Here is a 117,483-nt window from a genome sequence, read left to right on the forward strand (position 1 = left end):
AGCTGTCATTCCAATTGATCGACCAAAATAAAGATAAATATCTTTTCATTCAATTTTAGGCTATGCACCTCTAAAGGTGCAGCATGGTTACTGTTTTTTCACACATCTTCGGTAGTATAACATATATATAAAAATATTGCCAGCATTTGGAATGAAAAATGTACTTACATATGTATGTATGTGTGCCTAAGAAGTAATTTCTTATAAAGTCGAAACACTGTAAACCATTGTCGTAGTTGCTGCGATAGCTGGCCGTATCTGTGTCGCTGTTGAATGCTTTCGTCAGTCACAGTCTTCGACGTAAGGCATTCGGAGCGAATGAGTGAGCGAGTGACGAGTGTGAAAAAGTACGCGGCGGCGGCCTTATTGTAGCTACACACAAGTATATAGTGTGGGCCAGCCTCTTAGAACGTGAAACGTGGAGGACGGGCCATTCCGAAAGCTACAGTATCGGTGACGGTGACAGTGGCGAAGACGACAATCCAAACGAAATCATATTTCGTGTGAGTGAGTTGTGGTGCAAAAACAAAATCAAAAAAAAAAAAATTAAAATAAAGCCAAGATACAAATGTATTTAGATACATATGTATGTATGTACATGCATATGTATTATATACATACAAATTACCATTCGAAAGATTAAAAATTCCCAAAATAACTTTTGAAAATTAGACAAAATGAAAAACTAAAATGCGAGCATTAAGCAGTAAGACTGAAGTCATAAAGAATTGGCAAAAATATACATACATATGTACATACATATATGTATGTATGTATGTATGTATGTATGAATATATGTACAGGGATTCCAGCTGATCGTAAAAAAATTTCTTCAAAATAGGAAAATTTTGTGTAAATAAACAGGAAAAGTTAGTATAATGCTATAAAAACTGAAATATTGTATGAGATGTATGTTTACGTCTAAGAAATGTAGCTATGTACATATATCTGAACATATGGATGTTTGGCCATATTAAAAGTTGGAGTGTCATAGACCCTCATACATATCTTCATACTTATGCACATATATATGTATGTATTTATGAATGTATGCAAAAATTATGCGAATATTAGTGCGGCCACAGATACGCGGCACTGATAGTACTGGCCCAGCACAGCCGCCACACCAGTCCCAGTCAATTCAGCAGCCAGTTAGATCTGATAAAAACAATTCGAACAAATGCAATCATACATACATATGTATGTAAATATTTAAATAGCAATAGCAATATAAGTATGTATGTTTGTAAATATGTACAATAATACATCATGTGTTAAAAAAAACGCGCTCACACAACAACTGCAAAATTAAATGTGTTTATGTGTGGGTGCTTATTTCAAAGCGGACGTCGTAACGAAGGTAGCGGAGCTAACTCATAATCAGCCACTTTTTCTAAACCAACAACACTAGTAGCAGAAGAAATTTTGACGTAATCACAGTAAAGGTTTTAGAATATTCATTTTATTTTCATAATAAACGCGAAGCTTTTCAATGAATTGTTTAATCATCACAATTAATTTGTTTTCGTCAGTTGTCAGTGTGATCTTCTGAGCTACACCAGTGTTTTGTAGTTTGAGTAGCTTTGGCCTAGTGTTCTAATGTGTTAGTTGTTTGGCCGGTGGTATGTTTTTGTTATTGTGTCTATTAGTACCTTATTCAACTAATTTATTCCTGAACATTAATACATGCATAAAAACAAATGATATGCATACGTACTTATGGTAAGAAAAAAAGTATGGATTTTGTTGTAGGACAAATTGTTGCTTTTACCGACTCTGTGTTATTGACTATTTGTTTTTGTTTGCGTTTCAAGTGCAAATTGCGTGAAAGAGGCAAACACCATTACCTCGTTTCATTGAATATTTCTTCATTTCTTCGTGGATGGCTATGCAAGTGCTTAGCATTATGTTCGTATGGGTATTTAGACATATTACATATAGCATACATAAGTATGTATGATTTCTTATGTGATTGATTAACCGCATTTCTTTTAATTTTTCTCTTACATTTATCACATGTAGAATAGACTTTTATATACATATGTACGTAACTGTTGAAATACACATAGTTGTTGGTACTCTTTCTCTATGATGTTACAAATGTCACTGCTGTTACTAGCATTGCTGCTGTCTTCGTTGACGCAGTCGTTGCTTTCGTAATCACATGCAGTTGCAGTATATGCAATTATACATATGTATGTACATGTATATATGCAATTACATATGTGTATTCCAATGTATAGGCGAAGGTTCATATTACGAGTGCAAATAGATTGTTTAGTCGGCGGTTTATTGTATTTCCCCTATGAAAATGCTAACCGTTAAAATCTATATATTTATGTACATATGTATGTACATACCTATAATATATCTAGAGCGTGCTCATCAACAATGTAACTGAGTTTTATTTATAGTCAAACACGTGTGAACAAATTAATTTTCAATTAAGTATGAATTAGTCATTGCATTTAAGAAGTTTATGGTACTAAGCTTAAGAAGTAGCAATTATCGGCCCGAATGAGATAATTAAGCTTTTTGCTTAAATTACATCTTACTATACATAGTATATATAGGGAGGATAGAGTCATGTGTAGATGATATTAATATCATCGGCCTCAAGACCTGCGCCGTTAGTTCTGCTTTCTCCAGACTGGACAAGGAAGCAAAGCAAATGGGTCTGGCAGTGAACGAGGACAAGACGAAATATCTCTTGTCATCAAACAAACAGTCGTCGCACTCCCGACGTGGCTCTCACGACACTGTTGACAGTCATAACTTTGAAGTCGTAGATAATTTCGTTTATTTTGGAACCAGTGTAAACACCACCAACAATGTCAGTCTGGAAATCCAGCAGAATAACTCTTGCCAACAGGTGCTACTTCGGACTGACTAGGCAATTGAGAAGTAAAGTCCTCTCTCGACGAAAAAAAAACCAAACTCTATAAATGACTCATTATTCCCGTCCTGTTATATGGTACAGAGGCATGGACGATGACAGCATCTGATGAGTTGACGTTTCGAGAGAAAGGTTCTGCGAAAGATGTATGGTCTTTTGCGAGCTGGCCACGGCGAATATCGCATTCGATGGAACGATGAGCTGTATGAGATATACGACGACATTGACATAGTTCAGCGAATTAAAAGATAGCGGCTACGCTGGCTAGATCATGTTGTCCGAATGGACGAAAACACTCCACTCTCGTTGTTTTCATTTTTGTACTCTGAATAGAGTATATACAGTTTGCCAAAACGAAAAGGTGGAGACCTCATAAATGTTTATACCATACATATAAATATGTACATATTATAATGTATAAATGATCAACGTGACGATTTAAGTCACTTAGTTTTTGAGGTATCGATCTGAAATTTGGCACACATCCCTTTATTCCTAATATGTTGTTTATTTATCGGGCCACTACGCATATACATACATATGTAGCTGCCATACAAACTGAACGATTAAAATCAAGGTCTTATTCTGATCAGACCACTGATATCTTCAAAATCAAGATAAAGATTATTATCCTTATTATAACATATAATACGACTTGAAGGTTGTTTACGTATGTACATACATATGTACATACATATATCAAACAACGTGGCTCGTAAGAGATAACAAAATGTTTTCCGTTGGAGCAAACCGTTAGCCAGTTTCGTTTTCAGTTTAGTTATATGTACATATGTATGTACGTACATCTGAAGTGTATTAAAGCTGCGGTGCAGCCGAAGTTAAAGTTCTTTGTATTTATATTTATTTTCAAGAGCAAATACGGTATTATTCAAATTGGCTGATATTGAGTTTGGACTTCAGTCAATGGGGTATGTTTCCCAATCCGACATTGACAACAAATACAGGTAAAAAGATATGATGTCAAAGTGACATTTTTATAGAATGAATTTTTGTACTTAAATACATTGTATGTATACAAGCAGATCTATTTACATATGCTGTTTATGCCTATTTGAATCATTCTCTCCTCCACTTAATTCATTTTAATAGTTTGTCCTTTGCTTAACTTCTACTTTTAATCATAAGTAATACCCAATTTATCTGCGAAAAAATACATACATACATACATACATACATAAATGAAAGGAAAAATGCGCGCGAAGTGTACAGAAGGCAACCAAACAATATGAGGCAAATACAGAGCACCTGCAACAGTTGGCTTAATGTAGATTGGAAAGACGCAAGAGCAGAATAAGAACAAGAGCTAACATCATAAGTTTCGATAAAAGAGTATGTTAACATTAATTTTGATAAGCAATGATATTTTCGGTTGCAAGCCGTATACATTTACCTCTAGGTAATCAGATAAATGCTTTAATAACTTTGGGTGTATTAGTGATAATATACTCGTAGTTAGTTTAGCATAGTTTAATATTAAAATAGATTTATATATGTACATACATATGTATGTATGTTTGGTACTGTCAGTTTTTTCACTTATGACGTCACATGTGCAAAAAAAAAATCACTCCATAATATAGTGATGCATGATGCATACAATACCAAAAAATATTTGTATGAAATATCAAAAACAAAATTGATTACATTTTATCAAATTTTCTCTTTTTCCAAGTATTAATTATAGTGGTTTTAATTACGTACAATATAAAAAAACAGCATTGTAATGAAATCGGCGTCTATCAATAACGCAGTGTGAAACAAAACAACTCTTTTCTAAATGAAAATTAATAATACCTTATAAAAGTTTAGGTTTTGAACCACATTTTACTCTTATGTCCATATGCAGCAGCATAAGAACGTTGTTCCAAAAACATTAGGGTTACGTTTTCTAAAATTATTTCAATTACAAAATGCAACACTAAGTTGGTATTTCTAACTCACCACGTGGTAATTAACTATTGAACTAACTTTATACGTTCACATATCACCATTTCTTTCATTTGCGACTATTATATGAGCGCGAGCGAAACAAACACGTATACAAATCAAATAAGAATATCATAAAAAGTGTACAATATGGAAAATAGTGTAGTACTCTCGGGCTTTTGAATTGACGTTGTGAATTTTCCAATTCGATTGCCGAAGTAAAAATCATTTATTGGGAAAAAGTCGTTTTTAACTTTTCGAAACCGGAATGCCTCTGGTGCAGTTGAAATGCAACAGCACCACAAGTTATTATCGAGTAAATTTAAAGCAAAATTTTAGGTAATCACTCGTATGCAAAATCAACGAAACAAAAACAAAAAGCAAAAATATACTATCCTATGTCATTTTTCGCCGAACAACATCGACCTAATAGAGCGAATGTGTCAACGCGAATGTGCAAACCCGATAAATATGGTTTATTCGTTCTTGCCTGTGGTAGATGAAGGCAGATTTTAGAGTTTGTTTACAATTTCGTGGGCACAGTGTAATTTGTACAACAACGATAACAAAAGCAAGAAAAAGCAGGCACATCACAAGCACCAATAACAATAAAGTAATTTTTTAGTGATGTCATCAGAAGTTTCGTTTCGTGGTTGCTGTCGTAGTTGTCGACGTAGTTTCAAAGTTTCTGTTGCTATTGGATTGTTGCCGATTTTTTTCTTCAGCTGAAATTTATTTGCTCTATCAAGTGCTGTTAGTGTTTTTCCTTTATCAAATATCCAAATTTTGATGTTTTAGTCTGAATGCTTAACTAGCTTAAGTTATATGTGTAGATAATGAAGTTTTAGTGGTTGTGCAGTTTACTACGATTTGTGATTTGTTAATCAAATTTTGATTATAGTTTTTGCAAAAATGCAGAAGTTGATGACGAAGTCAAAATATTTTGTAAAGTGTTTAACTCTCAAAATATTGTAAAAAAAAAATAGAATATAATCCATCTGCCAACATGTGCTTTTTAAATGGTATAATGTAATAAATTGTGGTGCTGATGTAGTGTGTTATTGTGCTTTATATTAGAGGGTATTTTCAATTAATTGAGATTACGTTATTATGCTATATTAAAGGTTTGTTTGGATTATGCAGAGGTTTTAAAATTACTAAAACTAGAAATTGTTAGCCACAACTGCGAATAGTAAAAATTATTATTAATTCTTGCAGAGTAAGTGAATACTTAGGGTGTACAAAAAAACCATTTGAGATCCTAAACATTTGTTTGCCCTTGACTTTTCCTCCCCTTCTAAGGGGATGAACAGTAGACAATTTCGAAGAATATCTCCGTCAAAACTATAACAAGAATATTAATAATAAAAAAATTGAAGTATATTAATTCATGATAAAATTTAGGCATTGATATTTCATATTTTTAATCCTATTTTTTTAGAAATAATCATTTAACATTGATGAATACTTATCGGGTACTAATAGCTAATTAAAAATGAAGGAATGTGAAACAACTCTACGCAAAGAAATACCACAAGTCAATTTATGTTTTGTGGTCTTTAATCTCACATACTCAAGATATGTACATATGTATATTAAAAAGCATTGTAAAAAAAAAACTGATTTAACATCTGGGTCACAAAGGTCCTACCCCATCGAAACAAATCGTTTCCTGGACCTGTTCGACGACCTTGACAACTAATTTACCTTTCGCTCCAAATAGGGCAGGGTAACCAGTACAAAAACAACAGCAACACATGCTAATAAAATAATACAAAATATAGGAAGGAGACCGATATGTACATAAGCCACAATTTTACAGAACTTTTTTTTTAATATCATCAACGGTGCGCCATGGATAGTTACTACATTATATTTAATTATAAGTCATCATAGAAATCGTGACAGATCTTAAATTAGTGGTATAATATATTTTATATTTACAGTCTGTATTCTATTGAGAATGTATGAATTCTGATGTTTAAAATATTAATATTCAATGTTTGTTATATGCTGTGTAGTGTGCCAATTACAAAGCATTCAATACAAAACATAAAATTACGTCACTCCTTCAACGTTTGGCATACATATTTACAAAGTTTTGCCAATTCGCGACAAACATACAAATTATTTCAAAATAGCGCCAAATATTGTATCGAAAATTTTGGAGTTAAAATACGATAATAGGGCAAATAGCACATCTTTTCAAACATATAACGCAACTTTATATTCGTTGTCGCGTAAGGAGTGACTAGCAATTACGATATGTAGTAAAATATATCAATACTTATGTACATACATATGTATGTATGTACATAGAGTTTGCATATTGTTAGAAAGAACACAGTATAAACAAGAGTAGATTTACTTCAGAACATAAGAAGTAGAAAAAGCCACCGCCGGCAACGTGAATTAATCACTTTTTGGTTGATTTACTTGTAGTATGACCATAATAATCCATATGCTTTGTCTGACGATTTCTCCTAACTATTTGCTGACATTAATGACGTCACCTCATAAAAATACATCATAGATTAAGGCACGTATAGCGAAAATACCAGATGAAGGCGCGTTCAACGACTGTCAATCTTTAGTAGTAATGCGGTTTTAGCTATATTTACATATTTTGTTTTACAAATTAGTAATATACAAAATATGAACATCTATGAAACATAAGGTACAACAATAAATAAATTCAAATACATATATGCACGTGGAATCACAATATATAGTGGTGTTTTTACGTACTATTTTTACAAGGAATAGTTAAACAAGAAAAAAACGTTAACTTCGGCTGCACCGAAGCTAATATCCCCTTCACAGCATTTTTTTAGTAACTATGTGTTCAGTTTGTCTGGAAACTATAGTAATCCGATCAGAACAATTTTTTTCGGAGATTATATTATTACCTTAAGCAGTAATCAGTTTTACCTTGATTCCGATAGTTCGGTTTTATGGCAGCTATATGCTATAGTGAGCCGATCTGAACAATTTTTTCCGATATTACATTATTATCTTAGATAATAACCTGTGCCAACTTTTGTGAAGATACATTGTCAAATGGGAAAATTTTCCATACAAGAACTTGATTCCGATCGTTCAGTTTATATGGCAGCTATATGTTATAGTGGTCCGATATGGGCAGTTCCGACAAATGAGCAGCTTCTTGAAAAGAAAATGACGTTTCCAAAATTTCAAAACGATACCTTAAAAACTGAGGGACTAGGTCATATACATGCATACATATGTACAGACAGACAGACGGACATGGCTAAATGGACTCAGCTCAACATACTGATCATTTATATGTATATACTTTATAGGGCCTCCGAAGTTTCCTTCTGGGTGCTACAAACTTCGTGGCAAACTTAATACACCCTATTCAGGGCATAAAAATACTTTAATTAAATATGTAAGTGGTTTGGAAGTATGTATATGGAAAAAATCCTTTTCCGCCCAGGACGTTTGCAAATATTTTGATATAATAAACTTGCTCATTTTCCAAGGCTTCCAGCGTCCGATATCGGGTCACCAATATACATACATATGTATGTACTACCTAAAACTAACCACTTCCTAAAATGATGCATTTGTGGTCAAAATTATATAGTGCTATGAACTGCGAAAAGCAGAAAAAATCCTTTTCATTTTAATCTTGACAAGGGAAAGCGTGATAAGTAACTGCGATTTCGGTTGGTGACGACATCTCTCAACAATTAGGTTTCAGACTTCGCAGCCTTTTTTTTATCAAGAATAAACATTCTTAACAATAAAATATACATTCTACATGTTTACACACCTTAAATGGCTACGCGACGTTTCATATTTCATTTTGCATTTGTGAGTTGTTCAAAATGTACATAGCATGTATGTATGTATAAACTTATGTATGTACATATGTGCAAGTTATAAACGAAATGTTGATGACGTGTCCGTGGTGATATAGTATAATGATATCAACAAAACGGGCAAATATGCATTACATACACATGTACTCGTAATATGCCTATATACATAAGTATATGTACATCGATTTAAGTATGTTAACGTTGGTGCGTGATCATGGTAGGCAATATACAACTTCCAGTTGGGTTCGTTGCATTTAGTTATTTTTTATTTTTTTAATACTTTGTGTGATGAAGTTTGGCGCTCTTTTTATACGTACGCATATCATTTGTACATATGTATATACATTGCGAATATTCATTCATACAAATACACTTTCAATAGTAGTATTCATCATCGCTGGTGCAATATGTTTTCATTCGATGATTAAAATCCGTTGAATTGCCTGTTCGTTGCTTCTCTGTTGTGATTACTGTCGGCGTTGATAGCCAACGACCAATTGGCAACACGATCAATTCTACGCATATGAATATTTGTTATATATGTATTCGAAGTCGTTCGGTCGCTTTTGCTGCTGACGCTTTGTCTCGCACCCAAAGCGTCTGCCGTTTATGACGCTGACTTAGACGTTTTGGTGAATGTGACGATGTGACTTGCTTGCTAGCTTCTGATCGGAGATATGGCGTGCTGCTGCTGCTAGTGACTCATATGATACAGTGGTATGTGAACATAATTGTACCACTGTAGTATCAATTTCGCATATAAAGGCAGCAGACGACAAAGCGGTTTTGTTTTCGTTTTTGTTTTGTTCATCTGTGGTCATTCTATTATCGTCAGTTTTACTCCCTTTAAATATTTTTTTATATTGATGATGTTGCCATTATTGCTAATGAAATTATCTTTATCAGGTGAAACACTTTGTTACTGCTTTTCATAGTTCAAATGGTGTAAGGTTTTGGTGAACACTTGCCTACATAGGCATTGCAATTCATTTAGTTGATTGAGTTTCGGAGGTTGACGGATTTCTAGGTAAATAGGAACAGTGCTTAAAAATCGGGGTATCAGAAATATCCCAGAGGATCTCAACTTCTGTTATGAATCGACTCAACATATTTTGGTTAATGTTTTTGGTATATAACGTATCAGTGCTTGGCCCGTACCAAAAGATCTGAATCTTATGCAAAAACGATGTCGAGAGGGGATTGCAAAAGAAATGCTTGACAAGTTGGCTAAGGACTCTATACTCATCAAATACACATTATTTGGTGATCAGACGTGAGTTTATGAATATGATACGCTCGAAAAATGGGCCGAAACCGAAAGAACCAAAATTCGCTGAAGACACTAAATGCCATCCCTGTCAAAGCTTTTAGGAAGTGCAAGGAAAATTAGGAGCTTTTTTGAAGACGATAATAAAAATATGTATTCAAATAAGTCAAAGTGTTGTTTTTTTTGTCAGTCCAGGTCAAATTTGATCAGATGGGTATACAGTTCTCCAAGATATACTTAAAAATCTTCGACATATTCAAATTTCGATTTAATTAATATTTTAAGAAAATAGAATTGAGTTAGAAAATACATTGATATACATATGTCAAATAAAAAATCCTTCGTGTGCTTTATAAATCTAACTAATAATTATTTTTTTGTTATGTTTTCAGCTCAAATCTTATTTTGAATGGAATAACAAAATATCATACATATTTCGATCGGCTTGCCGCTTGTGAAACCATAAAACTCTTACTAAGCTTTGAATATTAACAACAAACCAAAACAAAGAAACTTTAATTAGCACCAAAGGTCGATATTAGTCAGTAGCAACCAAAAATTATTTTGCTTTTCGTAGTAGCATATTGACTACGATTTTGCATCTTTCTGGGTTGCTCTTATAAAGAAAAAAATTGTCAAACTGAAGCAGTTGTCGCAAGACGTGACGGTGCTGTTAAAAATTAAAAAAATGGACAGCATCGGTGAGGAGAACGGCAACTCGAACAATATTGAGGAAGGTCACAATTTGACGACTACCTCAACGCACCAAAGTAATAACTCAACGGCCGGCAATAGTGTAGCAACATCAGCCGCCGGTAGTGGAGCTACTGTATTGACCACAACAGCGAGTGTACAATACCCCTTAGCAGCACCGGTGCACAGTTTACAGGTAATATATAATACCATATATTTTGCCATGCAAATAACTGTTATGTTTCTTTTGTATAATACTAATCCTTGTATTGCCTATTAATATAGCAAATGCAGTCTGTCATTCAGGCAGCCAATCAGTCGTCAGTCATTCAAACAGCCGCCACAAATGCTGTGACCGCGGCGACGGCAGGAACGATAGGTGTACCCAAGGGTGGGGTATTATATGTGAATAAGCCACCTAGTACAACGGTAATACACACAACATCAGGCAGTGGTGTACAGGTGAATTGATATTATATATTACACATTTTTCTTCAACATAAAAAATCGGCTAATAATAATGTTTCTGTTATCATTTTTACCTCAGCTCCCTCCACATTTTCAATGTAAAATCAAACCCGAACCAAATACACAACACCTCGACACTAATAGTGAAGATAGTCTCACTGACGAGGACTCACCGCAGCGACGAATAGAGCTCACAAGAAGGCCATCGTACAATAAAATTTTCACCGAAATTAGTGGACCTGATATAACAGGTAATTATAAAATATTGTTTTGAAAACACGTGCATTTTTGTAAATACGTGTATTTTTACACTAAATTTTTTATCTAATACAAATAATTTTAACCGGAAGCATTAGTTAGTGTTTTTATTTGTTACCATTTTATACATTGATATCTTAAGTTGCGTCTTCATAAAATTTTATTGTGTTCTGCACAATTGGCAAAAATACATTAAGACATTAAATAAAAATATCAAAAGCATATATACATACATTTGTATTTGTCATACATACATCCAAATAGTAAGAATAAGAAAAGGAAATTGTAATCATTAAAGATTACACGAATTCAGTATAAGTAAGAAAAAACGTTAACTTCGTTTGCACCTAATACCCTTCACAGCTGTATTAATTATAGCATAAAGGGGTATAAAAAGATATACATATATTTTGATTTTGATAGATTAGTTTTTATGGGATCCTGTATGAATATACAATTTGTTTCGGGTTTGTAGTGTTGCCTTAGACAATAATCTATGTCAAATTTCAAGAGGATACATTTGAGGATACAAAGGCTTGAGTTTGATGGGTCAGTTTCTATGGTATATAAGCTATAGGAATATTGAAACAACTGTTTAAAGATTGTTCGGCTGTCTGGGGTCTGAGGTTGGATCTGTGTCAAATTTCGTGAAGGCACTTTGTCAAATAAATAAGTTTTCCATACGCTGACTTAAGTTCCGACAAATGGACTTTGTCTTGGGAACAATAGAACGTTTGCCAAATTTGAGACCAATATTTTAAAAATGGACCGACTAGTTCGCGTACACACACAGACAAGGCTAAAGCGACTCAGCTCGTAACGAAGATCATTTATATTATATTGTATAAAAAAGCAATAAAACTGATAATATATTTTAAAAGTTGACGAATCTAAAAAACTGCTCTGAAATAGGTAAAACGTTCTGAATAATAATAATATACAGGATGCTTTATAGGGATATACGCCTTTTGAGAGATATAGCTGTCAAAGTAATCACACCGTTGTAACTTTTGAAAATTGTGGAAATTTATTCCAAAAACGCAAATTTCAGCGATGTGGTGCAATTCTGAGTTAACGGGTTTTTGGTAACTCTAATTAATTAATATTATATATAAATGAAAACAAAGCATTGTTTTTGAAAGACTTTTGTATGTATGTATGTATATCAACGAAATGTTTGTCTAATTTTTAGTCTACAACGTGCCTTGTATCATCGCTAAATTTTGACACTATTTTATCAACATAATCACCATCGCCAGAATCACTGCATGAATTTCGCGAAAAACACTTTCATGATCATATGCATTATCATGTAAGGAATGTAATGTAAATGTACTACATGCTCATCCCATCGTTATCGTAAAATCTTTTTCATAATATACATCTGTATGTAGGTATTGCTCAACACATTACTCTATTTGTCATTTCCATTATTATGACTTAGAATATGTTTTCTTTAAATATTTGTCTCCTCTGTTTATCTTGTAAAAAATTATTTTTGTTAATTACACATTGAAGTAAATAATGCATCCGTATCATAACTAGGTTGTCATCAAAGCTTTGCCGTTGTCTCACTCTGAGTGGTGGGTCACTCATATTTTTTTAAATTCTTTTAACGTTTGTTTTGTTTGTTCCTGTTTTAATTTTATGAACGTATCGAAGAGAGCTTATAGTAGTTAAAAACAAATACATGTTATACGACTATTGTCATTTTAATCCTGCTGCTACTACTGCTGACATTGCAAGGTCGTTCGTCTCTTTACAAGTAAACGAAGTTTTTAACAGACGCTGAAACTTTACGAAACTCACACACAACACAGACAAAGCATGTGGAAACGTCAATATATTTAACGAAATGCACTGTTTTATATCTCAATGGAACGTAGTGCAGTTATTAGCTATTGCATAAGGTCTAGTTGGCAGTAACTCCTTACTTAGCTTCTTTCGCATCTTCTTTTGAACTTTCCCCCAATAAGATTACCCGTTTTTTTTATAAATATCCAATTTAGAATATATACATAGATGCTTAAGTTGAGAAAAATACAGTTATTAACTTGAACTTTAACGTGGTTCTTCCACAGGTTAAAGAATAATGCTAGCGAAATATTATAGTTGAGAAATAACTTTTCAGGTTCGTTAACAATTTTTTCGATTTTTGTTAGGTAGTTATGTTACCTTACTATTAACAACAAATCAATTATTTTCTAAAACTTAGAACGTTAGGCATTGTCATTTTCCATTAATTTTGTGCTAATTTGATTAAAAAAAAAATTAGAGATTTTTTAAACTAACTATTTGTTCTAACAATGATAATTAAAAAAAGTTAATTATGAATAAATAATTAATAAAAAGAGTTTGAAAATCTTGTCACGTTGTTATCATTGTATGTATTATTGCATCTCTGTTTCGCCCATGCGCTCTCATTCGTTCTCTTTCTCTCTTTTTTTGATAAACACAGTTAATAACTGTTATATACTCACAGTCTGCTAATGTTGATCCATTTATCTTCCAATATTATTGAAGGAAGGAACACAGGACAATGTAAAACATTAACCCATGCGTGTTCTTTTTAAATTTATTCTGCGTATACTATATGTTCTATGTACATCTTACACCACTACGTCTTCACTCTTGTCTCCAGTCTCACTATTCTCTCTCTGTGACTTTTGCTTATCTACCACTCTCTTTATGTATCTATCTCTCTCTCTCTCTCTCTATCCGTCTCTGTCTCTGTCTGTCATGTTGTGTGTGTTTTTGCGGCGCTCTGTAAATTCTTTGTGATCTCAAATTTATCGCTTTTTGCTGAGCACACATAGATAAAATTACTGTCATCATCGCATCGAATGTTGCTATTCACTAAATATCGAAAAGCTCAACTCAACTTAGCTCAACAAGCCTATAATATCTGTAAACTTATAGGAAAGCACTAACATTAAATTTAAGGCTTCTTGATACATACTGCAGAATCCATAACTCATCATAAACGTACCTAAATCAAATGAATCAAATAAAAATCGTCATATGTAATGTGCAATAAATACATAATATTCATAAATGTGTGTATGTATATAGAGGTTTGCACTAAAAGTGTTTGAATCCATTTCTAATTGTCAATGAGTAAGCTAATGAATTGTTATTGATCTTATTTTCGACTTTTTCCAAAACAAAAACAAATCCTACTCCAATACTTCAACTTCGCCTCTTCTCAACTCTCGATGCAATCCAACCCTGTCACAATCAAATTCTGCAATCATAATTATGCGACATTATGTTGATAATTTTCAACGATCCCCCCACCAACACTTTGAATGGCAAACATACATGCAATAAATAATCCACAATAAAAAAAATAAAAAAAAAAAAAAACGAATGCAAATTTGAAATGCAACGAATTATGGTACTGGCGATGGTGATCTGAATCTGCAAAATTTGTCTATACACGTTGATCGATTGCAATGACAATGATTGATAATTTATCTGCACTGTGGTCTTGTGTAATAACGAATGAAAGGTGGAGCGACTTTGCAAATGTCAGAGACTGGTGGACTACACACGTTGTCGAGCACGGGGGGCGGTACAAGCGGCACCCTAATACAAATGCCGCCGGACAATGCGGCAGCATTTTACATACCTCATAGGATTCCATACAATACTAGTAAAGAACGTTTCCAATTATTATTTTTTTTATTATTAAATTATATTTTCGTATATATAGAGAAACTACTGATATCATATAATTCAGTTAGCGTGCGATTGCTGTACGCAATTTGGCATGTTTTTAAAACTTGTTATTTTGTTTATTTTACATAGATAATAGTGGCATAGCTGAGGATCAGACGCGCAAGCGCGAGATACGATTACAAAAAAATCGGGAGGCGGCACGTGAATGTCGGCGTAAAAAGAAGGAATATATAAAGTGCCTGGAAAATCGTGTGGCGGTGCTTGAGAATCAAAACAAAGCGCTCATTGAAGAATTGAAATCACTCAAGGAGCTCTATTGTCAAACAAAGATCGATTGAGACAGGCAGGATGATGACGACGATGCGGTTGGGACGGAAGTGGTGGCTACGGATAACTATGAAAACGATGGCGACAATGTCGTAGATACTGCAGTTGCAGATAATGCTGTCGTATCAAATGTAGATTTCGCCGCTACAAGTACAAATTGTGAAAATGCTGCTGCAAGTGTAGTTTTTAATAGCAATGCGTTAAGTGAAACGGATTCACTTACAGCTGATAACACATTACAACAACATGGTGATGATAGTGATAATGGCAACCGTTGTAAGGACGATCCTACGGTTGAATGTGTTGCAGCTGAGCCAAAGGATTTTCAAGTGAACAATCGCTTGCAAGTGTTACATGTAGGGAAAGCAGTGCCATCTGTAGCAGCAACAGCAGCAGCAACAACAACTACAACAACCATTGTGCGCCGCATTGTAGTTGCAAATATGAATGCTGTTGCCGCCGCTGCCGTCAAAGCCACCGCCGCTAACGTTGTTTTTGTGCCCGCCAGACCTCCCACAAATTGTTAACCTGATACGGCGAAGAATTAGTAGTACTCTGCACTAATTTTTCGACTCAACAAATTTTTTGAAGAAAAGCAAAAAAAAAAAAAAACACACCCACACACAACAAAACATATGCAAGGAAAGTGAGAAGAGAATAAAGAATTTTTTTGTAAAAATTTTTATCTTAATATTTAAAATGAGATGAGATATGTGAAATAAGTGATGCATTTTAATAGTGTAAATGCAATTCTATTATGTTATGATAACATAAAGCAATGGTAATTGTATGCCACAGTCAAAGTGCGACGATGACCTGATGACGGTAGACGGACCGACTAGAAGTTGGTTAATACATATATATTTTTTTAAATAATAATGCAGTAAGTGAATGCAAAATTAATTTGTAACAAATTTTAATTTTAACTACAATTTTAAATAGAAATGAAATTTGTTTCTAAGTTTGTATATGCTGATGTTTAACAAAAGTAAGTGAAATAACGAAGAATGCTTTTGATACCGTGGCTCTGTAGAAAATGTTAATGAAATGCAAATACTTTAATATAAAATTCATTAAAGAAAAACTAGCCCATTTAAACACAGAAGAAATTGTGAGGATAATATATAAAAAATAAAATGATTATTGAATAAAAGAATTGTAAATTATGTTTAAATTGTAATTAATTCATTGTATTGTGTATTTCTCTGTTATGTATATGTACTTGTGACAAATGAGTAAAGGTTAGAAGTAATTTGTATACAATGCAGGACAGTTTATTCGAGCCATCGCCAGCAGTCTTGGCAAAATCGTGGCAGCTAGTCGCCCGATTTTCCAACGTGTATGTGTTTTAGTTTAATTGAATTTGTTGCTTAAGTGGCACATATCATATTTTGTTGCCAACAAGATTTCTTATGCTTAATTGTATTTTAATTTTTTATTGTACATTATACTTAATTATGAAGCTCTTTGTTATTATCATCTTTGATTTAATTAATTTAAATAAAAAAGAAAACAATGTAAAAAAGGTTTAGAACGGAGTTAAATGAAAATTTAAACAAAAAACTACAAAATATGCATATGCTGGTTTGTTTGATTGTATATATGTATGTATGTATATGTATGCGTGCGACTGTGGATATATTTACAAACGATAAAATGAGGGGTCGAAATTAAGAGATTTTGAAATTACAAATGGTTGGCATTGAAAATAGAATCTCACTTGCATTTGAGCTATAATATTTGATTGTGCTCATATCAAATTAATTGTATAGTTAATGGCTAGCAATGTTTAACCTTTCTATTTTTTACATACATACATATGTTAGCAGATATTTTTTTTTTGCAAACGCCCTTGCAGTTACAGTTTTTGCCTTAAAAAGGATGTAACGTAAATAAAAGTTCTCTACTTTCAGTTTAAAACGTGGCTATATTACAAAACAAAACAAAATAGCACATCTTTAAGAAAACGAAATTCATTCCTTTTCAAGTTATGCACCAAATGTAATGTATGCATACAGCACACCATGCCGTATGAGCAACACAGCATACATAGATCACTTGCATCAAGTATTACTAAGAATACTTGATAAATAACTTTGAGGTAGTATAACTTTTAAAGTTTTCATTAGAACATCACTTTTTTGAAGTTTACTTTTTTTAATACAAAATATAAAAATCTCCCATGGTTTTTACATGGAAGATAAATATGATTTAGACGGGTTAATTGAAAATAAAGAGCTTTTTACATTGTATTCTTTCGTAAGAGCAATAACTTCAAGGGGGTTTGCAAAAAAATTATAAATTTGAAAATAACCGACACCCTAATATACAAAGATGAGTCATATTCCGATTCCCTTTTACTTTATATTACGCTTAGTTATTACAAATTTCGAATATTTAGCCCTTGGAAATCCGAAATATTCTTTGTATAAAATGATAACCTACCGTGGCTTTGTTATGGAGTATGACCATAAAAATATATAAAATATCTTTTTAATCCTATCTTAATTTACCTGATTTTTGCAATTCAATATACATTAATTTTGTAGATACGGTTGAAGTTTGCATATTTTTGAGATTCGAGTAATGAAAATGTAAGATTTTTGGAGTGCTGCTACAATTTCCAACAACATAAAAAGTGGTATTTACACTTAAATATCGGTTCACTTGTGAACTCTATTTCACTCTTAACGAATTTCTTTATTATAAATTTGATGTGCACATCTTTAGGCTAGATAAATGTGATTCAATTTACATAACTAAATTTTTTGGATGGAAATATAAAATTATAGTTTGGTGGGTTTGAAGTAATCACTATTTGGTAGAAAATGTGTTTAAGAAGCGTGGTGCGGCTGATATTTTAATTTAAGGCTTATGATTGCTACATACATTCATTAATGTATAATGAATATAGAAACATTTAAGGGAAGGAAAAATCTGAGCGAAGTGCAAGTATTAGCACTTAAATCTCATGTATATATTATAAGTACGTATGTATGTACATCTACACAAAAGTTATGCGCGATAAGCGTTAATCACAGGGCAAAGTAACTTTTTTGATTGCAATTAAGCAAAACAATTTACTCAATGAGTAACCTTTATAAGAATAACTCAACGCTTAATAAGCATGAATTCAAATTTAAAAACTTGGTAATTGTATTGCTAAAACTTAGTATAACCATAAAAAAAAAAAACAAATAACTACAAACATACATAAATTATTGGTAAATGAAATGCAATTACGGAGCTAAATTTTATGAAACAATACTAAAAGTAAAATTGTGCACATAGTTACAAATACTTAAATGTAAAATTCTTAATAATTAAAATTTGTACATTGAATGTTTTTTCTAAAAAAAAATTAAAAAAAAGAATCAATGAATAGTGATAAATATTTGAAATTCAAATTAAAAACTCTAAAATACATTTTAAACAAAAGCATTCTGGCATATTACGGTACACGTACACTTACATTTCTAAATATGTACATACATAAATATGCATGTAAGTATGTATATAAGCCTGTATACAAGTCCATACATACATGTATACTATACGTACATACATACATGTATACTATGCGTACATATACATTTTCAATTTAAATACAAAGTAATTTGCAGAAATAGTATGCAAAACTGGCGCAATAATATGCATAGTCGTGAATATTAAAACTCGAATAAAAAAAATGATTTTGGTTTATTCAAAACTTTCAACACAATTTCAAGTTGATTATTTTTAAGAAACTACAGCGGGACTAGTTATTTTCACAAAAATAAATGGTATGTGTTTCGCGGTAATATGCCGGGTTATCAATTAGAAGCAAAACAAAAAACAAAAAAAAAAAAATAGAAGGAATAAAAAAATTTACTGCAATGGTATATTAGACAATTACAACAACAAATACCCTATAATTCTGTACAGGTGTTTGAAAACTAATTTCAATTACGAAAACAACATGAAAAATTCAATCAAGCAACAATTTAAAAATAACAAAATAACAGGAATACTATATGAAAAATATTACAATTTACAGAAATACAAAAATGCATAAAATGAATATTTTTGATGTGAATTCAATACAAAACTGCTAGAGAATATATACAAATCACAAAAATCCATACATATGCTATGAAATAAATAAATAAATACACATGCATATGTCTGTGTACATATGTATGTAAGTATGTATGTATGCATATTAATAAAAATGAATTTCAAGAATTTAGCAAGACGAAAGTTTTCATTAAAATGGTGCCACTAAGCAAACGGGTCGATATTTAAACAACAACAATAAAAAATTGCAAATACAATTTTCTTCAAATTTCATTGTTAAAATCATGAATAAATGTGTGTACAACACAAATTTATTATTTATGAAAATAAATTTCAATTGCGAAAACAAGTTGAAATTTTTAGGTAAATTTGTAAAGAAATTGCATTGTTATAATTTGTCCTAACGATAGATATTGAAATAAAAAATATATTTTAAATGAAAAAGTTTAAAACATTCAAGATATGTGTAATAACAATGTCCATTGCAAAAAAAAAAAATGTTGGTGAGTATGAATGATGTATGTATGCGTCGAGGATCGAAGATCGATGATGATTCGATTCAGTTAAAATTGGACATACTGTACTCAAAACATATGTTAACCTAGCAGTGATGATAGAAGCTATTAGGGCGATATTTCCTTTGCTAAATAATAAGCTATTTATTAAAGAAGTTAAATAGAATGGAATTGTGCTGTAATAATAACATATAAAACTTTTAACTACATCAGCGGTGGAGTCGCAAGAATTTGTTCGAACCATTTATAGCAAAGAAAGCATATTTAACAGGAAAAACGTTAACTTCTGCTGCACTGAAGCTATATCCTTCACAAGACTTAGCATAAAAGGGTATATAAAGATACAAATCTTGGCTTTGGTAAGTCAATTTGTATAGCGCCTATACGCTTTAGTAAGTCCGATCTAAACATTTTTTCGGAGATTGGACCGTTGTCTTAAGCAATTTTCCGTGCAAAATTTCATTATGGTATCTCGTCAAATAAAAAAGTTGTCTATACAAGAGGTGGATTTTGATCGTTCAGTTATGGCAACTATATGCTATAGTGGACCGATAAATGAGCTGCTCCTTTGGAAGAAAAGTAGGCACGCAAAAATTAAAAATTGAGAGACTAATTTATTATATAGGCGTCTTTCTGTAAATTGACTCCACTCATCATGCTGATTATTTATATATATCTTATAGGAACGTTTCTACCACTTCATGGTAAGCTTAATATACCAGAGAACGTAAAACGTTGTTTATAACATTTTATGTTCATAAAACATTGTTTTATATATAAATTTAAGTTCTTATTAGATTTCTTTCTCTCCATTTGCGCCTAAATGTATGCAAAAAATTTGGTAATTTTCTGTAGTTAACCCCTCAGTGAAACATAAATGAACGCGCGACGTTTTCTCCTTGTTCTTTGACAACCTGAACTCATTCACGGTAAATTTAAGAACATTCACATTCAATTTGACAGTCATTTCTGGCGTTGAAACAAACAATTTGCGAAAAACTTATTTGTCCGACTAATGGAAAGATTATAAGTGTAATTACGTTAGCGATAAAATCATTTATTCAAGTTGATAAAGTAGTGTGAATTAAGTAAATCAGCTACTTTAGTATGTTAATATAGAGTAGAAATGCACATAGTTTTAAAGTTGTGAAAACAAAAAATATTTGGGGAATCAGTGGTTGTGTACAGATTCTGGATACCAAAATATTGAACTAAGCGGCAAGACATACAATGGCATTATCTACTGCAGGAGAAAATAGGCCACCTATTCTTCATATACTGGTTGTGGGATTCCACCACAAATTAGGCTGCCAGGTAGACTGAAGTAGAACATGAAAAATATATTGTAAAGCAGCTATTGTAAACATAATTTTTATAAATTTGAAATATTAGGTTGAGTTCTCATATCCACCGCTAATACCAGACACAACGGGTAAAAATGAATGTCCATCTGGTTGGAAATATTTGCCTACATTAGCACTGCCCGATGGTTCACATAACTTTGGAGAGGACACAGTTTTCTTTAATTTGCCTAGTCTGACCGAACCAACGGAGAGTGTGTATGGCGTATCGTGCTATAGACAAATACCAATTGAGGTAATTATTTGAAAGAGTATTATAATAGATCTCCTCCTATTTTTTTTTATTTTATAGAAATTAAAAATTCGCACAGCAGATATGACACGAAGTACAGTGCAAAAATCAATTGTAGTACTCGCTCGACTGCCTATATATGGTTATATAGAGGTTAAACTCTCGTTAATCGCGGATGCATTTTTTGAGAAAGGTGATTTTTCTTGCACGGAACTACTTATAAAAGCATACCAACAACTCAATGCCTGCTTATTGGATGATGAAACCCAACGACCACTACGTAATTTTTACGTTGGTTTATCGTTACGTGAAATCGTACTTCAATGGCGCCATAAGGTGCTCATTCTTTTCAAGTTGTTCCTATTGCAACGTCGAGTTGTGTGCTTTGGTTCACCGGTACGTGGTATGTGTGTGCTGGTGTTAGGCATCGCATCATTAATCCCACGTCTGCTGGAGAAAGGTTTTCAAGAGGTGGCTTGTGTGCGAACATCACGACCACTATCACCCATGCCGGATTTCACCGATTCTATACACCAGGAGACAGCAGAATTGAAGCAGGGTGAAGAATATTTAACTCCTTATGAGAAAAATGCTCAACAGCCAACAACAAAAATAGTGGAAGAAGTTTGTCAGAGTGAAGAAGATAACGGCGGTAGTGCCACCGGTGACACAGTAGATGATTGCACTTTGGTATCATCTGCTATATCAGCAGCGAGCCAAGCGGCTACTGATGACACATCAACTAATACATCATCGTCGCAGTCAACAAGAGAGCTCAACCGCCTTGATTCATTGGAGGGAGCCGGCGACATAGGAAACAAACGGTTTGCACGCAGCGATTCGCTAACTCGAGAAGGCAGTGTCGACACTTTGGCATGTAAGTGCGCAATATACAAAGCAAAAAAAATATATATGCATTTAGAAAAGTTGTGCGAGAGTAAAAACTCTATCGAAAACTAAGAAATAGCACATGTGTACATTTCACCAAACTATTATGGTTTTGAGTTCTATTATTGAGATTTGAGAGAAAGTTATTGAATGAATTTGTTTTTTTAAAACGCTGTTATACATATTTAGGAATATTGCTAAAATTATTTTTCTAATGATTATTTTTTACTTTTAGCAACGCTATGCACATTATGCTCCATAAACCCAGACGAATATCGCGCACCTATTTCAATTTTCGCCAGTGGTAATCTATTCTTGCCGTATCTTTCGTTGCCATATATGGATTTACTTAGTGATCCATCTGTACTGAGCTATGTCATTGGCACTTCGAATGTATTGTTCCAACAGAAACGTCAACTTGCTGACGTGTTGGTGGACGTAGAAAATGCCAATATAGATGCACTTGATGGAGAAGTACGACGACAACTGATTTTAAGTACTGAGGATTTACGATTCATGGACTATATGCTTAAACATGTGCAATCGCCAAAAGAGGACGCTGAGGGCAGCGAGCATTGGATACGTGATCAATTTCAAGGCTATATTCTAGCGTTGTTACGTACGGCGGTGTGCAGCGGTAGGCTGAATAAGGCTTACTAGTTTTTATGTTTAATTTCTAACTCCATTTGCATTAATGCCTTTTAGATGTTACTACCAAAGACAACGAACACTTCAATGCACTTTTTATGCAGGCATTTAAACGCACACAATGTTTTCAAGAATGGTACGATGTGCGACCTGAAGCTGATTTTTTCGACGCTTTGCCCGCCGGACATCCATTTGCGGGTACACTTTCTGTAGCCGATATGAAGCTAAAAATTGCACAGTAGGTCATAAGAGATTTTTGTTTAAATTAGTTCTAAATTTGATTACATTTTTGTTTCAAGAACAATGCAAAACAGTGAAAGTGGTCGCAAAATCAATCAAGCCGTAAACACAACCAGCCGTGTAGTTGGTAAGTACAAAACACAAAATATTTATGTATGAGGAGCAAGAGAAGTAACATTTCTCTATCAACACGTAGGAGTTGCACTCTCGCAGGCGAAGGGCACATTCTCTACCTGGTGGTCCTCCATCACTACACCTCCCACACAGGCTGCTGCCCCCGCCGAAGTTAGTGATGGAGAGAACAGCACAGCGGTATCTGCGAAACCGAGTATGGAACAACAATTGACGGAGCAGCCACAAGAAATCTCGATTACATTCCAAAAAAACATTGAAGATCCAGATCGCGTAAATATACATATTGAGGGCGAAAAGAAAATGACCTGCACTGGTAGTAATACCAGCAGTAGCGGCAGTGAGAAACTTATTGACAGTGCTGAAGAACTAGGCGAAGACGAAGTTGTTTTGGACAATAAGAATATAAGTGGAGAGGCTGATAGTCAAACAGATATTAGCGGAGAACAATTGCAACAAGGCATTGTCGAGATTGGGCGGGAAGCCGATGTGTTGAATAAACCTAAAGCCGCACCTCTGCAAACCCCAACTTGCGGCACAGATGTGGCAAATGAGACACCACGAGACAATGGTGATGTATTTATTGTATAAATTCGTTAAGAAAATATAAATTTTAATTTGTTAATTATTTTCTGAAATGTTTTCGTCGATATTTATTTATTAATTTGAACTTAATTTAAAAAATTTGAGTTCCCAAGCGGAAAATATTTTGTTTAAAATCTCTAATTTAAATTAATACGACCCGCATTAAACTCTACTTTATATGGTTTATATTATATTATATTATTATTAGTATAAAACAATATATATTTGTGCTAGTTGCCATAAGTTTGCGCCAAAGTACTTTCAAAGATTATTTTAAATGCGCTCAAGTCAAATTAATGAATTTCATACTCGTAAGAGGTTTACTTAATAATAAGTGTGATTTTGGAATCATTTTTCAGTGTGAGATTTAAGCCAAACGATTCATGAGTAGAAATTAAAAACGATTAAAGACAAAATGAATTTCTGAGCAAGAGATTTTGTTAATTTAAATTTTTGTATACTTTTCCATTTATGCTAAGCTCTAAATCGTCCTATTTTAGAAATGTATAAGTATATTAATCGGTAATTATTTGAAGCTGTTCCAAGTGCAATTTATATTTAACAAACGAATTAACAACCAATGACCTTTGAAATGAAGCTATAACAGAAATTAATTTGTAAACTGTGTGTGGCAATAAATAAACAATATATTGAACAGAAAATAAGAACTCAGTATATGACATATAAATATGATGGATTGTGCAATGAAGCTAAACTCTGTTGCTATATAAATGTGATTTCGTTAACATTACAAACTTTTATAATCCAAAAACTGAGAGATAATCATTATCATTAGCTCACAACTATTGATTTTGCTTTGCCAATAACAAAGCAGTGAGTTATACTATAAACTATATTTACAATCTACCGGGGAGGGTTGAAAAAGTGTTCAGCGAAATTACATTTTATAGCAATGTTTTCAATTTATAGTACTAAGCCCTAAAAAAAAAGTTTCAAATCATAACTATATAAAAAAAAAAAAATATTTAAAGGCAGAACATTGTACGTATTTGGACAAGTTATTGATAAAATATAGATATAGCAATTTAATTATATGATCATTATGTGTACTTGCATTTGTAATAAATTATTGTGTATTTAATATTGAGAGATAAAACAAAGATCATAAATTAAATTCCATTTCATTACTATATAATATAAAATGTATTTAATTAAGTTTTTACCTCCTCTTCCTCGATTCGTTTCAGCATTGTTTCGCGTTGCTCTATTTCTTCAACGAATTGCAATAATATCTGATTTGCTTGCTCAAGTTTCGTCTCATATTCATTAAGATATGCTTCGCGTTCATCGGCAACCGTTTTGTATTCCAATTCAGCGCGATTCATTAAATCTTCATTTTGTTTTTCTAATTTTTCTAATGCCATGTGTTTCTCATGCTTTGTATTCTTTAATGACTTGCAATCAGTTTGTAACTGTTGTATACGTTCCTCTAGTTTATGCAACTGTGCATCCAGAACGGTACATTGTGTTTGCATTTGTTTTGCAATTTCTTTACCGCCACGCTCTGCGTGTTTTATTGCCATCTCAAGCTCAGCACATTTTGGTTTTAAATTTGTATTTATATTGTGATTCAGTTGAAGTGCTTGCTTATCAAGTACCTGCTTTTGCTGTATCATCTGTTGTAGTTGGTTTTGGACACTCGCGTATGTTGCTTCCAACATTTTTATGCGTTCTTTAACATCCTCAAGCTGCGGATTGAGAGGCAACTGCAATACACTCTCATCACATTGTAGTTTGGTGCAACTTATATTGCGTATATGGTCGTTATATTTGACGATTTGATCGGTCAATTGTTTTTTGTGGCGTGATACTAAAACTTGTTGATGGTGTTGACTACCTTCCAGATCACGTAAAGTACGTTCCATTCGTTGTAACATGTACTTACGTTGTTCTAACTCCTCTATAAGGGCATCACGTCGGTCCACGCTAACCGTTTGTGTAGAAAGCATTTTTTGTATTTGTTCTACTTTTTTTTCTAGATGTGTGTGTTCGAATTTATATTCGTTTTTCTCCTCTTGTAATTCAGTTAATTTATTAGTTATTATTTCTAAACTTTCTTGTGCTGTCTGTATTTGTTCTTGTATTTCTTTAAGTTCAGTTTCTAAGCGATTACAACGTTCTTCCTCTTCTTCGCTTATTTTAGGTCGTTTTTTCTCTTCGTCACTAAGATCAGTTTTTAGTTCTTCTAACTGTGCATCTAGCGCTGTAATACCTTGTAGACCACAGCGCTTGTAAATTAGCACATCACACGTCTGCTGTTTCAGATTATGTAGATCATCATCTAATTGTTTATCCCAGAGCTTAAAACCTTCTTCGGAATTTTGTAAAACTAATGCTGTAAAATCTGCATCCGGCGATTCTTGCATAAGCGAACTTTGTGTTAGAGTTTCAGGATCCTCAAAATCAAATTCTATATCATTTATTTCATCCTCATCATGGGGTGGCACAAAATCCATGAAGAAGTCAAATAGTTGAATTACAAATCCAAATGAGTGTGTTGTATTTGGCGTCTTTAACCATGACTTATTTACTTGATGTGGATATTGTAGTTTTTGCATTATATTAATAATATCATCGATGTAATTATTGCCTACAGTGAATCGTGTACCCCAGATATAGTAAAGAAAATGATTGATTATTCCTATAAATTGTTTAGTTGACATTTGACGTAGACAACCACTACGCGCGAAGAATTCACACGGTAGTCCGTGTACGGCACCAGGCTTGGCTGTTTTTCTCAAATGTTCCGTAATCTGTTGGGCTCTTTCTTGTACCCATTTCTTGTCGTTATGAGCATTTCGCTGTTTTTCGGCTGTGAAGAGTACACGCGTTGCTGTTTTACTAATTGAAGTTGGAGTTTTTTGTGGTGTGGTGCGACTGCCGCGCAGCGCAGATCCAGGAATACCCAATGTTTGACGTTCCACTGAAGAAGGTCGCGCAATGCGGCTCGTTTTGGTGGTGTACTTATTTGCAGTACCAGGCGCTTCCGTAAAGCCATTGTTTTGCGCTTGCTTTTGGGGTGTGATTCTACTGCCACGATTTGCTGAGCTAGGCAGTCCCAAGGTTTGGCGATCTATTGAGTGTGGTCGTGCTATGCGACTTTGACGCATTTGAGTGCTCCTTAAATGTATTCGAGATTTTTAGAAAATAAAAAAATTATTTTAAGAATTTTAACTAACCGAGAGTTTCGTTTTGTTGCAGTACCAGGTTCATCTTGAAATTCTGAAGTACGTCGTGGATGCTGCATTGTGATGTTTTCAATTATACTTTCTTATTGGGCGCAAATGTTTTACTTAATATTTTTTGAGTAAATGAAATCCCTTGACAAATGGCGCATTAAAATATACGATTTGTTGCTTTAATATCTAATAATGTAAGTAAACTTGGTTGCTTAAATGGCAAATGTTGAATAGTTAAATGATATCAACAGTAAATTGATGATGTTTGTTGCAATATGTCTTTATATAAATTTAATTAAATTTGTCAAAAAACCTAATCGAATTGGACAAACGTTACTAGTATTTCGCGCACTTCACAATTGATATTGAACGAGTCTCGAATGAAATATCAAACTTGCCTGCGGTACAATACGAACGAAAAGCTATTTATTTGAATAACTACAGAGTGGTCCAGGTACATATTAAACAAAGCTTGGTTAGTAATTATTATTTATTATACAAATTATTTCAAAATTTTATAATTAAAATAGGTTAAAAATTAAAGGATTAAATTACATTATTGTCTTCTCGACAGAATTACAAATAATGCATTGAAAAAAAATTTAATTAACATTTGAATTAAAATTTGTATTTATTTCATAATTCCGAAAATTTTATATATATTATTATTATATATTTTTTAAATTTACCAATAATGGATTGAAACAAAATTAATACCGTAAAATAGTTCCTACAACCCCAAAATAATAACGAGCACCCATTCATTTTTAAACATTTTATTTCGCAATTTTACTTATACTTTTTTATTTGGTTGTTTACTTACAAATTATTTTTCTCGGTAATTCTTAAGTAACTAAAAATTATTACATAATATAACATAATTAAATAGTAGCATACACAATTTACAATTTCTATTTTAAAAATAATTATTTAATATCGATCACATTTCCCATAAAAACCCGCACGCGGCTGCATGTACACGTGACATGTAAATTTAACTCGAATGCCATTATAATTAAATAATCACTAAAAATATAAATTAAATTACTAAATAAAAATATGTTGAATTAAGTATGGGAACTTTTACTTTAAAATTCAAAAGTAAAAATTTAACAAAACTTTTTACAGATATTTAAATAAATTTTAAGCTTTTTAACTACATAACGGTAATAGTTTTGGAACATATTTAAATACTTGTTTACTTTTTATTTTTATCTACATTATAAGTTATTATCTAAAAAACTCCGTCGCACAATTAAAATCATAATCGTATGCATAAATTCTTAATACTTAAATGAGCATTCGAATTTGCATACATACCAACAAAATATTGTGTACAGATTTACAAAAATGAAATCTGTTTTTTTTTGGCAATATTGTTTTTTGAATATTTTTAATTAACTTAATATTAATATTTATATTTATTATTAATAAAATAATAACAAACATATGTAGCAATGAGAAAGTGGCATAATAAACATTTGATTTAACCGGTGGTTTAGGGCAAGGTGTGTAAGAATAGTTACAAATACTTGCAATGTGGACAGAAACGCAAAGGCAATATGAAAAAACTAAAAAATTATTAAAAAATATTTATACAAAAATACTAAAAAATAACAATAAAATATAATATAAAAAAAAATAAAATAAAAAAAAAATAAAATGGAATGTAAAAATAAATAAATTATAAAAATATTAAATATAAACATACTGAACTTAAAGCTTTTTAATCATGCCATCTGTTTTAGTTTCACGTACTTTACTTATTATGTAATAATTGAGTTGTTTTATGTATGTTTTTTTTCGTTTTGCATTTTAACAAGGTGTAATGAACTAAGTACTAATATTTTATATACTTTTTGACTTTATTGCATTATTTTAATTAAACAAACTCAAGCTAGTTTACGAATCAATATTAAAAAATCTCACTTGTCGTTAATAATTACACATATGTTGCATTAATATTATGCTTATTTTGTGAACAATTGGTTATTAATTTATTTTACTTTATTTCTGACACTTTTTCTGTACTAATTCTTTATTTACGCGTATAATTATTAACAATATTATTGTATTGATCTGCAACGCTACCGAGTAAACGAGTTTTTAATTGCATTTGTGGCATATACTTCACCGCCATACATATACACATACATACATTCTGGTGTTAGCATATACAAATATACATATATGTTTTTAATACTATCTGTATGCAAGTCTTTTCACAATTGAATACAATACATACATACATATGTAGGTGTATGATTTGGCTTGCGTTTTAGGCGTGACATTTTGAATACCAGCAAATTTCATAACTCTCATTTTTTTTTTTAATCTTTGCCATTAATATAAATTCGCGCATAATTCGTTTAACCTACTCGTATATACACACATACTTGCCTTGTTATTGTTTTGTTTTTCCTTTTGCTTATAAATCGTTTTCTTTACTACATAATTTTACAGTTACTATAAATAGTCGCACTTGCAATTCGTTTCATTTGTACCCCTTCGTTTTTATTTCTTTTACCCCAACATTCCACTTTTCGTTTTAAAATTAATAGTATTAAATAACTTTTTACATAAATACATATACTTATATTAAAATCATCGATTTTTAACGCTTTCATGTTATTTTATTTTTTTTTTTATATATTATTTTATAAGGTTATCATTTATGGCTTGGCTTAAAAAAATAAATTAATGCTCTTTAGGTACGTACTGAAGGTTGGTTGGTAAATGTATGCGTTTTGTTGTTGCTTTACCACGCTTCGGCTTGGGAAAATCGAGAACTTCTTCTTCTTTTAATAAATTTTCGTTTATCACTTTAAAGCCTTTCATTTAATTGTTGTATTTATTTGTTTTATCCTAAACGTTGAAGCCTCACACCCCTCTCTCCTTTATTATCATATATGTACATATATGTAATTTATTTGGGGCGCTCGTTTTTTCGCTCTCAGTTCGAGGCATTGAGTTCGTTCAGTTCAGTGCCGTATTCTTGATTAATCGAAAGCAGGAAGAGGAAAGCCAGCGCTAATAAACTTGAACCCAGCAAATCGCCCAGCGCAGTTAGATAAGGAATCGATGAGTTGTCGGGATCGATTTTCCATTTCCACATTGCATGCACAATAACGTGAGCAATATACAACAGTAACATAACCTAAAATCATAACAAAATATTAATAAAGTTAAACATTGCGAGGGAATTTGGTATAAGGATTTTAAAGTAATTACATAATATGATTAAAAATATTTTTGCTCATGTTAATTTGTTTGATTAAAAGAAAAATTAGAAATTTATGTAGGGATATAAAATTTCACGTTTCTTCCTTGCAGCTATTACTTTAATATTTTTTTGTTTTTTTGAAAATATTTTTTTTTTTCGTCGCAGAATCTACTTTTTTGTGCTTTGCTTTCTAGCTTTAGAACTGACACAAATATTTTGGTTAGGCTAAGTTAGGTGATCGAGTTAAACCTCGTACCAAAGGTAGCGTCGAATCTCACATGGACAGCTTTGCATCGGGGTCCTTTTTAAAACCCAAAATCTTCTAAAAATTAATCATCATATATCGACGAAGCATTTTGCCTCTACCACAAATTTTTTTAAAGAAGGTGTGCCTACCGAGTCATGTCAATCATAGTCTGGGTAATAGAGGAGAAAGTGTATAGATGGTTCCACTTCGCTTTCCTTCATAAACCTTTGGTAAAAAAACGTTTGCCGAAATGTTTACCTGCACCGCGTGTACAGGGCTGGTCCGGAAAGTAATAGGACTGAGTCGATTTAAAAAAAAAATATTGAATCAATCGTTTCAATTCTTTAACAACTTTCAAAATAGGCTCTTTCTGCGTCGATGCGCCGCGATTTGATTGACCCTTCGTTTGAGTCTCTTGAGGACTTCCACGTAAAATTTGGAGTTGACGGTTTGTTCAGGAGGAATACATTCGTGGTGGACGATGCCTTTGTTGTCAAAAAAGACAATAAGCATCACATTGGATTTGCTGATCCTTCCCTGTTTTGGGCGAGGAGACGCCGGCGTGTGCCAATCCGAAATTTGCCTCTTCTTTATCACCACTTCTTGCTAAAGAAACATCTGGGTAAGCCTGCTTGATCATATCCTATTGGAGAGAACATCTATAATTGCGGCGAGTTATATTTTGCTAAGACCAAGTTATTCAGGGGACCCTTGTTGACTCTGAAGCAAAAGGATCTCGCAGATGCACAAGTTTTGATTGTTGACAAGCGCTTGCCGACGTCACGATCCATAGATCCAGCGGTAGAGATCAAGAGGACAACGAAGTACCGACTCGTTTTCAATTTGATGAAATTGGGGTAAGGGTGCCATCTCTAACAAGCTCGTCGGCTTTGCAGTTTCCGTCGAAGAAAGTTGCAGTTTTCCGGGAATTTTTTGCTATTGTAAATGAAGTCTAAAACTCCTTGACTAGCTCTGAGCGCACAGTCAGCGACCGCAATTTGGTAGAAGCCTGGGATGATGGTCAAGGTATTCCATCACCTAAGTATGTGGGGCTGACACTTTGCAGAGATAACTGCCGTGTTAATAGCGAGACTGCATGTGTATATCCTATTAAAAACTGGACCCCAGAAAACTCGCTCACTTTGGCTTTTTAACAAAGATTTTAAGTTGGATAGAGGCTCTGAGTGGGGTTGGGTCGCAATATGAATAAGCACGTGATGGAAGTAAACAGAACTGACCTCGAAATCGGACAGGATAGCGGGTGAGTCATTTCTCTTGAAGTATTTTTGTGAATTTATAAATTTCAACTATAACGTAATAAGTAAGTATTAGCGAATGAGAGACCTTAAAACCACTTTCTTTCGTTATATTTGTGTCAAACGGTGTAACTTTGGGAGATACCGTTGTATGTTAGAATTTTTTACATAAACATCTTTGATTAATCCTTAGCCAGAATGAAGGTACATAGACAATAAGTTAACAATATAATTATATCAGTTTTAAATTTACAAAGCATCAAAACCCTGACCAAACAATTAAAGCCTGCAAAATTCCTAGTTTTTGCTGAGCAAACCAAACTTGATAATGCTTAAAAATTTATGTAAAAGATATAAACGATTATTTTTATACTAACCTGAATTAAACTCGCCGTCAGATAAGATAAAACGAAAGCAATAGTAACCGTGGACGTAGACATGTGTATGTAATCGGCAACAAACACGAACACAATATTACCGGGAATTGACATGCCAAGGAGTATGCGCGCCGTTTTAGCATATGGAACTGAAATGTGGGGCAACATGTTAGATATATGCATATACAAATATATTATAAATTTAAAGTACTATTTCTAAGGAATAAATGAAAATTATGATTTATAAAAAATAACATATGTTCGTTTTAAAAATACTAAAATTTATATAACATTTGCCAGAAAAATTTCTTGGTAATGAATAAAAGTCAGCTATAAAAACTGAAGGCAGTAGATAATTTCACTTTGCTTTGAGAAATATAAAAATATAATTGCAGACATTAAACATAGTATGATCGATATTTATCAAAACAAAAAAAAGTCACATTAATACATAAATACAACTCTTGTATTGAGGTTGTTAAATAACTCATTTGATAATTGTGAGTAACAACCCGAGAATTTTAACTGAATACAAAGAACAACATTTTCAACTTACCTCCTTTGAATAGCGCTTTCCATGGCCATTCGAAAATCTTCGTATGTGGTGGTATAATGCCAATAATAGAGCTCTGGTGAAGCATTGTTGAGATTTTACTCGCTTGCACCGACACCAAATTACCACCAATGCCGTTAATAATTGGTTGAAACAAGACGAATCCGCTGAATATTTCAACAGAGGCATCGAGCACAAGACCGCCGAAGCTGGAAAGGAAAATGCAAAATAAAATTATATAAAATATAAAAACCAAAATATTTACTTCAATTAAAGCAAAAAAATAATATAAAAACCAAAATATGTTTTTTACTAAAAGCAAAATAATAATAATAAATTATGAGAATTAAGAAGTTACGTATACGTCATGTAGGTTGACTTTTTTTGTAATCACTGATTTTCAAGAGTGCTTTCATTCTATTCTTAAATCTAATCTTCAGATCTATTACGCTTACGCAAATTTGCGCTTCACAAGTGGACACTTGTTGGCAAATTTCAGAGCAATGAGTTTATTTATAGCTATTTTTTGCTTTCATTTTAAAATTGCTACTACAAATGAGTTGCAGATTTTGTCAGTTTTTTACGAAATTCAAGCATACGTAAATATAATTGTAAGTGCCTGACGTCAATTCCAGTTACACATGCTGTTTGGCATGATTTTTTTTAATGTTTTTTTTCCCTCTTTCGATTTTTTTTCCGTGGCTCTGAGCAAAGTTCTACTTTAAATTTATGACCTGAAAGCTAAAAAGCTAAGTTGTTTTTAATTTTATATTTATTTCTTTTTATATTTCATTTGTTGTTTTTGGTGTTGTTTTGAATATTAGGCCCTTAGGCATGCGTTTAAGTTTGGAATAAATGTATTTAGAAAAGTTTGTTAACAGTTTTTGTTATAAATTAAAATTGATTTCTTAGTTTGTTACGTTTTGGTAGTGATTTCGAAATTATTTATGTTAGTTTTACTACTTTTTATTTTTTATAATTAAATTATTTTTATTTTTAATTTTTAAAGTAAAGTACACTGTGGCTAAAGTTTCACTTAAAAATTCATATTATACCATTTGATCAAATTTAAACCGGACTGACAGAAAAAAATACATTTTCACGTATTTTAATACGAATGTTTATTATCGCCTTGAAAAAACATTTCACAGCCCATAAAACATGCCAACGCATGATCTAATTTTCTATACACTTGTTTTAATCCTCGCCTAAGATGACCTTCAGTGCCTTCAGCGTTTTTTTTTATTGATTCGGTTTGCTCACGAAATTTAAATGAACCAGTCCGGGTCAAATTTGATCGAATATTTGTAAGTACTACAGGTGGTATACGTAACTTTTAAGCGAACTCTAATATTATTTATAATGCTAAATATTTACGAAAAAGTCTAAGGATACATTATTATTACGTTTATTATCTATAATTGTATTCGCTTTTCCTTAGAGGCAATATAAAACCTGGTTCTGTTGGTTTTTTATATTTATTTATTAATTAAAGTTTCTATATACATAATTGGAGTTTTCATAAGGAAACTACTCCGTGCAGAATTGGGTTTTAACTATATTATGCTTGTATATACAAAACACAAAAAGTATACACATATTTATATTTATTACTCACCCACTTATACACAACGCAGAGAGTACCGGCACCCAGCCACTCTTCAATACCGGACGAGTATATTTATTTTTGAGCACAATAGCAACCCACATGGGTAAAAGCACTAAATAACAAGCGACTATAACAAATGTGATCCATAAATGAGTTTCTATAGTAAATAACATAAATAAAAACAGTTTTTTTTTTAGTAAGGCAATATTATGAAAAATGTTTTTTTAGTAGTAAATTTTTTTGAGTAGTAAATTTTTACTCACTTATGTGATCGAATAGCAATGAAGCGATGAAGGAGAGCAAGCTTATTGAAACGACATCACCGATAGATGCCGCTAACGGTGTTGCTAAGTTATCAGGATTTAAATTGAATTTTTCAGACAATAATATCACAGCCACTAACACAAAATCTGTAAAAAAAATATTAATAATCATTAAAAACTTTTGTTGATACGAAAATGAAACAAAAGTGCTTAGAGAATATACATATGTACATATATGCATATGTAAGTAATATTCAAAAAAATAATTTAGAACATTTTCTGCAGGAACTCACCTAAAACAAAGCACGATGAGGTCGCCGTGAACATAGAGGACGCTATCAGCAGCATAACATGTTCAAAAAAGAATGTACCATCCATCGCCAAACCAACAACAATGGCAAACATAGCAACCAAAAAGGACGCAACCGTCGCCTGCACTTGAACCAATGCTATATTGCCGACAATCATACGAATGACTTCTTTACGTGACGTCATATTACCCAAATTGACCTGTGTGGAGAGACGTGATGCGAGGCACATATCGAGATTGCCCTTGAGGCCAAGCAGTGACGGAACGAGTATGAATAGTTCGGTGATCTCTTTGAAAACACGCCATTTCTACGCAGCATATGTGAGTGGCATAAGAAATTGTGAAAAAATACAAAAATTAATTTATTAGTAATCTATGTTTGCATATGTAAACATTCGTATATCTGCATAAATTTGTGATAGCAAGAAAGGAAGAAGGCAATTAAAACGTTGTAAGCAAAATAGTTGAAATGGAAACCACGTAAATGTGATACACTTGCTTATTAATCACACGTTAATATGCAGTGCGATCGAAACTAACAGTTTAATTTATAGGTTTTTATGTTGGCAATAATTAATTCTCTTTATTTTATTGCATCGGTATTTAAAAGATATAAATATATTTATATAAATCAATAAGCGACAATAAAGTTTTCTTATCAACAAAAACAAAATAAAACCAGTAAGGAAGGGCGAAGTTCGGGTGCAACTGAATAGTTTATACTCTTGCAACTTGCAAGAATTACAGCTAGTGAAATATCTTAAGGTGCAAAGCGTCAACCAGAGGATCGGAATCCACTGAGCGACATATTCGAAATTAGGTTTGTTCAAAAAACGAAAATCATTATATCTTCTTAATTGGCGTAGACACCGCTTACGCGATTATAGCCGAGGTAACAACAGCGCGCCAGTCGTTTCTTCTTTTTGCTACGTGGCGCCAATTGGATATTCCAAGCGAAGCCAGGTCCTTCTCCACTTGGTCCTTCCAACGGAGTGGAGGTCTTCCTCTTCCTCTGCTTCCCCGGCGGGTACTGCGTCGAATACCAATTATATACATATATGTAAAATATGTGAGTTGGGGTAGTACCGACCCGATTTCATTAATTTTTGCGAATTCTGCATACTATTAACATGCGTTTCCTGCGATTCATTAAGGTACCGCACATACCATTACCAGTTATATGAAGTAAAGTCACACGGACCTTATATCTTTGTTATATGGGGGCTAGGTCCATTAACCGCCCAACTTTATCCATTTTAGGCACAAAGATACACTGTTATGAGTAAATAACTCTCATTTCTATTGAGATAATTCACATGGTGGCCAATATACATATGCGGTATAAAGTCACCCGGAAGTTTAAGAACCTTTATGTTAGTTATATGGAAGCTCACACTGTCAGTAGGAATTCTTATAATATTTGCGCTAGCTGAGGTTGTTGTAGCTTAAGTGGTTTAAGAGATATGTACATTTAATTTATCAGAGGGTGGGGCACGTCCACTTTTTAAAAAGGTTTCTGCCCATAGATGGCCCTTGCTACTGCGATCCCCTGCTGCAAATTAGATTTTTATATCTTAATTTAGCATTTGTTTACAGCACTTTATAGGTTTTCGGTTAATGGGGCTTTGTGGGCGTGGTGGTGGTCTGATTACTCCCATCTACGAACTCGTCCTTTTTCTTGCCAGTGAATCGCATACCAAGTTCCATCAAGATATTTAAATTTTTACTCAAGGTCCAGCTTAAACTGGGTGACTAGTTCGTATATATGTATATAGACGGACGGACATGGCTAAATCGATTTATGTAATCACATTGATATATACTTTATAAGGTCTCCGACGTTTCTTTCTGTGGGTAAAAGCTACGTGGAAAATTTAATACACCCTGTTCAGGGTATCAAAAAAGTTATCTAAGCAAATAAATATAATTGATCATTTTATGTCATACTGTCTTTGTTTGGATTTATAATGCGTCAAAAGCTTTAATGTAGGAGATAAAATATGAGTATACAAAGAAAAAGAAGAAACGTGCTTTCAGCAGTATCAATTCCTTCGTTTGTATTAAGATAAAGTTCAAGTTTCTGCATGGCCACTTAATTCAAAATTTTGACATTATCAGCCACTTATACTTACTACTTAAGGATTTAAAAAACTAAAAAATATCAACATTTACGCGATAAGTTATATTCTAAAATTTAGTAAGTATTTAATTGTCTTTCGCAAATATCATGGAAATAAGGTGATGCTAAAAAGCTTTCACTTATATTATATACGTATATACATTAGAGCGGAAACACAGTTTTTAATGCTTGGTACTTTGAAAAATTAATTCTAAGACACCTCCACGAAAATCTCTCCAAGTATGAGCTGTCAATTGCAACAGGAAGATCATTCGCCTTATAGTTTTTTATGTATGTTATCAGGTAGAAGAATTCAAAACTCGCTTTCAACTACTTGCAAAATTCTCTCATTACATAGATTTTAGATATTACACGAAACCCTAATTTTGGACATTACATAAATTTGTTTTCCTGTCAGAAATGAAAAGGATATCATTTTCGCGATATCCAAGTATGTTAGCTCTAATAAAGGATCATCAGCTAAGTTATTATTAATTTAGCACTTTACTGATAGAAATTTTAGATTATGAGACAGCTAAGGAGGACCTTAGGTCTTTTACAACAAATGAACAAAACTTCTATAGTTCCTCCATACGCGTAATCGACATAATGTTCTAAAAGCTGGTATAAAATTTTGCAGTTTTTAATATATATGTAGTTTAAGATATCATAGATCATCTTTATAAAAAAAGAAACAATGAGAATATAGACAAAAGAAATAGGAAAGTAATAGCAGTAGAATCGCGGTGAGCCGGCACAATTAGTGACCAAGCTAGGATTGTCGGTCAAGAAGGTTTTGCCATGTATGTGGTGGGTTTCGTAGAGAATCTGTCCTGTATGGTTGCTCCTTAGCTAGTGAGTTTTGCAGTCACTACCTACTTAATATGGCCATTTCAATGGTAAAAACTCCTAAAATTGAGATTATTATGAGCTTAACTTTTTTTGAACATTCCCTTCGTGTATTCAATGGTCAGCTTTTATCTTAATCTTCTTAAGTGTGTCTATTTAAGTATAATTTTAATCTACACTATATGAAATTTTAAATTGCTTAGTGAAATGTATGGTAGTTTCTCAGCTCTCACACTACGAATTTTTAAAATATATTTTACCTAACTGAATCCACACATTCTTTATATTTGGGTCATACTAGGCGTATTAGTAATTTAGATTATTGCCTCGAATATTTCTTATTACTTTTGCGACATGTTAGTTTTGTTCACCTAACGGTTTCACGTATCCCCTAAAACTAATTGAGATTGGTATAGGGCTATATATATAAATGATGAGGATGACGAGACGAGATGAAATCCGGGTGACAGTCTCTCTGTTCGTCCGAGCGAGCTGTAACTTGAGTAAAAATTGAGATATCTTGATGAAATTTGGTATGCAGGTTCTTTAGTACAAAAAAAATACGTGTTCGTAGATGGGCGTAATAGGACCACTGACATGCCCATAAAACGCCATTAACCGAAAACCTATTGCTTTCGTAACTGAGGACCAAATTATGGTATGAAACTCTTATTTGTAGTTGTAGTTGACTTTTGACCGAAAATATCGGTCAATATGTGCGATATACAATTGAAATTCAGAGAGAATCCGTGCCTGATAGTAGTTTGTCTGTGTACCATAAATGGGTTGAATCGGGTCAATACTTCTCTTAGCCCCTATATACCTAACATAAAGACTTTCGAGCTTTCTGGTGATTTTACATCGCATATATTGACCAATATGTGAGTTATCTTAATAAAATTGAGAGGTCGTATTTTTTATATAACGGTGAATATTTGTGCTTAGAATGAATAAAATCGCATGAAAACTCGCCCAAGACCCCATATAACTAACAGGCCTTATGTAAGAGAGTATGAAATGGGTATACCCGAACTTAGCTCTTCCTTACTCCCTTACTTTATTTTTAGAAAAACCTATGTTTTTGTTTATAATTTCCACACATTTTGATCACTGTCTAATATTAGATGTCTTTAAATGTAAAATTTTGTTTTATGTACTCAATTAATTAAGTTTCAACCATTCAAAGTGACTCAAGTCTAAATTCGCACCTTCTATTGCAGTGAGTGCAAACTGATTTCAATTTCACGCCTACTGCATACAAATGCTAAGCCCAAATACAAATTTTGGAGCAATTGGTGACAATAAGTATTTTCTAAGAATGTATGGGATTACAATTTCTCTGAAGTGTTTAACACAAACAACAATATTTATCAGTTTTATACACCTAAATTCGTGGGAACGCTCTTTGTGCAAATGTTTTATAAATCCTTAACGGAATATTCCACTCGCAAATAAAGTGTGAGTACAAAGCTGTGTATAGATAATTATTTATTTAAGATTTTAACACGCCGTAATGAAAATGTCAATAAGCAAATTTATATTAACACACATAATTTGATGTGGCGCAATCTCTAACAAAAGCACAATCAGTTCTGACAATAAAGAGGAAAAGCTTGGAAATAGTCAAATAAAACTGAATCAGTGTGACGAGACTTAAAAAAAAGTATTTAGATATATGTACTAGTATATATACTTGTGCACTTGCATGTCTGTACATATTTGACGCCTATTGCAGTCATTAAATTAGTCTCAAACATGCAAAGGTGTTGTTTTTAGAGATAATATGCCGTCCCGTTGTCTAGATAGTATATAAATAAATATAGTTTAGGGTACATGTTTGTATCTAGACATGTGATTACGCCTGTGGCAAGAGAGTTTTAATTTCACAGCTGCTTTAATATTAATATATTATTATTTTCAGCATTAATTTTAATTACTGCAACAGAATTTAATGCATGTTCATTTTAAATTTTCGCAAATTATTCACATTTTTTGGGGATTTTTATTTTGATGCAACCTAGGTTTTGAAGTTTCTGTGTAGCTTTTGCTGATGGGGACTTACACGAGTTAAATAATAGGATAATATGTCAAATATGTCATAATAAAGTAATAATGCTAAGTATTTGCACATTTAGCTGTATGAATTTAAAAAATGAATACTTATTTATCTGGATACGGTTACCAAGTGGTATTAACTTGGATCAATATATATTGGGTAGTCGAAAAAGTCTTTTCGTATTTTGCTATCTATTACATTGTGTCATACCATATAGTGTTGGAAATGTGAGATTTTCAGCTTCATTTAACCAAAAATTAAATTCGGGGAAGTTGAAAAAAAGTTACAGCTGTTCAAAAATGAGTGAAATTAATGAAGAAATTCGCTATATTTTGAAATTTATGTACAAAAAAGGGAAGAATGCCACGCAAGCCACCAATGAAATTTGTGAAGTTTTCGGAGACGATGCTGTATCAGTTCGTGTAGCACAACAATGGTTCGCTCGCTTCCGTTCTGGAAATTTCGATGTGAAAGATGCACCTCGCTCTGGTCCTATCAATGAAATAATGGAAAAGATTGACCAGGACCGTCACATAAGCAGCCATGACATCGCTAAATAACTTAACATTCATCATCAAACGGTTTTGAACCATTTAAAAAAGGCTGGCTACAAAAAGAGGCTCGATGTTTGAATTGTCTGTGAGAAATTTAATGAACCGAATTAACATCTGCGCTTCTTTGCTCAAACGAAATCGAATCATTTCTGAAGCGAATGGTAACAGGAGACGAAAAGTGGATCAAATACGACAATAATGTGGGGAAAAGATCGTGGTCCAAGCGTGGTGAAGTTCAACAAATGATCGCAGAGCCAGGATTGGCGCCACGAAAGGTTATGCTGAGTGTTTGGTGGGGTTGGAAAGGAATCATCCACTATGAGCTGCTCCAGCCTGGTCGAACGATTGATTCTACATTTTACTGTCAACAACTGATGAGATGGAAGCAAGCAATCGAAAAAAACGTCCAGAACTGATCAACAGAAAGGGCTTAGTCTTCTATCTGGACGCTGGATCAGACACATCTTTGATGACTCGGCAAAAACTGGGAGAGCTTGGCTGGAAAGTTTTGATGCATTCACCATATTGCCCTGACCTTGCACCATCGGACTACCATTTGTTTCGGTCAATGAAGAACTCCTTTAATGGAGTAAAGTTGGCTCCAAGAGCAGCCTGTGAAAATTCCTTGTCGCAGTTTTTCGCCGAGATACCAGAAAAGTTTTACTGATGGCGGAAAAATGGCAAAAAGTGGTCGACCAAAATAGTACATATTTGGTTCATCAAAGTTCATTATAAATATAAAAAAAGAAATTGAAGTTCGATTATGAATACGAAAAGACTTTTTCGACAACCCAATAGATTTATAATAGATTTTCGTTAATGTTTCGGGTATGAAGCATGTCAATACTAGACTCCTACAAAAATAACTGAATTCTGCAAAAACGACGTTAAGTAGACGTAAAAGAGACAGGCATCAAAGGCATCATTATTGGTGACAAGATTTTTGTTTATGAATAAACGTCGAAACTGCCCAACAACCTGGCGCTCCAAAAATTAACCGAAATCAACAAAAATCAAAACTCGGTAAAGGCAATGAAGGCCATCCCAGCCGCGGCTTATAACAAGTGTATAGAAAATTGGATTAAGCACTGCCATCCTTGCATTCGGATTAGCTTAAATACATGTTTTTGTCAGTCCGGGTCAAATTTGATCAGTTGGTAATATACTTAACTATATGTGTATCTAAGTTAGTAGTAGTAGGCATTTGATGCTTGCTTAGTTCGAATTAGAAGATGGTATTTTAAGAGATATTTCAATTATACCATATTTATCATATTCAATACTTATAATTTGTTTAAAGGTGCTTTACGAGAATAATTTTGGATTTTCCTACTGCCGTTAAAGGAATATTAAATGGACGGCAGACTAATAATAAAGTAACGCAAAAATGTATAAACTTGAAAACGTGAAGGTATTTCTATACTTCAAACTTTTTTTTATAGGCATAGTAAATAAAAATTGCTGTTATTGGTTATTATCTGGTACCAAGTTGCTTGGATATGAATGACATGATGAAAGTAAGGGAAAGTACTGCCACCATTGGGCTATTGTGCCCTAAAAGGATAAGCGAATACAGATAAAATTTATATAATTACATATATACACCGTATTATCTGGTGTATATTTATTACTTCAAGAAAACTAGCAAAATCTACGCTAAAATTAATATGAATAGCAATGACTAATAAATTATTAAATAAGCTAAATTATCGTAGATATGACTCTAATTAAATGAACTATAAAAAATAAATAAGCCCTGACGCTTAAAGAAAATATAATGTCATAATTTTTCACAAAAATTTCCTCTTGCCTATTAATTGTATACATGAAGTTTACAAATACTTCATTTGTGGGAGAAAATTATCGCACATTTAAATATTGACATTTTTATTATACCTGTAATGTAGGGATAATTACATTATCTGTACAAGTGATTACAGAATTGTTATCGCATCTGTAATCATAATCAAAATGCACAAAATGACTGCGCATTTGAATTGAAATTTCGTAACACACGTGTGTTGTAAGATTTTAGCAATTAAAATATGCCAAAACAAAAAAAAAAAGAAAAACACAATTGAAATATACTTATCGTATCTATCACAGACATCTCTATGAAAAAGTAGTATATAATTAAAAAAATTGGATTTAGTTGACAATCGTGTGACAATACCAATTTTCCCATCATACACAAGCAATTAAAAATGACTTTTAGCATTTTACTTGCAATACCACATAGTTACACTAACTACAAATATCCTATGCGAAATTTCTTTTGACTCACCTCTACACGGCCGAGCACAATACCCGCACCGATTGTGCCCACACCGGCCAAAAAGAACGGTATCGACACTTGCAATAATATTGATGACCATTTCTCCTGCTTAATACCTGGTCGATTTAAGGCCAACTTCTCATCACTACTGCCAGGCACACCGGCAATACTGCTCGCATCTAAAGCGCCAATGCTGCTGCTGCCACCTCCACCACCACCGCCTCCGCTACCACGACCACCACCACCCGTGCCAGGATCTGGTTCTGAGGATGCTATGGACGTCGTGATGATTGAGCTTAGTGAACCAGTCGTCGATTGTGGGAGACCGGACAACTTGTCATTGTCGGTGTCTGTAAACGAGTAGTCGAAATAAGAAGAAATGTGGTGGGAGAGACAAAAAAAAGAACGAAAGACAATAAGTCAAAATTGCGAATATACATTTTTATCACGATAAGTGAACGTGTGCATAGGTAAAAGTAGTAATAAAAATAAATCTAAAAATATTAAATATATAATTTCACATTACTAAAGTGCATACTCATAAATATTGAAATCAATTTGAGGAGAAAAATTACAAAAATCGTGCATAGGTAAATAAGGCTCTACGAAAAGCGCAATTAAATTGTATTTTACTTAAAAATAACCCAAAGGCCTATGATTTCTCACACAGATGTTTATATGTACTATATACAAAATGTGTATATAAGTATTTGTGTGAGTGGTAGGCAAATAATTCGGTATTTTTTGTGTGTGCAAGTTTTTGAGTTCAAATACTTTATGTTCAAACAATTTCACTTCTTCACGTTTATCGATAAAATAAATGCATGGACTTTTGCGGAAGCTCTGAGTCACGCGAAACTTTAATTAGTTGTGCAAAATAATCGACTCACATGACAATAGTCACAATATAAAATATAAACAGTGGCATGAACTGAAATTCTAATTACATAAGTATGTAGATTACGGTACGAGAAGGCGACTTAGTTGCTAAAATAATTAATGGTTTTATAAATATACATATGATGTTTTATTATACCTTACCCTTATATGTAGATATACACAATTTATTTTAAATCACTCTTTAAATAAGAAAAACAAGAAAAAACGTTATCTTCGGCTACACCAAAATAGTTGCACTTCCTTTACTATAGTTTGAAAGTGCATACAGAGATATTAATCTTGATTTTGATCGATCAGTTTGAATGGCAGCTATAGTCTAGATTTAAACAATTTACTCTCGGCTATTGTAGCTCCGACTTGGACAATGAGCTGTGCCAAATTTCGTGAAGATATCTTTTCAAAGACAGAAATTTCCATACAAAACTCGATTTTGAGCGATCAGTTTGTATGGCAATAACACTGGGCTAAAAACACGTGTGCGAAGTTGATATCTCAAAACATTAAAAACTAGTTCGCGAATAAATTTTAATATAATTAATTAATTAAATTATCTAATTATAATCTTGCATTTACATGTAAACATGTATATAATATTGTAATTAAACTTTTTGCATTGACTTTATAAGATTTCGTGAACCACAAACATGACGCACATTAATTTAATTTCCTACCAATTACAGAAAAATGGATATCGACGAAAACTTATACTCGTACTTAGTCTTACCATAAATTCCGTTAGAAAGTTTACAATGCATACAACAAGGTTAGAGAAAAGTTCAGTTATTTTGTTATTTATTATTTAATAATTAGTTTATTGTTCGCTTTCGCTTATTAACAGTGGAGTTAAGAGCTAAAGAAAATCATATTGCGATGATTGCTTTACATAAGTGTGGTAAAAGCACAAGTGAAATTTATGAGCTTCTAAATAAACTTAATATTTCGAGAATGTTTATCCTACTATTGATCATTTTTCCACCAAAGTGGTAGTTCTCACGTAACAAAGTTCGAACCAAATCAGTCATAAAAACTTTTCGCGAACGCATTCGCAGACATCCCCTTAGAAAATAGAAATCTATGTATTGTATGTCAAGAGTAATGGATATATTGACCAGATCAATCTCAATACTTATTCGAGATGATTTCCATATCAAAGTCTATTATCGGTCCACTGGTCATCTTCTGACAATGTTATTGAAGCAAATTCGGTTCAACAGATACAGCGGCTTCTTCAGTGTGGTGCGGTCAACGGCCATGCAAGTATCTCTTTTATAGATGAAAAAATGTTCACCATTGAAAAAGTTTTTAATAAACAAAACGACAAAGTCCTCATCATGGGTTGAACGACGTCAACATCCAGCTGATATAATGGTGTGGTTGGGCGTCTCTTTCAAAGTCCTAAGACAAAGGAGTTAAAACTAGGGTAAAAGTGTACTGCTGGGGTATTCTACAAGGCGTGCTAAAGCAATTAAGTAGTACTCTCTTCGATGAAGAGAATTGGATCTTCCAACAAGATTCTACTCTCCTGCTTTCATAGTAGCCGATGATTGACCGTCTGGAAGTCAAGATTTGAAACCATTGAACTACAGTTTATGATCAAAGTTGGAAAACATGAATTGTCGTATACCGCACAAAATATTGGAGAGTATCAAAATATCTTTGTTTCGAGCAGTGTTGTCAATATCAATAGAACCTACTACTGATCAATCGCCAAATCGGTGGAGGGCTTGTGTAAAAACCAAAGTTGACAAATTTCAAATAAAATTTCGTACATCACGCACTTAGTATGTGCATTAATAAATAAAATTTATTGTAAAATATAACTGTAATGAAACTACATATAACTAACTATTTTTATAACAGCCTGAATGTCTAACAGAACTTATGGCAGCACCAAGTATACATATTCAATAATCTACTAAAAATATACTAAATACTTGGACTCCTAAACAAAATAAAATAATATTTCAATAAAGTATTCTTAAACGCTATAAAATATGATTTTGAAGCAAACAAGATGGGTAAAAACCGTTTCAGAACTTCTCAAAATCGAATTAAGCGCTATATACCATATACACAACCTTCAAATCAAAACACTGCATGCGAAGTATTGTAAAAAAGTTTAAAAATTTATTTAAATAAATAAGTTAGAGGTAATTCTCATTATTTGAGAAACTTTGAAAAATAGTGTGTGAGATGTCATAAAAATAATTAAATAATATGAGAGCGAAAAAAATTTGATACTTTGCAAATATAGTTGTTTCTTTGTGATGAAAGGCCTACTTAAAACATATGTACATAGATATAAAACAAAAAAATAAAAATAGTATACTATATCCATATGTATGTATGTATATTCACTTAGTTCCGAGTATTTTCGTTAAATTTTGAGTTTTTTATCTCATTATTTTATTATTAAAATATAAGTGTGATATATAAATGTACGGGTGCTTTTTATTCAGTTTTGGAATTATTTTGGGATGTGATTAGCAAGTGACTTTTTCGGTATATAATAATAAAAAAAGTATGGCTCACTTTACTACATAGTCTATTTGGGCACATTAACCATTAAGATAGTAAACTTTTGATACAAAGGAAAGTGAAGTAGAGAGTAAGAGTAAGAGTAAAGTTCACTAATAATAATAATAAGAAGAAGGTGGCAAAGAGGAAATAAAAATAATAGTTAAAATAGTATAGAGGAGGGCACAACATTTTTTAAGCGCATTACATACAAATGTAGATATATAGAAAAAGCAAAAAAATATATATATTAGTGGATAGCAAGACTTTTTTCATGTTTTCACATCATTTTGTTTTTGTGTTTTGTTATTGTTCATGTTAACATTTGTGTTTACACAACTCACCATTTCCATAAATTGTATATAATCTATATTTATCATCCTGTTGTTGAACTTTTTGTAATTGTTGCTCTTTTTGTTGTGCTATTGGTGGTGGCAAGGGTTGTGGCAATGGCGCTGTCAGTGACAATGGCAATGTATATCGATAGTGTCCATGTGGTACGCCATTGTTACTGGTGTAGTATGGTGTGTTGTCATTCTTATTGGTTTTGTTGCTGTTATTGTTGCTATTATTTCTTAAAACTAATTCATTAGTGTTATTGGTGTGTTTAGTGTTGACTGTATTTGGATTTGGTGTGGCGGAAATGAATTCCATGCTATCGCAGATATTTGTTGTTGCCGTTTGTGGTGTTGGCGGCGCTTGAAAAGCATCATTGCTGATACCGGCATCGGCTAATTTCATATAATCATCATCATTGCTGCTGGTCATTAAAGACAAATGCGGCTGAGCTTGCTTCTTGCTCGGCGACGGCATTTTCTGTTCGTTGTTTTTTTTATTTTTATTTATAATTATATATTATATTTCTTTTAAAAAGTTTATAATTGGAATTATTTTATTTACTTATCATTAAGTGCTACTAAAATCTGTGTGAATTTTTGGGGCAAGAATCGAAAGCTATGCACATTTTTGTGAGCTTAAAAAAGTTTGATTCTTGAAAATTAAATTTAATTAATATAATTAAATTAATTGCAATAATTTGTAAACTATTTAGAATGTTTTTCAACTGTAAGTCAGTTGAATGGAAGGGACTTTAAAATGTTTGCACTTATTTATTTATATATAACAAATTATTTTAACTACACTGCGGAGGCAAATATTTTTTTATAGAAATCAATTTTAATTTTGCTAAAAAATTATGCCGCTATGAAGTTTTGTATACAAATTATTTAAGCGTACAAATGAAACTTAAAGCGCCAATTATTGTAAACTATTTTGTTTTATAATAAAAAACTTACAAAAAATATCGTACGCTTTTTATGTGAATTAAATTTGTTACATACTTTTTGGCGCTTTGATTTCAATATTTATTGTTTACTTTTAAAAATTAATACTAAATTACAAATGAAAACAATAATATCACACACAGTTTGTTTTTTTTTTTAATTAACAAAATTTGTTAAAAATAATTTCAAATATGAAATCTAAATTATTTTGGAAATTTTATAAATTTTTATTAATTTATATGTTGTAGGTTTCGTGAGTACAGCAATTAGCTCTGCCAACGTTTGGTTTACATTTTCGTGACGATTTTGTGGGCGTGTCTCTTGCTGTAGGTCGTACGTCGATGAATCGGGCAGAGACACGTGTGGTTTGGAAGTAATTGCAGAAGATTGAATAGATCGTAGCGACGCCGTGCTTGTTGTAACGAATTGTAATGACTGCCTTCGTACGGTTTTACGAAGTCTATATTTCACTGTTGCTGTTGTTGGTGGTGTAAGGTTTTGAATTGTTTGTTAGTGTGTACGAAATAAGTAGTGGAAATAGCGAAAACTTGTTGAGTGAAAGAAGTGGTTCGAGAAAATAGCTTATAAGTTGTATGAATCAACGTTTGTGTTTTTATTTATTATTTTCGTTAGGATTTTCTGTTTTACTGGCTTCTTTTCTGTTCGCGAAACAGAAGTGCGCCTTCGGCTTTAGTCACCGGACCGTTGATATGGCTAAAAGAAATAGATCAGAAGCAGAAAAAAAGAAACGTTGGATTCAGGGGCGAAATTTCTGGTTGTTATATATTTTTTTTTACATCACCAAACTCATTATGGGAGTTTACGGAAATGTTTAAATAGGTAAAAAAAGTTTTGCATATTTTAGCGCTTCACAGGATTAAATTTATATGTAAAAAAGTTGCGATTAAAAATTGTTTTTCTTTTCGCGTTGTAAGAATGGCGTATTGAGTTGAAATAAAAAGAACTTAAAGTGTCGTACAGTATACATATACATATAAAAGAAAATAATTTAAAAGATAAATGCTGCATGTAATAAATGGGTTTCCTTATTGCATAATACTTAATTATTATTATTAATATGATTAAAATAATGCGGACTGTTGTTAGGAAATATGAAAAAACTAGATATTGAGTGAATATTTCTGAGCTTATTGGCTTATAATAACCCTAAATGTATACTTCTTAAAAACATTATATACGAAAATGTTTATTAATGGCTTAAACTTATTACCAGAGTAACTAGCTTTAATTACATATAACACTTTAACTAAAAGTAATAATTAAAAAAAATAATAATAATAAACGTAAAAATATTCACATTACAATGTAATTGAAAGAATAAAATAAAGTAAAAAAATTAAATTAAACAACATAATATAAGTATGATAAAATAAAGCTAATTAAAGTATAATGTATAATCTTAAGCGTTTTGATTGAAATAATTTCATTCTAAAATCTTATTGATTGAAAAAAAATTAAGTATTAATCTGTTATTATCGGTAAAACTAATTAGTAGCCGATAAATGCATATCGCTGTTGCTGTTGTTGTTGTTTCTAGACCATTTTTACACTCTTGCAACATGATCATGTCATGTTTCTTTTATAATATGACTGTCTACCACCTTAAAAAAATTCACCACACATTTTTAATCTAATTTAAGGTAGCTCTGCATCGTTGCTGTGAATACTCCTTCTTTCGTACTATGCGAGTGCTCGGTCAATATTTGATACTTGTTTTCATTTACGTACGTAGAGGTATCTTATAATCATTCGGCAATACTAAGAATTGAATAATAAATTTAGGTGAGCAAATTGCTTATAAAAAAGTTTATTTATATTTTTTATCAATGTAATGTGCTGATTTCTCCGAAAGATATACTAAATAGCCCCATAAAAAGTAACAAGCTCATATAATACAGATATTGTATCTGTATTATGTATTAAATTATTCGATATTACTGATTGTTTCATTCAGATTATGAATCTTAAAACAGGCATTAGAGGCACTCGCCTACCAGGTGACTGTTTGAGAGGAGTGACTAGTCTTGGAAGTTTTATAATATTTATAATATTTAAAGGGCAAAATATAAATAAACACATTTTGCGATTATTTGTTAATTAATGACAAATATTTTATCAAAAATTAAACTGCAGCCTTACAATTTGAATTATCATGCAAATTTGTGCAAAAATAATTTGCGAACAAAAATCAGGCACAAATTTCTTAGAATTCAATAAAAGCAATATTTAATTATTAATTCACACACATATTATGTAATTAAATTTTCCTTTTTGAGGATTTATTGGTGAAAGCGAATATTCAAAAGGTAGAAGGTAGAACTTTCGACAAAGCTGAATTTATTAACGAAACGATTCGTAACTAACAGAGCGAGTGCAAAATAACTTTATTCAACGTGAAAATATTTCAGTATAAAAAACTAGTATATACATATATATGACTGAAGATGATACTAATTTAGAGAAAAATCTATTTAAGACAAATCGTGTATATATTTCTCAGACTCACATGCTTTAACAGCGCGTGTGGGTCAAAACGAAGAAGATGTCGAAGCTAAATAAACTGGTTTAAAATTTGCAATTCTTTCAAAATTAAAATGCCGCGATATTTACTATCGCCTACCCACATCTATAGATAGTTGCAGAGTGAAGTATAAATAACTATTGGAATCATCTTGAAATTTTCATTAATTTCTTAAGCGACCAAACGTGTTGGTTTGACGTTATTAACGAAGCAATCGAGAAACAAAGAATTTGCGACCAAAATTAAGAGTATGCTTGTTTTAGAAAGGTTGATATCAGAATTTCATTTATTATTTTTGAAAATTGAATTGTGTATGTTTATTTGTAGTTGCAAAGATTAATAACTGTTGAAGCTGATTGAACCGGGCGGCTACACTTTATAAGCCCATAACTCAAAAACTATTTGAGATGCCGATTTAAATTGATTAATTTTAAAAAGTATATCGAAATATAAAAAAAAAATAATTTCAAATTTTTTAATGTCCCTTAAGTTATACTCATAAATAATAATAAAACAGAAACTATTCTTACTTGATGTAGTTGTGGCAAGAATATTATGCCAATAATACTCATGTGTATTTATATATGTTGAGAAATGCTACTGCGGTTTCAGAAAGTTTATTTGTTTGTAAACACCGTTACATAAATCCATCTAGAGTGCCGAATGAATATATTATAACTGGAGTTTATAACAAACGAGTCAAGTATAAAACGACTATCACTTTCGAGATACTTAATATACACAAATATATTGCAATACTAATTATTCTAAATACAAATAAAAATATTGCAAAAACATATGACAAAAATATTACCGCGTTCAATTATACATACATTTATATAGCCTTTGGAAAAAAAGAGATTAATTGTCACTGTGTCTGCAGGTATTTTTATTTATTTTACTTTTATTTGCAATTTATCAAAATCACTTTTTCAAAAGTAACATTTGTGAAACTTGTTTGCAATTTTACTTGTGCATACCTGTTTCAAAATTCCAAGAAAACGATGCTCACTAAATTTCTATAGACATCATTGGCTTAATGCTTCATGAGTAAAACTTGTAAATATAATTGTAGAAGTATTTATATTTTTAATAATTAACAGCATACTAACTATTAAATTACAGTGTAAATTTTGAGTAACGAACGTAAGCCTGTGTAATTGTTATCAAAAATGATAACTACAACAACTCATAACACAGAGTGGCATAAAATTCGCCTCAAACTTCAATAACTCAAAACTGCGCTTTATGTACTAAGCTGGTTTTATTTGATAGTTGTAGTCTTAAACTTAAACTTTGTGTGTATTCCCACAGCCATTACGTGCTGTTCATCATACATACATTTTTTGTCTGTATATTTCTTTTAATTTACGCATTGTAGCAAATGGCATGAATTAATTATTTCAGACTATCTTAATTTAAGAAGAAATACTATAAAAGTAGTAGACACTTAACGACTGGTAAGCAAATAAAAATGATTAAAGAGAAAAACAGCTTAAGAGCAAAGGTGAAAAAATATTTTTTGCTTAAGCGATGTTTGATTTAAACAAATATAAAAGTGAATTAAATATCAATGTATCAGAGCTACGTGAGTAACTCTTAGTTTCCAAAACCCAACAATAACTATAAACAAATTCATTTTATGATAGTAAAATATCAATTAATAGCCAGAGTAAACGTCAAACTTGAGTCGCAATTGCGCACATACAAAAATAATCGAAAAAGCCATCAAAATATGAATAGAAATACATATATATGTGTACATAAGCAGCCAGACAGATGTAGGGATAATGATATTGATATTTCAAGAGTGTTAATATGCACAAAAAAATGATGATAATTTACGCAAATAGCTGATATCTTGAAAAACCAATAACAATGCACAGTAGATCAAAAGATTTTTATATTTATTTCAGTATAGCTAGAGTAAAAACATAGTTTATACGAACTAAGCAATAATAATTAAAAGGTTTGATGTGCCGTTAAGTACAACGACGACATAATGAACTCAAAGGGGACTGAAAATTGGAGGCAGTATGAGCATTTTTGTGCTTCAGCTGCAAAGAGCTGATAGAAAATTACAAAAATTAACTGAAATTTACTGTTATAACTGTGATTTACAATACAATAACAATAAACAAAACTTATATTGATTTGCGCAAATAAGCAGCTAAATGAAATTATGCCGCAATAAATGGCTCAACGGGGCGTATGAGTAACATTTTATTGCTTCCATTGCAGGTAGTATGACAAAAATGATGCAGTGTGTGTGAGTATATAACTATGAATCATATATATACAATAAAATGTTTACATATATCAATAATTTTTCTTCATAACATCACACTCATGTGCGTAAATTGTAATGTCATATAAGAATTTCTTACTTTGCATCAAATAAGCTGCTCTTTTGCGACAGAAAATCCAAAATATTAGACCACAATAAAGGTATTTAATAGTTTTAAGTTTTCAAGCACACACTAGGTACATATAACAACTAATAAAACATAAAGCACACCCGGTTATGGAATGATAATAGTTCTTAGTTGTCATTATAGCTAACAGTACATAGTTATGCATGCATGTATGTATATTATCAGTTGTATTGTAAATTATTATTTTATTATACAAATTGTCAATTGTTGATACATATGCTAATTACGCCAATGCAATTTAGTTTATCTCCCGCAGATAACCACAATACGCTGCGTTTATCAACTAAACAATAAAAGCATATGTAAGCACTTGGGCTGTTACGTTTATAATTATTTACTGTTGTTTTTTGAGAAAAAATGTATATGATTATATACATATTACATATATGTACTTTATATTCCTACATATATGTGTTATGTATACAGCTGATTATAGCATGCTAATTTGTGTGTTGAACCTCACTAATTCCAAATCGCGAATACCATAACAGTCTGCGCGTGGGAACACTGTAATAATTTTGGTCCTAACTTTTCGCGTGAATTCGGTAAATTGGGAAAATATATTAATTTACTGTCTTGTGCCTCTGTTAATCTTATCATATGATTTGTTGATGCATCAAATAAATAAATAATTAAGTTTTGTTTGTTTTCATTTTGGTTATTATCACTAAAATCATTGTCAGCTGTCAGCACCTATAGATCCTTCAAATGTTATTGCTATGTAGAATAATTTACTTATAGGTTGTTTTTGTTTGATACTTGATCAGAAGTGAAGCAGTGGCTTCCTTACATGTGCTTATATAAATTTTTGAGTTTATTTACTGTTGTTATTTGACTACTTATAAATCAACGCTTCCTATTACTTATAATTTTTACATTGTTTGTATGTAATAAATTAAAAAAAATATTTGATGAAAATATTCTATTTGAGTTTTAAAGCCCAAGTTTGTTATTTTTATTAAGTTTTGTTTGACATATACGCCGGACAGAATAGCCTAGCGCAACCTAACCTTATGTTACTTATGTACATCTTTTAGAAAAATAAACAAATTTCAATACCACAAGTTAACGACAAAGAAACTTTATCAAGTCATTTGACAAAATTTGATCAATGAAACTAAAATACTATAGATATGTAGTATATATCTTTAACCAATAATATTTTTGTTATCAAAGTTAAGTAATAGCATTGTACGACTCACAAGAAACACATATTAGGCAACAAGTTTCTAGGTTATAAAGTAGTTCCTCAATGAATTAAGCGCTAAATTAAGATTGCTTTCTTAATTTCTTTTATGGCACGGTAAATTAATTTATGGAACTAATATTATCTATTTCCTACTGTTTATAAGGTGACTTACAGAAACAAAATATTAAACCTTTTTAAGCGATAAGATAAATAAATTAATCAGAATTGTGCTTAGTAGCCAAAAAAAGTCCCGTTAGTGGTATGGTTTTTCTAGCTTCTTTATATTATATATACAAGTGAAGCATAGTATATATATTATAGAAGTATTGAGTGTTTTATCTTTCTCAGATTCAAATCATGCCTTATTTTAGCACAATATTTTATAAACTTCTAACGTATTTGAACAAAATGCTTTGATAATACACACGCTTAAGAACTTTAGTCGCAAAGTTTAATTGTTTAGCAACCACGTAAAGTACAATAAAACAAATTCGGCTCTTCTTTGATGGCGTTAACATTTTGCGTTGTGTTTTATAGTATATCCGTTCGTGTACTATATATAACGCAATCTAGTTTGTGCCAGATTTTAAGGCAATAAATTTCTTTCAAACTTTATTTTTCAGCAAGGTAGCTTCACTAGTAACCAAGTATAGTATATTGCGTATTCTTAACATTTTTTTTAAAATTTTTTAATGAGTTTAATTAACAAAACCATGTTAATTTTGGAAGTTATTTATAAGCACACGCTTGAAATAAATTAAAGAAATGGTAAAAAAGAAAGAAATATCTGAAGAATATGCATAAATATTGGGACTTATTTGAGTGTGCATAAATAATTAAGAATCTTTAAATAAAAGCAACATAGTAGAGAATATTTGTTATAAAAAGGAGTGGAGATTTAGTGTTAATGAATAAAAATATAACCGCGAATTTGCAATTATAGTCTATCGTTAAGGAAATATGCGGTTTTAAAGGTTTAACAAAGACACACTACAACACAACAACAACAACAAATTATCGGATAATGAGTAAAATTGATGAAAAATTTAATTAATTTTTTTTTATGTAAAAATTGCCAAAATAAAATTATTTTCTGAAATGGAGATAGGCTAGAAACTATGAATTTTATTTCAATTACTTGACTGAGTTCTATTTAGAAAATAGTTGTTTCATAATGACCCACCTACCGGAGGCCAATGGAAAGGGTTCAAAGGATCGCTGCGGAATGCATAACAGGAGCTTTAAGAACAACTCCAACGGGGGCTCTTGAACTCCTACTAAGCCTTTCAACTATAGACCTCTTCGCTGAAGTAAACACAGAAAAAGATGGCTATCGAAAAGGTATGTTAGCTACGCGCAACACTCTTAATATTTATACGGTTAGCTCGAAAATGGAAGATGGAGTTGCTGCGCTAAACAAACTTCTAAGTTGCCAGAACTCTGCATATACTGATCTTCAGGCTGAGGTCTTTGCTATTGCGAAAGCCGCGGTGTTGGCCTCTAATGCACCTGCATGCCAAGCAGCAATCAAGGCAGTAACCTCGTACCTCGAACCTCGAAATGTCTTGTGAAGCATGACAGCAATGGAAAGTGTTGTCAGAAGTACTTCACTTCTTCAGGTTGCCAGGCCACAAAACCATCGAGGTCAATAAAATAAAGGACGAGATTGCCAAGAATGGTGTACGACTAACGAAAATATGATCAACATTGGGAAACTCATGTTTTGTCTATACATCGATCTCGACAGAAACATGGTAAAGAAAATCAAATCCCGATGGAACAAGCTGCCTGAAAAAGTCATATGCAAAACGATAGATTGGAAGTACACAAAATTCTTTTTAGTACTCGATAGAAGAGACTGTAGAACATTATGGGAATACTAACTGTAATAACGGCATCAGGGAAACAATAGAGCATCACTTGTGCATTTGTCCCGCATTGGCAAGATTACGCTGGAAGCATCTGGGGTCCCCATGGTATGATACATGGGAGGACAGCATACACACTTTTACAGTGCTGGACATGAGTTTAGAACCAAATTATAATTTTGCGTTTTTTGGGATTTGATTTGATGGGAGGAGGTATCGACAGTGACGCCGCAGATTCTGTTAAATTCGCGTCAAGCGTGGAACTAAGCTTGGCTTATTGGCCTACCAGATTAACCTAAACAGGGTGAAAAAAATAAAGTCGTGCGGATTAAATAATTATTTTATTTATTATCCATCTATATATTTTTGTATGATTTGAATAAAAAATTGAGCCTAATTACTAATCCCATGCCCTAATTGGCGCAAAACCTCAAGTCAAGTTCACTGTCATTGGCAATAAGTTTAGTAATATGTAAATAAAGCACTTACACACTAAAAGAGTAGATAGAAAAAACACGTAAAAATAAAAAAAAACTCGATCAATTGCTAATTTTTTACTCGTGTATTGTACATCTTTCGTTTTGTCTACCTCAACTTTATTTTACACCCAATTAGGCCGCTTGTTTAGTTTTTATAATATGTATGTTTTTTCGAAAGTTATAGCATAACTAAGTGCAACAACAACAATTTTATTGTTTTTATTATTATGTTATGCACGTGCCGCTAACTTAAATCCATAGACAGAGCAAAAAAACAAAACAACAATATCCGACACAACGGCTGCGCGTCATTAACACCTTTAAGTTGCCGCATGCAGACTAGATCGCAGTCAATTTTTCCATTGATGCAATTGTACATGTATGTGTATGCACATATGTTGTGTAGCAGTTTTGAATAGTTTTAAGTGAGTTGAATCATTGCTGTAATGGTTTGTTGCTTTTAAAATGCGGAAGTTCATACTATTGGGTTTATACTGCTACATACTTTGCAGGTTTCAATAAAAACTAAATGAGCGCGTAATTATGCATGTATTTCTTTTACAAATATTCCAATATACTTTTTGTTTTTTTTTTTTGGCTAGCTGATTGACTTCAATTTATTATAATTATTGCAATGATTATGATTTAGTTTTTGTAATATGGCTTTGTGTGCAAAATTGCAACAATGTACACAGTGGTGGTCATGAATTAAATATGACCGAGCGTAAATATGTATAACAAATATGAAAAAGTACAAGTGTCAGTGTCATTTTATATAATTGGGTAATAAGTTCTAGAATTTAATTGAAATTAGTAAAAAATTGGCTTACATTATTTTTATGCCTTTGGTTTTTTGTAATGTATTTTTATAATTGTTATACGCTGAACAGGATCAATCATCCGTATGTTGAGCTATTTTTTCAGTTTTTGAGGTATCGATGTGAAATTTAGCAAACCTCCTGCTACTCATTTGTGGGAGACGCCGATATCAGACCCCTATAAGGTATTACTGCCATACAAACTGACCGATGGAAATTGAGTTTTTGTTAAAAAACGGGTACAACTTAAGTTCATCTTTTTCATCACAAATATTTTGAGATTTGAACCCATCACATTTAAAAGATTGACATAAAATACCAAAAAACGCAAAATTATAATTTGGTTCTAAACTCATGACCACCACTGTAAAAGTGTGTAGTGTGGCACAATATGTTCACACCATAACGGTTGTAAGCAAATCAGCCGACAAACAAACACTAAATTACACCTTTTCTTCTCTTTAATTTTACTACACGTCATGCAACTGCACAACAACAACAATAGATTTGGTAGTGCATTTTATAGCTGAATACTAAATAAACAACAATTTGTTTGTTGTAGAAAAATTGATTGATTTGGTGCATCCATACGAGATCGACACAAAAGCGGCATTATCATACACATCACTTGTTGTTGTTGCTTTTTTATATGTAGTCAAATAACTGTTTTATTTGTAAGGCATTGTTGAACGCAGTGAGTGGATTACTTAATTACAATTAAAAAGTTTGTAGTTTAAATTGTAAAGCGCTTATGTAAATGGACTAGGCATCAGCTGTATTGTAGCCACCGGTCAGTGATCGACACATTACGGAAGAGCTGGTATATATAATAATAGTACTGATAGTTGAAAAGGTATTCCATATGCACTTATATAAGGGAATTTAAAAATTAGCTTATTAATACCAATAAGTGCTTAAATGGAGCACTGAGCTCCTAATTAAGTATCGAAACAAAAAACTTTAAGTGCTTTGAAACTACTTTTTGTAAGGTTTACAACCTTAAGAAAAAAGTTGCGTTGTTTATTAAATTAGCTACTGAATTTCTGAGAACACCTATTATAAATTATCATTAATTGTGGTGTAAGTAGGTAAAATAAATACCAGCAAGTAAGTGCCTTAATAAGTTATCGTATAACTTGTATAAAATGCTTGTAAGTGGACAGCACAGTGGGACGCTTACGAATGAAACGGGATTATAAATAAATTGCGAAAAGCCATTTAAGTAACTGGTTGTTATTGATTAAATAAAGAATAACTGTCTATTAGTCCAGTAAGCAACAATAACGATGTATAAAATGCTAACACTAACTCCACTTAATTCTCGTAGATTTTTTTGTATTTATTTTTTTGTTTTTGACAAACACCTGATTCTAGATTGCCCAGCAATTTGTGGAAGCAGATTCAAGGCCTTTGGATTCATCTACGACATCAGGGATCACACCATCTCCATCGCGCTCAGCAATCTCTTGGAATTGTTCAGAGTGCTGAACTTTTGTGACCATATGTGATATAGAAGAAGGCACAATAGACCAGTGCAAAACGTCAATTATTGTCTATATAACATAAGATTTTACTCATTCTTTCAATACCTATATAATTTTTGTTTGTTTTGATTTATACTTCAATCAAGATTAAATTACATAAGATTATATCGATAAGCGAAAGATCAATTTGACAAAAGCGTTTTAACTCATAATGTCATAATCAGCTGCCTTGCTTAGGTTTTACGATTCAATAATTAGGGGGCTTGCAACATGTCATAAAATCATAAATTTTTACACTTGTTTAAGAAATTGTTGTTGGATTATCTACAAAAATAAAATTTAAAAAATTACAATTCTCAACTCAACGGTTCGTTATAACTTTATGAGACTATGTGGAACTTCCAAATATATTTTTCAAACATTTGAGTTAATGAAAATGTATTTCTTGGGTGAAAACTGAATACGAATAGATGGTAAATTACACAAAATCACCAAAATGTAAATAACAAGATCATGAGAAAAGCATAAAAAAATGTTATTTGACAGTATGGATTAAGAAAATTTAACGTAAGAAGAAGACTCCGAAGTAATACAACTATATAATTCTCTCATTGAATCATGATTTCAATCAACTTTCCAACATTATATATCAAATATCCAACATTATTTCTAGTTTATTTACCAAAAATTATAAAAATAGTTATAAAATCAGAACTGACTAAAATGATTTGAACTACTCACATATGTATGTATCTACCTATCTAGGCTAGAATAACTAATACTTTTTGAATTAAAAAAAAATTCAGCCGACCTTACTATTGAATTTGTAATCTTTTTATGTTTAGATAAAATATATTTCTTGGTAATTTTAAACAAAAAAATATGAGACTATTACTGTGGCTTATAATAATTTCAAACGAAAGTCATTGACAGGTTTTTAATCATTTGTCTACGATTTGTTGTAGAGATAAAAAAATATAATAAATACAAACTAACAAACAAATCATGCAGCTAGTTTAATTGTACTTTTTTAATTGAGTGAGTTTAGCACGTGATTGAACTAACTGGGGCTCAAGAAAAGGCTGTGTGATTTAAGACATTTGCATTGAGGGGAAAAGAGGCAGGAGATCTCAAGTTATCACAATAATCCAGTCATCCTGAATGGTATCAATGGTTTAATTCACTTTATTTTAGTGTCTGCAATTTGAAAGTTCAGCAGTCCATTAAGTTTTATTTTGTTGTAAAACGAAAACTCTTTATACATACTTATGCATATGTTTTGTTTATAATATGGACTAAACAATAATCCACTTTTGATTTGCTATGATACCGTTTATTTGTTCATAAACTTTTATAACATCGATTTCGATTGCTTGGGTGGAGATAACTATTGAAATGGCTACTAATTTATGAATTAATAACAATATGGCAAAAACAATAAAACACAATCAGATTTGAAAAAATCAACTGAACGTAAAATTAACAGCAAATAATCTCATTGAAATGATTTTCAACAAATCTTAATTGTTAGTAGGCAAGTGAGGTTTTTTTAGAATTTCAAAATTTATTAATAACATAGCTCATTTGTACCACATATTACTTACAGTATATATATAAATAAACATAAATTAGGCATCTAAATGAAAAACCGTGGGAAACGTATTATGCGTTTGGGTTAGCGACCTTCAGTAAAGACATGCTGATATTAGATGTTGATTGCCATTCTTGCACTTCCGGTCTAAAGAGACCTTCAGAGCATGGTTAGCATAATATGTAATTAATCACTAAAACTAATTATCAATTAGGAACAAGTGATCAACAACGCAGGTGCTTGTCATAAGTGCAAGTTGTAATACATATTGAAGTTCGTAGCTGATTACTCCAGTGACAGTGGTATGGAAGTGGTATAAATGAAAAATCTGTTCAAACTAGACACGGTAGCAAATTTCGTATTCGATAATCGTGTTAACAGAATTCAAATATAGAAAATACCAATACAAAGAATTTCAGAGTAAAACCAAAAGTGTCGTTAAAACAGCTGTGCTTTTTTATTGAAGAATTAAATATTTCATTTGGATTCTAATGCAGAAATTAATACAGACATGAATCAAGAATGAATATGGACTTAGGCACCAAACCGCAGAACGCTCGAAAAACCCCAGAACACATTTAAAATACTTAAATAAAATTGCTATTATTATTTTGCGCCTATAGCTACGAAATATATATGCCTTGTAGCAAAACGCTTTAAGAATTTTTAACTCTTTTATAAGTACATACATACATACACATGCACGTAAGTATTTCTATTTGCTAGCTTTTCACATAAGCGTGTTAACGTTTATTTATGCCTTACTTAAAATGGTTGCAAATATTAAATAGCTAAATTATTTGACGTCTACTAACTAAAAGGCGGTCTCATAAAAACAGAAATTCATTATAACGGATATATGTATGTATTAATATTAGCATTGCATGGGTGGGGTGAGTATCTGGCACACTTTGGTGTTAAAACGAACGGCTCATTAAGATGCCGAACGAGTCAGTGTAAATTCTTCCCAAGGGAATACCCACTGGTGCTGTTGAATGAATACTTGATTTTTGAACACGAAATAATATTTTTGGAAAAAATTTAGTGTTATTTGATATATACATATATGTATAATCGGTTGCAGAGTGGTACCACTGTTAAAAAAATGAACATCTAATTTATATTTTTTTTTATTTTTTTAATAATAATGTAACGTTTTTAACCCAATTTGTTTCTATGTACTTCATATTCATGTAATTTATTTGTTGAAATAAAATCATTAGTATTTTTTTTGTTATGTAATTATATAATATTAAGTACTCAATGTCAAAAATGCACAGTTATTTGCAATCTGTCATTTCATTGCAAATATTAAATATTTGTTTGGTAGGAATTTTTACGCCAAATTGAACCTATTGAAATAAGCTAAGTGCAGTTAGCATTTGCACAATACGTATTTATCAAAAGTTTATTATTTTGTCAAGTGACAAAGCAAATATACATAAACACAAGTGTCAACAGTGTAAAGTCTAACGATTGCGTTATGCATGATCACTTGTAAATAAAATCGGAAAAAATGAAAAAAGGTTTGATATGTTTGCATGCTTGGAAATGCGAGAGAATTTGATTTAATGTTTGTTAAAACGGTGAATAAAGAGAGATACATGTTTTTATATGAGCAGAAGAACGGAAAAAGACGGTTTTGCGAGCGATAGGCGACTGCCCGTGCTAGCGATCACTGCATCGAAGCTATACTACTCTTCATAAGTGCATTTCTTATAGCTTAAAATGGCATAAAAAGATCTTTATCTTGATTTTGATCAGTCAGTTTGTATGGCAGCTATATGTTATCGTGCTCCGATCTGAATAGTATGCCTGGAGATTAAAGCATTGCCTTGGACAATAATCTATACCAAATTTCGTAATGTTATCTTTTCAAATAAAAAAGTTGTCCTAACAAGGAATTGGTTTCGATCCATCAGTTTGTAGGACAGCTATATCCTATAGGGGTGCGATATTGGCGGTTCTTGGGGGGATAAATACATATGTATGCTTGACACTTGCTAGAAATGAATCTCCTAATCAATTGGGGTTTTTATATCTGCGTACTTTAGCCATTATACCTTTTTTGCATTAGACATAATTTCATCTACATATTTTAAGGAGGCTAATTTATGCTTGCAATTCATTAGGAATCCGATCACAATTTTATAAAATTTTCGGGGGATTCATAAAGTGATAAAATTGGGAACCAAAATTAGAAACTTGTTGTTTTAGTTATTGGCAAGCAATGTTTTTTATTTCTTTCGTTAGCCTTTCACTTTTTAGTGGAGTATTTGCATTTAAATCTTAATGATTCACAATATTATTACTTTTTTCAATTTATAAATAATTAATTTAATTCAATTAGACTTATTAATTGTTGTAAGTGGTTATGTGACAAAAAACCGAAACGTTAACGAACTTTTACAAAGCAGTTATTCATCTTTAATTATTGTTTACATAAAATTTAATAAAACTTTTCACAAATAAAGCAGAATAGAGAGTTCATTACATGCACATCATTTTTTGCTGAGCTGCCTAAGTTGATTTGAACTGTCAAAACTGATGACTGTTACTCCCAATATGCATAAATCTTTGTCACCAAGTGCTCATATCTACATGTATACAGAAAATATTGTTTGTACGATCAACGCATTCCGCCACACATTTATAATAACTTCCACCACCGAATTAAGGTGCAAATTAAATTGTGTACCGGTTGTTATTTGTCAAATCAGTTCGTTTATTTACATTTGAAGTGGACTTTCGTCACCCGCTGTTTAGCGCTTAGGAACTGCAAGTGATTGACAGCAACTGCACAGGAGTGCCACAGAAATGTTACGAAAATATGAACACAAAACAGTGACACAGTTGAGTAGTTAGATAAGTACTAGATGTTCATATTCTTTTTCACATATTAATATTCAAATTCATATAAGCAGTTGTCATGTTTTTGTTTTATTTTTATTTATTTTTGTATTTTTTTTTTCAATGATAACTTTTTATGGTTTAACGAATAGTCCGTATAGCCATAGCGGAGTTACTTAAGTGGGCGTTTGTGACGTAAAACCAATCTCTTTTTTAAGAGCATCATGCTCTTGAGTGTTCAATATTCCAAAAAATTGGCGATTGATTTACGCAAGCAGATGTCAACAGTTTGATTTTTTTTTAATTTGTTTAATTTTTGTTTATATTATATTTTTTGGGTAAAGGAATTTTTCTCTTAAATTTTAGGTTGTTAAATAAAATGTGTGATTAGAAATATAATTTAAAGTTTTTTCAACATTTATCAACCAAATTTTTGGGGCCAACAAAACTTATCACCAATCATATAATTCAAATAAATAGTTCATAGGTAATTTTATTTGAGTAATAATATGACTATAGCAACAAGAGCAAGAAAATTTTTATGTAGTAACTTAAGGGGTTACATGGGTTTACGGGTTTCAAAAATCGATCGCGGGCGCATCCTTTTTGCGCGGGATCACCGGAAATGGCGTCGCAATGACTGAGATTAAAATATTTTCTTCCGAAAATTTCAGAATTTTTTTGTTAATAGCGTATGTTTGTAACAATAAAAAACTCGAATAAAATATTTCTTTTTTTATACGAGAAAAAAATTGTTGAAAAAAGGCAGTTTTACCCGAGGAAACCCCTGTAATCCCTTAAAAAATACCAAAATTTTTTCCTGCCTAATTTGTATATAATTAATTTATGTTTTCTGCAAAATAATGTTACTGTTACTAATTTTTAGTTAGATCTCAGAACACTTCCTAGGAAATTTTTGCCGACTTCCGCAAAAAAAGAATTATATATTTATATACTATATGTACATATTATTCCTTTTGCATTGTCCACAAATTTCATTAAATCGCATAATCGCCGAACACGTTGAACCTTTTATCTTCATTCCACCGCTAAATAAAAGTGAAAAAACAGTTTATGTCGTCTAAACGTAACAATTTACACGTGCCGTACGTACAAATGGTCAGTTATAATATGACTACGATTTTATTTAATTCACGCGCTAATTAACGCCAGTGACGCCGATAAACTATGTAATTATCGTAATAACGATGACGATACAAGATAGTATTAGTTTAAAAAATAAATCAGTTTAAATGAATGGAAAAACTAGGCGGAAATTACGCTAGTTAATTATTTAGAAATTTCAGTTATGATATTCTACATTCCATACAATTATGTCATTAGTGTTTTGTTTTGATGATTTTTATATTTTACTACCAAAACAATTACTTTGGTGATGATTTCATTAATGGTTGTTAGGGCAAAAGGTTTTGTTATGATTTAGATATGATTGTAGCAATTACACGCTTACTAACAGTTTAAATATTATTAGCTCAGAGTTCATTATATCGCCATTAGTGTATATATTTTATTAATTGACTGCTAATTGATTAAATTAAGCGGCTGTCTGAAACGCGGACTATAACGGTGTATATTTGAGATTATTACTAAGCCAACAATTTTTATATTTACTTGAAAATGTTTTATTGGAAGAGTGCTAAAAATATTTGTACCCAATAAATCTTTGAGCTTTGTTATCAAAATAAATTTTTTGGTAAACAGATGATTAGAAGAGTTTATGTAGAATAATATAAGGTATTCTATTCACTAATTTATTGTTTATGTTGATTAAATTCTATTTATTCATATATATATTTGAAAATATTCTCCGATTCGATTTATTTTGGAAAAATGGTCGCTAAATTTGTGGAACTGTCTTTGTAGTAAGAAGAATATCACCAAACCGATGTTTTAGTGGGTTCAACTATTCCTGGAATTGCGAACTCAGCTTTAATGCTTAACTTGTAAGGCACATTTTTGCGAATATATATACGAGTATAAGAGCACTATATATGGTACATATATAGTACATATATCGTTCGTATATATATGTTTATAGTAAGTAGACACATCAATGACAAATTGATAGTAATGTTTGTTGAAAGTGTTTCGTAAAGAAGGAACTATAGAGACCTTGTCTTAACGGGTGTATCCTCTTGTGAATTTCAGAAAATCGATGCCCATTTTGCCTATATGTACATATGTATATTTGAAAATATTCTCCGAAGAGTTTAAGTTAATCCAGCAAAAAGTTTAGGAGATTTGCTCACATTTACAAAACAAATCTTAATTTTGTGCAATCGGCGCCCAAGAGAGTTTCAGAGTCTATGACGAAATTTATTTCGAAACGGCTGGATCGATCGACTTGAACTTACTACACTTTTTAAAAGTATTTATCAGGTAAAGGTCGAAGCAGTAAGAGTTTTGTTACTTATTTAGATTTTTTAAGCCACTAATTTTTTCACAAAAAAGGAGGTCGCCATTTTATCAAAAATCAAAATTTTGACTGGTTCTTCGATCAATAACTGTATTCATCTATTGCAATCATAATATTTATCGGTTTTTAGATGTCAGATCATTTTAAGCACATACATTTTTCTCACCGTCAAATATCTCTTTTCAGAGATCCCTCTGGAAATCGGCTACGAGATCGAGGTAAATCAATTAAAGTGCATTAAATTCTGCAAATTTACAGAATTCTGTGAATATTTATACATTTTTAAAACAAAATACCTCTTCAAACAAAAAATGCTCGAAAAACCGCGTTCAGGAAGTGTTTGTAGGAATTTTAGAGAAAGAAAGTAATTTTAACAAAATGTTGCTGAAGTTATGGAGTCAAGGAATCGACTACCTGACGGAAATCAAATGCAGAATTTCATAAAGTTTCAAAGTGTTTATATTTTACGTTTTTTTTTAACCAAATCAACATTCTAAGGGAGTACTCAATAAACATTTTTAATGCATGTAGTCAACTTCCGTCAAACGTTCAAAAATTGTTACCAGCAGATTTTGAGACATATGTACATATGTGTTTATATAAAATACGCGAATCATTAACAAACAGTTTACGTATGAACAAAACCCAGTAAGAAAAGCTTACATATGACATACATTTGAAAAAATTTAGTATTTGCTACTGAGAAATTTAAACGGTAAAAACTGATAAATTTGTTTATCAGTTTTCGACCAGTTATTTATTATGAGAAAAATTTCAATGTCGAAGTCGAATTCCGAGATTTATTATTGCCTGTTCGGACTTGCCTTGACCCGGTTGAGAACCAACGAAGCTGCAACGTATGTAAAGAGTTTGATCAAAATTATTTGAGACACCTATTTTCTTAATGGGTATGCACCGCAACCGACTGCACATGTTTTGTATATATGTTTGCGCATATATGTATGCAAATAAAAATATATAAATGTAATTGCGTTCATTCACGTGTTGACAATTCGACTGGCCGGCGGCTGTCTGCCAGCAACTCAGCAACATTGCCGGCACTAACAACAGCTACAGCAGCAGCAGCAGCAACGGTGTCAGGTGGCAATGCCCATTCACCGCCTACCGCCTATTTGCACTGGCGCAAATGCACACATCAACACTACTTGCGCATACACACACAATTATATGTACATAGATACAATATGTACGTGCATAAATAATCGCCAATGACAATAATGCTTATTTACTTATTTACGAGTACAATATTCTTATAAAAAAACAGCCTTTTGCATTTAATTACTCGATTTTTTTCGTTTCTTCTTCTTTTTTCCAAAGAATTCTACATTGCCTGCATGTGAATTTGCAGTAATCAAGCAGCAACGGCGGCAAATCAAGTAAGTAAGTAAGCAAAACAAAAACAATGCTCAGCAAGTTAACGTGAAAATGATGACGTCTGACGTTTTATGCATATAAATACAAACAAACATACATACACGTATGTATTTATATGTATATACATATATGTAGGTGCCGGCACGCACGCGCCGTTGTTTAGCTATTAATAATTATATGCACAATTAGCAGAAAATGAATATCACAGCAAATAATAAAAAAATAAATAAATAAAAGTAAAAACGGGGAAAAGGGGAAAAGGCGGCGCGGCTAGGTTGGCGCTTTTGTTAACGTCGACTAGAACGTCATGAGTGCAGAAAAGCGCACATATGTATGTACATAAATACAAATAGCAGTGGCTACATGCATTTTTTTGTACCGTGGCAACATAACGGTGTTTTGCATGAAGTTGTTGTTGATGTACGTACATACGTATACATACAAATATGTATCTATTAAAACTTGTATGTTATTGTCCACTGCATTAATTTTTTGTAACTATTTCAGCTATTATTCTTGCAATAATTTTAGTTTACACGCCTGTTGTGAGGGTGTTGTATGCTTTGACCTCCCCATGAATGTTGCTTGGATTGCATTGAACTCGTTTATTTGGATTTTTTATATTTAACACTATTTTTAAAGCTTTAATTTGCACGCAATCAATCAACACGCGATAGAATGCGATGAGCCAACGCTGGCACGCATGCTCGTAGCGCATTTGGCAAGCATGCTGGCCATAAAGGGTATAAATGCAATGCTAAAAATAATATAAATTGTTCTTTGCTTTTGTAAATTAAATTTTTAACTTTGTTTATTTTATTGTTTGTTGTCATAGCTTTTGCAACAATAACTTGCAGCCTTTGTTTTACGGCGCTAAATTTATATGCAGCTTATAATTATTAATTACGGAAAGGCAAGGTAATAATTCAAGCTTCGTGTGTTTATAAGCGTTTTAATTTAATTTATTGTTTTATTTTTTTTGTATTTGAATGATAAAACATCAAAGTGTCTGTTGACTAAATATTTTCTAGGGATGCTATAATTAATATTAAGATTTGACAATCATCGAAGGACAATTTAATCATTTATGTTTGGTGTGTTTAATGGACGTATTAATATTTATTTTAATTTTATTTTTATTTTTTTTATATTTTTATTATTATTATTTTGTTTTTTGGTTTTAATTTGTGTGCTTGTATTGTTTTGAGATTCTTTAATTAGTACAAATAGTTTGGAAAAGCAAAGTTCATTTAAATTGTGTATACATACATATGTATGTGTAGGTAAATACATATTTATATGCTTATATTTCGATTTTCTTTGCTCAAACGAGCTCATAACCACAGACACCATCGTTATTATGTTTTTAGTATTTGGAAATCTTCAAAATCAAAGAAAACAGTGGCCAAAAACTAAACTTGCTAGCTAGCTTCCTACTGTTCTAAAACACTGATAACAGTACAATTTCAGTACGGCTTATTTTAAATAAAGTTAAAAAAACTTTCACAAAATAATTTATCTTTCGCTATAAAGCGAAATTGATGTGTTGAAAGAGATTCGTGCGATTTTACATTTTTCGAACGTATGAAAAATTAGTTAAAAGCTATTTAAAAAGCACAATAAAAGTTTGTTGGATATTATTTATAGTTTCAACAGAAATTAAAGGAAAATTAGTGAAATTTAAGATTTTTTAAACAATAGCAAGTATTTTCGTGGCAAATTTTAGAAATATATTTTTCCAATTTTAATCTCATTTCTATTTTATATGAAAATTTTTCTCACTATGTGTTCTCTAAGTACAATTTTGTCACTATAGTTATTTTTATATATAAAATTTACGTGTCACGTTGTTTGTCCGCGATGGACTCCTAAACTACTGAACCGTTTTTAACAAAATTTAGCGCACTGTGTCCAGTTCAAACCAACTTAGAAGATAGGATAGTAAAAAAAAATTCATAAATAAAAAAATACAGTGAAAGCTTTATTAAATGGATGCTCTATTAAGCGGACATCTCCATTAACCATGCACATTGGCCGGTCCGACAATTTGTTGGTGTTTATTAAGTACAATCTATTAAGCGGACAACTCTATTAACTGGACAGAAAGGCCGGTAACCAGACATTGATAAAGCAGCCTTAAATTCGTTATTTTTTCCAATTAATTTTATTTGTATGAACATATTCAAAATTAAACCTTAAGTACAATTCCCTGGCTTCTAATATCGACAAAAATGTTTCGTCTTTGTTCGTAAATATAATTTTCACTGTATTGAATAATTTATTATATGAATAATAGTATAAAATGTATATGCTATATAAACAAAATATGAATATTTAAAAATATTAAAATTAAAAAAAATTTCAAAGCTTTACCTGCACAGCAAAGATGTTTTAAGTATTAATAAAATTAACTTATTAACTGTCATAATATGCAAAAAATATGTGAAAAACTAGATAATGGAAAAGGTGTATAAATATAAATTATTAAACACTAAGTAAATGTAGTCAAGCTTTAAAAATAGTAGCTTCCTAATTATAATACTGGTACTATTTGTTTTTGCTCAGGCGCTTAAAATTGTAAATTAATATTCTTCCAGTGTGTTACTTTGTTTATAACTTTTTTTAATATATCCACTAGTTCAAACTTAATTATTTTTATTTCTTAAAATGTGTGTTAAAGGTTAAACGTGTGGCCTTTGCGGTGTCAATCGTGGTTGGGTCGCAATGTTTTCAGCCAAGTTATGTGGTTGCGGCTTGGCTAGCCAGTTGGACTGGCCAAAATGGTCAAATGTGTCAACAGTGTCGTTGTGCGGTATGTTTGTATATTTTTTTAACTTCTTTTTAACTTTTTTTGACGCAAATTTATTTTTTTCTCATAGCACTTGTCATTTTAAGCGCTTAATTTATCTGACTGATTTAGTTTTATTACACTAGCAATTTGAATATCACAAATTTTACGCACATATCTGCAAGATTTTTCAACCAATAGACGCACACTTAACACAATACATTTTATTTCAACTCAGAAACGGGCCGATTTTTTAAAACCGAGAATTAGCGCCATTTCTTTCTGCGCTTTCTAACCAAAATATGCAAAACTTGAGCGCGTGGCATTAAATAAATTAATATAAAATAAAATATTTCAGCTTACATGCAACACAAACACGTTAGTTAATTTTAATTATTATATAATTTTTTTTGTTTTTTTTTTTTATTATTCAGAAAAACAAAAAATCATGCTTAAAACGTGTGAAAATATTTTGAGTTTTTACTTTTCACTATATTTTATTTATTTTAATTGTTTAGTGGCACAACAAATGCTGCGTTAGCAATAATTTATTATTATTGCAGGTCTTGTGCATTCAGAAAGTTTTGTTTTTTATACACATTCCGCACTACTTGTATCGAACGAAAGCAAAGAGCAAATAACTGGTCTAAACGGAACCGCTGTGATTTGGTCGAAATTCAAATTTGAAATATTCCAACCGTCTTAACCGTGCGCCGGAATATCGTACACTGAATGGTCGAAGACGGCATACGCTCGGTATTATAATAAAGCGCTAACAGCGATCAGCACTCACAGCAAGCTAGAGCTGCAACAATAAAAAACATCGACCAACAAACATATTCAATCAGCTAACAAATCAACGAGCTAGCCAGGCAGTCAGCCAGCATATTAACCACCAACTCTCCAGCTGTCGCTCAAAAGTATCACACGTACATACATACACACACACACGCTCTCAAACAGGCGGCAAGCGAAAAATTAAAGCTGCCAATAAAGCAAACAAACCAAAAATGAAAGACATCAGTTAAAACTTTATCAAATAATATGCATACACATGCAAACGATAAGAATCAACAAGCTTTTCGAACTTCGAAAAGCGCTTCGTTCGGCGCTTGCCATTTACGAGCGCAAGACGAACGCGCGCTCCATCGTCTGCTCGACAGCACGACTCGGCAGTTCATACACTCGTACACCTGCCGGGCAACAGGTTGTCTGCATGTGTCGAAGATATGTATACATATGTGTATGAGTGAGCTTTACCTCTCTCGTGTGTTGTTCCTCATGCGCATATGTATCGATATTTTGTTGTTGCTACTTTTCGGAAATCTCGATCTAATCAGTGACCATAGCTAGCCGCTGATAAAAATCATGAATGAATGTAAGTATGTATGTATATATGTATGAGTCATTTCAGGTTTTTCAGTTTACCAACAGAAGAAAAGCATCGTTAATGAACGGCAAAGTCATTGTCAGTGCCACAACTACAATAAAAAATAACGTATGTATTTATATAGATGTGTGAATGTGTGGGTGTTTGTATTAAAAATTAGCTTTGTAGTAACAGTTGTAGTGAGTTTAAATTATCGTTAACTGAGTGAAACACCTGTTAATCCCACCTTATACACGCACATACATGTAAATAATCGGTAAACTCTTCATTACTAAACCGCTTTTAGCATTTCTCTTTAACATGGTTAGTAACTCTCTACTCCTCTACTATATGAAGCGCTGGCCAACTATTTTGGTTTGTTTATGCTTTTTTCTTCTTTGATCGTTTTGAAAAATGCTTATCTTAAAGGCCAAGTGGTGTTATAGTGATCGAGCCCACAATTGTCATAAAAGAAGTTTATATCAAGACTAATCCATATAAACTGCGCATAAACAGAATCGATCAAAATTGTTTTTTTTAGATTGGTACAAGCTTTTTTCTGTTTGCATGAGGATTTGTCTCTACAAGTCTTTTTCCATCGTAAATAAAAACTTTGGCTGGGAAAAGTTTGTCTAGCGATTTTTACCATAGAAGAAATATTTAACGAGTTTATGTGAAATTTTGTGTATTCCACTAGAGTCATGACAACGAAATCGTTGAAAAGGTTTCAGAGATCATTTCAATGGCACAAAGCATTAAGTAAAGGTGCGTGAAGTCATCGAAAACTTGCCTCCGGGTGGATGGATGACGCACCTCTGCAAATGACGATATAATCGAAAAAGTTAAAGAAACAGCACTTGATTAACGTCGTATTGGCATCAGAGAGATAGCAGATGATTTCATCATCACTTATAGACAGACTCAACACATTTTGGTTATTTTTTCGAATATCAAGCGTGTCAACGTCGGACTCGTACCAAAAGATCTGCATCTTTTCATAAAAGATATGCTTGACAACGAGGTAAAGACCCTACCTTGAACAAACTGATGACAAGACCGGGGTTTATGAATATGACAAACTTTTCAAAAATCTACCGAATGGCACTTCGAATATTGACTCATAACAAAAAAAAGACGTTGCTCTTTTGAATACTGTGGTTCATCATGAGTTTGTTTCAAAGAGTCAAAAGGTCAATAAGGAATACCATTTGTCCGTTATAAGGCATCTACGCGAAGCAATTGGTCGTAAACGACCGGACTTGTGTGCAGAAAATTCAAAAATTTTTGATCACGATAGTTACTGTCACATTTTAGTATGATTGTGATTGACTTTTTGGCAAAACACGAAATGAGAGTCATCGCTCAGCCACCATATTCGAAAACTTTGGCTTCCTGTGACTTTATTCTGTTTTCGAAACTAAAAAAAACGTTTCGGAAAAGGTGCCCTGAGTTCAATGAACTTGTACTAAAATAAGTGAAAATTTTGTTCGTTTGTTTTGATCAGTCCGGATCAAATTTGATTTGAAATATGGTCTATTACTAATTATTCCAATCGGAATTAAAAAACCTTCACTATAACAACAAGAGTACAAGCGAGACCTTCGATTGACAATGAAAAATATAATAACTATATTTTAGCTTTGATTTAATTTTGCAAAATCATCAGCCATATGGCGTAGTAAGCACTTTCAAGGTTTATACCAAAATATAGAACTGTCAGACAATAAAGAAAAGATCATGAGGCGCTAAATTATAAAATTTGACCTATTGCCTTAGTTTACTATTGAACTATTCCTCACTTGCAATTTGTTTATGTTTTTGAGCAAAAATATTTACCTAATAGGCAAATCAAAAAGTCCCGTTAAGCATCAAAATTCACAACAAAATACAATACTAATACATGTACTATGTATGTATACATACTAAAAACCATATTATTTATGGGATACAAACTTATAGCATAAGTAGTTAGCTGTTGTGTGATCATAAATCCAAAGCGACCTTGAATGTACTAAATACGTTTTCATAGGCACATACTTAATTGAAAAGTAATTGCTATAGTCTAAAAATAGCAAATAAACTATAACGCGTTCTTTTGTTATTATTTTCTTTGAACTAACTCAAATTTTTTTTTTATATGCGTGAACACACATACATAGAAACACACATAATATTTTCATTTTTAATACAAAAATCTCTTGCGGTTAAAATTGCTCTCTTCCACATACATACTTCATTTCGGAAAACATTTCACCTCGTAAAGTTTTGTAATTTATTGTATTAAGTGGCCAATGTGTAAATAATCATGTCCCAATAAAAAAGTTTTATTTTTCTTACAAAAAAGCCGCAAATAAAACGCAATGCGTATGTGTTAACCAGTGTGTACTAAGTGTTGCATTTTAGCCGTTATCAGGCAATCAAAAATTCACCTTGAAATTGAAATGAGTTTTACGAAAAAACGAACAGAAAACGGAAATAAAACCCTTCAGTGGAAAATATATTGGTGAATATATGGCAATTTATATACAGATGTATATACATATGTGTGTATTTTGGTATTGCTATTAATATGTATGTGTATGTAGATTATCAACAAATCGAACCTTGTAAAAGTTCAAGAGCTTAAATATATAAAAACAATATTTTTTATTGGGCTAAAACAAGTGGGCTTAACACACATTGTAAATTATGGTAGACTTAAGGGGCTATACCAGTGTAACACTTTCAAAAACACTATATTCTCTTTTTTTTTGCATTTTCATTAGTTTATATTTTCAAAAACATCCTGTGCAATCGATAAGGTCTTATATTAAATTAAAGAGCGAACGCTCGCAGGTACAAATCGGATAGTTGAAACTTTAAACGCGTTTTTCTCGAAACGAAATTTTTCAAAATTGCTGACATCATAACTCAACGAAATGAAATTGAAACTGGGTATTCTTGAATATATTTACTACACAATGACCTACAATATTTTTGATTGGTTAAACATTGTCAATTTGGCATTAAAAAACGCCAATTTTTTACCTAAAAAAAAGAAATTTTTTTCAGAATACGCCATTTTGTTAACTTTTCAAAAATCGTATGTCATTGTATAGGAAATACCTTCAACTTTAATAACCTTTTTTAACCTGTTTCAGTTACTCATTCGGCCGGAATCATGTCAGCAGTTAGGGATCTTTTTTTTGGCACATCCGAAGACAGCACATATTTTTGTAAAAAAAGATTTTAAAATAAAGCTGAAAATATACTTTATTATGTCCAAAGAACTTCGAAACACACAAACGCATACTCTTTTTTAAAAAAATTCACTACATATAATCGTCTAATTTTTCATATATATATTTATTACTTTTAATTATGTTATAAAATCATATATTATTTAACATTTATTTATTTTAAAACGTTTATTAATTTGTTGTTGGTCTTTGAAAAAATGACTTAAATTTTATAAAAAAGAATTATTATATTTAGTAAACATAAACAAAACATTGCTTGCCAAAGAAATTTCTACTATTTTTAACACCGCAAATGGGTTTTAATCCTGAGAAATTGAAATCAATATCAAACCTCTGAGCATGATTCTGAAATGAAAAGGCTTTTATCTTCAAAATCTAGGCATCCATTTAGGGACCCCTTTTTAGGTCACTTAGATTAGATCTCCGCAGCAGAAGTGTAAATACTACAATGAATAACTGAAGCTTTGCGGAAGATATAAAAACGAAAGTTGGCATAAGACTGCTTTTCCGGAAATATAGGTCTCTATTATCTAACTTTTCTACATTTAAGTCTACTAAAACCAATTCATTATTTTTCTAATAGTTTGCTTTACTAATTTGTAACTCGCTTTGAAAAGGTATGATCTTGTATTAAAAACGCATATCAAACAGTTTTGTGAACGCTTGACTCAGTATTGCGTGAGCTTGGGTGGAAGGTGGGCAGTTGAACAGAGTAAAAACGCTTATACTAACCCACAGTTTTTCTTCGCTAAAGGCGAAAGGATAATAATTTTTTAACCCCAAAAAAATTCATGGTTCCAATTTCCATCCGAGATTCGTTACTGACAGCCATGAAAAACGATACATTTATTAAGCGGATGGTTACTGCTGATGAAAACTGGGTCACTTGCTATAACGTAAAGCGAAAACGGTTGTGATGGATTCGCTGTGAGGCAGCGCAAACGGTGATCATGCCAGTAATAATCCAGAAGGTTTAGTGGGTTTGACAGGGAATTAATTACTATGAAACAAGCGCGAAGCGATGAGCTTTGGCGATTAGGAGAGAAATTGTGGTCCATCAGAACAATGGCAGACACTTTGGTAGCGACTCACTAGAAGCTCGAGAAGTTTCTTTGCGAAGCTTTTATGTATCCACCTAACAGTCTGGAGTTGGCACCAAGTGATATTTATCTGTTCTTGTCTCGGGCCTATGATATTGCTAATGAATAATTCGCCTCAAAGGAAGGGAGAAAAGAAGAAGTAAATCGGCTGCTCCAGTTTTTTGCCAATATTTGGCATAAATCATACCATTCTAACCATTCCAAAGAAAAACTTAAAATTAATGCAAAAATACCGTATTATTTTACTACTTCTATTATTTTTTTAACTGGACGAAAGGCGAGAATAGCACAGTACTACAACTTTTCTATTCATTTAGTTTTTTTTTTTTGTAATAGTGAGGAATGACTCACTATAATCCAATTATTAAAACACGAAATTATATAGATAATTATTTAACTGTATAATCGACGTAAATAACTTGATTTTAAAGCGCCAGGGTGGTTAAATATTCTGAAAATAAATTGTATCATTGCTTAATTAATAAAATACGAAATAGAAAAATACTTGAAAGTCTTCCTAAATTATAAAATCACTTAAATCTGCATCAATATTTGTGAGTAATAGTACGCAGAAGCGTACATAAAAGGGATGACCTTCTTGTTAAAATATATAAAAAACTATTTCTGTTGAATTTTTAATCTTTCATATAAAACATAATTAAAATAAAAACCTATAGTACTTATCAAGCCTTAGAATGTTCCAGGTAATTGATCATAACCAAAACCAATGACTTCTAAAATTTTGTGGTTACATTGAGAATGTCTAATATGAACTACCGGGTGACTAAAAAGCGGACTAACCCAAAACTAATAGAACGATATTAACAGCGACTTAAAACCTCAATTGGGAGACTAACCCACGCCATATTTTTGTGCCCGCCAATGAATATTGGAATTAGTGATGAGGGTGAGCCAAAAACTACAGGGTTTGTAAGGAAAGTAATAGGACTGATTTTCTTCCGTCGCGACTGTACTACGGAGCCTGGGCGCACTGACTGGATTTGGTAGAGGGCGTTCCCAGCTAACGCGGCTGGTCAGTTGTCTCGCAAGATGTGGTGTGTTTCGGTAGCACCAGGCCATTTTGGAGGGCCGAGAAGAGGTCGCTGTTAAAGACCGTGCTGGGAGACCATGTGCGCAAAGTTTTGAACTCTGACCGTCGACTAGGTATTCGTTTAATTGCCCAGATGTTAAATTTATCAAAATCTGTGGTTCATGACATTGTGACAGAGCACCCGCACATGCGCAAGGTGTGCGCGAAGATGATTCCAAAAATGCTCACTGAGGACCACAAGAAAATATGATCATGTGTGAATTTTTGAATAACAGGTGACGAGTCATGGATCTTTGAATATAATCCCGAGACAAGGTAAGCATTTTATGGCGACAGAGGGGATCCAATCAACAGTTGATTTGTAGTTAAATTTATACTCTTAATTGTTTTTAACAGTATAGGATAACATTTTAGCCTAAAATACAAGACTTTTAAATATAGCAATTTTTTTATTGAAAATAAAAAAAAATCCACTAAGGTATATTTTTTAAAAATTAAGGTATTTATAAGGAAAACAGTGTTTTTACGTGTTTTTATATGAGAAAATCTCAATGCTCTCCAATAACTTTTAAAATTAAAATAAAAAGATTTCTTGAAGAAATATTTTAATCCACGAATCCGATTTGTTAATTTTTCTTGACTCACCCTAATAGTTATATATGCTATAACTAATCTAAAGTATAAAGGGCGGTGATTACTATATTCAATTCTATGTGATGTGAAAATTGCATTGAAATATAGTATTTGTTACAGCTTACGGAATCATACATAAGTGCACATATATAAAGGTAACATATATATTTACTGTCAGCCAGTGCAGTAATTCATTTCAAAAGTGACAATTGAACACGATAAGACACTTAACAAATTAGGAAATCAGCTTGAATGCGCAACGCTACCGTCAACGTGAGAATTGAGGAGCTAGCGGGACTTTTTCGCGCAATAAGATAAAAATAATACATAATTTTGCATATAAATTAAAGAATTGCTAAGATTTGTATATACTTCCTGTATATGTGTGTACATATTGCTGATGACAATATTGACAAAAACAGATATAGATTCTTACATGATACACATATTTATCCCTCGCATTTAGTAAATTGTGTACTTTTCTGCGCAGACAATGGATATGTAACTTTTTTCGAAAATGAATGGGATGTACCGACTACCGACTAGCTGTTGTCTCGATCGCATTTTCACATTTTGTTGTGATAAGATACATACTATAGACGAGATCAGTGATAACCGACAGGTGTACTTAATATTTATTTTCTACGGTGAAAGACTGCTCATTTACGGATATGCACTTACATATGCAAGTCTGGTAATGTTCAAGTACATTTTTTTATTTGACGAAAGGAGTGGCGCTTTTGTGCTTTCCGATCTGTACTTTTATTTTGTGTTCTTCTACTATTTTTTATATATTATATGTATGATATGCTTCCGTAAAATTTCCGTTCTGGAATCTACATTTAACGATGATTTCACTGTAGGGGATTCACTTTTATGTTCACAGACAATAGCTTGAAGTGGTTATTGATCGTGTCTATCTGTTTTGAGTGTAAATATATAGTTCAATTTACCAAGCTAGAAGCATCGATACCTTGATTGACAGTAATATTTAGAAACACGTGCTGTTCTGGAAACTTAAATGTGTTCGTAATTAAAATAAAAACTTTATTTGAGACTAAACACTTTTCATTTTCTATAATTATTTAAAATCAAATTGCTAATTGTATTTAAAAATTACTATATTTGTAAATTAAAGCTCTACTGTAATTATAGCTTTGTTTAGACGAAGAAAATTTATTGGTCACGAAATTCAAGCTTATTACATTTAATTGTATCTAATAATTAATACAGCTACACCAAATATCATAGAATAAGCCGTTTACATCTTTATAATAGTCTTGACAGACGGCAGTGTTAATTCAGATTAACTGCGCACTTAATCAGGTCCAAATTTGTAGGTGACAGACGGCAGCTATGCGAGTTTGAAATTCTCGTAAATAGCTGATAGTAATGTTTATAATATTTTCAATGAAAATGGATGGAAGATAAGCATTGCGATTGTTAGCTGCCCAATTGTTACAAAACCATTTTTTATTACAAAATCATATCAACATGTTATTTTTGAAACTGCATCACAACATAACATAATAATACTATGTTCGGACCGACATTGAAAACATTTTGAAAACCCATTTGTATGTTGTGGAATCTAAGTCGTTCGGACCGACAATGTGTGTTTTCGATGAGTTTTCACTGACAACTATCAATAGCGGCATTCATTTGCTCTTGCAAGATTGCACGATGACACAAAATGCAAAAATCCTATACCGAAATATGCAAGGCCAAGAGAGCACCCATTGCAGAATCTACATAGTGATATATGACGGCACGGAAATAAACGTGGGGTTTGGTCTGACATATTTATAGTCATTGCAAATAATTTTCTGCGTGTGTTTGTTGTTGTGCCGTTGCACCAAGAGGAAAATTCTGCAATTTCTGCACCGTGCAAGGTTTTGCAAGAGCAAGAGAATCCCCCTAATATGAGAATATCAAGCGACAGCTGTTTTTGTATATGGAATATAAACAAATATCAAGTGACAATTTAGGGCCGGCAAAATATGTCTTCGAAAAACATCGATTAAACTAGAGCAGGCACCGATTATAATGGGTGGAATGTAAGTTTTCAAATAGCTTTCACCGAAAACTGTGTTTTCGTTTGACAGATTTTACATGCACGGAAACACAAGTTTTCGTGCGAAAACGAGTTTTTCCCACGAAAACATGTTTTCATTGTCGGTCAGAACATAGTATCTATAACACAAAAATTGTTTTATTATTGAGAACTGCAGATAACTCTCTAAAATTTTGAGGATTAATTGGGAGTTAGTAACGGAGTTAATTTCACGAACTCCTGAAATATTTCGGATGCAGTTAACGCTGCCGTCTGTCAAGGCTATAAGATGCTTAGTTTAGTTTTTCACCTAGGCGCGGTTGATGGTATTATCATATGGATATTTACACTTAGAGGTTTGACAAAATTTGTCTAGAACAAGGAAAAAGAATGGTATTGACTGCACCGAAATCACAATATCTTTCAGATGTGCATTTTTTAATAAAAACTATATATATAACTAAATCTGACAACGTAAACGGCCAACCAACAGAAAACATTTTGCTATTTCGAACCACGTTGTTTGATATAAACAACTTTCAAAACGAAAAAAATTGATATTTTATGAAAATGTTTATCTGGATTTTGAACGGCTAATTTGAATGGAAGCTATAGTGAGTGGTCTGTCCGTTGGCTTGGACAGTAGTCTATGCTAAATTTCGTGAAGATATACATTGCCACAAGAAAGCACCCGGAACTGTAATTAAATTGCCCGGGTAAATGATATGTAAAAAAATGTTTGTACAACTATCCTTAATTGCCATGCCAATTAGAACGCGTTCTGTCAATAAGTTTGTTAACACCAGCTGCTTAAGTTGGTACACCTCAGTAGTGCGTTGCGATTTTTACAATGGATAAAACTATCGAACAAAGAATTTGTCTCAAATTTTGTATTTCTAACCAAATTTCCTGTACGGAGTCGTTGCGAATGTTGGAAACAGCTTACGGTGATTAAGTTTTATTAAAAACACAAGTCTACAGGTAGGTGGTACAAAGCCTTCAAGTCGAGAGATCGTTGAAGACATGCTTCGTTCTGGATGACCTTCGACCTCTTCAACTGATGAAAATATTAATAAAGTGCAAATGTTAGAGAGATGGCTAGAGAGCTCAACGTAATATGGGAAAGAGAAATCACGGTCACATAGATCAAATATTTATGATTTCTTCATGATATTAATTTACTCAAGTTTGATCACCTTTTTGAATGATAAATTTACTATTAAGAAATTTAATAAAGACTTTATAACAGAAGAAGACTTACAAACAAAAGAAATATCTGATAACTGAAATTCAATTTGTGCTTCGAAATGCGTACTTCATGAAAGCGCACGGCACTTGTAGAGAGATAATCAATTGATTATAAAATAATTCTTGAAACCGGTTTATTATCAATATGTCTAAATAGACGATTGTTATGGAATGATAAATTCAAAATATTTCATTGTTTTGACAACTAACATTGACGTAAATTGTCAAATAATAACTATGAAAAATTAAAAGTATAATTAATCTTTAATAACAATCAATAATCATAGAACGTGATAAATAAGCAAAAATCATTAATCACCAATGAATTTCCAAAAATATAAAAGTACGAGGTGTGTTAAAAAATTAACGGGAATTCGCGGGTTTGGAGAGTCCAATTATTAAAACTTTATTATTTTATTATGTTGGTGTACATGTCTCTGAAGTACGATAGAATTTTCAGCTGCAGTCATTGTTTACTTTGTCTGTAGCAGCCCTTGGTTAGACGTGTTTTTATGAGCTTGGCGATTTTCATTTGTTAAAAGAAATGTATCAAAAAATTGTTGCTGTTCGATAATTCTTGGTCAAAATAATACGGTAAGGATGACTCATATTTACCAGACATGACTTTGTTCAACTTTTTTATTATTAGGGCATCGTTGACAGTGCATCGTTAAAGGCTATGCTAAAAATTTAGTTTTAGCAATTTTTTTTTGAACACACCTCGTACCTACATACATACATTATATTATTTTATTATAAAATAATATAAATAGACCTATGTACGTGTATTTAAGTACATGCATTGATTAATTTGTTGGATATTTCAAATTTTAATAAAATGTTATTAATAAAGTAATTATTCATCACCTAGATTGATGTCGATGAAGAATCAATAAGTACATTTCAGGAATGGAAACTAAATAAAATTTGTGCGAAAGTACCAAACGATGGGTCATAGAATAGTGTCTAAAATATATACACTTATAGCGGAAGATTTTTCAGTAGGTGTTACATATAGCTGGCAATGTACTACAAGCTCTGAATGTAATTCTGCCACGAAAAATTACCTCATTTGGTACTGTCAAAAAACCTCAACGCGTACAACTATTTAACGAAAGTTACTTCCTACCACCAAAGCTTCATAGATCAAATTGGCTTATTAATTTATTGTAATTGAGAATAATAACAAAATATTTACTTATAATTTTAAATATTAAATAACAAAGAGAAAATCAGCGTATGCTTAAACTAATTCATTACAAGCAACAAGAAAAAACGTTAACTTCGGCTGCACCGAAGCTAAGGGTATCTTCACAGGTGCAATTCTTTTAGTAACTATGTGTTCAGTTTATGTGGAAGCTATATGCTATAGTAATTCGATCTGAACTACTCATACCAAATTTCCTGAAGATATATCGTCAAATGAGGAAGTTTCCCATGCAAGCATTTGATTCCGATCATTCAGTTTGTATTGCAGGTATATGCTATAGTTAACCGATCTAAACAATTTCTTCCGAGATTACATTGTTTCCTTATAAAATAACCTGTGCCAACCCGATCCGATCGTTCAGTTTGTATGGCAGCTATATTGTTGGTCCGATATCGGCAATTCCGACAAATGAGCAGCGCGTTTGCAAAATTTCAAAACGATATCTTAAAAACTTGGGGACTAGTTCGTATATATACAGACAGAGGCGGACAGACAGACAGACGGATGTGGCTAAATCGACACAGCTCAACATACTGATCATTTATATATTTATATCATTTATATATACTGATCATATATATATATATACTTTATAGGGCCTCCCACGCTTCTTTCTGGATGTTACAAACTTCGTGACAAACATAATATATCCTGTTCAGGGTATAACAACTATTAGATTTGCCAAGAAGTTAAGTTACTTGTCTACACGAGAAGCCCGACTAAATACCAGTTTTCTGTTTATAAACGAAATTGTTAAAAACGTTTGCCTAAAGGTGTTTTTTGCTAATATCTTTTATAGCTTAAGGATATTAAACGAGAAATAAATTAACTTATTGGACAGTACAGCATGTGCGAAGATTTGATTGATGAACTGTGTGCCAATAATAAATTTTGTGTAAAACCAGAGTTAACGGAATATACAAATTTGGAAAATACAAAATCATTCACAAACATACAAACATAAATTTGCAAGTATATACAAACATATGTATATATATAATGGGCTGTCAAAAAAGTCTTGCGGTATTTTTATTGTTTTTTTTTTTTTATTGAAATTGAAATGAATTTTTGATGACTCATGCCCAGCTCTTGACCGATGCTACGGCTGCTACTATCGACCAATTCAGCGATTTTATCGCAATTTTCGACGATAGGCCTTCCGGAGCGTGGCGCATCTGCGACCACCTCTACACCAGAACGAAAACGTTGAAACCATCGTTGTGCGGTGGAAATGGAAACTGTATCGGGTCCATAAACTGCACAAATTTTATTGGCGGCTTGAGATGCATTTTTGCCTTTATCGTAGTAGTACTGTAAAATATCCCGTATTTTCTCTTTATTTTGCTCCATGTTTGCGACGCTATAACTCACGAACGACTTAAAAGAAACGACAATCAATCAAACACGTGTTAGCGCGTGACATGAGCTTTCCAAAAAGGTATAGCATGACCCGATGCGACGAATAAAACTAGAACTACGCGCTTTCAGCACCAACTAGCGAAAATACCGCAAGACTTTTTTGACAATCTAATATATATACACATGTATTCATAGATGTATTTATGTAATTCTTAAATTTTTTGGATCTTGTCTGTACAAGTATGTCATCTGAGCTAATGAATTTTTCATGCGTATGTTTAAAGCAAACTTCTCAAACCTAAATTCTTGGGTTCACATTACCATATTCGATATATGTATGTATAAAAATTTAGTTTAGATTTGAAATGATTGCTAAAAAAAATCAAATAATCATCAATACCATTCCAGTCGTGACAAAACGACGTTTATAAAAACTTATTAGTCGAAGATTTAGAATAGATATTACTTCAAGAAGTGCCCCCTTTAAAATACTTGGGCGACTTAAAATGTATACTTACTACTACGAGCAGATGTAATAAGACTTTGTTCATAATTTATCTTCGAAGCCTGAGCAGGAAATCTATGTATTCCCCCTCAAAGTAATCTCTATTGACCCCAATATACTTTTGCCAACTTTTTTTCCAATCCTCAACAGTTAACAAAGCCAATTTCCGGAATAGCCTTTAACTCAAAACGGTTTCCGTAGAGTTGAGTTTGCTGAATAGTCAGAAGTCAGCTAAATCAAGCGAATACGGTGGTTGCGGCACGATATTGGTTGAAAATTTGGCTAAAAACTCACGAAGAAGCAATGCAGTATGCGTCGGTGCATTATTGCAGTACAAAAACCAAGAGTTGTTGGAATTCGGAGTGCACCACACCTCGATAATCTAAGAAAACTGTCAACATAACCGTCATTTTTGACCTGCTTTGACGTAGATCTTTCGGCTTCGGCTCACGTTTGTCATGATATTCAGCCGATTAATCGTCTGTCCAAGTCGTAAGCATAGATCCAACACTCATCGCCAGTAAAAAAAACGTACATTGACATCCTGGTAGTCGGAAAGCATTGTTTCACAGACGGTATCGCAAAACCGTTTTTCGAAAAAAATTAGTGATTTAATAACATCTTTGATTCCCCACACAAAATTTAATGGAACTTTTTTGTTGAATAATTTTTATGAACTTCAGAAAGACAAGCGTATACTGAACACTAATGAATATTTTGATGTGACATTTGTCAAGAAATTTAAATTAAAAAGTGCCCCACTTTTTGCTCACTCTAGTACATATTTCCGAATTTGGGAAACCAACTTAACCTATTGAGCTCATTCTTGAGAGGAACTTGCTACGACTTTATAAAATATAGTTCGGCAGATTTTAGAGATGAGAATGTCTAATACATAATAGATACAAATTTTCATATATTATATACATAAATATATATTAATAAGAGCTCAGTTAGTGAAAAAAATAGCTTAAGCTCGAACAGAATTATATTTTCAGTAAATAGATTTTCAATTAGTAAAAAAACACAACATTTAACAATGCAAAATACATACGTTACTATTTTCCATATATAGTACATATATCATATGTATGTATATCTAGCTATGTATAATGCACTTTCGGCAAATTTGTAATTTATTTTTTAGTTAATTCTTTCATATTCATTACTGTTTAGAAAAGTCACATTGCCTGGTTTTAAATATAGGTAGCCGTGAATAGAGTTTAATGACGGTATGCAGTACTTTTAAAATTTTCGCAAACAAAAGCTTTTGTGCAAAAACATTAAGTATATATTTTAAATTCTTTTTTGTGTTAGACAACATATAGTTTTTAACGCCCTAGTGAAAACGTGAATAGAAGCGGTGACCTCAGTTGAGATAAATTTTAAACTCAGGAAAAATAAATAAAAATATGACTACTTTACTTATATTTTGTAATTTTCAATTTAAAAAAGACGAAACAATCAATATACTTATATACATATGTATGTAGGTGCAAACCTGATACATTGAAGGACAGGCAATCTATATCAGAAAAAAGGGAGCGACGAGCAATAACGAATAAAAAAGCCAGGGAAAAAACATAAACTTAGACTATACCGAAGCTGGGTATTATAACTTTATAGGCGCATTTTCACTTGAAAATTTCGTTATATCATAGAAGGGTATACACAAATACAGTAAAAGGGTATATAAATATCTTTATCTGGATTTTGATGAATCAGTTTGTATGACAGCAATAAGCAATATACTATAGTGGTTCGATGGCTGCGGTTTCGAAAAATAAGCATCTTCTTGGGAAGAAAAAGACGAGTGAAACAATTTCAGATCGATGTCTCAAAAACTGAGAGACTAGTTCACGTATTTACAAACGGAAAGACAGACGGACATCACTAAATCCACTCAGTTTGTTACTCTCAACATTTACAAATAAAATTTTTTAAACGGTTTTCAACGTTTCCTTCACTTACGAAACTACGTGGCAAACTTAATATACCCTACATGTTACAAACCACTCCACAAACTTAAATAAACCAGAGGCATGTCCTTTGGATTTAGAGAAACAGAAAAAGGTTCCTGTTATTTGCTTTTCATATATTTTTTAGGCTCTCCGACGCGGAAAACTTAAATATAATGAAGAGTAATTTATTTTGGATTTAGGGAAACACTTTTGATTCTAATCTGAGAGCCAGTTAGACAAGAAGAGTACTCTACATTGCTGTGAGATTTTTATGAGTTAATTACAAGTACGTTTTAATCTTGAGTGCCGATAACTGGAGTGCCATTTACTGCATTCACTCAACTGTGAGCTATGAAAAAAACTTTACTAACTATTTTTTATAATTTAATTCCTTAAAATTTTCCGATTTTTTTTTAAATTGGAGTTGAAATACTCAATAATATACTAATATATTATATACTTTTACTTACATTTACTTTTACTTTTTATTTTTACTTTCATTTTTACTTCCATACTTAAAATAGTTATTAACTATAGCCCATTATACACTTTTTCAGATAAGACCTTACTGCCTTTGGCTCTCTTCATTAGTATTTATAGCTTTATTATACAAGTATTACCCGTATTACAAACATATCCAAGTACTATCTTTAGATATTCATTTACACTGTTTACTGCAATTAACACAGGGTTAGTCAATATTTCGCAGAAAAGGAAATCTAATCAGTTCAACCACCCACTTTAAAAAAACCAATATGTTCTTCATAACAATAAAAGTACAAAAATATAAATTGTTTTCAAAACAGAAAATAATTACGCGATTGCTTAAAATAAACTGATTTCAAATCCAACAATACCGGACGGAATTCGTCTTGATTGACAATAAAAGAGTAGTCGTTTTATAAAATAATAAAAAGAGCATGTAATTTATCAGGTAGGGTTTATGACTTCCTAAAAATATAAATACGATATCAATCGCCATAACAAATAACAAAATATGATTCATATGTTAGGAATGCTTTGATAAAATGATTATCACAAAAGAGAAGACTAAAGCGAAGACTAAACCAAAACATAAAATGTCATGATCTTGAACATGTGTATGAGTGATATGGAAGAAAAAGGTCGGGAGGAATAGTAGTCCAAATTCAATTACTAACAGTGTTTGACAGCGAAAATTTCGGGTTTTTAAGAAGTAATTCTAATTAGAAACGGATACATTTTATAAAGAATTCATGAGGCTTCTGAAAAAGGTATTGACTTGGAAATATCAAAAACAACGAAGTACAAAAATCTGAAATATGAGATCTAAAATAGAAAACCACAGCTAACTTCACAATATTTGAAGTAGCTTCTCATTTCAGTTAAAGGAGAAACGTGCTGGTATGGCTAAAATAATACACACAATATATGAGTTTCATTATTAGAAATCACTAAATGAAGTATGTATGATTTTGATATTTGAACAGAAACCCATAATACTTCCTAAAGCCTTTATTGCATGCGCATGAGGGCAAAGTAATATGGTTAATGCCATTGATATGTCACTTAAAATATATAACAAATACAGTAAATAACCACTTGTAGATAACATTGCAGTACATACTGCCGTTAACGTCATTACCCTGTACCAATAGGCTTCAGATGAGAAAAATACTGTACAACACTTTAGCAATCGTAAACAAATCGCATTGATATTTTAATCAGTCACGCTCCCTTTGATTTAAAGCACTCGAACTTGTTAGTGAAAATATTTCCTTCAACGGGACACTTGACGTTAAATAAATAAGCGTACGATTTAAGGTGGTACAAGTATTTGAATTATGAAAGTGTGATTTTAAAGTGGGAAATTTTAGGAAGCACTTGTGCGTTTCCTGTCCGCACTGTATATAATTACAAAGTGGAATTGGAGAGCCAATTAGTATCAGGGAATCTACAAAGTCAATATATATTGACTTATGAGATCAAAATCTAAATGCTATCGTTTATGTTAATCAGAAGAACCACGTGATGGGTATTTTTGTGAAAGAATTTCGCCATTTTGTTCATTTTTCAATTGCAATTGATGTACTTTCTTTATCGTGATTGAGACTTTCAGTCTAAAGGGAAGCAGTAAGGAAGTGTACTAGCTTTTGATGTTCCGTTGAGTTTAAGGTTTGTTGTCCGCCAACTTCGATCACATTAGTTTGCTTTAACATGAAAATTAAAGAGTGAAGCACGAATCTGGTGTTATATTTAAAGAAAGCAAGAAACATTCCTCACCTAAAGTCAGGTTTGGAGATAACCGGTTCCCAATGACTGACATATGGAAATTACTTTTAATAAAGTTTTGCATCTCAAGTATTTCAAAGATCTTCAACTCTTATAAATTGGGAGAATCTACTGCGACCACATTCAGGCTTTTTATGTTATTTTAATTTATAGTACAAAAGAAAGGACCCACATTTGTGAACACGTTTTTATCCTATAACCATTTGGGTTATTTTGGTATTCTATGAAACCACATTATTAGTGGTCCTTACAGTGTACCACTGTGCCTCTCGACATGAATAGGTCACAGAGATGACCTGTGAGATTGAGATTGTACTCAGAGTACCTTTTAACCGCTCTAACTTTAGCAGCGATATTTGCGTTTCCTGGTAGCCTTACATTGCGTTTATAATAGGTTGTCAAAAAAGTCTTGCGGTATTTTCGCTAGTTGGCGCTGAAAGCGCGTAGTTCTAGTTTTATCATCATCATATCATCAGGTCATGCTATACCTTTTTGGAAAGCTCATTTCACGCGCTAACACGTCTTTGATTGATTGTCGTTTCTTTTAAGTCGTTCGTGAGTTATAGCGTCGCAAACATGGAGAAAAATAAAGAGAAAATACGACATATTTTACAGTACTACTACGACAAAAGCAAAACTGCATCTCAAGCCGCCTATAAAATTTGTGCAGTTTATGGACCCGATACAGTTTCCATTTCCACCGCACAACGATGGTTTCAACGTTTTCGTTCTGGTGTAGAGGTGGTCGAAGATGCGCCACGCTCCGGAAAGTCTGTCGTCGAAAATTGCGATAAAATCGCTGAATTGGTCGAAAGAGACCGGCATAGTAGCAGCCGTAGCATCGGTCAAGAGCTGGGCATGAGTCATCAAAAATTCATTTCAATTTCAATAAAAAAAAATTCAATAAAAATACCGCAAGACTTTTTTGACAAGCCATTATAAAAGTTCCTAGCGGTGTTTTTACTTGCCTAATATCACTCCAAGCTGCTTTCTGCGCGGTATTACTTATCGGAGCTAAATAGGAAAGTACATATGGGGTAGGTAGAATTATCATAATGCGTAATATTTGAGTAAGAAACTACTTAAGACGGAGTATAACATTAGGGTCGAAGCTTATACTTTGAGAAAACGATTCCATAACAACTCAAAACTACGTCATTGCAAAGTTAAAGAAACAGTTTCAGATCAGATCAGAGACATAGCAGAATATATCAACATATCTTATAGATCGATTTATTAGTTAATGTTTTGGGTATGAAGCGTGAGAATGCTAGATTCGCACGACATCAACTAGAGGTCGAGTAAAGAGAGAGGTCGAGTGACGTGACATTATTGCTAAGAACTCTACATATATTCATCAAACTCATCATGACGCCTCGTGATTTTATGAATATGACATCGAAAAGGTCAAATAATATATTGAATTGAGCTCCAAAAAATTCGAGGCTTATAACAAAGTATGGAAGATTGGATTAAGCTTGGCATGCTTGTACTGACTCAAAAGGAGCCTTGTTTAAATCTCTAATTTAGAAAGGTTAGTTAAATAACCGAATCACTAAATGAAGGTTTCTTTCTTATACAAACTTGTTTCCAACTATTCGTTAATTATTTAAATTAATTTACTTTTAACAGACAGAACTGATAGAACTATTTATTTATTGTTATTGTAGAAGTTATGATGGGCATTTTTTATTTCAGCTATCCAAATGGAGTTACTATAATATTAGAAGAAAGCCTAAAATCGACACCAGATACGTTCTCTAACAATGACGGTGATTTTTTAATAACTACATACATCAGTTTTGTTCGACAAAACCAAACATATAAACTCTAAGTGTGACCACCGTATTGTCTTAAATAATCAGTTGTTAGAAAAAAATTTTATTGCCATTATAATACTTAAAAATTTATGACATTAAAATGCCCGTGATAATAATACATTTAGCTAAGAAATTATATAGCACCATACCTTCATCGTTCGAGCCGAGCAGCGTATAGCCACGCGCTGAACGCTTGCCGAAGCAGAAGACATCGATATTGCTAAACGTGTTCATTATCCAGGCAATTTGGCTTAGTCAACATACATCGAAGTTGAGAGAGGGAAATGAAAAATGTATAATTTTTTGCAATTTCTTTCACATTTGTGTTCACTGTATTTTCCGGTTTCAATTTTATAAATTTTATTCTTTGCTTTTTACGCTTTTTTTGTGCAAATTTACTTTGTTAAGCACTGTATGGTATATTTTTAGAACTGAAATATTTTCAAATACTATATTAATGTAATAAATATGAATTACGAAAACCGAAAAAATGTGCACACTACGAATACGCTCGAAAAGACGTTATATTTCAATAACTAGCCGATCGCGTTTACTTACACCCAGGCCGCCAGCCAGCAAATGTGCATTAACTATTAACTCTTTTTTTGTGTTTTTCTTACATTTGTACAAGTGTGTGTGATTATGTGTTTTTATAATGAGTATTGCTCGCTTTTAACAATTTTTTATTACTTTTGTGTTTCAGCTGTTTACTGTTTACTATTTCATACTTTTTAGTTGAAACTTTTTTATTAAATATTTGCACATGTGTGTGTGTTGGTGCGTTTGTTATATTTATAGTACATATATCATTCTTTGTTTCAATATTCTAGTGATTTTTGTTATTCCATTTTCAATTACGTGTTGCAGCCTGAGTACGAAAACGAATACGCTGAGATCGCTCGACGAAAGTCGAAAGTGTGAGTACTCGCGCACGCGACAAAGGCAAATTGCTGTGCCAGTTTTAGGCTTCAAAACACTAAAGCTAAAGGCTAACAGTAAAAAAAATTCTGAACCGTCGCATCACACATTGCACGCCCGACTAACAATATTCAATTTAATGTGGAGTAGCGTGCGGTGGGTGCAAGCTAAAAAAGTGTCTCAAGTCGCGCTTGTTAAATTTACTTAACGAAAGAGCTGCTGCGAGTACAGGTATTTGTTATTTTTTTTATATGGTTTCTTCTTTCTTTCAACACATTTTATTATTCAATGTTTTAGCCAAATATACGCTGTATTCAAGTTTTGAATTTTGACAATAATATTTTTCCAATTAATTTTTTGTGTATGCTTTGTTGTGGTTTATTTTTCACAGCTGCTTTTGTAATCTTGTTTCAGTGTTTCGGTTATTTGAAACAATAACACATTAGGGTGGGATAAAAAAAATTTTATATTTTTCTTTTGTTGTACTCTAAAATATAAGTTCTAAGACACCTCAAAGAAAATCTTTCCAACTGTGAGGTCTTAATTGTAACTGGAAGCTTTTTCACTTTATAAGTGTTCTATTTTTTTCTTATCATCAGATAGGAATATTCATATCTCGCTTCCAACTACTTGAAAACATATGTATTTCGTTTTGTGGAGTTTGCAGGAAATTGAATGCTCTAGAAATGGTCTCTTATGGATTTTTCGTAAATTTAGCTGTTTAAAAGGTATTAATTTTAAAATTTTAATTTTAATGAATTTTATAACTCAACGAAAAAGAGTCATTATAAATCGGGAAACTCCTAGTTTTCTAGGAAATTTATTTTTTCAAGTAGCAGTAAGCGAGATTGGAATTCTTCTAACTGATAACTAGAAAAAGTATAAAACTGTAAGACTTAGGACCTTTCGTGCAATTAAAAGCACATACTTGCAGAGATTTTCTTAGAGGTGTCTAACCACCTATTTTTCAGAGTACACAAAAAAGTCGTTTGAACCACCCTAGTACACATTTGTATGTATATATAAATTTATAAAAATATAAATTTGTTTGAGCACGCATACTTGTGTACATATGTATGTCTGTATGTAAGTAAGCAGATTTTATTAACTCTCGCGGCGCTTGGGGCTCAGCAGCTTCTGCAAACACCTTTCGCGTGTTCTTTTTGGATACTGGCTTTGAGTGAGCACGCTCATCGTTTGGTACATTGACACGTGCTAATGTACATATGTATGTTTGTATGTGCCGCATGTTCTCCATCAACATGTTCTCCACCAGCTTAACCTAATTCTGTGTCATCAACGTACCGGTTCAGTGATCTGTTTCCGCAAAGACTTGGTGCTTTATTGCTGGCCAATGCCCGGCTTAAAATTTTTTATTAGGTTTGTGAAAATGAGTGCAAGTGTGTATGCATGTAAACATGTATGTATGTAGCGCGGCGTGGGTGTTACTCAACAGCACGAGACGCTCGTGAATGACCGCATATTTATACATACATCTACCTCTAATAGAGATTATTTATTTATTTATTTAAGTGCTCAGATTAGTTAAAGGGCTATTCGAGTTTAAAAATAATAAAAGTCGATTTATTTATGCAAAGTTTGTATTCAAAAATATGTCCGCAAGAGGATTTTTCCAAATTCAAATTATTTTCGGAGATATATGTACATATGTATGTATGTACATAGGTATTTTGCTGACGCGGCATCCAAACTGGTTCGCCTGGTACTGTAATTTTAAACGTGTTCTTCAAAACAATACCCACGTTTTCCAGATTCTACTGGACCGAGCTAACATTTTTAGAGAGTCTTCTTTATAGACTTGTCTATGTCTGGAATTATCCACATCTCCAAATTCCAATTTTCACTATTTTTTTTTAGTTAAAAAGTTCAAAAAGAATTTTTACCATCGAGAAACAGTGCTTGAAAATCGTCGCGTTGGTAACAGAGAGATAGTAGATAATCTCAACATTTCTTATGGATCAACTCAACATATTTTGGTTAATGGCTTCTAACATTGCAATGAAGCTCCAAAAAAAAGGAATTACAAAACTTCACTGAAGACAGCGAAGACCATTCCAGCCGACGGTTATAACAAATGTATAGTGTAATGTTGTAATAAAATTCGTCAAAATGTAAAAAGTTCTCCAAAATCCCTATTTTTGTTTGTATAATAATCGAATTTTAAAAAGAGTGTTAATTGAAAGGAAAAGGCAAAAGAATAGCTGGTACGATGAGGAGTGCGGTTTCGCAACCTTGCAACCTTACAATCGACCACAACACGTGCCGGATGGGATACATACCGAGAGTTGAAGAGGGAAGCGAGTCGCATTTGCAGACAAAAAAGGAGAGAGGCCGAAATGCGTGAGTACGAAGAGCTTGACAAGCTGCCCGAAAGAGGTATTGCTCGAAATTTCTACGAAAAGATGGGGCGACTAACAGAATGCTTCAAGACCGGAGCAAACTCTTGCAGAACCCCCAGAGGTGATCTGATGACTGATGCCCAAATCATACTGAAATTATGGAGGGAACACTTCTTCAACCTGTATGTATGGCAGTGAAAACTTAACACCAGATGATGGTGACCCCGATTCCCCCATTGAAGAGGATGGAATAGACGTTTCATAGCCCGTCTATAGAGACAAATCGGCGGAGGCCGATGGATTGCCGGCCGAGCTATTCAAACGGCACAAACTCCGACTCTGAGAGTACTCGAGGCAGTACCCGCTGGGATAAACAGAAGAAGAGGAAGACCTATACTTGGAATGTCCAATTGGCGCTAAACACCAATAAAGAAGAATAGGTTAATTGAAAGATAAACGTTCTAGTAATTTCCGATAAAAAGTATGTATATTTGAATGGGTATATGTTAAAATTTTTGTGTAAAGGGATACAAAATTTAAGCACTCTAAGGGCCACCTTATCGGACATTTTCATGCGCCTACCCTTCAGATGAACAGTATCTTAACAGATAATTAGTTTAGTTCAAAATTGAGAAAATTGCTTACTTAGTGAAGGCATCATTAAGCTATTATATTATAATAAATTATTTTTTTATATGTTAATATTATTATTTATTTTTAAACACAATCTAATTGAGACTCAACAGAAAATAATTTGAAGAAATCCATATTGGAAGAGACGTCGAAGAAGAAAAAAGGATTTAAGCTTATAGTTGATTTAAATCATTTATTTTATTTTCCAGGAAAACGATGTGTTTATTCATATATCGATTTCATTCGAGCATTTTCTGCTTCAAAGGTATTGTTTAAAATTTAATAGCTTCGAATAAGTTTGCCAGAACGTTCAAATTGTTCTCCTTAGCATAAGTATATTCAAAAAACTTTAAGATATTGTATGAGTTATAATTTTCTTAAATAAGAAAAATAATTTTAAAACTTAAAAATCAAACATTTAAGTCTTACAATGTGCCACCGCCGACTAGACTCTAAAAGATTATCTCAATTCTAACCATATGCTCCATAAACATTGTAAAATCACAATAAATGAACATATGCACATATATATGTACATATGTATGTAGGGAGTATAAGTAAAAAATATGAATTTATGACATAACTGACAATCTTCGTGCCATGGATGCTACAATAAAACGGATAAGAATTTATGGTACATTTCAACTAATTTTAGACAAGCTTAGAAACTGCCGCCTCAGACAGGTTAGCGATATATGCATATACGGAACCGAATATCTACATACAAGTAGATGCATATGTTTGTAGATGGCAGTGCACGATTATGCCCACTGCTTGTATGTATTATACTATATATACCGCATTTATCTATGTTTAAATCAGCTTTACACAATATTTGCGGTCTTAAATAGCAACAACAACAAAACAAGAAATTAATTACTATTAAGAGGCAAATGATGATTGGCAACTGCGACCACCAAACTCAGCCGTGACAGTGAACTTAAACGACTTTTTTAGATTTTTTTTTGCGTTTTTTTGTTTTGCAAAGACAGACACAGTATGTTAGTCGGTCTATCTGCCAATTGGCAAAACCAGCTGAGTGCTATAAAAGTGTATATATGCAAAAAATACGCTTGCACATATATATGTACATACATACATGTACCTATAAAGCTATAATAGCACGGATTAGACACATAAAAATGCATACATATGTACATAAGTTGTTGTGTATGTGCATCTTGTACTACCTGAATGTGGATCTTTTTGAATTAGTCTGGACTTAAATTTTGTATTTTGTCTAACAACCGCCTAAACCCTCTATAAGGGCATACATGGTTTTCCACGGGAAAAAAACAGCATTTTTTAACAATTTTTTTGTCATATAAAAAATGAAATATTTTATTAGATTTTTTTATTGTTAAAAACATACACTGTTAACAAAGAAATTCGGAAAATTTTGTGAGACATTATTTTAAACTCGTCCATTGTGACGCTATTTCCGGTGACCCCTTGACAGGATGAATCCTTTTAGGAGCAGACATTTGTGCATAAAAATTAAAATCTCGCGACGCTTTTTTTTCAAATAGTTGTAATCGAAAAAATCCTTCCTCCAAGTCTTTAAGTATCTCGAAGACCTGTCTAAAATTTCATGAAGATCGGTTGAGTAGTTCTCAAGAAATCTTGCCAACCGACTTCAAAAACACGATAAAAACGCGTTCAAAGACGGCGCACTTAGCCTAGTTAGCCTCGAGCGCACAAGTTCTCAAAGTTGTATCTCCCAAACTATTACTATTTAGAACAACATTCAAAAGGTGTTGTAGAATTGAATAAGGCAATAAAAATCGACCCCATAAAGGAAAGTCTTCAGAAAAAATTGTTGATTTTAGTGAAAAATTCTGAAGATTATTCGAAAGACATGAAGGAAATATTTATTAAAAAAAGAAATTAAGTTAAAATAAATAAATCCCCAACTCTTAACTCAACTTATTTAGTGTGAAATTAAAAAACAGAAAAATAGATTAAATAACAATTAATATTTGAAATTTAATAGCCTTCTAATGTGTAGCCGCTCATTTTATACTTAAAGATATTTGCTGAAAATTGAAAAAACGTTTGATACAGTAGTTTTTTTTTTTGAACTCCCAAAAGTCGCCTTTTTTAAGCTGTCATCAACATAGCTGTCCCTCAAACACTCCCATTTTTTTAAATTTTTGTTTGATTCGTACCAAAAACGTCACTTCGAAACTAGTGATCTAAGACTGTATCATTAGAATGTCTATATGGTATTAGAAATGTGAGAAATTACTGACGATATTAAAAGATTTGCACATTAAGATTTTCTATCAGACAATATGCAATACGTATTTTATAATTTTTGACTTTTTTTCCTCAATTTGGTGTGATATAATTGTTTGGATAATTTGCTTGATGAAGTGCAATTAATTATTGTAACATTATAATTGCTGATGTTTGCACAAACAAAGCGGAATACCCATACACTGAAATATAAGTGATGAGACTGATGTATGTACCTATGATGTAAGCACGTGTGACGCTAGAAGTGATTAAGATCGTGAGTTATGAGATATTGCATATGCTGTGATGCTAGCACATAACTTGTTTGCAGAAATGTAAACGTATTTTTTAATTTCGTGGGTTTTGAGATAACTTAGATCTATGTGATGACTTTGCGAAATTTGAAATTTATATCTAATATATGTAAGTTTGTTCTGCAAAATTAATATGAAAAAAAATCCAAATTGAAACGACTCTGATATAATTTCGAAAATTACGCTTTACGGAACAGTGCACCATTTGAATTTAATTCATGCTTTTTTAGTTAGACCTAACCTTCAACAATCATGGTAAGGGTTTGGATTACGTTACATTGGAAGGAAAAAACTATCGTGTATTAAATTTAAACTTCCTCGATGAAATTCTATGCTATCCAAAAAGGTTTAGTATATATGTTTCTTTTATAATCTCCTTCAATTGAGAAAAGTTTTTCGAACTCGTTGCGTGTTCACCCATATACCACAGATATTCACCTTCATAGATCGTGAGTACTCCCTTATATTAAAGTACAATAAAATTACGTTTTTTCATTGTTTTGTTCTGCAATTAGAATAAATTAACAATTACATGCCCTAGCAAATCATGAAATTCCTGGGAAATCTTTAACTAAAATTTATAACATCTAAAAATACATGTAATACTATTTATACTTATATATGTACATATATATTTACGTCAAAACTCGTGAACAGAACAAGTAAGGAAGGGCTGTGTTCGGGTGTAACCGAACATTTTATACGCGGGCCATTTGCAAGAATCAAACCCGGCGAAATACTTTTGCATTGGTGTTGGCCAAACTTTATATTAAACCAACTGGAAGATCGAAAATCTTTATATTCGGTAGTCGAAAAAGTATTTCCGTATTTTGTGAATAAATGTCGTTGCAGTCTTATATCTCCAGTTCTACCAATCATATTGTGTCATACCATATAGTGTTGGAAAGGTGAGATTTTAAGCTTCATTTAACAAAAAAATAAATTCGGGGAAATTGAAAAAAAATTACAGCTGTTCAAAAATGAGTAAAAATAATGAAGCAATTCTCTACACAAGGGGCTTTCCAAAGTAAACAGGACTTTTAGAATTTAGCGCCCCCTGGAGGCGCCATCTATATGTCGACTGGTGCGTTAGAATCTGCTGACAATGCTGATTTGTTTTTATGATTCCAAGGGTATTGTCCACAAAGAATTTGTTCCACCCGACCAAAACGTGAATGCGGTATTCTACCTTGGAGTTTTGAAGCCTTTGTTGCGCCGTATTCGACATGTTCGGCCCGAATATCGCGAAGATGAAAGTTGGCGTTTGTTGCATGATAATGCGGCGTCTCATTGATCGACGCTTGTGACCGATTATTTGACCAAAATATCCCATTTTAACCATTAACCACTCCCCGTATTCACCTGATATGGCACCGTGCGACTTCTTCCTTTTCGGGAAAATGCATTTACCCATGAAAGGAAAGCGTTATGCAGACGTAGAGGCCATATAAAAGGCTTGCACCGGCATACTGGCGAACATACCGGCCAACGAACTAAAACACTCGTTCGACATGCTTTTGAACCGTGCAAAGGGCTGTATTGAAGTAGAAGGAGACTATTTTGAATAAAATAAATTGATTTTGCCGAAAAAACCATTTGTTCTGTTTTTTTTTTAAGTCCGGTTTACTTTGGAACGCACCTTGTATTTTGAAATGTTTGTATAAAAAAGGGAAGAATGCCATCAAGCTATTAATGAAATTTGTGAAGTTTACGGAGACGATACTGTATCAGTACGTGTAGCACAACAATAGTTCGCTCACTTCCGTTCTGGAAATTTCGAAATTTCGATTTACACTGATGGAATAATGCCTCTAGCGGAAAAATAGCAGAAAGTGATCGACTAAAATGGTACATATTTTCTATCCGTCGCAAGAAGTGTCGAAATGATATGTCTCTTGCGAATTTGGGTGATATAATATAGCTTGAATAGTTTGGGGGATATAATAATAAAACGATTAAGGGACGGAACTACGCCCACTTTTTAAGCATTTTTACCCCATAAGTGCACCTTAATACTGCAATCCCATGTACCACATCCCATGTACCACTTTAGTGCTTTGTTATGGCATTTTATAGGTTTCCGATTTGTGGGGTTTTGTGGGCGTGGCAGTGGTCCGATTACGCCAATCTACGAACTTGTCCTTACTTTTGCGCGGAGAGGCATGTATCAAGATTCATTAAGACATTTTAATTTTAACTCAAGTGCATGACTGATAGGCAATCTCTCGAAATTCAACTCGTCTCTTCATCCTGATCATTTATTTAGTAAATAAATCTTACTCGATTAGTTTTATGTGATACAAACAACCGTTAGGTGAACAAAACTATTATACTCTGTGGCAAGATGTTGCAAGAGTATAAGAATAATGGAGTTGTATAGATTCTTGGCCACTAATTGAAGATATTCACATTTGATCTTAACTGTTTGAGATTGAATAATTCTTTTGTTGCATAAGTTATGTGTTTTCCAATAAGGTGATTAGCTTCTAATTGCCATTACTTATTACTTCATGTTTACGTGTCAAATGTTTTATGTAATTTTAATTTTATTGCAGGCAATGTGTGGGAGTACCCTTACTATATTTTGTAATAAAAGCTTTACTCTTTTAAAATAAGTAGTACTTTTAACTTAACTGAGTTTATAATACTTCATATATATATTTAGAAGAAATTTTCACTTCACTGAAAGTTTATCTTTCAAGTTTATTTTTAGATTATTAATCAATTGAGTTGTCATTTCAAATACCGTTGGCCAGTTAAGGCTAGAAAAATAAGTCAGCACCCCATATCTGTAATCTTCTTTTAATTTGTTTATAAAGTTTTCATGTGCTTAACAATTTCAATGACCGCGTAATCATTGCAATCTGGATTTCAAGGACCTAATGTCAGTGACACAATAAAATAGAAATAAATATGAGCAATTATTTGAGTGTACTATGTGAGAGATAGGCTTTATAGTTACACCTTTAACGATAAACTTAACCTTAAGAGGCACTCCTAGTTGGAGTTTATAAAAAATCAATAGTTTTTGACTTACGGCCTCTAAATTGTAACCGCTCAGTTCAATCAGCTCTATCAGCTTCATCGGTTTGTCTTTAAACCCGATTTACTAAAAAAAACATCATTTTGTTAAAAATTTAGTAATTGTTTTTTAAATACCGCCATTTTGTCAATTTTTAATTTTTTTCGATCGTAGCTACGGAAAATATCTTTTGGTAGATAATTTTGCTTTTTAGGTGTTATCAATCACTGCAGCAGTGAAGAACTTTTTTAACGTAAATATATAAATATACATATTTCTAAAATTTTGCAATTATTTGAGTGTACTATGTGAGAAATAGGTTTTATAGTTACACATCGTTTAACGATAAACTTAACCTTAAGAGGCACTCCTAGTTGGAGTTTATAAAAAATCAATAGTTTTTGACTTACAGCCTTTTAAATTGTAACCGCTCAGTTCAATCAGCTCTATCAGCTTCAACGGTTTGTCTTTAAACCCGATTTACTAAAAAAACATCATTTTGTTAAAAATTTAGTAATTGTTTTTTAAATACCGCCATTTTGTCAATTTTTTATTTTTTTCGATCGTAGCTACGGAAAATATCTTTTGGTAGATAATTTTGCTTTTTAGGTGTTATCAATCACTGCAGCAGTGAAGAACTTTTTTAACGTAAATATATAAATATACATATTTCTAAAATTTTAAAACAATTGACACAGCAATTTTTTTTTTAGTAGCCCCTTAAAAAACTTGATGGCAGAAAAGTTTTTGAAAATTTTAAAATCAAATTAATTATGATCTTAAGCTCTAACGAACTAATTAATTCTTAAGTTTGTGAAAGCGAAAACTTCTAGTGGCTGCAGATGAAACTAGAAGATATAACAGTTTAATGGCGCTATATTTGTCTTTCAGTTAACGCTAACCTTCAAAAGGCGCGTGTATAAATGTGACAACTGTCGGATCATTAGTTTGTGAATTATATCATTTTGAGTGAAGCAACTCTTGTTGTTTTGAAAAACGTGGATAAATATTGAAATATTGCTTTTTGAAAGAAAAATACAGTTGAAGTAAAAACTTGGCTTCATGACGAATTTCTGAACACTGCCTCAGGAAACTTATCATCAGGATTGGTTTAGAAAAGGCAAAGTTTAGAATTGGTGAAATGAGCACCAAAGATGGTGAATGCAGTGGATGTCCAAAAGATGTTGTTACCGACGCAATTATCAAAAAAGTCCACAAATTAATTTTGGATGACCATAAGTAAAGTTGCTTGAGATAGCAGGCACTCTAAAGATGTCAACTGAACGTGTACATCATTTCATTCACGAACATTTCGGTATGAAAAAGCTCTGTTCAAAGTGGCGGTTTGTCCAAAAACAACGACGAGTTGATTATTCGGAGCAGCGTTTGGATACCCAAGTTTATACGTCGATATGTGACAATTGATGCAAATGGCACCATCATTTCACACCGAAGTTCAATTGACAATCATCCGAGTGAACTGCACGCGATGAACCTTCTACAAGGCGTGGAAAAACGCATAGTCAGCTGGGAAGGTTATAGCGTCGGAATTTTGGGTTGCGATTAGAATAATTTTTATTAACTACTTTGAAAAAAGAAGGACCATTGACTCCTATTGTTTAGCGTTATTGCACTGTCTGAAGTACGAAATCTTTGAAAAACGGCCACATTTGAAAAAAAGAAAGTGTTGTTTCACCAAGCTATTGCACCGTGTCAGAAGTCAGAGAAAACGATGGCAAAAATCCATGATTTGGGCTTTGAATTGATTCCGCATCCGTCATATTTTGGTCTGCAACCAACGTATTCTGGCCCCCTGTTTTCATATCTCAATAGAAAGCTCACTGGGAAGAGTATTTCGTCGAATGAAGAGGTGATCGCCGAAACTTGGAACTACTTTGAACTACAAAAATGTTATTGAAAATTTGGAGGATCGCAATAATCAGTGTGTCACTCTTGAAAATTTTTGCCAAACAAAATGTTTTTTATTATGGTAGGCCGGGGACTTTTCAATTGACCAGTTATTTATATAACAACGATGTTTACATGTACGGAAAAAATACATTTTAAATTCAAAACAAAGGTAGTTGAATCACCAGTCACGTTTGATAAAATATATTATTTCAAACGCTTTATACTTAGCAGACTCTGCAAAAATTCGTATAATAGTTCTTAGAAAAGTTCTGTTAAAAAAGAGTTCGTATTTGGAAGTTCAAGAAAGTCTTCTATACTTAAGTGTTCCCAAATCTCTCTCAAAGAATGATTTTATATTCGCTTGAAAGTTTGAAAAATAGATTCTTAGAAGACTCTAAGAAAGGCTCTCCAAGTATGGACTTATAATTGTAACGAAAAAGTGGTCCACATTACAGTTTAAAATTTCAGATAGAAATACCTGTATATCGATTCCAACTTCTTGAAAAAACATCTCGCTTCATCGATTTTGTAAGAAATAAAATGCTTTTCGTAAACCTAACCGTTCAAGAGATATTAGCAGTTTCTTCTTATGAGTTTTATAACTCAATGAAAAAAAAAACAAAGTTAAAAAAACAATCGTTTTTTCATAGTACATATCGAAAGGCAATGAAGTAAAGCAATCACTGTTAGATTTAAAGGTAAGCCATAGATAAAATAAACGACAATGTACCTGGGAACTTCAGATTGTCTTTTAAAATGTCATGTTGCTGACAAGATTCTAATAATTTGTATTTATCGTTTTGAGGTTACGTCCTCCTTGAGTACGCTATTTAGAGGAGTGTATCTAATGATCAGTGAAAAACTATTTACAATTGGGGTACTCATAACGTGTCATAAAGCATCGTAAAATCATAAAATCATAAATTTTCATGCTAGTGTAAAAAATTTGTTGTTGGATTGCATACTAAAATAAGTTTACGCAAATACAACTCTGAACGCTATGTTTTCGGATCGTTATAACTTATAACTTTATGAGACTATGTGAAACCCCTAAATATAGTATAAAATTATTAGATCCAAACACTTATACTCTCAGGTGGTCTTTTAAGGAAGCAGCCTTCACAAAGTCAGAAAACCAACTGTTCAAAAAATACTTTTTACGAGACTGACTGTTTGATATTGAACTCCCTTTTCCAAATAAAATGTGATATGAGAAACTTTAGCATTAACAGATGTATCAATATCTACACATTTAACAGAAAATCAAGGTCTAGCTTGCGGCATTGTATACAAATAATTAAATAATAGCATAAAATAAAATGAGTTGCTTACATTTAGCTCGTTGACGTCTTCGCACATCAGCCATCGCTATCGAATTTATTCTGCAATTTCGTCTGGGTCACAAGTAAATAGGTACACTTACTAAAAATGTTTATCACTACCCGGGCAACGAAGTCAAAATAGTATCGGACGAATGCGATATGATACGTAGACTGGTTGGCGTGCAGACACAAAAAAAAAAAACGAGTAACGCGAACAATAACACAGAAGGTCGATTGTATGCAAAAGTACATAGAAAAAGAGGTAAATATGTATGCACAATATTAGTAGTCGTCTAGCAGGGCTGCTGCTGCTGAGAGTGGCAAATATTGAGAGCGAAAAAAATTGAAGTCATAAAAAACGAAACGACTGTCAGCGGGTCAATAATTAAGCGATTTTAATGCAATTAAACACATTAACGCTATCAATTTCGTCACAACAACCAATATCGAAAACGAAATGAGCCACGCACTGAATTATTTATACGATTTAGGATATATGCATTTGCTAAACTAAAATACGTATGCTTTTCTTGTAATTGTCGAAAAATCACTGAATTGAATGCAACAAGAACCAGATGCTGAGAGCGCAAAATGTGCTTGGCAGAGTGCGGAAAGAGCTTAAAAGAAACAGCTTTGTTTCATTTTGCACATTCTTAGGTATACAAACATACATATGTATATGCATATACATTGTCTGTATATTTGTATGAAAGCATGCATGCAACTTGTTTCTTTTTGCTTCGTAAAGCTAGTCGTTATTGTTTGTGCTGAGCTTCATTAGAGAGCAACTAACTTCAGTTATGAAACCGGTTCAGTTATAGGTGAGTGGAGTATTGAAGTGTTGCCAGCAGAAGTTGATATTCACAGCCACATTACTGTCAAAAAATCACTAAATATTTAATTTAATTCAGAGTTTAGTTAGAAAACATAATACCTATGTCTTGTACAATACATATACAATTATATATTATGAATTAATTAAAAAATTATTCGGAATCAGCACACAAATAATTTATTGGCTACAGTAAAATAAAGCATATTACTAAATTGTTATGCAACAAGTAACAGTGTCCCTGCTATTCTTTAAGAATCGCGAGAAAGTCTTGCCTTTTAAAAATAGTAAAATAGAAAAGCCAACGCTTTGAAAAAATCGTTCTTTCACTACTTCAGTTATGCCGAAAAAATATGTTTTCAAACAAAATGTTAAATAAATTTAGGAATTAAATGCAACCAATTTTACACTTAGACTTTAAAACGTCGCTTATTATGACTTTTTATGTTGGCAATTTTTAATTTCCCCAATTTGTAATTATTGCCTGACCAAAGCAACATATCAGGGAACCTGTTTTAAATAAAACTTAGAACGATTCGTAATATGTTACTTTTAGAACTTACATATGTCTCCGATAAACATATGAATTTCTTAAAAGTCCGATAGAATACCGAACTGACTTGCTTGAAAAAGTAAAACGAAAGACAAATCAACAACCTAAGAAATTTTGCAGAATGCAATCAGAATAAAAAAGGGCAGGATGATAGAATTATGATACAATTTCGACATTAATACATAGTGCAAACTGTAATAGAACCTCAGATCGAGAGTTTTACTTTATTCATTCTGAATACAGAATGGAATGATTAGTGTTTTGCTGGAAAAAATTTAATAAAGAAACACAAAACAATAAATTCGATCCCAGCTCAGCTCAGCTCAAACAAGCTCGAAACAGACGACTGATCGGCAGAATAGTCTATGACAACTCACAGTATTCATAAAAATACATATATGAAAAGTTGATACAACACAAAACGAAAATGAAAAAGACAAAAGACAAAAGTTATATCAAATTTTGAATAATCAAAGCTGGCAACACTACCTCTGTTTCAAGAACGGAACTTATACGGAATGAGAGCAGAATGTGAGAGTTAAAAAATTAAAATATGCACGCATTCTAGGATAAAATTGCAAGTTGAAATTTGTCAATAAAAAAAATAACAAATTATCCACTCATCACTTTGATTTATGGCCCATTGCGTATGGAAATTAAAATGTTGCTGCACTTGAAAAAATCCCATACGACCCATACGTCTCAATTAATTGTGTTATTGTTCACGCTATAATAATAATTAGATCTTATGAGCCCTGATAAGCCATCTATTAATGCACAGTTTTAATGGCACTTTCATAAAGTCGATAAAAGCCAAAAAGCTGCACTCAATTAGGCACGTAATACTTCTTGTTGATTTAGAATTCAAAAAAAAAAAAAATGCATTATAAAACAAAAGCAAAAAAAAATTTTTCATAAAAAACAAAAACAATTAAACACGTTATCCGTACGATCGAACACGAAATCAACTATTATCGTTTGCTATTTTTTCTGAAACAATCGCCTGAACGAGACGAAACCACTTTTGGACTGCCATAAACATTAGCCTCGGCATTGAGGTTGCACCACTTGAAAGAACGCCACCCGAGGTGAATTGTGCACAAGAACGAGCGATAATATTAAATGTATGAATGTATGTACATATGTACATACTATATGTAATTTGCACATTTACATTTAAGAAGTGTCATTATGTATGTGTGGTATAAGTACGCTATGATATCGAATGATTGACAGTTGTCGCCACTCGCTGCATTATGGGATTTTTGTATTTTTGCTCTGCATGATAAGATATCAGCATAGCAACATTTGCTCCATAGTCTCGCCCAAAGAATCGCTTGTATAAATGCAGACAGTCTAACTCAAATGCACTGAATAAATACAGTGAAAGATTTGTTGTACAAGAAAACAGATATTGAAAGAGACGAACTTTAGCTTTTAAGTCTACATAAGTAGAAAACCCCACCAACAATCGTAAAGGTGTACTTATTGCCTTATCAGTGTAGCAAAGGAACTGTATTGAACTCTTTTGTTGAGCAGCTATTCACCACGCATCAAACCCCACATACATACATACATATATTGTTTGGTTTAAACCTCTTTTGACAACGCGAGAAGTTATTACCCTTATAACGCAATGCTTGAATTTGGTTCTTCCATAAAACTTATATATAAAAACATATAGTACATTTATAAATTTATTTTGGGTTATACTAACAAAATAGTAAGAATAAATAGAGTTCAATCATATACACAATAATACAACCAGTTGCATTTTTTATAACTTGGATAAAGAAACCAAGCGAGTTGGATTTTTGTGGACGAACACAATACGAAAGATTTCATGCCATCATTGTAAACGGTTAAAGCTTTCAACAACTTCATCTATCTTGAAACCAGCATAATCAACGAAAATAATATCAGCCGTGATATTCAAAAGAGACCCACTCCTCACATTCCACGAACTAAGTTAATATCTTAAAAGTCATGGTGTTCGATGAACGTTCCTTTGAAAATTTTTTAGACCCTTGTTACAGGTTGAATATGCTATGACCGAATGAACCCAAAGTAACCAGCTCTAAAAGGTCTATAGGAGATAAAATAGCCGTAAAGTTGGAAATGTCGTCATGTCCAATGTCATTCGAACTCTACCCTTACGAGACTAAATCGCTATTGAGGCAGAAGGGTGTAGAACGGATAGATGCGTAGTTCAACTATCAGCCTGCAACCGAGTATGTACATCTAATTTCGGTGCTGGGTCATAAATAGGTAGTCGTGAACGAACTTGAGAGATTGCAAAGGGAAAGGTATTGACAGCAATGTACAGGCATGCGCCAGGCAAAGTTACTAATGGGCGGTTACAACCCCACATGATTCAAAAGTATTATAAATCTTCACATTGACAAATTCCGGCTCCTGGTGGTATCTTACACTGGGCATTACATGCTCAAGAAGCACCTGTTCAACATGGATATAGCTTTTTGGCAAACTGCCGGTTTTTTGACATGGAGCCGGAAACTCCGGAGTACTGGGCCTTTGTAGGTCCATGTGAAAGATGGGTGCAAAAGAAATTAGGTGGCAGTGAAATTTATCTCTATACTTTCAAATTATTTATATTCTTTGGTACAATCTTGGATTCAAAATATCAGGCTCAAACTGGAAATTCACCGAATGTTGAATGAACTCTGACCATTTTGAAAGAAACGAGGTCGAGTCCAAGTAAATAGCAAAATTTGCCAATTTGTCCTTCTTCACTTGGTCTTTTCAACGGAGTGGAGGTCTTCCTATTCCTATGTTTTACCCTGACGTCATGACCTAGCCAGCGTAGTCGCTGAGTCTCAAAACGGTGAACTATGTCAATGTCGTCGTCTCATACAGCTCATTGTTCCATCGAATGCGTTATTCGGCGTTGCCAATGCGCAAAGGTCCATAAATCTTCCGCAGAACCTTTCTCTCGAAAATTTGTAACGTCGACTCATCAGATGTTGTCATCGTTCATGCCTCTGCAGCATATATCAGGATGAGTGAATTATAGTTGAGTCTTTGTTCGTCGAGAGAGGACTTTACTTCTCAATTGAATACTCAGACCGAAGTAGCACCTGTTGGCTAGAGTGATTCTGCGTTGGATTTCGAGGCTGACACTGTTGTTGCTGTTGATACTGGTTCCAAAGTAGACGAAATAATCTACGATTTCGAAATGATGACTGTCACCAGGGGGTTGAAGCCAAGTCCCTCGTTCACCACTAGGCCCATTTTCTTCGCCTCCTTATCCAGTATGGCGAAAGCAAAACTAGCGGCGCGGGTTTTGAAGGTTTAATGCACTTAAATTCACAGATAATAGAGAATGCAGACACGATTGTAAATATTATAATTTTCAATTACTTATATTCCATTGAATTAATTGTGTAATTAATAAGCGTCAATGTTGAGGTTTTAATTTGTTAACTGCTTTTATTCAGATAAAACACCGACCTTTCGGTTACATAAAACCGACGGTTCTTGGAACGATACAATTTTATTTCGGCGTTTAAAAACCGGGTGATGATGGTCCCAAATAAACCAAGAAATTTACTACCTTCGTTCATTAAAATTAAAACAGCGACGTCTTCCGGAATCATTACAATTATTCATTCATTTATATATGCTCCACCTAATTATCACTCAATAACAATAAACATTTCAAACACCCAGTTGGCAATGGCTGAAGAAGATTCCGAAATGTAAGTGAAAATATTACAATTAACTATTTACAAGAAAAGTTTCGACATTACTGTTAATCCTCCATGTTATTTGTGACCATAGCACCTGTTGATCATAAACGAAAACTAAAAAAAATTTGCAGCCAATGGCACAATAGATAAAAACAACACAAGAGCAGGTTTTTACACACCAAAACACGGCACACTTTGCTTGTCACACTTGCGGATTGAGGATTGAAAGTCTTCCAGGTGCCAAGGAAACGAGTTTCTCAACCAACTAACACACTTTCAATCAATTACTGCTGCTAATCGTACAGGTGAATATTTGGAATTGAAAATTTTTGAATGACGCCTGCAGGCATTGTTCAATTTACTTGGTGATGTTGTTGATGTTAATAACATTTGTGGCTGGAGGCGAGATGCCATGAAGACTGCGGAGGAATTTTATTAATTGTTATGTGCAAAATATATATGTATGCATGCATGTGTGTGTAGGTGTTGTGGGTGAAGCCAAAAATACATTAAAATGCAAAATCAAGTAAAAAGTATGTTGAAGCTGGTGAATATCTGAAGCGCTGGCACGGAAAGTGGGCGGTTGAACTTAACAGGTTTGCCTTGTTTTGCGTCATAGGAAGCCTCAAAGGCTCTTAACAACATGTAACTCCCTATTAAACACATATGCTGCATGTAAATCTATTTTTCATGGGTTTGGTGTTTTACTGTTTTCGTTGTGGGTGCATTGAAGTGGGTGCTGAGACTTGCTTGTAATTCGGTAAGTGAAAGTTGTTTACGAAATTTAAGAATGTAATCCTGTTGAAATTAAATACAGTGGCGGCGGTAACTTGGAGAACGAAGGGGTCGAGCGAATTTATATTTCTAATGAAGCAAGCCCAGTACATTTTAATTATGGTTTTAGATGTGAAACGTGTCAAAGCTAGACTCGTATCAAAAGTTCTCAATCTTTTACGAAAACGACGACGAGTAGAAGTCGCAAAAGAGATATTTGACAATGTAGCTGAGGACCCTGCATTTATCAAACGCATCACTACTGGTTACCAAGTGGATTCATGATTATTGACGTCGAAACTATCCAACAATCTGACGAATGTCTCTCCAAAAATAAGTCGAAGCTGAAAAACCCAAAATTCGCTGAAGGCATTGAAAGCCGTTGTAGCCAATGCTTATAACATGTTTATGGCTTGCCTTGTCTTAAAAGAAGCCTATTTCGAAGGCTATAATAAAGGTGTAAAGCAAATTGTATTTTTTTTTGTCAGTCCGTGTCAAATTTGATCTGATGGTAAAGTGTACCATATGTAAAACATTTTATGAAATTATATATTATCCATTTGGATTCAATACTTTTTGCAATTTATGAGTCAAGTTAAGTCCACGATCATGTAATTTTTGATTCTTGCAAGCAAAAAACTGTCCAAGTGATCTTTGACGTCTGATTTGAGGTTAAGGTCGTTACATCCAAAAAAATTTGCAGAGACCGGAACAAGTAATAGGCCGAAGGTGCCAAGTCTATAGAATATGGTGTGTTCAAGCTGCAAAAGCTTTTTTTTGATCACCAAACTTGTATAAGGTCTCGCATTATTCTGGTGGAACTCTTTACTTTTTCTATTGAGCACTTCTGACCTTTTTTGCTTGAATGCATCACTCAATTTGTCCAGCTAATCATAATACAATTCAGAATTAATCGTAGTATTATCGGACAAAAGCTCAAAATCAAGGATTCTTTTGAAAACCCATCAAACATACAACATAACCTTTTCTTGGTGACTATCAGTCTTTGAAATGGTTTCAACTGGTTCATTGTTTTTATACCATAAATTCTTGAATTTTACATTCTTGGAAATAACCCACTTTTCGTCGCCAGTCACTTTTTAGATCTTACTAGATCGTCGCCGATCACTTCTTAGACGTTCGATAAGCTAATCATGGTCGTTAGCACGACGAAGCAAATCTTATTCTGTTAGAACATGAGGAACCCATATACCAGGCTTCAAAATTAACCCTAGACATTTCATTCACTTGTGAACGGTCGCATTAGACAAATTTAATCTCTCTGCAATCTGCATTGACCAACGACTTTATTTTATCCATATCGGCTTCAAGAACGCTTTCAGGACGTAGTGCATTCTCAAGATAGAAGTTTTGCAAAATAATTTTAGAATTGGCGTTCGATCAACACATCTTCTCCGTACAAATCACATAATTTTTGACATTTTTACTCTTATCATAGTAAAACTGTAAAATTTCCGAAAAACTGTTTTCGATCTACTATATTCAATAGGGCACCAGACAAAAAGTATTCCAAAAGATTTACGAAGAATTTTTTGGGCAAACAAGCCTTATTATACGTATATCAGCTGGTCAAATATACTTATAACGGTAAAAGTTGCCTTCAATGAGATCAACTGTTGTTATCAGACGAAATTACTTAGTGAACGACCAGTATATTAAATGGAAGAGTAGGAATTCATGGCAAATAGAAATAAATATAAACTTGTTAAATCAGCTCCGAAAGAGTTAAATGTACATATGTAAGCCTTTCAGCCACTACAGTTCAAATTATACCAACGCCTCTGGTAGTCTAATCAAATGAGTATGTACATATGTATGTATAAACATTTGAATATGCATATGGTAGGTGTGTAGGTGTATAATGCTAATGTGTAAATGCGCAGAATGCTAGGTATTTTTATCAGGTGAAGGAGTTTTAAACATACATATGTAAATATTTTGTTTACTAATTATTACAATGTTTGACTCAGCATGTTATTGTTTACACAGAATTTACAGGATTTTTGTAGTTAAAGGAATGAATATTTAAAAGATTATGTGATTGCTTGGTTAAAGCTTTTCTTCGTATTGGAAAAGTGGTGGAATGAAATTCCGACAATTAAATAATAAAGATAACACTGAGATAGAGAAAACGCTGGGCAGGCAAAAAAGTAGTAGGATTCCAGTGAAGTTTAGCGAAAGGTAGCTGTTTTCTGCTGGGAAATTCAAGGCTAGACATTTGCATTAATTTCCATGAATGGCTTTATTATTTTTCAGAGAATTCATAAATATTTTAAGAAGATCATTGTTTGATAAAATTATTTTTGAATGGAAAAATATTGTGATACCAAAATTCATTAATATTACAATGACACTGAGTGAAGAGAACCCACTATTCGTAAGTGGTTTGATAAATTCTGTTAGGATCGCCCTAACATCCATCAGCGAAAGCCAAGAAAGCTGTGGATTTCCAAAAAATGCTGGATGGAAACATCATCCAATCTTAAAACTCTTAGGTTCGCCGCAGGCATGTAAATAATTAAATACAAAATGGAAATTCAAGTCAAGTAAAAAGTCAAATTTTAAAAGCTGGTGGTGTTCTCTCAGAGAGTTTTCAAAACGAAATCGCGCAAACTTTATTTTAGAAGAAGAAGAAAGAGCTGTTGCATCAAATGATGAGCAAATGTTTTTTTGGAAGAAGAAGACGAAAGAGCTGTTGCATCAAGGCAATGTACTGTGGTATAAATCAACGAAAGGAATGACAAAATTGCATGAATTCTACTTCGAATTAATTCAGCACTTAAAGTTTTTGATACTACCTCCAGCTAATTTTTACGTTATCAAATGTTATTACGATTCGTTCATTCTGAACGCAAAGCCACTACACAAGTCTAGTAAACTGTCTAGACAGTAAGATCTAGCTTTTAGTCAAACATACATATGTACTTCCATACTAGACCTACCTATCTGCGTTCTGGCCACAGCGTAATCATCGGAAACTGTAAAGTCGATAGGCTTGCAAAAAAGGTCCATCCAAATCCTATTAGGATGGGATAAAAGCTGGTGGTCCTCTGTTTTCTGTTTCTATAGTCTGCAAGTTTAGCAACCGATAATCAAACCAGTACATTTCGAAACCCCACAATGACAGGTGCTCTAACTGGATACTGGCCTATTGTTACTCACGTGATAAGGCTAATAATTTTGGAGAACCCAACTTGTCAAAGGTTCATAGAAGAGGATGAAGTAGGAACTTTTTGTTCCATTGACCAGCTGGAATTGATATTAGCCGCCTTTATAATTTTGGGACACAGTCAAGGCGCTTTCCCAGAATGCAACGGGCTTTTTTATCCATAACTAGAAGGCATCGCAACGTATTTACCTAACCTTCCTTACCGAAAAGTCATTAACATATTCGCAGGAAAGAAATTGTAACTCAATATGGTATTGAAAAGTTGGAAGAGACTCAGCGGGTTGAAGAATAACATTGAATTCTGTGGAAAAAATGTAAGCGATATGGGCTATTCAGACAGTCTTGTATGTCATTCGTCAAATTTATATCCTCACAATCATTGTACATTGAACTTTTTTATCCTAATTGAGATTCCTTGAAGATGAGGTAGAATAATGACTTTAGATTTGCGATCCTCTTTCTTTAACATTAATTAAAATGTGATGTTTTATTTATATTTAACATTATATTTAGCATCTCATTTAATCAGTCAATACCAACGAAAAATACTAATAAACAACCTACATACAAAGTACCAGAAGTCAAGTTCATTTATTATTACAATATTAGAAACAAAACAACACCTATAAATACACATTGGTAAATGAAATAAGAAGGAATAACTACTTGAGCACAGAAAAATGTCAATATTGTTATTACATGCAGCTGATTTACACCTGCTATTATTTAACCGCACACTGTACGTAACATCTGCATATGCATCATGGATGCACTTTCAGGCTGCTCAACCACATGTTCACGTTTTTTGTGACGCTGTAAGGTGGCATCAGCTGTTTGCAACGCATAACGCCCACACAAAGCAGCGTTGCAGCGTCATATCCTCAGCAGCAGACATTATCGTACCTTAAACGTCATTATGGCGACATAACAGGAGCTGCCATAAACATTTCATCACATGCGCCACATATCCACGTAAATGCATGCGTATGTGTGTATGTGTGAATTTAACATGTTAACATTCATCGGCCCTCTTTTGCAAAGTCAAAGCCGACGCTACGGTTGACGCAGGCACCAGCTTCGACGCAAGCGCAGTTGCTATTTCAAGGGAATGTTTGTGAGGTAGGACGGCAGAAGTGCGAAAAGCATAAATTAATTTCTTGTTGTCAGTGATTTCTTTTGCAGTTAAGAATAACAGTTTTTCAAGACCGACGCCAAGCCACGTCTGCGAAATAACTAGCATCCAGCCATGATAGTGGACCACCCAGGCAAGCCAACAACAAAAAGCATTATCAAATGTTATTTGCGGCGCCTACTTAGATTTCCTAGGCATGTGCACTTTGTCAAGATGCAGAGCTTGGACATATGATGTTATGGCACGCTTTCATAAGCGCGGTATTACTTTTGTATATATTAGCGAGCTAATTGAAACTTGTTGGTTTAGCGTTTGGTGCATTAAAATGCTTACTGCACTAGGCAAGGAACGCGCCATGAATGCAGTTTAGAGCTATGTAGAAACTGAAGACGGAGATTTTGTCGTGCTTGATGCTTCTTTAAATTGGTATTTATAACCTTTTTGATAATAATATCAAGTGAAGATCAATTCAAATCTTTTTAAAGTCTCTTAGGGTTTCATCGAAGATTGTGCAGGAATTTCTTGTTTTACAGGGAAGTAAAAGGACTGAGTCGATTTAAAAAAAATGTTGAACCAATCGTTACAATTCTTTAACAACTTTCAAAATAGGCTCTTTCTGCGTCGATGCAGCACTGCCAGCGCTATTTCCAAACATTGAAAGCGTCACGGAAGGCATCCTCCGGAAAAGCCTTGAGAGCCACGGTGCATGCAATGTCCAGGGGGAACAAATTCATGTTGGACGATACCTTTGATGTCAAAAAAGACAATGAGCATCGTTTTTCACGGTCTTCATCAGCGACCTCTTCCCGGCCCGTCAAAAAGGCCTGGTGCCACCGAAACAGACCACTTCTTGCTAAAGCAACATATGGGTGAACCTGCTTGATCATATCAAACGTCTCTGTCGCAGATTTACCGAGTTTCACACAGAATTTAATCGTGTACCTCTGCTCTATAACGCTGAATTTTCGGCTAGCGCCTCTCACAGAAACACGTCGCGGGAAAATGTTTGTCCTGACTCTCCAGGTGCTCGAGACTACTGTCCAGCCACTCGTGCGTTAGCTAGGAACGCCCTCTACCGAATCCAGTCAGTGCACGGACGCTCCGAAGTATAGTCGCGGCGGAAGGAAATCAGTCCTATTACTTTCCGGACAAACCCTGAAATTATATAATTCGTCTCGAATGTAATTTGTGTTCAACCCCAATCCTGACTTCTTTACTTTTATTTTGCCACATCTTATGCCGCCGCATGTGGCAAGTGGCACAGCATGAGGTACCTACATTTATATACAGACTGCATATGTATTTACATATACTTATGTATGTATATAAACCTATTATACTGATATAAAAAGCACCACATGTAGCCGCTTTTACGCACACGTGCGAGTGGAAGATTCTTTTTATTATTGAAAATTATGCACACGTGACGTAGTCAAAAAAGGACGTGGCTTTCCATGTTCTTTCAAGCAAATTGCCTCTACACTATAGAACTGATCCACGCTGCACTTTCAATACACCTCTCATAATCACTTTTTGATAAAGCTTTGTGTACTTCTAGCCATAACGTTTAGTCCCTTGGTAAAAAATGTTCGAAGTTACTTGGGTCTCTTCAGTTTTCAGTTACAAAAACTTTCCTAATAATTCTAGCTCTAAAATCGTAGAAGATTATGTTAGGTTAAGAAGTCAATCTTAGCAGGTATCTCACTTGATATCAAAACGACTATATTAGACCCTCATTAATCGACAAAGCGCTTTGAGCCTATCACAAATTGGTTAAAGCGTCTGTAAAACTAAGGGAGATATTTCAACATCAGTCCTGCAAAGGCCGCATAATGAAGGAAAAGTGTATGGGAGTTTCCACCGCACCGTATTTCATACAATTGCGTTCGATAAGATTTTTAACCTTACCGCATGAATGCTTATTGGACCATGTCTTACGATTGCGGTTAGATGAATTTAGCTAAGAGCTAAATTCAGTAGATCACCTGCGTTTCACTCTAGGCTGAACGGATCATGCAGTCGCACAGAAGTTGGTCGTCGACAATTGCTAAGCACACGTAAGCTCCGTAGGTCCATAACTAGAACGCAAAATGACAATAGAGATCCAGCTCATTCCCACTTCGTTGTAAGCGAGACATGGGTGTCCTCTCTGGCTAGTTAATCGGCTTTACAGCTACCAGCCATTTCGTTTGACCAAACACCCAAACGAGTCTGAGTTAAACCGTAGAAACTAAACTAAAATAACTGAGAAATTTCTAAAGAACTTAGTGCAAAAAGCTCTAAACACCACTTGTAGAATAAAGGAAAACATCATATTTTGAAAAATTTCAACTGATTATGATCTAAAATATTAATATTAAACATAGTTTCTTGAATACCGGTTTATCACTTATAAAAAATAATGAAGAGTAGGAATAAGTATGTACATTGTACGTATGCAGTATGCAAAATAGTTTCAGATTATCATTATATGAGAAGAAGCAATAAATATTATATCTTACAAAAACGTGGAACTTTTAGAAAAGATAAAAATGGCTTTTTTTTAATTCTAAATATTGTTAATTAATGTATACCATATGCAGATATTAATAAATTTTTTTCTATCACAAATCGGCTTTCATTACTCTTAGCATTGCTTTAATTTCACAACATACTGGTTGGCGCTGCGATAGCAGGCAGTAAGCAACGCGCTACTTAAGAATAAGGTGTGATGAATGAATAATCAGTAGCGCGGCAGTGGGGATAAAGATTAATACATATGTATTTAACATTATCGGCATGCAAAAATACTATTGTACCTGCATACGTCACTGCCACTTTTTTTTGTTAAATTTTGTTGTAATCAGTAGTTTTTAGCAGACATATGCGCTGTTGTTATGTTATTGATTTTGCCCAAACGATTTACATATACAAGTACATATGTTCGGCTATGGAGTAGAACAGCAATAACATCAAAGAAGCCAAAATTAACAGTGGCGGCTTTCAAATCATTTAGAGCTGGCTAATTTTGCGGAAATAATTATATGAATTGTTAAAATAATTTGCGAGCTCTGTAATTGCTACGCAGCGCCAGACAAAACGACATCGTTGACAATGCCAACGAAAACGACAACAACAACAGGTATGCGTGTTACCCCCGACAACGTGTTGGTTGTTATTGTATTACAAAAATGCTATGACACCTTTTTCTTTGTGATTTCATAATCAATAATGATTTTCGTTTGCTTTATCACAAGAACACTTTAACTCCGCTGTCTAGAAACTCCTTTCACAGCAATCAGCAATCAGCAACACAACATTATACAAATTATGAAACCCAATTAATCATAAAAATATGCAAATAAAAGCAAATTATCTTTAAATATTCTACATATGTATATATAACAAATGTACACTAACAAAAGCTGCAGAGCACACAACTGATAGGTGAGGGTGGGCAGCTGCGTGCTGTGGCGAATGGATGACTGCATGGAACGTCTAAATATTATTTGTTTAACGAGTTTGCTTAGATTTTAATAGACATCGAAACGTTAAGATTGCATAAACTGAACATACGTACGAAACTTATAATTCTTATTTATGTAATATTTATGTATATGTATAACAATTTGCTTAACAAATTCTACACTGTAAAACTCACATCTCTTCCAGACAACTTTAGTCGCGGTAACAGCGCGAACTTGAAGTTTACTCCAGACTTCATTGACTTGAGATTTTTGACTGAGCAGCGCTGAGTGCAGAAAAGCAAAGCGAAGTCCACCAAAGAGCCAGGCAATTACAGTCTAGCCTACCCACCCAACGGCTTGCCGACTGCTATGTGGACGCAGACGCAAAGGCAAAAGCAGACAAGTGCTACACTAAAGACACATAAGTATGTATGTACGACAGCACGCACGATGTCTGCAAAGGCAGCACAGGAGACGGCAAAGTGGCCAACTAGCGAAGGCGTTGAATAAGTTTCAGTCAAACGTTTGCTGCAGACTGCAACTTAAACACTCACTATCGTTTAGTTTAACTAGCATACACAACACACGATTTGCACAATATACACAAATAACTTTTAATGATTAAAAACTCAGTTAATCTCTTCGAAATAATTAATTACTTTTCATTTTACATCTATGCACAGAGAAATGGCGGAATTAACTGATGCTGCTGTCAGTATGCATATTTATGCTTGCACGCCTGCATTGCTGTCATTTACTGCGCATGTCCCGTTAAATGTCATTTTTACAGTATTTCATATGTTAGCGCAATAAAAACTGACGTGCAATTGGTTGAAGCTCTGCTAAAGTCGACATTGTTTTCATTATAACTGGGTTCATTGTTGTTTTTGGTTGGGTTAGTGTGGGTGGCGACGCGGCACAAATTCAAAAAAACTAATATTAGCGCCATCTGACGTCCAATTTGAGTTATTCAGGGTAAAAAAGCAAGTGTATACAGATTAGAGTTAAGTTTATACAACAATTTTACTTCACAACCGGAAGAATTTAACATACTTTGATGTCCGTTACTGGCGTAGCTTGATAGCGAACGCCTAAAATTATGCCCTGAATATCACTGTTATATATGAATTTATTCGTTTTTAATAACAGCAGAGAATGTTAATAAATAGATAATAACAGAGAATGTTAATAAATAGAGAAGGCACAAACTGTAGACACAAACGGAAGGCGGCACTGTTAGATGGATGTACCAAAATGTAAATTATTATGAGGGAACATTGAAAAGGGGCAAGTTCGAAAATGAAATTACACCACGGCACGAACGTGCATACATACATACATATGCATGCCCAGATGTTCTTTGGCATAAATATCAACAAAAATTAAAGAAACAACAAGAAAATTAATTCAATTAATTGAAGAAAATGTAAATAGCATTCGAGCAAGCTTAAATCAGAAATTGAAGTGTTCTCTGATGTTCATTTCCGAAACGAAAAGTGGCAACGTTGAGCTAGTCGAATAACAACATTTTTTTTATCATCATCATACTATATATGCCATTAAATAATATTTTTTTTATAAAATTGACATTTGTATGAACTCCTTTATTACTTCCATATGTTCTAAGCCACACTTCATATAGTGGTTTTATAAGTTTACTATAAGCTTTTATAGTTAGGATTATAATACATTGATTTTGATGATTTGTATCGGTAATTCATGCGCATCGATAATTCATTTAAGAATATTCGTTGTTTCTTTTTACTGCCCTTTCACCGTTTCACACATTGCTTGTGTATT

The 117,483-nt window shown here is 32.8% G+C and overlaps 4 protein-coding genes across 13 annotated transcripts; 2 read left to right on the forward strand and 2 right to left on the reverse strand.

The window, feature by feature from the left end:
* Window positions 1-312: 312 nt before the first annotated feature.
* LOC120775038 (cyclic AMP response element-binding protein B) lies at window positions 313-18,587 on the forward strand. Of its 7 annotated transcripts, none has more exons than XM_040105013.1 (6): window positions 313-507; window positions 10,351-10,847; window positions 10,937-11,113; window positions 11,199-11,370; window positions 14,889-15,032; window positions 15,188-18,587. In XM_040105013.1, exons 2-6 carry the CDS (start codon window positions 10,647-10,649, stop codon window positions 15,394-15,396), a joined length of 903 nt encoding a protein of 300 aa, XP_039960947.1. In that variant the 5' UTR covers window positions 313-507; window positions 10,351-10,646; the 3' UTR covers window positions 15,397-18,587. The 7 variants fall into 7 exon arrangements, with proteins under 7 accessions (XP_039960947.1, XP_039960942.1, XP_039960945.1 ...); XM_040105008.1 differs by having other exon boundaries at window positions 313-503; XM_040105011.1 differs by lacking the exon at window positions 313-507 and adding an exon at window positions 3,837-3,861.
* A 2,327-nt stretch (window positions 18,588-20,914) lies between these two features.
* On the forward strand, window positions 20,915-24,717 carry LOC120773752 (late secretory pathway protein AVL9 homolog). The gene is made up of 7 exons (XM_040102818.1): window positions 20,915-21,270; window positions 21,349-21,552; window positions 21,610-22,426; window positions 22,673-23,074; window positions 23,143-23,323; window positions 23,385-23,452; window positions 23,522-24,717. The coding sequence occupies exons 1-7, from the start codon at window positions 21,187-21,189 to the stop codon at window positions 24,046-24,048; spliced, it is 2,283 nt and encodes a 760-aa protein (XP_039958752.1). The 5' UTR covers window positions 20,915-21,186; the 3' UTR covers window positions 24,049-24,717.
* A 370-nt stretch (window positions 24,718-25,087) lies between these two features.
* On the reverse strand, window positions 25,088-27,723 carry LOC120773753 (myosin-10). The gene is made up of 2 exons (XM_040102819.1): window positions 27,243-27,723; window positions 25,088-27,183 (listed from the first exon to the last, which is right to left on the reverse strand). Exons 1-2 carry the CDS (start codon window positions 27,308-27,310, stop codon window positions 25,215-25,217), a joined length of 2,037 nt encoding a protein of 678 aa, XP_039958753.1. The 5' UTR covers window positions 27,311-27,723; the 3' UTR covers window positions 25,088-25,214.
* A 2,235-nt stretch (window positions 27,724-29,958) lies between these two features.
* LOC120773913 (solute carrier family 41 member 2) lies at window positions 29,959-104,433 on the reverse strand. 4 transcript variants are annotated; one of them, XM_040103105.1, is made up of 9 exons: window positions 104,382-104,433; window positions 102,057-102,217; window positions 42,943-43,283; window positions 35,064-35,388; window positions 34,771-34,917; window positions 34,517-34,664; window positions 32,902-33,107; window positions 32,346-32,494; window positions 29,959-30,399 (listed from the first exon to the last, which is right to left on the reverse strand). In XM_040103105.1, exons 2-9 carry the CDS (start codon window positions 102,088-102,090, stop codon window positions 30,196-30,198), a joined length of 1,554 nt encoding a protein of 517 aa, XP_039959039.1. In that variant the 5' UTR covers window positions 102,091-102,217; window positions 104,382-104,433; the 3' UTR covers window positions 29,959-30,195. The 4 variants fall into 4 exon arrangements, with proteins under 4 accessions (XP_039959039.1, XP_039959041.1, XP_039959038.1 ...); XM_040103107.1 differs by lacking the exon at window positions 104,382-104,433 and having other exon boundaries at window positions 102,057-102,500; XM_040103104.1 differs by lacking the exons at window positions 102,057-102,217; window positions 104,382-104,433 and adding an exon at window positions 89,478-89,642.
* Between the last annotated feature and the right edge of the window lie 13,050 nt (window positions 104,434-117,483).

This window comes from Bactrocera tryoni, chromosome 4, assembly GCF_016617805.1.
Source record: "Bactrocera tryoni isolate S06 chromosome 4, CSIRO_BtryS06_freeze2, whole genome shotgun sequence".
Taxonomy (NCBI): domain Eukaryota; kingdom Metazoa; phylum Arthropoda; class Insecta; order Diptera; family Tephritidae; genus Bactrocera; species Bactrocera tryoni.

Excerpts from the sequence above, each read along its gene's own strand:
- LOC120775038 (XM_040105013.1), top strand. The coding sequence starts at position 10,647 with ATGGACAGCATCGGTGAGGAGAACGGCAACTCGAACAATATTGAGGAA. Across the intron at positions 11,371-14,888 it reads TAGTGGACCTGATATAACAG|GTGGAGCGACTTTGCAAATG; the intron begins GTAATTATAAAA and ends AACGAATGAAAG. Across the intron at positions 15,033-15,187 it reads TAGGATTCCATACAATACTA|ATAATAGTGGCATAGCTGAG; the intron begins GTAAAGAACGTT and ends TATTTTACATAG.
- LOC120773752 (XM_040102818.1), top strand. The coding sequence starts at position 21,187 with ATGGCATTATCTACTGCAGGAGAAAATAGGCCACCTATTCTTCATATA. Across the intron at positions 21,271-21,348 it reads ACCACAAATTAGGCTGCCAG|GTTGAGTTCTCATATCCACC; the intron begins GTAGACTGAAGT and ends TTGAAATATTAG. Across the intron at positions 22,427-22,672 it reads CAGTGTCGACACTTTGGCAT|CAACGCTATGCACATTATGC; the intron begins GTAAGTGCGCAA and ends TTTTACTTTTAG.
- LOC120773753 (XM_040102819.1), bottom strand. The coding sequence starts at position 27,310 with ATGCAGCATCCACGACGTACTTCAGAATTTCAAGATGAACCTGGTACT. Across the intron at positions 27,184-27,242 it reads GCAACAAAACGAAACTCTCG|GAGCACTCAAATGCGTCAAA; the intron begins GTTAGTTAAAAT and ends AATACATTTAAG.
- LOC120773913 (XM_040103103.1), bottom strand. The coding sequence starts at position 47,163 with ATGCCGTCGCCGAGCAAGAAGCAAGCTCAGCCGCATTTGTCTTTAATG. Across the intron at positions 34,665-34,770 it reads ATTGCTATTCGATCACATAA|AAACTCATTTATGGATCACA; the intron begins GTGAGTAAAAAT and ends TATTTACTATAG. Across the intron at positions 30,400-32,345 it reads TGACGGCGAGTTTAATTCAG|GTTATGTTACTGTTGTATAT; the intron begins GTTAGTATAAAA and ends TTATGATTTTAG.